The 112,669-nt window shown below is 37.5% G+C and overlaps 5 protein-coding genes across 5 annotated transcripts; 1 reads left to right on the forward strand and 4 right to left on the reverse strand.

The window, feature by feature from the left end:
* Positions 1-43,725: 43,725 nt before the first annotated feature.
* Positions 43,726-46,578, reverse strand: LOC143554062 (uncharacterized). Its single transcript, XM_077043920.1, has 4 exons — positions 46,293-46,578; positions 45,925-46,187; positions 43,910-44,665; positions 43,726-43,806 (listed from the first exon to the last, which is right to left on the reverse strand). Exons 1-4 carry the CDS (start codon positions 46,576-46,578, stop codon positions 43,726-43,728), a joined length of 1,386 nt encoding a protein of 461 aa, XP_076900035.1.
* A 7,117-nt stretch (positions 46,579-53,695) lies between these two features.
* Positions 53,696-54,136, reverse strand: LOC143554063 (uncharacterized). Its single transcript, XM_077043921.1, has one exon. It carries the CDS (start codon positions 54,134-54,136, stop codon positions 53,696-53,698), a length of 441 nt encoding a protein of 146 aa, XP_076900036.1.
* A 15,805-nt stretch (positions 54,137-69,941) lies between these two features.
* LOC143554064 (uncharacterized) lies at positions 69,942-71,240 on the reverse strand (the record flags this gene model as incomplete). The annotated part of the gene is made up of 2 exons (XM_077043922.1): positions 69,942-70,132; positions 70,694-71,240. Coding segments are annotated over 2 exons (738 nt in total), but the record flags the coding sequence as incomplete, so codon positions are not given.
* A 1,731-nt stretch (positions 71,241-72,971) lies between these two features.
* On the forward strand, positions 72,972-73,598 carry LOC143554065 (uncharacterized protein At5g39865-like). Its single transcript, XM_077043923.1, has one exon. The coding sequence runs from the start codon at positions 72,972-72,974 to the stop codon at positions 73,596-73,598; it is 627 nt and encodes a 208-aa protein (XP_076900038.1).
* Positions 73,599-75,595: 1,997 nt separating this feature from the next.
* On the reverse strand, positions 75,596-81,386 carry LOC143554071 (DEAD-box ATP-dependent RNA helicase 37-like). The gene is made up of 7 exons (XM_077043926.1): positions 81,304-81,386; positions 77,982-78,848; positions 77,785-77,868; positions 77,433-77,675; positions 77,193-77,360; positions 76,370-76,483; positions 75,596-76,283 (listed from the first exon to the last, which is right to left on the reverse strand). The coding sequence occupies exons 2-7, from the start codon at positions 78,711-78,713 to the stop codon at positions 75,774-75,776; spliced, it is 1,851 nt and encodes a 616-aa protein (XP_076900041.1). The 5' UTR covers positions 78,714-78,848; positions 81,304-81,386; the 3' UTR covers positions 75,596-75,773.
* Between the last annotated feature and the right edge of the window lie 31,283 nt (positions 81,387-112,669).

Below are 112,669 nucleotides of genomic sequence, written 5' to 3' on the forward strand. Positions count from 1 at the left end.
ACTTTGGTTTCCGAACACTCTTTGATGTGCTATCGGGCTAAAATTTTCAAATTTCCCCCATTCGCACACTTGAGGTTTACATTGTTCTCAATGTTAAAATATTTAAACAATTAATGAACATTTGAGGGACGGGGTTGAAATTGACCGTTTTACAATTTTAAAACCCCGGGCTCTAATGTGATGGTTCTACTAACAATTATACAATTACACTTTTAACTTTTTAATTAATAAAAACAAAATAGATTATGAAACTGAAATGTAACATCCCAAAATTCTAAAATAATATTTAATATATTATTTGCGTCGGGTGAAATAATTTAGTTAGTGGAACGATAATATTAATAATAAAATATGAAAGAGTAAGTAGGTTATTCAGATTGAATGAGTTATGGACCAAAAAGGAAAGATGGGCCTTAGGTCCATGGTCTTAAGGGAGTATAAATACCACCTTAAGCCCTAATCCTTTCCATGTCCATCCATCTTATCTTTCAAGAATCTCTACACACTCAAAACACACACACATACTCTCTATACGACCGTGAGAAGAAGAAGATCCAAGATCAAACCTAGCCTAAGTCTTGATAAATCTTAACCCTACAAGCAAGATACAAGATTTAAGTTCATCACCAAGCTAAACCATAACCTAAAAACGAGTAAAGGTATGTTCTTGATCTTTAAAGTTTATGTTTTTATAAGCGGTTAGCCATGAAATTAAACCCTAGAGTAGATCGATTCTAGACAAGTCACAAAGTTGCAAACTTGAGGAATAAAATGGACTTAACGAACTTATGGTTATGAACGACTCGTTTAAAGAAACCCTAGATCTAGTTTTGGACATTTTAGCCATAAAGGTTCAAGCTTTATGGTCACTCGGGTCAAGTTTTGGCCGAAAACGGTTAGGGAAACATTTATAGGTCAATACCGAGCCATAGTAAGGTTTTAGGGTTAAAAACAAGCAAAAATAATGATATTAAAGGACCAACCCGTGGCCAAGTATTCAGATCATTCGCTTACTTTTGGTAAACTCGCTTACTTTTGATGAGTTCGCTTACTTTTGGTAAGATCGCTTACTTTTGATGAGTTCGCTTACTTTTGGTAAACTCGCTACTTTTTATAAGTCCTCTTACTTTTGGTAAGCTCGCTTACTTTTGATAAGTTCTCTTACTTTTGATAGCTCGCTTAATTTTGATAACTCGATTACAATTGGAATTCGCTTATAATGGACAAATCGATTACTTTGTATGTGTTCGATTACTTTTGGGATTTCGATTACTTTTGGGATGTCGATTACTTTTATGATATCGATAACTTTTATGAAATCGATTACTTTTATGAACTCGATTACTTTTAGGACTCGATTACAATATGAACTCGCTTACAATATTATAATCGATTACTTTTGAGGAAATCGGTTACAATATATAATAGATTACTTTTGAGGAATTCGCTTACAATATTATAATCGATTACTTTTGATTCGCTTTCTTTGAACCATTCGCTTACTTTATGAACTCGATTACAATGTGATCATTAGCTTACTTTGTGATCATTAGCTTACAATGTGATCATTAGCTTACTTTGTGATCATTAGCTTACTTTGTGATCATTAGCTTACAATGTGATCATTAGCTTACTTTGTGATCATTAGCTTACTTTGTGATCAGTAGCTTATAATGTGATCATTAGCTTACTTTGTGATCATTAGCTTACGATGTGATCATTAGCTTAGTTTGTGATCATTAGCTTACTTTGTGATCATTAGTTTACAATGTGATCATTAGTTTACTTTGTGATCATTAGCTTACAATGGATCATTAGCTTACTTTGTGATCATTAGCTTACAATGTGATCATTAGCTTACTTTGTGATTATTAGCTTACTTTGTGATCATTAGATTACAATGTGATCATTATAATACAATGTATTCAAATACATTAGGATATAAGGTATGCAAATATTTTAAGTAAATTGCAATCTAAAACAAGGCCATTAGATTAGACCAGACTTTGCCATTTTGGCTGAATTACAATAAGGACAAGTATTGATACGTGTAACTTATATACAGTTAGCAGAGCTCAATTAAAGAAAGGGATAATGATTAACGGAGAGCGAAACAGGATCCAAGTGAGTTTCTAGCCCCATTCTATGTTATGTTTTCGGGGCTGTGTGCATACTCGATGTGATTAGTTAATACACTTACCTTAAGTGGTAAGTGTATTCTATATATGATATATGTGATAGATATGAATGATTGCTTGCCGGTACGTGAATGATCTTCGGATATTGCGCGTACCGTCAGGTTATAAATAAAGATATGAATGTTATATGTAATGTATGGATGATGTATGAACGCTATGAACGAATGCTTGTCGGGGTGTGAACGATCTTCGGATATTGCACATATCGACAAGGATTACGATTGTTAAATGAATGATGTGAAGAACGCCTAGAGTGTTCTTATTCTACGATGTACTTATTGTATATGCAAAGTAAGTGTATGCAGGTACAAGAATGGTAAATGATTTCTACGTCTGACGTAGTAAGTTAGGATGACAAATCCCTCTAACTTTCGTTGGACATAGACTTGGCATGTGATGACGTAGTTAAGGACTGCGGGCCTTATACGAGTTATAGACGATAGATGAGAACGTTGTTAAGGACTGTGGGCCTTATACGTACTTCAGATAGGAGCCAGCATAGGAAGGGACTGCGGACCTTATACGTGCTGTAATTGTATTGTGGTAGCATAGGGAAGGACTGCGGACTTCGTACGTGCTATGAATTAGGTTGCAACATAGGCAAGGACTGTGGACCTTGTACGTGTTGTTAATGTAGAATGGTATAGGGAAACACTTCGGACTTTGCACGTACCATAAATAGTGAACATAGGTAAGGACTGTGGACCTTTCACGTGTTCACGACCTTGAGTATAGGTATAAACGGTGGACTATGAACATACTCTCGGTGGACTGAGGTAAGTAATAGTATGTATGTATGTATGATAGAAAGGTAACTGGTTAAGTATGGATATGTATCTTCGGATATGCATGCATGTATGATATGTGTATGTATGGTATGTCGCATGATTAACTAGAACTCACTCAGCGTATCTGACTTTTATTATGCACGCATGTGAGTATATTGAGGCAGCTAGCTTGAGCGGGCACATGGTGGACGAATAAGAGACTGGCATCCGAAGACTCAAGATTTTTTAATGTTATTAACGTTTATTTTGAAAGATAAGAAAGTTGTTAAGACATGTTCATGAAAGTAATATGTAATATTTAATGAAAGGTTTATATTCCGCGAAAGTTTTAATTAACTCTGATATTTAGAATTGTGTTTATGAGTAAATCCAACGTCAAAAGTGAGGCACCGGCAATAGGGCCTTACATTAAATCACCTGGTATCCTCGACAATGAAATGGAACAATCGGCTCGCGAACTCTCTTAAACACTCGTACACACTAGTCTCACCCCGAATACAAAAATGACAACCAATCCTGCAAAATCTCGAGACGTGTAGAAGAAAGCTTCTCACAAGTGTAAGACATCGGTCTTTTAAGAGTTATAAAAATGATTTTCTGTTAATTTTATTAAAACAATTACCGAGCCGAATTAAGTCGTTTCATAATAATTTTTTTTAAACAAGTTAAAAACGTTAAAAGACCTAACTCACTTTCGTAGGAATCTAGATTGCATTTAGCTTATGCAACAAGCCCTTTAAACCCCCTGTAGCCCGGGTGTACGAGTGAGGTCCCGTTATGGTTTATACTAGACTACACCCACAAAGTTTCATATATAAAAAAATATACAAATAAAACAACCCAACAGCCACAACAAAAGATATATATACAAATAAGCCTAACCAGCTACCACATACAATATTCCTAGTATAATATTAATATTATACAGACCATGAGAATAAAACAAAATAAAAGATAAAAACAAAGAAAAAAGGGTAACCTAAGCTACTGTGGTGGTGGTGCATCCTCATCTCCATCCTGTGGGTCTGCAGGACGCTCTATATATATGGTCAGCGAAGGCGGAATCGGTACCTGCAAATGAACAAAAAGTAATCGAAAATAGTCATCATGACGGGAAAGGTGACCCGTGTCTCATCCATATGTGCCCGAACCTCCTCCCGATGGGCCCGAGCCTCCTCCTGATGGGCTCGAGCCTCCTCCCGCATCTCTCGTTGTTGCTGAAAAATCATATTTAATGTGACTGGCTGCTGCGGCTGCGGTGGTGGCTAACGAAGTGCATACTGATGCTGAGTCCGTATCATGCGAGGGATCAGCACATGCCGTCGGTGTGTCGGAACTCCCCTCTGTAACGATGTGGCAACAACTGATCCTGGAGGTGGTGTCACCTGTGGTCCCTATCTGACCAGGACTAGTATCGGTGGATCCTGCAACTCACAAATCCCGCCCCCCCACATCCCCTAACCCAAATACCTCTGTAACTGGTCCCGGAGTAAAGAACTCGATTGGATATCTCTCAAAACCCCCCAATCTCTGCGCAATCAACGTAATATATGGCCCCAAAGATAACTGGGTCGATGTACCCTGTAAGCTCCGACCTCTAGCAAAATATGTGAGGAGCAGCATCGCAATGTTGGCCTCCCTGCCAGTAATGATAGACAAGGGCGCAAATGATCTAGGTTGCTACACTTATCGCGACCTGAATGACGGTCGGCGATAATGTAAGCAACAATACGATGCAAATAGCGATGTACGGGATCCCGAATGGATGACGCCACTAAAGCACTCGAGTGGGTCCAATCCGCGATCTGCTCCCAAAACAGAGCTAACTGAACCTTAGTCAACCAAAACTGTCGGTCCTGCTATGACCGCTGAGTATAACCACGGAAGCTCTGAAAGAACTCGAGAGACTGAACCTCCTCCCGAGTATAAAATCCAGTGGCCACAGCAAAATCTGGGACCGATATCTCATACACGTGTCGTCCAAGTGAGAACGATACGACATGCGGCTCGGCGAAATCGGTGGTCGTGAATCGGAGCGTCTAGTAGAACTCATGTGTGAGCTCGACGTATGGAATCGAGTCACACTCGAGCACTCATAGACACCGAGCCGGTATTATCTCCCGTAACCTGGCCTCCACCCCAAGGTACCCAATAATACCCAATCAAATGTCCTATGTCTAAGGAGCTGCATACCTTGAATACGGGTCAGCTTGGTATACTCCTCAAATAAGATGCTGAATCTGAGCACCATGTGGTGGGTGCGTCGCCCATCACCAACAATCTCCTCTCGCTCGATGTAAGGAGTAATCGGTAACTCCTGACCATCATGCTGAATACCCGAGGTGGATGCTGCCGAATGAACCGGTGTGGCTCATAATCACCTCGAGGAGCAGCAACAGGGCTACGGCGGCCTGCAATCTCAGGCCGAATCCTCGGCCTCTTGCACCCGGTGGCGCCTGCCGACTCAGGAATATCAAACATATCTGCAAAATAAAACAGTCAAGTTAGATATGTCAACAATAAACTATGGTGACGACCGTATATCATTTCGGCCGCGGTTGTCCGAAATAATATTAAAATAATAAATTAAAATTAAAAAAATGACCAATTCGGGTACACTCTGTGCAATATTTTATAAAACCAGATTGTCCCGCCCTAATGGAGATTGAGTATGGGCGGTCAATCAATTTTCAATTCAACTCCACACCAACACGCATCCCCACAACTCGATTAACAAACTCAACCAAAGACTCGACTCGAACCATTAACTAACAGAAAACTATTAACAAACTGACTTGAACAAAATTACATAAACTGACTGATTGTCTCGATTAATGTGCAAACAAATCCCATGCCGACAAATAATGAATTATGTGACAAATCGGGTTTAGAATATAACACATTAATAAAATATTCTTAAATCAAGTTCAAAAGGATCGTTTAGTATCGAACCCTCACTATCATTAAAATAATAATAAAATAACGATTTTAATTTTTTAACTCAAAAACCCGATTTATCATAACTTATGTTTAACAAAACCAACAACTAAATAACCAAATCACCTAACAAACCCTGCAATCCCGCAACCCTCAACATCCCAAACTTAACCGTAACCCAATAAACCAAACCAAACCCGCGAACCTGCCAATAAACTAAACCGCTAAAATAAACCACCCACGAACTACCCGAACTCACATCTGGATAAAATTCAAACTACCCTAATAAAATACTATTAAATATGTACCTCGATCTCGGGTCGAAAGAAAATAATTATATTAACAGTGGTGACAGGAGCGGCGACTGGTGTAAGGCGGTGGTGGACGGCAATTTGGTGACCGGTGGAGAACAATGAGGGATGTGGTGGTGGTACGGCGGTGGTTTTATGGTGGTGACGAAGGTCGTGTGTGGCAGTGGACGGAAGTGTATGGTGGTGGGTGAAAGAAGAGCCGCGGTGATAGTGGTGGTGATAACCGGTGGATGGCGGTGATGATTTATGGACGGTGGTGGTTGGATGAGGTTGGTGGTTGGTGACAATGGTGGAGATAGATGGACGGCGGTAATGATGATGAATGACGGTGGTGAAATGGTGACTGGTAGTGGTTGATAGTGGTGGTAGGATGGACAGTGGTGGTGGTCGCCGGAGTAAAAAGAAGAAGAAGAAGAAGAACAGAGAGTAAATATATGTTTTTTTTCTGATTTATATAACCCATCGTGCTACGCGATGGGCTAATTGAATATGGGTCGCGTAAGAAGAACAGAGAGTAAATATATGTTTTTTTTCTGATTTATATAACCCATCGTGCTACGCGATGGGCTAATTGAATATGGGTCGCGTATCGCGACCCAATTCAATTGCAATTAGGGTTTGAACCAATCACGATACGCGATGGGGGTGTGATACGCGATGACATCGCTCATGTCTGGGATCCCTCTTCCACCACGATACGCGATGGAGATGTTGCTAAGCCTATCGCGATACGCGATGAGCTTTGTTAACAGAAAGATTTTCACAAAAAAGGGTCCAGACATATTCCGATCCGACCACTTTTCGGCATCCCGACATCACCCTGAACACATTTTCGCACTCAAAACATACTTTACGTACCGGGAAAGACATGTAATTGACCAAACTCTTACCGAACTTCATGAACTTCCAACTCTTCAAACAAGCTTCCCTACACTTGATGTTTGCTGCACAAAACTCAAAATGACAATTAATACAAGACTCAACAAAATGAAAACAAATTGGACAGACACTTACAAACCCCGGGTTTCCTCCCGTAAGCGTTGAATTTCATGTCTACAGCTCGAAAGTGCCTTGAACTCTCAATTGTCTTCATAAATCGGTGAAGTCACAATGAAACTCACCGTTTTCTTGCCCATCTCGTGAATATCCTTCATTTCCAAATACGGCTTCAATTTATAGCCATTCACCACTTCCCTCACATGGGCATCAAAATCCTCAATCTCATATTGACCATGGTTTCCAACTCTCACAACCAAATACGGGTCTGTCCACTTACTTTTCATCTTAACCAGCAAGAGTTTCATCCTCGTGTTGTATAACCAAACCTTTTGGCCAACTTCAAAATTCTTCAACCGAATATTAGCATCTTGAACTTTCTTTATTTTTGCCTTGTAAGCGGATGCACAATCATATGCCTCGCATCTCAACTCTTCAATTTCACGCAAAGCTAACTTCCTTGCGTTACTTGCATCATCATAATCCATGTTAACCTAATTAGTAGCCCAATACGCTCTTTGTGCAATCTCTACCGGTAAATGACAATCCTTTCCATACACAATTCTATAAGGAGTGGTTCCAGTTTGCATTTTTTTAAGGCCCCGTTGCCGGTAGCCCTACTTTGGTGTTGGATTTACTCATAAACGCAGTTCTAAAATCAGAGTTAATTAAAAACTTTACGCGGAATATAAAACTTTCATAAAACATTACATATCAAATCATAAACATGTCTTAAAACATTCTTCTTGTCTTTCGAAATTAAAACATAACTTATAAAACATAAAAGGGTCTTCAGATGCCAGGCTTTTATTCTTCTGCCATGTGTTCCACTCACACTAGCTGTCGCATCCTACTCACCTGCGTGCATACTAAAATTCAGCTACGCTGAGTGAGTCCTAGTTAATCATACATCATACAATACATTCACTTACCTTCAACTATGCATCCGAAGATACATAATAATTACTTTACTAATTTACTTTTATTTCATACTTTCATACATACGTAAATACTTTATTAAGTTCATACTTTATATTTACTGTTCATTCTATCTCAGATATTATTAGGGTCTGATCCCTTCCTTTTCTATCTCAGATTTTATTAGGGACTGATCCCTCTTTCCTTTGTCTATCTCAGATATTATTAGGGTCTGATCCCTTTTTACTTCTCTATCTCAGATATTATAAGGGTCTGATCTCGTCTTCTCTATCTCAGATATTATTAGGGTCTGATCCCTCTTTCTTCATCTTCTTTCATACTATCTTTACATACTCATACAGATACTTTCTTTTTTCATTATTACATACTCATATATCGTACAGATATTTATATCATACACAGTCACCTTTCATGTACATACCTCCCTTGTCAACACGTGCAATATCCGAAGATCGTTCACGTATTGACAAGCTTTCATTCACAATGTACATATCTCCCTTGTCAACACGTGCAATATCCGAAGATCGTTCACGTATTGACAAGCTTTCATTCACAATCATAACATAATATCTATTACATAAATCATACATGGCATACACTTACCATTTAAGGTAAGTGTATTAACTATCACATTGAGTATGCACACAGCCCCGAAAACATAACAAGGAAATGGGGCTAGAAACTCACCTGAATGCGGTTGCGTTTACCGTTAATCGTAATTCCTTTCTTGAGCTGCGCACGACTAACTGTATAATAATTACACGTATCAATCAACTATCTCTACCCATATTGTCATCCTAGTTCAATTATTACCCACAACGAACGGGGGTCCGGGGGCAGCGCCCCTGGCAGCGGGGTTCTAGGGGCGGCAGCCCTAGCGGGGTCCAGGTCAGCTTGGAAAAATTTTATTTACATTAACTGTCTTAACACATTTTTCACTAGGATTTTAATTCATTTCTCAGCGAACTTAACTTTTGGCGAACTTAATATTAAGCGAATTTAACATTTAGCGAACTTATATACAAGCGAAGTTATATACAAGCGAACTTAGCATGTAGCAAAGTTGGCCACTAGCGAACTTATGTAAGAGAACTTGTATTAGGCGAAGTTCACAGTAGGCGAACTTAAGGACTGGAGAACTTGCTATGCTTAGCGAACTTGCTGGGCGAACTTACTGGGGGGCAAAGGTAACAGCAGCGAGCTTAGCTGTGGCGAAGTTGCCCAGCTGCACCCATGTTCGTCCTTAACCCCTCCATAATCATCTCTGTTACAACGTGAAATTCTTGGATATGATTCTAGCCAACCCGCGATCATTCCTATGGTCTTTTTCGGGTAAAACTTGGCCCGGAAAGACATAAAGTTTGGACCTTTAAGTTCAAAAACGTTCAATACAAGATCTACGGTTTATCTTAAACGAACCGTACCTGTTTATGAGTTCGTTAGGTTCGTCCTAGCATCAAGTTCTTTACTTTACGTTTCTCTTAGACCCGATCTATTATAGTTTCAAGTTTCAAGGCTAACCGTCTATAAAAACATGAACCTTAAGATCGAAATCATACCTTTACGTTTTCGTTTTGGTCTCGGTTAGCTAGATTATGAACTTTGGATCTCGTATAAATCTTGAATCGCGTTTGCTTGCTCGGGTTTCACACCTCTCTCTCTCTCGGCCGCGTATAAGGTGGTGTGTGTGTGTGTGTTTGGAGTGTGAAGAGATTAGGATGGAATGAAATGAGGATTTGGGGTTTTAGGGTGGTTTAGGAGGATATTTATATCCCCTAAGGCCCATTCCCTTTAATCCATCTTAATTAGTCCAAGTCCATGATCTTTATTAATACTAATTAATTATTTAGACCCAATAACTAAACGCGACTTTCTTTTATTAAATACGAAAATTCTAGGATGTTACAATTTTATACGTGGTTCGGTAGGCCCATAGAGCATCGGTCAACTTGGTTGACCAATCCTTATGGTCTGTCCGAACAGTTTTCTGTAAAATCTGTTTTATTTGCATATTGGAAACCTCAACTTGTCCACTCGTTTGTGGATGGTAAGGAGTTGCAATACTATGATCAACACCATATATTTTAAGCAATTTTCCAAATTTAAAGTTTATGAAATGAGATCCCCCATCATTTATGATACTTCGGGGGACTCCAAATCTAGAAAATCTATTACTTTGCATAAAATTACAAACGACTATGTGATCATTCGTCCTAGTGGCTATCGCCTGAACCCAGTTACACACATAGTCGACGGCCACTAGGATGTATATATTACCGTGTGAATTCAGGAATGGGCCCATGAAATCGATCCCCCTAACATAAAAAATGTTAACTACTTGGATCGGGTTCAAGGGCATCTCATCCCTCTTAGAAATGCTCTCAGGTTGTTGACACTTTAAACAGTGTGCCGCGAACTTGTGAGCATGCTTAAACAATGATGGCCAAAAGAAGCCACTCGTAAGGACTTTTCTAGCAGTTTTTTTGGCCACTAAAGTGACCCCCACACGCAGACGAATGCATGTGCTCCAACACCGATCTGAAATCCTCATCAGGTATGCATCGTCTGATCATCTGATCTGCACCAATCTTGAACAGGTCCGGGTCATCCCAAATGTACTATTTGGCTGGTGACATCAAATGTTTCTTCTTTCTCCTTGGACAATGCTTCTCTATGTCACTAGAAATTTTATAATTAACAATATGAGTAAACCAGGGATTTTATGAGACTGCCAAAATGTGTTTATCCGAGAAAGACTCGTTAATGGGCCCTTACTTGTCTCCATCTTCCACCATAATTCGGGATAAGTGACCTGCAACAACATTTTCACTTCCTTTCTTGTCCCGAATCTCTAGATCAAATTCATGCAGTAACAAAACCTATCTTATGAGCCTCGCTTTTCCATCCTTTTTTTCCATGAGGTACCTAACTGCAGAGTGGTCAGAATAAATGATTACTTTACTGCCCCAAATATAAGACCTGAATTTATCTAGAGCATATACAACTTCTAGTAACTCTTTCTCGGTTGTTGTGTAATTCAATTGAACATCCGAGAGAGTTTTACTAGCATAGTATATGGCAACGGGTTTCTTGTCAACCCGTTGACCCAAAACAGCCCCGACCGCATAGTCACTTGCATCACACATTATTTCAAAAGGTAAATTCCAATTGGGTGATTGCAAGATCGGGGCTTCAACTAATTTCAACTTCAAAATGTCAAAGGCGGTAGCACATTCATCATTAAAGTTAAACGGGGCATCCATTAACAATAAATGACATAAGGGTTTGGTAATATCACTAAAGCCCTTAATGAATCGTCTATAAAACCCGGCATGCCCCCAAAATGATCTAATGCCTTTGACATTCGTGGGATGAGGTAAAGTGGAAATAACTTGAACCTTAGCTCGGTCCACCTCAATCCCACGACTCGATACAACATGGCCCAAGACAATCCCCTCTTGGACCATAAAATGGCTCTTCTCCCAACTAAGAACCAAGTTCGTTTCACCAAATCTTTTCAAAACTCTTTCGAGTTGATTTAAACATGCCTCGAAAGATGTTCCGAAAATCGAAAAATCATCCATGAAAATTTTTAAAGACTCCCCCACTATATCGGAAAAATACTCAATATGCACCTTTGAATGGTGGCGGGGGCGTTACATAACCCGAATGGCATTCGCCTAAACGCGAATGTGCCATACGAGCACATAAATGTAGTCTTCTCTTGATCCTCAGGATGAATAGCTATCTGTTTATACCCGAAATACCCCGTCTAAAAAGCAATAACATTTTTAAACATATAGCTTTTCAACAATTTGATCGATAAATGGAAGCGGATAGTGATCTTTCGATGTTGCCGTGTTCAGTTTTCGATAATCTATACAAATGCGCCACTTGGTTACCGGCCTGGTGGCGACCTCGTTACCCGTGTCGTCCTTCACGACCTGAATGCCCGCTTTTTTCAGTATTGTCTATGTCAGGCTTACCCACGTGATGTTTGAGATAGCAAAAATAATCCCAGCATCCAACCATTTAAGCACTTCTTTTTTCACCACTTCCCGCATGTTCTAGTTCAACCTCTGCTGAGCATCATGTGCGGGTCTGACATCCAGATCTATTAAGATATTATGCATCACAATTGAAGGGCTGATTCCCTTCAAATTTGCTATTGTCCAATCAATTGCTTCCTTGTTTTCAACCAGCACCGCCATCAAAGCATTTTCCTGTTCAACAGATAAATTAGAAGCTATAATAATAGGCAAAGTTTAATTCTTACCAAGGAAAGCATATTTCAAATGCTTTGGCTGATCTTTCAGCTCAACTTTTGGTGCCTCATGCAGTGGCGGTTTCAGCCCGGTATCAATTTTCTCGCTAAGTGGTTCCACCTGAACTTTAATCTCAGCTTAACTTTAATTTCAGCTTAACTAACCATGGTGGTCGGTCTCCTCGCACAACTTTAATCTCCAGTTGTCTCTCTTCCTCTTCCAGCAACTCGTCTGTTTCCACCTGTAACCTATTAAACAAAAAACATGTCTCCGTTTTGCCATCCGTGCTGACGACAGAGTCGTATAGCGGGATACACTCGTCAATGAAATCAGCCATAAAGCACTCGTCATCGACCGGAGAATTATTTCCATGTGTGAAAACATTAATCCCCAACTTACGGTTACCGAATGCCATGTCAACAGTACCATTTCAACAGTTAATGTCGGCATTTGCGGTGGCCAAAAATGGCCTACCGAGGATAACCGTAGGCTGTTTGGTCCTTTCACTCGAAACATAATCGAGGACCAAAAAGTCAACTAGAAAGTAAAAATCTTCCACCTTGACGATAACATCAGTTAGTATCCCTCGAGGAAGTTTCGGTGTCTGGTCAGCTAGGAAAACCATGGTAGCGGCTGCCCGATACGGACTGAAGTAATACTGATCGTATAGACTTCTCGGGAGAATACTGATGCTAGCTCCAAGTTCTAGAAGCACCCGGGTCATTTTAAAATCACCCATTTGAATGGTTATAATGGGCGTTCTCGGATCTTGTAGCATGGGTGGAAGAGCACCCGAAAAAATTGCACTTACATTAACAGTAAAATCGATCTGTTTGGGAATCTTATGACTCCTTTTCTGTGTGCACAACTCTTTCAAGTATTTAGCATAGATGGGAATATGTTTTATGGCATATAAAGGGGTATATTTATTTTAACTTCTTTAAATGTTTCCCACATTTCTTCTTGTTGCGGGCCCCTTTTGAACCCATATTCGCCTTAGATGGCGCCAACAAAGCATCGGGATAGGGGACGGTTTTCACCTTCTCCTTGTCCTTAGGGTTGTTGGTGTTATCTCTCAGGACTGGTTTATTAATATTAGTTTCACCTTTGTTAGATTCATTTAACTTAACCGATTCTGGCTCATCATTACTGACGAGATTTTCATCAATTTCTTCCACCACCCTCTCAACCAATGGTGGTGGAACCCCAACCTTATTATCATACGTTTTCCCATTTCTTAAAATACTTACCTGGTTAACTTGCTTTTTCGAACTCGAGCTGTAGTGGCTCGGGTTGACCGTAGTGTTTCTCGGGAGTTGACCCGCATTCTTCTACAATCTTGCCATATATGCTGCGAGCTGACCAATTTGCTGACCAATTTTCTTTGTTTCAGCATGGATATCTATCATAATTTTCATCAAAGCGTCCAACTTTGAGTGCACCGACTCATCTGCATTTCCTGAGGACCCCCTCTGCTGGTCCTGATTACCCAATGAATTTCCACCTCGGTTACCCTCTCAGTTATACCCCCGATTCTGATTATACGAACCCTGCTGACCACCATGGCGGTAATTTCCCTATGATATGTTCTGGTTTGATCCCTGAAAGTTCGGGTTTAACTGTGTAGATAAGTTCCCGTATCGAAAATTCGGGTGATTTCTCAGGCCCGGTTGATAAGTGTTTGAGTTAAACCCTTGGCGCTCATCGGGCTCAACCTCCTCGTCATCATAGAACTCGGGGAAATTTTATAACTTATGCCCGAGCTCACCACATTCCTCACATACCGAGAATTTCACTACAACTTTACCAACCTCTTTTTTTTTACCATTTCTATACCCGGCCAGTTCACGTTCCAACTCAGCAATTCTTTCGGATCCACTCGTGACTGACTTAACTGATCTGGCAGAAGTATTGTGTCTTCGTCTTTCTATTTCTACCTCTACTTTAGAGTCTTCACATATGAATTCCAAAAAATCCCCATCATCTTCTTCAGGTTGGTTCAACAGTTGACCGTTACACGAGGCTTTCAAGTGTTTTCTGTCTTCGTATGTCAACCCATCCACAAAACATTTCTCCAATTCCTACAATTCAATCTGGTGGTGTGGGCACTTTCTGATCATTTCTTTGAATATGGTGAAGGCCTCGTGAAATAGTTCGCCCGATAACTGTGAAAAGTGGAGAATTTCCATTTGGGCCTCTTTTGTCTTCGACTGCGAATAATACTCGTTCAAGAACATCTGCCGCATCTCGGACCAATTCCCAATACTGTGCATCGGTAGCGAGTTAAACCAGTTTTTTGCTTTATCTTTTAGGGGAAAACTGGAATAACCGCAACTGAACCATATCCTGGTCAAACGTACCGTCACCAATCGACCCGCAAATAGCCGAAAAATCAGACAAATGAGAATACGGGTCTTCAGAAGCCATCTCGTGAAAATGTGGTACGATGTTAATATAAGATGGTCGGGACTTAAAAGTCTACATTCCCGACACTCGCTCCTGAGGAACAATCGGGGATGCTCTGTCTGAAATAGCCGGAACCGACTGTTAACACCCTGAACCGGGGCTACAGAATTCCTCCTTCGCCACCCTGGGATTCACCAAACCTCCGCTGTTCCCCTGAATACCCCGACCTCTTTCAACCCGTTCTGCCCGACTAACTTTGTTTCGACCCATATTGTTCCTTCCCCCATTTCTATTAACAACATCATGACCTCGTCTCTGATTTACCGGTTCTTACAAAACTCCATCCCAATTGTCATCACCCTCTTTTTCTATCTCAAAACCCTCATTCTTCCTTCGCCAATTCACCTATTCATTACCCTCAAAACCTTGACCCGCATCATTCTCTTCCCTCTCTTCTTCATCCTCTGACTGCATGCTGGGGAGATAATCATCAAGATTAATCCGAACTCTACATCTAGGAGTGTTATTTTGGGCTTATGGTTTGGCCTGATCGACATCTTGGTTTAAGTTTCGGTTTCAGGTTCTAGAAAAACGAGCTGTGTTATTCAGGTTGTTTTGCTGGTTGTTATTTAATGGTGGAAGTTGGTTATTGTCGGGTTGGTCATTGTTGTCTGGGTAAGAAGCATTGTTTTCTGGGAGTTAGTTTGGGTCTTGGTTCAGGTTTTCATTCTGGTTTTGGTTCTAGTTTCGGTTTTGACCCTCCATTTCTGAATTTATGTTCTGAACTCGGTTCTGTCGAGCTAATCTTTCAATTTCGGGCTCGAAAACAAGCGGTGACTTTCTGCTCGAGTGTCGAGTGTGCATAAACATGCTACCTGCACAAACAACACACTCCGCGTAAAATGAAAAAAATAAAATTTAAACTAAAAATTAAAAACTAAACTTACTCTAAAATAAACACAAAATTCAATTAACACGAAAAACAGTAAGCGCGCTAACTCCCCGGCATTGGCGCCATTTTGATGCTAGAATGTCGCTATCTAGTAAAAAACAATTAATATTAGTTCCTAATCACCTAAGCAAGCTAGGGTAAGTAGGGTGTCAAACCACGAGGAGTATGTGGTCAGTGTAACATGCAACCAATTTATAATATTATGAAGTAATAAAGTGGAGTGGTGATCACACAAGCAAACAATAATATTGAGTTTTAATACGGATTAAACAAATTCACAAATTCAAACGATTAACAAGGATGAATCATCGTCGGGGTTCAAGAAAGTAATTAAACAGTTTCTCATGCAATCTAACAGATTAATTATCACAGACTGACTAAAGATTGATTAACAAGTTAAACCTTAGGCACCAATAATCGCTAACACACGGCACTGGTTATCAAACGGTCCCTGCCAGTGTGACTTAACTAAGGGCAGTTGTGTGCTTTGTTTTATTCAATCTAGTTAAACAACCCTATGAGCAATTACTATTGCAATCGACAAACTAATCGTTCTGATCAACGTAAACCTAAACCGATTGAATGCACATAAATACTAAATATCAATACTCATAGATCAGTCAATGATAATCACAAATTATATGTTCATGGTTACATTCAAAACTGAAATAAATATAAACTCTACATCCCGGTAATGAATCGGAGAGATTAGCCGAGCCTCGACATCATGGAATCGTCAATAGTGATGAAATAGAACATGTATGTGGTCTCGGTATGATCCGGTATGGTAGAATCGCCCTCCGTATGCTCTGCAAATCGCCTGGTTAAAGATAGTAGATAATAGGGTCGAGCTTGATGAAAATAATATAATCCCTAAATTTCCCGTGTGCGTCACCCATCGCGATACGCGATGGGGTCTTCAGTGGTCCATTGCGTATCGCGATGGACCGGGAGTCAAACTTCATTTAAGTCCCATCGCGATACGCGATGGGTTTCATGCCTGCCCATTGCGTATCGCATTGGGCCTTATCACCAGAATAATTCTTTATTCATTTCTCGTTTTGCTTGCTGGACGTCCCGGGTCTTCATCCTGGGCCTCAACAACTCCAAATTAGGTACTTTAACATCCATGACCTAAAATCCAATAAACACATATGAAGTATCGAAGTTCCCACAATAAACAGTTAAAACTAATAAATAAACGAACTAAAGCATATACAAATTAACCAACCATCAGGCTTATTTCACACATTTGACCACAAAAGGTGTTGGGTATTATTTTTAATCACAATAGGGGTTTTTGGTGTTAATATTGGCGAATAAGAGACTAATAAGAGAATTAAAAGTTTTGTCTCAGAGTTAGAGTCAATAGCCATTACTAGTGGCGAATAAGATTTAATTATTATTGCTGGTGACGAATAAGAGTTAATTGTCATTGCTAGTGGTGAATAAAACTTAAAGTGTCATTGCTAGTGACGAATAGTGGTTTACAATTCTGATCTCTCCTACACCCTAGTGACGAATAAGAGTTAACTTGAAAATCTAACCCCGAAAACCCCTTTTGTGATTAAAAATAATACCCAATACCCATTGTGATCAAATGTTTAAAATAAGCACCACTTAAAAAAACAATCCCATCCTCCACTACCGACATTGGGCTTATTCCATTTTCAGCACTACCTAGGGCTTTCATAACATGTCGGATAAGACATGTTAAGACACGACACGATAAGACACAGTGACCTGTTTTACTAAACACGAACACGACACGATAACTAATTGTGTCATTTTTTCGGAACACAAACACAAACTTGTTTAGTAATAGGTTTACCTGTTCGACATGTTAAGGGAGTTGATTAAACATATCAAAACAAGCATAAAAGTCTTAATTAATACATAATCCATAACACATTTGAAACAAAAAACCACATTCTTTAACATATATAAACAAAAACCGCAAATACATAACGTACTTGAAACAAAAACTGTTTCGGTCAAAAATTAACAAAGTAACTTTTGAATCAAATTCGTATGTGAGGTAGAGTGCTTGATCGAAAATAGGGTGAACACAATGATTTGATTTTGAGGGAAAAAACCATTGATCTATAGGATCTCCGGCATAAAAAACCCCCGGACGGTGAAAACTATCACCGTCTCTTTTATTAATAACAAAAAGGGTGATTACAAGTGGTGGAGCTGATATAATATCTAGTGCTTAAGTGTTTACAGTGATTGCTAGTAGCTAAGTCATGAAAGTGTGTATTCTAAATGATTCTATCAGCTTGTTTAAATAAGAAAAAGTTACAACAGAAATCCCGGGAAATCCACCCTTGTCTTCAATAAAACGTTTCATGCTTTGATCACGTGTTTTAATGGCTTTAAATGCAAAGTTATATGTTGGACTTGGTCTCTTAACCTTTACACCTCACGTCTTTGACTGATGCTTTAGGGAGTTACTCGTCAAACGTAGTCCCATTGCAAAGTATCCTCAAATATTCGGGGATAATACAACAGTTAGTAATTATCAGGGATATAGAATGTTGAAATCCTGTCAGTAAATCCGGGATCCATATACATAGAAATGATTCCTAACAATAATAGAGTTCGCCCACGTGCTAATATTAATTATAAGTACGAGATTTCAGCATAATAGTCAATATTTGACCATTAACCATTACTTGGCCCTTAATCCTAGTGGTTATAACTCATTCCACACGTTTTATATAACCACTAACCGTGTATTTCGTATGGAGTAAATCAATAATTAATATATGCAATTATAAATCAACACCAAGAGAGAAATATCTATTTATTAGCATTAATACTCAGGATACTAAACTTATATGAGAATCCTGAACATATTCGGGATCCCGAGCATATTTAGGATCCTGAGATGATCCAGGATCCTGAGCTGATCACAGATTCGACTATAAAATTTGGGCCCTAACAATTGTCCCCAAAATTTGACAGCTGTTTTTTTTACCAATTTCAGCTGTTAAATTTTCTAATGATAAACTGTTTTCCATGTAGCACCAAAATTTTATGTTTTAGCACCGGCTAAAGTTGACATCATTACGAGAATAGATCAGTCCTTCGAAATCCCTGTTGTTGTTATTAAATCCAGAATCATATAGCAATTAACCTTGATAATGTCTAGACCATTTTATCCTTGTAATAAGATCATTTTTCAGGATGTTCTTTTGATTCTGGGGATATACTCATAGATCTGCAATGTTAAAATAATCCTGAAAATAAATTCAGAAATTCTGGCAACAAGGCCCAAATAAACCGGCGACAAGGCCTAAATAAACTAGCGACAAGGCCTAAACAAACTGGCGACAAGGCCCTTACAAGAGGCGAAAACCCCTTAATCCTTAGGAATAAACTGGCGACAAGGCCCTTAGAAGAGGTGAAAACCCCTTAAACCTTAGGAATAAACTGGCGACAAGGCCCTTAGAAGAGGTGAAAACCCCTTAAACCTTAGGAAATGGTACGTCTACCATAAATTTGAGATTCAAACCAATAGCTGAGGATAACGAGGTAACAAGTCACTATATTTCATGTGCTGGCCCAGTCTCTCGCACTACGGCCGAATAAACATGCGCTACAGGCGATCTTAAGAAGAGGTGAAAACCCCTTAAACCTTAGAAGGCATTGAATAATACCTTAACTGGCGGCAAGGCCCTTAGAAGCTGGCGACAATGCCCAAATAGACTTCATTCCATGTGGGGATACCACATATCTTCAGGCTATAAAACACTCAAATCTAGGTGAGGGGTGGGTGTTAGCCTTGCTAACACCCCTCCGATGCTTAAGTCAGTACCATAATAAAATAATAATAATATTGAAAATGAATAAAAATATAAATTCGAATACATACCTTAGTGGTTTAACATTACTGTTAAATTATCCTTGGGATAGAAGTCTTACATAAAATATTTTTTGAGGTGGATAGCGTTCCAAACCCTTGGTAATAAGTCACCATCTAAAGTAGACAATCTGTATGCCCCCTTTTCTTCTTCTGACTCAATCAATTAAGGGCCTTCCCACTTTGGTGCAAGCTTTCCATCTGCAGGATTTGTAGTATTCTGAAAGCTTTTTAGAGAACCAAATCCCCTTCTTGAAATCTACGAACCCTGATATTCTTGTTGTAGGAATTTGCTATCTTCTGCTGATAAGAGGCCATTCTGATCTTCGCTAAATTCCTGAGTTCTTCTACTGCATCTAAATCTTCAAGTAGACTTTGAGTGTTATCTTCAGGATTCTGGTGACTGACTCTAGCTGTAGGGATAACCATCTCTGTCGGGATAACTACTTCAGCTCCAAATACCAATGAGAAAGGATTCTGACCAGTAGCATTCTTTGAAGTGGTCCTATCTACCCAAAGAACAAAAGGTAGTTCTTCGGCCCACTTTCCTTTCTTAGACCCCAACTTTTTCTTCAGGTTATTGATAATGATTTTGTTGCTTGATTCGGTCTATCCGTTAGCCTTAGGATGGACAGGTGTCGAAGTGATCATCTTGATTCCCCAACTAGCACAAAAGTTAGTTGTTCTTTTGCCGATGAATTGCGAGCCATTGTCACACACTATCTATGCCGGGATTCCAAATCTTGTCAGGATATTGTGCTTGATGAATGAGATAACTTCTTTCTCTCTGACTTGAACAAAAGATTCGGCCTCAATCCACTTTGAGAAATAATCTGTCATAACCAGCTTAAAGAATTTTCCTCAAAGAGCTCTTGGTAGCTTTCCCACAATATCCATACCCCACTTCATGAAAGGACAAGGGGATATAATAGGATACAATGGTTCAGCCGGCTGGTGCAGAATGTTGCTATGTCTCTAGCATGCATCACATTTATGAGAATAATTCATAGCATCCCTCTTCATCGTTGGACAGAAATATCTTGTTCTCAGGATTTTGGAGAATAGTGCTCTGCCCCCAGTGTGATTCCCGCAATCTCCTTCGTGGATATCCTGAAGAACTTCTTGAGCTTCTGCCTTCTCCAAGCACCTAAGATATGGTCCTGCAAGAGATTTTCTGTATAATATATCATTCATTATAGTATATGGGATTACCTTTGTGCGAAAAGCTCTTGGGTTTTCATCCTTGGGGATAACTCCGTCCTGAATATATCTCCTGATTGGGATAATCCAAGAATTTTCATTATCCTCAGGATTCTTGACTTTGATATCTTCATCATCTTCTGATATTTCATTGACACCTTGCTCTTCTATTGCGGGGCTCAGGATATGTATGATAGGAATCTTGACACCTTCTGGTATTCTGAAGGATGAAGCTAAGTATGCTAGGGCATCTGCTTCAACATTCTCTTCTCTAGGTACCTGTGAAATATCAAACATTTCGAAACACTTTGCTAGTTTTTTTACTAGCTCTAAATATTTCATTAGTTTTTCTCCTCTAACAGCATATGAACCATTAAAGTGATTAGTTAATAATAAAGAATCAACATGTACTTGAATAAACCTGATTTTCATGTCGATTGCTAGTTGTAATCCTGCTATCAAGGCTTCATATTCTGCCACATTGTTTGTGGCTTGGAATCCGCAGGATATGGATTGAGGTATAATGCCCCCCTGTGGAGATTTCAGCAGGATCCCAAGACCTGTTCCTCTAACATTTGAAGCACCAAAAAGATCCGAGCCATCGGATATCTTGAGCACTTCGTTGTTTCACCTGCAAAATGTAAGAAAATACGTCAGCAACGAATGCTGGTGAATATGCTGATGTTAAAAATATTTTCTTTACTTAATCACCCCTCGAGACTATATAGGTCTCGGTCCAACGTGGCTTAGGAATAATCAAGTTAAAACAACACAATTCATAAACTCAAGTCTCTACACTCAGTTACCCCAGCAAACACCGCAGCATTCGACTAGTTGAGTGCCTATACGTATACACAAGGTCATACTCCCCGCAGGCGAGCATAATTGTGACCAGGTGTGATGTGACCATCACATAAGGATCCAGACAAACGTACACGATAGCTTGATGCCAGTGTTTACTCTTGTTTATAAATGTTTTAGAGACACTTAGTCTCATGTAAACCTTTTCATATAACATGTTTGAGTCGTTTGAAAACAAGTTTGTAAAAGTTGGGGCGTATTCACCTTTTGATTTAGATCGGCTTCAAACACCGTCTGAGGGTCTTTCCTGTTGCTATCTTGCACCTATTGTACGAGTATAACCATTTGTTAGCCGGATATACAATCCGGCTTAAGACCTTTAGTCTTGTTTTATAAACTTTACCTCGATGAACCTTTATCTCAAAATCTCTTTTTACTTTAAAACCTTTAGTTAAAAAAGTAATATTATAAACTTTTAGTTTATTTATAAAACCCTACGTTTCTTCTTTTCTAAGAAACATATTCTTTTCTTTTTCTTTTATTATTTAAGAATAATTATTTATTCCTTAAATAATATTTATAACAAAGAATTTCACACACACACACACACACACACACATATATATATATATATAATCACCAATATATATAATATTCTAAATTTCTTTCTTTTATTCTTTCTTTGTTATATTTTCTTTTATTTTATCGAGGTATCGAGTATAACCTCGACTTAAGGTTTAAGCCTTTATAATATTTTATTATTATTTTATTCGGGAATTATGCCTACCTTTGTCTGCTTATGAATACCCTAAATACTTGAGCAACACTTCAACGCCACTTTTCCTTCTTTATCTTCTTGTTCAACCCTTTCCACCAGTAGTTTGGTCTAAGATTTTGTTACATTTTGTCACTATCGGGGTGCATCATGTACTTGGACTTATGAGCTTCGTTCATGATTTTCTCACGTAAGTCTCCAACGATTGGTACCCAAATCCTGTTACCGAGTCTAAGGATACCATCGTCACCTTTAACTAACGAGTCAATGGTGCCGTTACTTTTTTCGTCGTAGATCTTGTTTTCAATGATCGCTTGAGTTTGAACAGATTTGATTTGTTCGAAAAGATCAATTTGAAGTTCCTTCCTTAATGCTCGGACTCTTTTTGGCTTTTCATGCTCCTTACGACCTAAGGCATCGGCCACGACGTTGCTTTGCCTTCATGATAAACGATCTCGCAGTCGTAGTCGTTGAGAATTTTCATCCAGCGTCGTTGGCACATGTTAAGCTCTTTTTGATCGAAAATATGCTGTAAACTCTTATGATCGGTATATACGATAAATCATACTCCATAGAGATAGTACCTCCATATCTTAATGGAAAGAATATGGCGCCTAACTCTAAATCGTGAGTTGTGTAGTTCTTTTCGTGTACCTTGAGTTGACGAGAGGCCTAAGCAATCACTTTCTGACGTTGCATTAGTACACATACCAAGCCGGAATGAGATGCGTCACTAAAGACAACAAAGTCTTCAGTACCTTCTGGCAAGGACAGCATAGGTGCTTGGGTGAGTTTTTGCTTGAGTATATCAAACGCATCTTGTTTTTTGTTCCCCATTCATACTTGACGTTTTTGCGAGTTAGAGAAGTTAGGGGAACGGCTATACGAGAAAAATTTTCAATGAACCTTCGATAATAGCCGGCCAAACCCAAGAAACTGCGAATCTCGGTTGGCGACTTTGAAAATTTCCACTTCGAGATGGCTTCTATTTTAGCGGGATCGACTTGAATACAATTGACGTTGATGACGTGCCCAAGAAATTGTACTTCGTGCAACCAGAACTCGCATTTTGAGAACTTGGCGTACAACTTTTCGGCTCTAAGTTTTTCAAGTAAGGTTCGAATGTGATTATCATGATCATCCTTAGACTTAGAGTAAATGAGTATGTCGTCGATAAAAACAACAACAAATTTATCCAAGTAAGGCTTGCAGATTCGATTCATCATGTCTATGAACGCGGTCGGCGCATTAGTAAGTCCAAACGGCATGACGATGAACTCATAATGGCCATACCTTGTTCGGAACGAGGTTTTCGGAATGTTCTCGGATTGGACTTTGAGTTGATGATAACCAGAACGAAGATCGATTTTGGAAGAGAAACTTGCACCATGGAGTTGGTAAAAAAGATCATCGATTCGAGGGAGTGGATAACGATTCTTGATTGTGACTTTATTCAATGCTCGATAGTCGATACACGTCCTCATGGATCCATCCTTCTTCTTGACGAATAGTATCGGCGCTCCCCATGGCGATGAACTTGGTCGAATAAAGCCTTTCTCGAGAAGCTCGTCGAGTTGTTTCTTCAGTTCTTTTATTTCAGTCGGCGCTAAGCGATACGAACTTTGGCGATCAGAGCAATACCGAGAATAAGGTCGATCCTAAACTCTACTTCACGATCGGGAGGAATTCCATGAAGTTTATTAGAAAAAACATCAGAAAAATCAGAGACTATAGGTACGTCATTTATCTCTTTGGGTTTAGATTATTCAGTGACGTAGGCCATGAATGCTAAGCATCCTTGATTTAAACATTTGTTAGCCCTAATCATGAAAATTATGCTAACTTGGCCAGCGTCTTTGTCCCCTTCAATTCGAATGGTTCATTTATCAAGGGCTTGAAGTTCGACAGTTTTGCTATTGCAAGTGATACGAGCATGGTTGTCGGATAACCAATCCATACCAAGTACAATATCAAAACCAGCAAGAGTCATTGGTAAAAGTTGGATGGGCGGAATATAACCAACTAAGAGAATTTTTCCGTTTTCAAGGGCTTCGGAGATTTTGACTATTTCGCCGCTAGCAGTCTCGACGCTTAGAGTTTTATTTAACTTTGTTAATGATTCGTTTAATAGACTACAAAAGCTATAATCTATAAAACTTAAATTGGCACCCGAATCAAACAAAACTCTAGCATAGGTGTCGTTGACTAGAAACATACCGGTGATGGTTTCTTGCGTGTCAACAGCCTTTTTCGTGTCGAGCACGAAGACTCTTGCGTTTCCTTTCTTGTTTTGACCACTTCCACCTGCACCACCATTCGCGGGTTTGTTCTTGGGACACTCTAAGCTTAGATGTCCCATCTCCTTGCAGTTATAACATGTCATCTTTTTCTTCCAACAGTCGGCCGTTGCATGGCCAGGTCTTTGACAAGATCCACAGGTGGTTAACGAAACATGTCGCCATTGCTCGGTGGCCCTTTCTACAGATCTTGCAAAATGGAGCGTTTGAGTTAAATCCGGCTCGACTTTAATTTGCACCCTTGCCTTTGAAGTGGGCGCTTCCACATGTTCTCTCTTCATTATTGGTTGTTGACACCTTCGTTTCTTCCTCTTTGTTGTGGACAAGGCCGCCCATCAGATATCCAGCTAACTCCATCGCGGAGTCGGCCGTTTGAGGAAGATGAGACCTCACCATATCGCGGATTTCCCGCGGCAATCCCCAAATATATCGTGTGACTTTGCTGGACTCAGGGTTAACCAGCTGGGGAACCAGGCGACAGTACTCATGAAACTTTGTGTTGTATTCTTGGAGATTTGTCCCTACGACCTTATGATTAAGAAACTTTGTTTGAATTTGGTCGGTTTCGTGCATCGGACAAAATTTCACCATCGGCATCGCTTTGAACTCTTCCCATGAAAGGTTGTATAACACTTGACGTCCCTTGCTCAAGATTAATGTGCTCCACCACTCTAACGCCTCACCTTTGAACATTTGCGCGGAGTATTGTATCATTTCTTGACTCGAACACTTGCTTATGATAACGATTGATTCCATCTCCTCGAGCCATATAACAGTAGTGATAGCTCCCTTATCTCCATGAAATTCTTTCGACCCAAAATACTTGAAATCTTTGAACGAACAGCCACAAATGTTCAATTTCTTAAATTCTTGATGGATTCCACCATCAGCATTCGATTCGTGAACACTCTCCTCAACAAGGGATGGTTTCGGACGGGATTTAACGGATTTACGGGAAAGATCAACAGATTGAGAATGTTTAGAGTGTTTCGATTGAGATCTAGCCATAGATTCTCCCCTAACTGCTTCTTTAATCATTCTTTGTATTTGACTCATATATTTATCGTGAATTGGTTAATCTTGTTTATTCTCGGGGTCTTTCCCCTTTTCTTTTCGATTTTCAACTTCTTTCCGAGCTTTTTCGATATTATTACGTTGTTGAGACATTTGTTCTTTTTTTCACGTTTTCTTTAACTGAAATATTAACAAATTTTCTCTTATTAAACATACATTTTATTTATTTAACATATGTATATATCATATATGATACATACATTGATTATTACATCACATACATATATATACATCCATAGTTGATGTATATATATTTATTCTTATCCATATATTTACATATCACATAACACGACAGGATTACATTAACACACACAACTTTTCCCAACTTGTTCTTCTTTAATCTCCCATGAACTTCTTCACCACCTTGGTCAGTTTGTTACATTTCTGAAGAAGCGCCTCTCCTATCTTCTTCTTTTTCTTCCCATCAGCAGCTATCTTCTTCCTCAAATCATATGTTTCATGCAAGTCTCGGTCCAAGTGTTCTTCTTGCGATTGAGGGATCTCATTGTGGTATCCGTACCTTGGCGGAGGGTCGCGGTAACCCATCATGACTACATCGAAATGGTTCTTCGGATCTGGATACGGAGATGCGGTCATATCGGATGAGCAGTTGAAAAATGCCTCGGCAGCTTCGTTTTGTTGGCGGATTTCATCCGCTTGTTCCTCCTCCGTTGGGATCTTGCCTTGGTAGGGTGGAAAGCTTGAAGATGCTTTGTTTCTCAGTTCCTCAAGGTATTGTACATACGGATCAACAGAGCCGTAGCTTGGGTTTTGGGGAGAGAGTGATTCCTCCATTGGTGTCGACACTTCATTGGGATTATCAGGGTATTCCTCTTCCGGTTCCTCTTCGGATTCTTCCTTCGGATCCTCCTCTTCTTCCTCAGGTTCCTCTTCTTCCATAAGTTGAGCGGTTTCTTTCACAATCGGGGGCATTCGGAAACTTTCGTATGACATCATTACTCTCATCCTGGGCTTACGGGATGGTCCTTCTCCATTGTTGGGACGGGAGTCAACAGAGTCAAAAGCAGAGATTCCAATGTGCCATCTACGTTGGTCAGAATGGCATTACATCTAGTCAGATGAGGGAGATCTTGGTTCCTCCTTGATTGGTCGTTTGGAGAGGAAAGCATATGATGGGTGAGGATTTGGTGGCAGGTATGTTGGAACTCCAGTTGGGTAATACGGCGGTATCTCGGATGGTTGATATGTGGGGATCTCAGATAGGTGATATGGTGGAACTTCGGATGGATGGTACATGGGTATTGTTAGTGGGTGGTAGCTTGAATGCCTTGGGGGTTTATTTCTTGTCATGGGTGGACTATCGGGTAGGTTAATTAGGTAATGTTCGGTTCCGGGAAAATATATCGGCTTGGTTCAGTCATGTTCCACGTCTTGATCGAAAAATTCTTCATAATAGTCTTCACTCATATTATCTTTGGGTAGAGGTTCGGCGATTCCAGCCTCCTTTGCTTTTCGTACAAAGTTATCCATCATGCTCTTGAACGACATCTAATCCATTAGGTGGTTTAGAGTGAGGAGGGTAAGAAAAGGTTTACCTGCCTATCTTATTCCTATTTCAAATAAGCAAGTAATGAAATTATTTTTCCTATACTTGGATCGAAGCGTAGGTATTATCTTGTAATACCTAATTCGCTAAGATCGATGGCTCTGATATCAACACTTGTCACACCCCAAACCACGGCCTAGGGGTATGACACATATGTTGGTACCACAATTGTAATTAAATCATAGTTACGTTTTAATAGCGGAAGTCTTGAAAACTTGTGGATTTAAAATGTAATATTTACAGATACAAAAGACGGGATTTAAAAATTTCCAGTTGATGTTTAAGGATTACTTGTTTTACTTTACAAAACCACCATTAACATTATATTAAGTTTAAACAAAACGATCCGAGCCATCAGATATCTTGAGCACTTTGTTGTTCCAAGCGCTAACCTTGATCACCTGCAAAATGTAAGAAAATACGTCAGCGACGAATGCTGGTGAATATGTTGACGCTAAAAATATTTTCTTTACTTAATCACCCCTTGAGACTACGTAGGTCTCGGCCCAACGTGGCTTAGGAATAATCAAGTTAATACAACACAAGTCATAAACTCAAGTCTCTACACTCGGTTCCCCCAGCAAACACCGTAGCGTTCGACTAGTTAAGTGCCTATACGTATACACAAGGTCATACTCCCCGCAGGCGAGCGTAATTGTGACCAGGTGTGATGTGCCCATCACATATGTAAGGATCCAGACAAACGTACACGATAGCCTGAGGCCAGTGTTTATACTCTTGTTTATAAATGTTTTAGAGACACTTAGTCTCATGTAAACCTTTTCATTTAACACGTTTGACTCGTTTGAAAACAAGTTTGTAAAAGTTAGGGCGTATTCACCTTTTGATTTGGATTGGCTTCAAACATCGTCCGAGGGTCTTTCCCGTTGCTATTTCGCACCTATAATACGATTATAACCATTCGTTAGTCGGATATACAATCCGGCTTAAGACCTTTAGTCTTGTTTTATGAACTTTACCTCGATGAAACTTTAGTTCAAAATCTCTTTTTACTTTAAAACCTTTAGTTAAAAAGTAATATTATAAACCTTTAGTTTATTTATAAAACCATACGTTTCTTCTTTTCTAAGAAACGTATTCTTTTCTTTTTCTTTTATTATTTAAGAATAGTTATTTATTCCTTAAATAATATTTACAACAAAGAATTTCACACACACATATATATATATAATCACCAATATATATAATATTCTAAATTTCTTTCTTTTATTCTTTATTTGTTATATTTTCTTTTATTTTATCGAGGCATCGAGTATAGCCTCGACTTAAGGTTTAAGCCTTTATAATATTTTATTATTATTTTATTCGAACATTATGCCTACCTTTGTCGGCTTATGAATACCCTAAATACTTTAGAAACACTTCAACGCCACTTTGCCTTCTTTATCTTCTTGTTCAACCCTTTCTCTTGACACTCGTCCTTAACACACAACATGATGAACACCAATACTTCACCAATCGTCGGCACGCTTTTCAAAACTAATCACCACGGTGTCAGAAGTGGCAAACTCCTTCTTGGTTGGTACATCGGTGGAATGTGGCACGGAAAACGAGGAAACGACACGATAATCGAGGAATTGGTGACACGGTTTTCGAGGTGGATCGATGAAATGTTTATGAAATTCTAGTGAGATGTTAGAGATACATTGGAAGGCCGAATTGTGGTGTGAAGAATGAAGATCCCGGACTTGCTATTTATAGGCAAAGTCGGGAAGCCCATCGCGATACGCGATGGCCTCCTAGTCACTGGTCGCGTATCGCGACGTAGGTCACGCCAATCACCATATAGGTCTGCCACGTGGCGGACGTTGTGCCACGTGGTGGGACACATGGGGAACGGTGTGCCACGTGTGGCCACATGGCAGGCCACGTGCCTCTTTGTCAAACAACTCATCACGATACGTGATGGGTCTCTCTTCTGATCCATCACGTGTCGCGATGGGTTAGGAAAATTAGAATTTTCATTTTGAACCCTAAGGTTTGGAATTTACGTATTTGATTCCTAAACTTTGGTATTTTGACATTTTGAACTCGAAATTTTGACGTTGTTACATCATCGATGAGCAATAAATTCATAAACACATTATATCGAATTGTGGTTGATGAGGTATGGATTTAAATTAATAAACTTTGATGTATATGGTACGCATGTTAGCATCAAAAGTAAAAGATGAAAAAAAGAGTGTGAATTACTCACCTTAATTATTTAGGTGAGATAATAAAAAAAATAATATTAAACGAGGAAATTAACGTGTCAACTGATCTGACACAAAAAGACCTGCAAATTTTAGATAACAATCTAGAGTCAAAACCGAGAATAACACCACTGGAATCACAGCATACGGATAAACAGTTGTCGAGGTATGAAATAAACAAGTTTTAAGCGAGCTGATGCGGGTCAAAATGCGAATAGAGAATCTGAGTTCAGGTTATGGTCCGTCAGATGTAAAACATGAAAATAAACATAAAACTTCTCTAGACCGAAAGCTGATTTTGACCAGAAGATGTAGTAATTGAGAAAAAAAATTTTAACCCTTAGTGCACCCTAAACGGGTCGGGCAGAAATTGACCGACAAAACCCCATTAATAATCAAAATTGATAAAGGGGTTTTGTTCCTTATATGATTTGCAACAGAAATTGTTCACAAACTTACTTGAGAATCTAAGAAGAACTAGTGGATTAGGTGGTCAACTCTTGAAGAACACTTAGATTGAGCTTGAAATCGGGATTAAGGTGCAAATTTATGAGTTGAAATACACGTTATGAACTACCAAATGCTCTTGTATATAAAGGAGAACGGATCTAGGTCGTGTTTATCACGAATTTAGAGTAAACCCACTTTAAACTTGAACCAATGATAAGATAAAACACAAATTTGAGATAACGTTGTAAATTCGGGATAATATTCAGTGTTTTAGGATAGGATTTCACTTAGAATTATTCTCAAAAGCCAGAATTTGAATTACCAAGATGATTGGATAGGAATCAGATGACAATCGAGCAAAACCGAACCCAAACGAGCTTAACCAACAGACATGGACCAGTTGTTGATCTGCCGCAAACGAGCTAAACCGAACCCAAACGTGATATGCGGTTAAGCTCGTCACGTTACGCGGCGGGGTGAGCTTCCAGCTTTCACATATTGTCAAAACTAGTCCCTGTACTTACCGAAATTGCATTTTTAAGCCGAAATACATGTTTTTAAGGAATTTTAACATGTTTAAACATCAAAACAATATAAAATAAATTAAATAACATAAATTACTAATAAAAACTTGGTTTCATAAATAATAAGAATCCGAATACGAGCCGGGTTCAGGTAAACAAATAACCCGAAATTGACGAATGTCACATTTTGTGTGCATGAATGAGAGCTGGAATGGAATGGATCATTATGATGGAAGAATTAAAAAATGTGTTTAATTGTTCAATGGAATTGAATCACCAATTACCAAATCCATTGCATTCCCTATACATTCCGCACACCCCTTTGTTTTTTTTTTTCATTTTATCCCTGTTTCACACTAAATCGCATCCACCACCCTCCCACCACTACTACCCATTGCCCTCTCACCATCGACTCCGCCGCCCGCTATCACCCACCATTGCCTTCGTCGCCAGCATCACCACTTCCCGTTGCCACCACCCATCACCACTGCCACCACCCATCGCTCCCGGTCATCACCACCACCGCCCGCCACCCGCCGCTTACCACCGCCACCGCCACCATGCACCAACAATCGTTCATGCCCATCGCCATCGCTGCCCACCACCGACCACCACCATTACTCCTCGCCGCCCACCACCGCCACCACCAACCATCGCTCCCGGCCATCACCACCACTCTCCACTTACGACCGCCGCCACCACCACCAAATATCCCCACCACCTGCCACCACCAACAATCTAACCCGCCCACTACTGTCACCACCCACCACCACCATTACTGCTCGCTGCTCACCACCACCATCCCACCGCCACTCGCTACCATTTTTATTTTATTCTGGCTTTTTTTAGCTTACCAAAAAATAAAAACTAATAATTCATGACATTCTAACATGGTAACCAAATATGTCAATGGAATGGTAATGAGCCATTCCATTACCTCGTCCTTCTATTCTCTCGCTCATTTTATTCCATCGTTCATTCCATAACTCATACCAAACTACTGACTTGTGGTGTTGACCACTTAAAAAAATGAGAGAAATATTGTTTTTCATTTAGATAACAGCTTTATATTATAAGTTAAAATGTGTTATGGAGCTCTCATAATTACCTAATTATATATACAGAGATAAATATAAGTGGTCGGTGCCCAAAGTTATTTTTTAGTTTTTTTATTAGTTTCTTAATGATTTTAGTTAAACCATTATGAAATCCTACCATATATGATTGTTTGGCGTGTTGGTAGTTTGCAGTAAGTTGAACGTGGGTTCGACCCCTGTATGTCGACATGTGGGAAAGATTTTTTTTTCTTTTGTTGCACTTGGTTCTTTTTTAGAATTGCATTTGTTTCTCTCTTTTTTTATGTTTTATATTTTATGTGTTTTAAATAACTTAATATGACGATATTGTTATTTGGGTTTATTCCGAAACCAACCGAATTCATGTCGGTTCCTGTCGCAATGTCGGGCAAAATTTTTGACCATCGAATAAACATCGTTTTAAATATATTAATTTTTTTGTTTCATAAGTTATACGAGTGTTGCTACTATTATCGGCGTCTATAGAGGTACCATAACGAACCAAACCAATACCGATCAAATTAATGTCATTTTAATCATAAGTCATACGTGTGTCGAAATCGTTTTGGACGCTTGTAGTACCAGTGTTGTAATGAACTTAAGTGCACTGACTGAGTTCACGTCGTAGCGCCGCTGCAACTTGACGGGTTGTTGCCTGTTAGAATAATTGATAACTTTGATGCCACAAAGTATGTTATTTTTGTTGTTTTATATATGCAATAATTGTTTTGTATTTGAGCAAATACATGTTGGCTGGATGGTTATTTAGATTGAGGTTGATGCTTGTGCCGGTTTGTAGCACTAGTTCAAATCTCTAAATCATCCCCAAAAATGGGTTAGGGTTACATTGATGATGGTTGCTGAAGAAACACGGATCTGATCCCCTGGTATGGGTCCTGGATCCAATGAGTCCACAGGGTAAAATACGGTAACCGCTAACACAATATGAGTACAACTTCCCAAAGTCCAATGACCGGAACCTGCAAAACAGACACCGTGAGTCTCGTTAGAGGAAGGACAAGAGGGGGGGTCTTCCTGTAACCACCCTCCGGCGTGAGAATCAGTAACGTTCGTAGAGGAGAAAGTACTGAAGTAAACAGACTAAGTGTAGTCAGAATATGAGGGAGTGAATGAATATCTCATACCGTTTGACAAGGTATTTATAGCCGAAGGATGTAGGAAGGTGATTAGGCCAGCTGTCCTCCTCTAGAAGATCCTTGATAACCGTCTGGACGCGTGTCCTCTTAAGATAGGTTGAGCTACACGTCCCATGTGCATGGGTATAACAACCTAGACACGCGTCGCCCAATGATAGGACGGGTCATACCCTAGCCATGTGCACGGTTATAACAACCTGACCAAGTGTCCTTTGCTTATTGGTTGATAGGTCACGTATCCCTCAAGTAACAATCGCGGACATTCTTCTAGAGGGTAGTTAATTGGTGACAGCTGTCCAGTTGGCATTGCCTTCCGGTCATTTTGGCGAATATATATTTTGCCCTGCGGATGACTTCGGAGGGTGCCAGGATGCTTCCGCGTTTGGTATGAGGACGTTCCTTCTCTACCGTGATATGCGGGTGATCCATATGTCCCGCGCGTGGCATATGAGAGTTTCTTCTGTGACCCGCAGGTGGTACTTAAGGATATTTGGGTCTTTTTGGTACCCTACCTCTATAAGTCACCCGAGTCCAGTGTTTCTTCCGTGTGAAGTCTTTATGCGGGTGAAATTCTGGACTTAATGTATGTTGGGGATTTTTGAATTTTGAAGTTAGGTAGAAAATATCTTCTGTTGGTATGGATAATCATGAAAAAAGGACAAGTTGACCACTCGCAAGCGCGTGAACAGATGATGGAACGTTTTTTATGGCTGTCACTGTACCCGACTGTGCAACTTTTTCGCTTTTTCGAATTTCCCACGTGACGTGGCGGTTGCTGATTAAGCGATGAATTTCTCTCTCTACTGTTCATATCCCATCGCATTAATTACGATGGGTATAAATAGGGAGAGATATCTTTTACTTGAAGTTTTATCGCCTTCATTCCCTGATTATCCTCTTGCTTTCTTTCTGATAAAGCATAGAACTTTTCTCACCTATCTTTCCATCAAACCTTTATAAAATGTCCAATGTTCAAACCGAGATTGACGAGATAGAAGTTTCATGGGACTATACTGAATATGAAAAATTGCTGGAGACTTACGGTATTCCATCAGAATGGGGACCGGAGTTTCCTTCCCTTGATTCTATAGCCAGTTTCCCACCGCCTGGTAAAATGGCTGTGTACGCTGACTATTTCGTTTATGGGAATTTTCGTTTTCCCATAACGAAATTTCTCATGAAGTTGCTTACTGCTTATGGGATTCACTTGTCTCAGTTACATCCACGTACTATAATGTAAATTCGCCATTATGAATTTGTATGTATAGCACGTGATGTGGTGCCACACCTTGACCGGTTCCCTGTCTTCTACCGTCCTTCCAATCGTAATGGTTGGTATACGTGTCAAGGATTTTCCGACCGAAGTATCGGATACGAGGTTGAAAAGATATCCGCCGACTGGAGAAATAAGTTCTTTTGGATTTCGGAGGATGTGGTCGCTGTTGCTATGATCCGTCGTCTAGTTAACTCTGCCCTTCCGGACGTTGTCACGGCCGCTCATGAGGGTCGTGACTGGTATCGTACACTGATGGCGGAACCGACGCCAATGCGAGCTCTTCCTGAGGAAGCCCTAGTGTAGGCTGGCATGAGCCGCTTATGGCCCTCAGAATTTCTAGAACATATTTTCGTTGATTTGAACGAATGTAAGTTATCTTTATTGTCTCTCCTTTCTCTTGGATTTTTTTAATGACTGATTTTCTGTCTTTTCAAGTCGGAGTTCTATGATTAACGCCCTTTTTGAGGATAGGAGTTGTGTCCGCAAGAGAATACGAGATGCGGGGGACCAACCCATCCTTGAGAAGACCAAATCTCGATTTCTTTTTCCAAAGAAAGTGCGAGTTGAGCCGATTGTCTCGGACACGACCTTTGAAACAGGTGCGTATGTTCTAAATCCTCATCCACTTACCGCCATTACTTCTGACGGGATGATTGCCATTCTATCATCACGTGATGATGATGGTGACACTTCTGAATCCTCCGCCTCTCAAGAAGAGGGGGACTTTGATGTCGATACCTCTGAATTTTTTTCGGTCTCGCACTTATTGGCAGAGTTAGATAAGAAAAGAGGATTTTCGTCTATTCAGGCGAGTAGTGCAGGTCAAGCGGATGCAAAGACTGCGGACATTGAGGCGGGACCTTCGAAGAAAAAAACGAAAAACTCATCGTCCCAAGAAGCCACAGTACAGTCTTGCCGATCGTATTGATACTGTAGAGGGTATGTATTGACCTTAAGGTATTTTATTATTTTAGGGTGTTTCGCTAAGTAAAGCTTTTTATGCAGATCCGTTGATCTTTGGGGAAGACATATCCATGAGGTTGCCTACACCAACTCCTCATACTGAAAAGCAACCATCTCCTCCTCCAGAGGGAGAGGCGGGAGACAAGCCTTCTACTCTTCCTAGTGATATTAATACGGAAAATCGGCCGACCTCCCCTCTGATTGAGACTACTGTAGAAGAGAGGACGCCGACTACTCCGATTGATACTTCAGCGGAAGGACCCAACAACCAGTCTGAAACTGATAATCGCTTTGACTATCTTTTTCAGACTGGGAGTGTTGCTGGTGACCAGCAGAACAATCCTGCTGTTAATGAGGAGGGTTTCAGGACCGAGGAGTCTCCTCCTCGACCTTCTCCACAACAACCTTTCTCAACCCTAGTTCGCCTTCAGGCTTCAGGTTCCCGCTATTATGGGGATGCGAATTTGGGGGATAAGTTTGTGTCATTTGTCCCTCCATGGGATATTACTAATGGATCCCAGTATATTGATCCCGGGGTCTGCATGACTTTTATTAAACACTGCGTGCCACCAGCCGAAATGGTGCACCAACGTGATCTTTCCCGCCACGACCTTCATTCGGACTTATCCTACCACTTGGCTAATGTTTTGGCCGGTAGTCAGGAAGTCTTACGTGAATGGCGTACTATGGGCGGGAAGCTAGGTGAATCCTCCCGAGCCCTTGAAGCTGCGATGAAGGAAACTGAAGAGCACCGTTTTGGCGGCCAGGACTGCTAAATGGAAGAAAACAGATGCAGAGAACGCCCTCAAGGGCGAGCGGGATCGAAATGTTGCCGCTGCTCGCCAATGGAAGGAGGCTTGCGAAAGACAGAATTCCCTTCTTGAGGCTGCCTAGGCGAAGACTCAATAAGAAAAAGATGATTTGGCCCGGGCTCGAGACGCAAACTCGGCCTTAGAAAATCAAGTGGCCCTTCAAGGCACTCGAATCCAAGAGCTTAAAGCGGAGCTTAAGTTGCAGTGGGAGCAGGTTGAGTTTAAGGACAAAAGGGCTGTTGAGATTCAAGCTGCCTATGACTCCCTCCTGCAAGTTCGTGAGGAAGCAACTATGGAATCCCAAGGGCTTCGAATGTGGGCTAAAAGTGCAGAGAAGGACCGTCAATGGTTTCTTACTCGGGGAGTTGATGCTATAAGTTTATTCAACTCTACTGGTTCATTCCCTATTTTGCATTTTTGTCATTAAACACTTGTGTTTTTATTTTGTAGATCATCCGCCATATCAAGGGGAGTGCGGAGTTGACTGACAGCTTTGCCAACGTGATGGTTGCTCTTCCTCGCTTGGACGCGTTAGGGGTTTTCATGAAGGAGTGGCTTATGCTCAGAGTAATCGCACTTTTAAGGACCATCCTCTTCATGGCCTTGACGTCAAGCAGGAGCGCACAAAGAGCATGATGACCTAGTTTTCCCACTCCAAAATATGCTTCCGAAGTTTGCTTCCGCCCCTGATGGCATACAACAGTTGAAGATTTATCTAGGTGATAAGTCTAAGGTTGATTCTTCCAAGGACACTTCACCAAAGGCTCCGGACGATACAGTAGCCTAAGTCCATAGACTAGGATAGACTAGGTTTTAAGCCTTGTAATCTTTGTAATTGTCTTTTGGGTATTTAATGGAAATGAACTTTTTTACCTTTTGTGAACATTCAACTGTTTGAAGAAAATATCCTTATAAGATATTTTTGAAATTTACAACTTTTTGAAATTTTTGAAAGTTTGAATAACTATGATGACGTGGCGGAGAGAGAAACTTCCTGGGGCAACTGACAAGACGTGCATGACGCCGTTGACAGCCTGTTTACACTTTCTTGAATTTCCCGCCTGACGTTTCGATCATCCGGCGGTCCGCGGTGTCCCTCTCCACTGCATTCAATCCGTCGCATTAAATGCGATGAGTATAAATAGACCACTTGCGGCTTCCATTCAACTTTTATCACTTTCAAATTCTCTTTCTCTCAAATATTCAAGACTTTAAAACATTTTTGAGATTTCTTCATCTTCTTCTTGCATAAATGGCCGGAGAGAAAAAAGGGACCCCTACTATCAATGAAGTCGTCGTAGCTCTTAAAAAGAAAGATTTTGTCGACGTCGTGAACGTATACGGATTGGCCCCGGACTGGGAACCAGAACGTCCGGCGAGTGGTTGTAACACCCTTGGCAAACACAACATCGTCCCACTCTTAGGATATCCCACATCGGCCGTGGACATGAGAGATCTTTGGTTCATATGTAATGGCTTGCCTCTTAACATCACCAACGCGTTTTGGGCAACCAAAAACAAATCCGTGAGCTCTTCATGGGCAGAGCGGACAATATTGGTGGTACGAGAGGCCGGGGTGTTACAGGTGGTATCAAAGCCACTCTTGTGCCGTTCGAGATTTTGGGACATGCCTCATCGAGGACGATGAGTCCAAAGGGGGGTTGTTTGTAACACCCTTGGCAAATACAACATCGTCCCACTCTTAGGCTATCCCACATCGGCAGTGGACAAGAGAGATCCTTGGTTCATAAGTAATGTCTTGCCTCTTAACATCACCAACACGTTTTGGGCAACCAAAAACAAATCTGTGAGCTCTTCGTGGGCAGAGCGGACAATATTGGTGGTACGAGAGGCCGGGGTGTTACAGTGGTTCTATTGCTAACAGCCCTCCTCCGAAGAAAATGGTTGTATACATAGACCATTTTACGACGGGTAACTTCCGGGTTCCCGTGACAAAGTTCGTTCAATCGATCTTGACAACTTATGGGATACATCTTTCACAGATCCATCCTTTCGGGATGTTGAGAATTCGACATTTTGAATTTTGTTGTCAGTCACGCAACCTTGATCCATCTGCCGGCATGTTTGCCGTTTTTTACAAAATGACCTTCCGCGACGGATGGTATAGTTTTGCATCCGTTGAGAAGAGGGTCATAGGTACGGAATGGATCCGTAGCCTACACAGCTGGAAGCCGAAGTTTTTCTGGATCCGGGAGGAAGTTGTTCCTTTCGTGATGGTTAAACGTAAGGCAGAGGACGCCATGCCCGTGGTTCCGACCGCTGCTCATGAGGGTCAGCCGTGGTTTAAGACGCTAACCTCCACGCCGACTCCTATGCGCCCTATTCATGAAAGGGCTATGGTGAGTGCCAAGATGAGTCTTCTGTGGCCGTTTCCCAAATTAGAGCCTTTCTATGAAAGAACCAACAAGAGTAAGTCCGATAACACTCTTACTCTTCCTTTAACCAGATGTCCAATCTCTGACTTTTATCATTATTTGTGTAGGTGAAGGTTCCGCCTTCGATACTCTGTTGGATCGGGAAGGGGGAATGATGGTGCGCCGCCCTATTGATCCAAGGGATGTGCCCTTTTTAGAGCGCACCAGTTCTAACTTCCTGTTTCCCACTGAGTTTCGCTCGGAACCAGCGGTTTCTAAGGCGATGTACGCTCAAGGTGAGGAATATGTTAAGGAATGCATCCAGAAAGGTGAGGGCATTCTACAACCCCGACCTATGACTGCTATTACTTCCAGTGGGGTGATTGTACTCTTTTCGTCCGGCGAAGAGTCCTCACTTTGCGGAGAAGTTTTTTCAGTTGATGCTAATAAAGTTGTGGACTCAACTGCAGGTCTCACCCGCCAAAGAGCCACCACCAGCCAAGCAACGGATCAGGACGCTGTTAACGTTGCTGCGGAGGGTAAGCGTCCCGCATCTGAAGATGTCGCCACTGAGGATGGGCATCCGATTGCTGATAAGGGTGCTTCTAAGGCAGCTGGCAAGCGTAAGGTTAACCCTGCCAAGGCCGCTCCGAAGAAGAATTCGAAGAAGGCAAAGCCTTCTGTCTTGGAAGCGCGTCTAAATCAGCTTGACGCGGAAGACGCTTCCTTAGGTAAGTAAAATATTTCTCATATTTGTTAACTGTTATAAGTTGAACATATTTTCTAACCAACTGTTAATGTTATTCAGTGGACCTGGAAGACCTTACTGAAGGTGCTTCAGTTTTGAAGAGTTAGACTCCTCTTCCACCACCACCTCTTAATACTGCCAATGAGCCAATTGAGGTGGCGGATGACTCTCCTTTGAAGGATAAGGAGGCTGACAATACTGATCATGTCAGTATGTCACCTTCTTATAGTGTTCATCATTTTAGAGATAAAGGAGGTGTGAGCATGTTTCCTCATGCTCCTCAGACCACTCCGGTTCCTCAAGAGAAGGATACTACTCCGCATCGTCCACATTGGTCTTTACGTCGAGGCTCAACGTTCCGTGATGTGGACATATGCTTCGAGTATTTGCAGGAGAGTCTTCCTCCTGCTAAGAAGGAGCGTCGTCGTCGTAGTATTCGCCAAGAGTTGTTGAATTCAAACTCTTATCACTTGGCGAATACTATTTCCACCAGTCGGGAAATAACTCGAGACTGGTTAGCGATAAACGAGGAATGGTATGAGCTGGCGGCCTCTGCTTCTAATGCCAAAGAGGAGGCTCTTAAAGCTATAAGTGAGGCCCAAGAGAGCAGTCAAGCGCTGGAGGCAGAGAAGATTGCTCGTGCCAATGCAGAGGAAGCCAAAGCCGTTCTCCAAAAGCAACTGGATGAACAAGATGAATTGTTAAAAAATCTTCAGGCTAAATCAGCGACTAACGAAGAGCGCTTGACTAATCTTGCTACTAAAAATCGAGAGCAAGCTTTGGAGTGCGCCGGCCACAAGATGGAGCTTGTCTGGGCCAAGGCGGACCAAAAATGGCTGCTAGCGGAGGGAATTCCCAAGGTATGTATTTTTCCTTTGTTTGTAAATAATCTAAGTGTTTGAAGTTACTTATATATATTTATTCCAACAGGTCATCGCTGACGATCGGGCGAGTGATGAACTTGGGAACTGTGTAGCTATTCTCCTAAAAGCTTCGAAGCAAGCTGGTCGCCAACTAGGTTTCCAGGAAGGCTATAAGTTCGGTTCGACCTCCAAGCTTCCTGAGGAATACATTCTGGCTGGCCAAGATACTGATGCTGTCCTCAAACAAAAGACTAAAGATTTCGATACTTTGAAATTTTATTTGGCGGAGCAGATATCTGAACTTTCTGACAAGGAGGACAGTATCCAGCAATTAAAATTCCTTCTTGACCTTGATGAAGAAGATGAAGAGAGTGTTGGTGATGCGGAAAGCAAGGACGCTGAATCTAAAGAAGCAGCGTCATAGATGGACTTGTCCTTTGTTTTTTGAATTCTCTTTGCTGTAATCTCTTTTGTGTAAATAAAGAAGTTTCTTTTTGCATCCTATACACTTTGTCCTATTTTTTATAATATAAGTGTTTGTAGACCTTCTTTGTGTGTCAATAAAAGATTACATAGAACTACATAAGACGTAAATGACCGAAATAAAACTTTTCATAAAGGAGGCGTAAGCCGAATTACACAAAAAGAAAGTACATAGCTTGTGACTATCTATTTAGGCACGCATGCCAAAAAAGGAAAATACATTACATATAACATTTCTTTAGTTGGGCCCCGTTCCAAGTTCTAGGGATCTCAGTCCCATCCAACTTTTCTAACTTATAGGCACCTTTAGATAAAACTTTCTGAATTCTATAAGATCCTTCCCAAGTTGGGGCCAACTTGCCCGGAGGCTTCATTGTTGCGGAAGACAAAGTCTACCACATCGAACTCAAGGAGGTCAGGGTTCATCCGGAGTTCATGATCATTATCTTCAATCAAAAGAACTCTGGTGGATGGAATACCAATCTCGGCCGGAATCATAGCCTCTGTGCCATAGGTTAAACTAAAGGGGGTTTCGGAATTACTGGAATTCCTTTAGGTGCGGAAGGCCCACAGTACATGGGACAATTCATCCACCCAACCCGTCCGTTTAGTTCCTAATTGCTTTGATTCCTTCCTTGATGGTCCGATTGGTTCTCTCAACCTGACCGTTTGCCTGCGGGTGGGCTACGGATGTGAAAATTTGAAAAATCTGCAATTCTTTCAACCATTCCTGTAGCCCACTGTCCGCGAATTGAGTTCCGTTGTCACTAACGAGCTCTAGAGGGAGGCCACAGGAATTTCTTAATACTTGCTGCTGTAATGGAAGCAACCGGCTTGGCTTCCACCCACTTCGTGAAGTAGTCGATGGCTACTATTAAGAATTTGACTCGTCCGGGGGCTTCAGGGAAAGTTCCCATGATGTCAATAGCCCATTTCTGGAACGGCCAAGCTGAAGTGACTGGAACGAGTTCGTTCTTTGGTCGCAACGTGTTAGGAGCATGGCGTTGGCATGAATCACACTTCCTGATTTCATGCACATTTTCGTCCAAATGCATCCCCGGCCAATAGTATCCGGCATTCATTAATTTTGCCACGACCATGCGCGTGCCAGCGTGAAGACCACAGATGCCTTCGTGAACCTCTCTGGTTAAATAGTTCCGGTCCTCGGCATCCACATCGAAGTAGTGGTCCGAGGAAAGAACGTCGGTATAAAACACCGTCATGTATTTGATAGTTCAAGGCTTTGTGTTTTATCTTCCGGGCCACGGATTTTTCTTCTGGGAGGGCTCCGAATGACAAGTATGCTGTAATGGGTGTCATCCAAGATTCCACTCCGGTTTGAATTACCAAAACTTGGTGTTGCGGAACAGATGGGCGGTCCAAAATTTCGATACGGGTGTCTTTAGCAAAGTGTTCAAAGTTTGTGGAAGCCAATTTGCTAAGAGCATCTGCTGATTTGTTCTCGCTTCTTTTAATATGAATGACCTTGCATGAAGAAAACTGAAGCATCAAATATTTCGCTTGTGACACATATGAAGCCATTATGTCATTCTTTGCTTCATATGTTCCATTGATCTGTCCTGTAATCAACATGGAGTCCACACGGGCTTCCAAATGTTTAACCCCAAGCTTTTTGGCTATCCGTAAGCCTGCCAAGAAAGCTTCATACTCTGCCTCATTGTTAGTACTTTTGAAGTCTAACTTTATGGCGTATGTAAACTCATGGCCTTCGGGATTGACTAGCCTGAGGCCTGCGCCAGATCCCTCATTGCTTGAAGCCTCGTCCGTGAATAAAGACCAAATATGTCCTAATTCCGGAGGTGCTTGGGGTTCTTGCTCAATCAAACATTCCTTCTCTTTGTGTCGCGGGACTTCAGTGACAAAGTCCGCTAACACTTGCCCTTTAATTGCTAGTCTGGGTTTGTATTCTATCGCGTGTTCACCCAGCTCAATGGCCCATTTTGCCAATCGCCCAGACAATTCCGGTTTACTGAGAACATTCTTGAGCTTGTATCCGGTTAGAACATTGATAGGATGCCCTTGGAAGTACCTGCGGAGGCGTCGGGCAGCATAGACCAGTGCCAAAACAAGTTTTCGAGCATGGAATATCTTGTTTCCGAGTCTGATAACGTTCTGCTGACATAGTAAATCGGTGTTTAAACATTCTTTCGATCTGTCAGAAGGACAGCCCCGATGGCAATGTCTGAAGCCGACAGGTACAACGTTAAAGGTTCTCCCGCATGGGGTGCTGTAAACGTGGGAAATTCCATCAAACATTTTTTAACCTCCAAGAAAGCTTGTTCCGCTTCCGCGGTCCATTTGAATTGGGCTATCTTGAGGCAATTTCTTAGTGTTGAGATAAAAGGATGAGATTTGGCTGCATGGTTCGCCAAGAAATGATTCAAAGCAACCAATCGACCATTGAGTGTCTGAACTTCCTTGAGGGAAGAGGGAGAAGGCATGTGGGCTACAGCTTGAACTTTATCTGGGTTAGCTTTGAAGCCTGCACCCGTGACAATTACTCTGAGGAATTTTCCTTCCTCCATCCCGAATGAACACTTAGCTGGATTCAGCTTCATGTTGATACTCTTCAAGTTTCGAATGTCTCTTCAATATCTCTCAACATCTGGTCTTCCTCAACACTTTTGATCATGATATCATCCATATAAACCACCAGGTTTCGTCCAATTTTTCCTTTAAATGCTATGTCCATTAATCGTTGATATGTGGCTCCCGCATTCTTCAGTCCGAAAGGCATCATTTTGTAGCAAAAGGTGCCTTGATCGGTACGAAATGCTGTTTTGTCTTCATCGCCCGCTGCCATGTGAATCTGATGATAGCCTTTGTAAGCATCCAGGAAGCATTTGAATTTGAATGGTGCCACAGCATCGACCTTGAGGTCTATTTCCGGCGGAGGGTAGCAGTCCTTGGGGCACGCCTTGTTTAGATCCTTGAAATCTATACACATCCTCCATGTCCCGTTTCTTTTGGGGACGATAACTGGATTAGCAACCCAGGTCTGATAACGAATTGGACGAATGATTCCAGCCTGTAAGAGGTCCTGAACTTGCTCATTCATTGCCTTTGTTTGTTCTGAACCCATCTTACGTTGTTTTTGAACAATTGGTGTAAACAATGGGTTTACCCTTAATTTGTGTTCCGCAATGTTCCGCGGGACACCAGTCATGTCCGTAGGTTGCCATGCCAAAACTTCAATGTTTTTTTATAATAACTATTTCAGGAAAGTCCTTACTATCTCAGAGATAGCAGGTCCAATTGTTACAGTTTGATCAAGAAACTTTTTGTTCAAAACCCCTTTTTCTGGTTCAGTTCTTAGAGATTGTTTTGGAATCTTGCTGGGTTTTGAGCTTTCAGTTGCAAAGCAATGTCTATTAACATGAATTATTGCTATGCCGGTGCTGGTTGGGACCCCAACCGTACCGTGAGCCATAGACGGATGGGCATTGAAGTCACCAATTGCTTCTCGTCCTAGGATGATGTCATGTTTTGACGTTGCAGGCAAAACCAAAAATTCGACCTCCTCTGTCCTTGAATGGGTTCCGTCGCTCAAAATTACTATAAAAGAGATTACCCCTCGTGGGTGCATTATCTCTCCTCCAAATCCAGATACTGGAGCGTGAATAGGCTTCAACCTTTCCTTATCATCTTCGTCAAGTTGCTCAAAGCACTGTTCGTACATGATATTTGATGTACTACCAGTGTCGAAGAAAACGTAATGGGAGTTATAATGACCGAAAAGAGCAGTGATGATCAGAGGATTTTTATTATTGGGACCTCCTTTAATTCGTGGAAAGATCACTGGCTCATACTTCCATTCTTCATCGTCGGACTCTCTTCTCTTTTTTCCTATTTTGCATCCGCCTTGAATCATGTGTACGTTCAAGTCCTTAATTTGCTTTTTGCTTGGACCCTGGTTATCCCGTGCTGGAGCTTTACCATTGTCAGGTTTTCCATTTTTCACCAGGTGTCCTAGTTTTTCAGACTTCACAGCCACCTCAATTTCGTTTTTTAATGCTTTGCATTCATTCGTGTTATGACCAATGTCGTCATGATACGAACAATGCTTCTTGGCATCAAGGAATGACCTTCTTGAGAGTGGCTGGGGTTTTCTGAAGTTCACATTCTCTGTAGTGAGAATTTCAGCAGGGGTCTTTAAGAGAGGAGTCCAACTGTTGGGACCTCGGTTTGAAGGTCCCGCTTTGTTTTTATTGCCAATGAGGGATCGTGCATCAAATGGCTTTGACACTTCCGCACTTGGCTGAAGTCTTGACCAGATGGGCCCTTTTGCTTGTCTATTGGGCCGCGGAGTTTGAAACTCGAATTTGAACTTTTGTTTTGGATTGCCATTCCTCAATATTTTTCAGTGTTGGCATACAACTTCGTCGCGATCATAAGATCGTCCCATTCCTTTGGCATTCCGTCTTTACCAGTAAGTGTGCTGTAAGGCCCCGTAACCGGTAGCCCTACTTTAACATTAGATTTACTCATAAACGCAGTTCTAAATTTCAGAGTTAATAAACGCAGTCCAAGGGGTAGAGACAGTTAATGAAAAATTTTATTTTCATTAACTGTCTCTACACATTTTCCATTAGGATTTTGAATCATTAAATAATTTGCTACTTAAAATCCAATGGCTTCTTTGTAATTAAATCGTTCTTTTCTAACTCCAGGGACTATTCTTGTCATTCTGCCAAACTCCTCGTTCGTTACTTATCCTTAACGAACTGACTTGTCATGACGAACTGGTTATTTTAACGAATTGAACCCTTCTAACGAACTGGACCCTTAACGAATCAGTCCATAGCGAACCACTCTATGTAACGAATTGGACCATTCAATTCGTTATCTTTTAACTATAGCGAATCAAGGGTAATTCGCTATCCTTTCTCCTTAACGAATTGAAGTTAGTTCATTATGTTTACTTAGGCGAATCAGCTAGCGAATCACTTTAATTCGTTGGTTATTCCTTAGCGAACTAGGGTTAGGTCAGGGAATGTCATAACATTCCCTGACATCCCTTAACCTCGTACATACTTTTCTGGCGCCGCCTTTGCCGAAACGCCGCCGGAAAACCGCGAACACGTCGGAAAAACGAGTTTTAACTCGTTTTTCACCGTTTTTCGTCTCGTTCGATCCAGATCTGAGCTAGGGTGACCCCTAAGCTCATCATAGGTTCGGTTTATACCCGATTCCACCCGGATCTCGTGACTTAAACGGTTTAAAGGTGTCGGCTCGTCGTTTCGTGTTTATATCTAACGGGTTTCAGCTCATACAATAAAATACTATCATACCTTGGGTCGGGATCGGTTTCCTTCTTGGTTTCGATCTAGAGAGAGAGAGACTAGAGAGAGAGCTTAAGTGTGTGTTTTGGGAGGTGTATGGAATGTGTGAAATAAATGATTAAAGGCCATTTAATGACTTATATAATTATGGATCATGGGCTTAAGCCCATGGTCCTTTCCTCTTTCTTTCATAGCCCAAGTCCATAACCCATATCCATTTAACCCAACACTAGCCCGACTCATAATAACTTGTATTTTAATTTATTAACCGAAACCCGAAAAACAGGATGTTACATGTGCGGACCAAATCATCACATTTGACATTCTTGCGAAAGGCACCGCAAAGCATGTCTTTGCTGATCCCACCAATATTCAGACTTTCTTCATTAAACCTGGTAATAAAATCTTCTATGGACTCGTTATCTCGTCGGATAACATCCAAAATTTCTGACTGGTCACGCGTATGCTTCTTCTGCTGGCTGAACTGTTGAGAAAATTTTTTCACCAGGTCATCCCAGCTAGAAATTTCACCGTCAGGTAACTTATCAAACCATTCTCTCGCTGCCCCTGTTAGTGTCAATGTGAACATGTGGCACCAATAAGGGAGCGTCCAACCACTAACACCACCTACCGCCAAAAAGTTCTGGAGATGATCACTTGGATCAGTCATACCGTTGTATTTACCTACCGATGTATGTATTTTAGCATTAACAGGAAAGGGTGCTCTAGCAATACTTGTTATAAACTTTGATTTTTCAGCAAAAGCTGCCGGGCGGTATGGTTTAGTAAAATCTCTCTCAGCATTACTATGGTACTCTGTGTGGCGGACTACGTCCTGCGGACGACTGTTTCTCGCGCGCGAGCTCATCCTACTGTCACCGGTATACATACTGTAATCATCCGGTTGGTAAGTTGAATCGTAGCTATCAAATTCTTCCAAGTAAGATAGCAACCGCATGTCTATGCGAGGACGAGGGCGCAACTTCGGTAATTCGCCAAACTATGGTTCCGTCTGTTGGCTGTAATGGATCTGACTTCCTCTCACTGTTGGTGAAGGAGATCTTCGAGGAGATTCTCCATAAGTCAGAGTACGAGCATGGAATCGTTCGTTACGTTTTCTGCGCTCGTATTCGGCTACCAGATTTTGTTGTTGTGCGTGAAGCCACTCCTCTGGGGATAGTGTTCCTCTAGATCTGGAATTACGTTGGTGAGATCTCACCGAGTTAGAATCACCTGAATCTTCTTCAAGATCCAATACTGACCGATTTCGGCGGGTCTCTCCGATAATTCGCCTGAGATCCCCCAAATTGGAACCTTCCGGTATCGAGACACGTCCCATGTCTATGGGAGTGGGACCGGTTGGTGCTGTAACAACTTCAGGGGTGATACCTTCAAGTGCTACGTTAGTGTTCCTTGACCCCGAAAATGTGACACGTTCGAGAGAACGGCCACTTGAAGTTGTAATACGTGCAAAAACACTTGAAGCAAAACCCTGAGGTGCTTCGGTGTTAGTTACACGTGAATCAGGTGCAGGAGTTCCCGTCGGTCCTTCAGGAAGTTTACTCATATCGAACGAACCAAAAAACCAACGAAAACTTTTGTTGTTCTAACACCAACACGGATGGCGCCAATGAAAAAACACGGATCCGATCCCCTGGTATGGGTCCTGGATCCAATGAGTCCACAGGGTAAAATACAGTAACTGCTAACACAATATGAGTACAACTTCCCAAAGTCCATGTAAGGCCCCGTTACCGGTAGCCCTACTTTCGTGTTGGATTTACTCATAAACGCAGTTCTAAATATCAGAGTTAATTAAAACATTCGCGGAATATAAAAGCTTTCATAAAACATTTCATAACAAAACACGTCTTGTCTTAAAACATCATTTTGTCTTTCAAAATAACGAAACATTAAACTTAAACGTCATGAGTCTTCCGATGCCAGCCTCTTATTCAGTGCCACGTGTCTCCTCAAGCGAGCTGTCTCATCCTACTCACCTGCGTGCATACTAAAAGTCAGCTACGCTGAGTGAGTTCTAGTTAATCATACACTATACAATACACATAAACTTAGATTCTTTCATTCATACTTTCATACTTTCATACTTTCTTTTGTATTAACTTACTTTCATATCTTACGTTATAAAGAGCATTACGCCCTACATTCCTCGAGTATTATTAGGGCTCGGTACCCTCCTTCCTCGAGTATTATTAGGGCTCGGTACCCTCCTTTCTCGAGTATTATTAGGGCCCGGTACCCTCCTTCCTCGAGTATTATTAGGGCTCGGTACCCTCTTTCCTCGAATATTAGTAGGGTTCGGTTCCCTAGTTCTCGAATATTAGTAGGGTTCGATTCCCTCTTCGTTACCATACAACCATACATCATACCTCGAGTATTATTAGGGCCCGGTACCCTCTTCGTAACCATACAACCATCATTTCCTTCTTTTATTAACTTTATCACATTCATTCACATAAACATACATATCATACTTACCTTATACTTAGCGTTACAACCTGACAGTACGTGCAATATCCGAAGATTGTTCACGTACTGTCAAGCCATCATTCATACATATCACATCATTCACATAAGGCATACACTTATCTCTTAGGATAAGCGTATTAACAAACATATCGAGTATGCACACAGCCCCGAAAGCATAACACATAATTGGGGCTAGAAACTCACCTGAATCATGTTACGCTCTCCGTTAATAGTTATTCCCTTCTTGAGCTGTGCACGGCTAACTGTATAATATTTACACGTATCAATTAACTACTACTACTACTCATGTTGTATTTCTATCTTTATATGACCCACAACGAACGGGGGTCCGGGGGCAGCGCCCCTGGCAGCGGGGTCTAGGGGCGGCAGCCCCTAGCAGGGTCCAAGGGGCAGAGCCCCTGGTTGGGGTCGAAGTTAAACCTTAAGCATTTTCCATTAGGTTTTTAATTTATTTTCTAAGCGAACTTAACTTTAGGCGAAGTTAAACCTTAAGCGAACTTAGCTTTAGGCGAAGTTATCAGTTAGGCGAACTTGGCCTTAGGCGAAGTTATCAATTAGGCGAACTTGGCCTTAGGCGAAGTTACCAGTTAGGCGAACTTGGCCTTAGGCGAAGTTATCAATTAGGCGAACTTGGCCTTAGGCGAAGTTACCAGTTAGGCAAACTTGGCCGTATGCGAAGTTAAGCCTTGAAGGCGAAGTTAAGCTTTGAAGGAGAAGTTAAGCTTTTGCAGGCGAAGTTACCCAGTTCAGCTACGGGTTTAGTTTTTATCAAGCATTTTGGCGATTTTAATACCCTTGTTATGGTTCGACATCACCCACTACGTTCCCTAACCGTTTTCGGTCGTATATATATCCCGTATATACTATAAAGCTTGGACCTTTAAGTAAAAACGTTCAATACTACGTAAACTTTAAAGGTCAAGAACATACCTTTAGCGCTCGTTCGATCTTGGTTAGCTTGTTTATGCACTCTAGATCTCGTGTAATAAGATCTAATACCAACTAACGTTTACTCTCTCTCGGATCTTGCTCGTTTATGGTGTGGGTGTGTTTGGAGTGTGTAGGGACTATGATGGAAATGAAATGAGGGTTTAAGGTTTTAGGTTGGTTTAGGGGATATTTATATCCCTTAAAGCCCATGGACCTAAGGCCCATTCTCATTTAACCCATCTCAATTAATCTAAATCCATGATCCGTTCTTTACTCGATATTAATTAATTAATAACGCGAAATCACTAAACGTAACTTTCTTTATTCAACATTATAAATTTTAGGATGTTACAGTCCAATGACCAAAACCTGCAAAACAGACACCGTGAGTCTCGTTACAGGAAGGACAAGAGGGGGTCCTCCTGTAACCACCCTCCGGCGTGAAAATCAGTAACGTTCGTAGAGGATAAAGTACTGAAGTAAACAGACTAAGTGTAGTCAGAATATGAGTGAGTGAATGAATACCTCATACCGTTTGACAAGGTATTTATAGCCGAAGGATGTAGGAAGGTGATTGGGCCAGCTGTCCTCCTCTAGAAGATCCTTGATAACCGTCTGGACGCGTGTCCTCTTATGATAGGTTGAGCTACACGTCCCATGTGCATGGGTATAACAACCTAGACACGCGTCGCCCAATGATAGGACGGGTCATACCCTAGCCATGTGCACGGTTTTAACAACCTGACCAAGTGTCCTTTGCTTATTGGTTGATAGGTCACGTATCCCTCAAGTAACAATCGCGGACATTCTTCTAGAGGGTAGTTAATTGGTGACAGCTGTCCAGTTGGCATTGCCTTCCGGTCATTTTGGCGAATATATATTTTGCCCTGCGGATGACTTCTGAGGGTGCCAGGATGCTTCCGCGCGTGGTATGAGGACGTTCCTTCTCTGCCGTGATATGCGGGTGATCCATATGTCCCGCTGGTGGCATATAAGAGGTTCTTCTGTGACCCGCGGGTGGTACTTAAGGATATTTGGATATTTTTGGTACCCTACCTCTATAGTTGCCAACATTGGTTTTACTTTCTTCTTCTTTTTTAAGTGTGTTATTATGTTTTTATATATGATAAAATGGTTTTCAATATTAACTTTGATGTGCGCCAGATGGTTGTGTTGTTAAGTGTAGCCGACCAAATTCGTGTAGAATCATCGCAATTTTTTTACGTGCGGTACCGTAACGAAACCCGACCGAATGTCATTTTTGTTTTTTTTTTGTTTTAGTTTCGGTACCGTAATGAACGTGGGAGACCGTATTATATAATAAGCAATAAGTTAAAATGTTTTATGGAGTTTTCATAATTCTCTAATAAAGTTGATTATGCATTCAATGAACTTTTTTACGAAACATGTTCAACACATAAGAACTTTAAGTAGAGAACCATGGGCGACAGTTTCATCTGATATCTTACAACTGGCTAGACTCGATCACTCTTTTTTTCCGATACAATCCCTCCACCATGACGAAGTATAATTTTAAACAAGTTTTTATTGGTAAAATTGGTTTTGACTACACATGGTCTAACTCTAATAATTCGATAACGTTATTTATGTATTATAAAAGACGTACATCTTTTGAACCATAGGTTCAGGTCCGGCTTATAATCATCTCCACTCGGTTAAACCCAACCGAACCGATAAAACCAGAACAACCGATCAAGAACCCGGTTTCAAAACGAACCAGCTTGTACTCAACCCGGTTTTAACCTTTTGTTGGCCGGACCAAACGAGTAATGCATGTGTGCCACATCATGGTCTCGTACGTGGGACTCTTGCTCACAATATGTTGACTTAATTAAACTCCATGATTGCATACATCTAGCCTCATTTGTTTCTGTTGAGTACTAATTCCTAGTTTGTGTAGTGAATTAGTGGCTTGTGGTCTAATGTATATTGGTTTCTTTTTGTTTGTGTATAAATAACTTAAGTTATGAGTCTAAGGGATACCAATTAAATGAGTTATAATCATAATTTCTATCTATTATATATATATGTGTGTGTGTGTTTAAGTTCAAGAAAGAAATGAAATTACTGCGAGAAATGCGAGAAATGGATATGAGCCACTAGTTTTATTTTAGGTTTTAAAAGTTTAAATATAAATGAAAAAAATATAAATGCAACAATAAATGCACACACTCTCTCCAATTAATACAACTAATATAACCATAATAAATCTCTCTCTAACTAATATATCTACATAATTTAACTAAAATAATCAAAAAATTAAAAACACTAATTTAAATTTTATAAATAATAAAAAAATGTCATACAAATGTGTCCATTAAATGTAAACAATAAATATACAACCTACATAAAATTACATAACCTACACTTGTTTTGAGCAATAAAAACGTACAATATACAAAAAAGCATATAACTTACATATTAAATTTGAAATCAACAATTATATAAATTACACAAATATACACATATCCTACACGTGTGTAGGTTATATGTTTTTCGTGTGTAGGTTATGTTTTCTTATTCATAGAACACGTGTGGGTTATTTGTTATTGTGTAGGTTGTATATTTCACATTTAATGCAAAAATATGTAAGAGGTTTTTGTATTATTCATCACAATGCAACTACGTGTTAATGAATATTGATAAGTTGAGTTGGAAGAAATTGGTTTTAAATAGATTTTTTTTTAATGTATGAATAAATTGTATTTGTGTAGGATAAAGTTTTCATGTGTAGGTTATATGTTTTCGTGTGCATGTGTATTTTATTGATGATGAATTTTGTGTGTATGTTATATGTTTTCTTATTCTCATAACAAGTGTAGACTATATATTTTTGTGTATGTTGTATTTTTTTTGTTGATATTTAATGCTAACACATGTAAAATAGTTTTTATATTATTTATCACAATATAACTACGTGTTGATGGATATTTATATATTGAGTTGGAAGAAATTTGGATAGAAAGAAATTTTAACGTATGAATAAAGTGTACTTGTGTAGGATAAACTGTACTTATGTAGGATAAACATTTGGATAGAAAATAAATTAATTCTTAATATTTTTCAATTATAGTAATTTGATTAGTTATATTAATTTAATAGATATATTAATTGAAGAGAGAGACGCATTTATAGTTTCTTAATTAATCTTGAAGCTTTTAAAACCTAAAATAAAACTAGTGGCTCATATTCATTTCTCGCAGTAATTTCATTTCTCTCTTGAACCATCCCCTATATATATATATATATATATATATATATATAGCTTCTTTTCTATTTTCTTGTTGAATTAATCAAGAACCATATCAATATATCAACCAGCTCAACCCGAACCGGTTCCTTATAATTTGTGTTTCGAAAACATCACGGCCAGAGAGCTAGACGCATTGGGGGGAACTTTAATCGAAGGTTTCTATATCCGAACGCCATGTCCATTGTCTCGGTTATGTAGTTTATCCCTTTTGAAATCACGTAAGTATCGATCGAACATGTTCACGTAGACGAGTCGTTCAACTAGCTAGTTGTGTTTGAGTTGAGATTAATATCGATTCGAGTGGAGAATGATCGCGGTGGAATAGAGGGACGGTTGGCGGTTATGGTCGAAACAGCGAAATATTCATAATTCTATAAACTAGTTTAAAGAAGCAAACATTTGACTCGTCTTCTTCTCCTTAATTGGATCAGTAATAGATCTAGATAATTTAATTATTTTGAGAAAATTAGTTGAATTAATGTTGGACTATTAACATAATAAACAAACAAGATCCCCTAAAATTTCAAAATGTTGCAAAAGATCATCATCATAATCATAAATTCATCATCATCATCATCATCAATATCGATTCAATTAACGTAATAAGTAATCAATTAAGCTGTTATGAAATTGATGAATCATAAAACGCAGTAATCAATCTAGCTAGATGTATAAATTGATCAATCATATAACACAGTAATCAATCAAGCTGTATAAACCTATGAATCAATTAACGTACGCAGTAATCATCAATGAAATTAACAGAAAATGAAATCAGATAGGTACTGATCTGTAACATAGTAAGTAATGAAGTAGCTGTTTGTTATTTAGTATATTGACGATAACTAAAGGAAGTAAGTACAAATGAAGGTAAAATAAGCATCAGCATTGCAAATCAAAGCATCCAGATCCAGATATCATTCACATTCCCGCCGGATTAGCATTAGCATCAGCAGCTTCAGCAACCGCCGGAGCAGCAGCTGCAACCACCGGAGCTTCATCAGCAACCGCCGAGCAGCAGCATCAGCTGCCGGAGCAATAGCAGCAGCGACTTCATCAGCTCTACGAGCTAGCATATCATTGAGCTGAGTTCGGGCTCTACCTCAGAGACGAAGATAGTTTAAACAATACCTCTTGTGTAGTGCAATGTCGGTGTGGAGGTAAAGTCCTTTGCATCCCTCACACTGCATAATTGGAACGGTGAAGGTGAGTTGATTGATTGAATGATTTGATGTGAGATGAATGGAATGAATATCTGATTTCAGGGTGACGTACTATTTATAGCCTAGGGGTGCGTACTATTTTAGCAGCAATCGCCGGAGCTTCAGCATCAACCGCTGGAGCTTCAGCTTCAGCAGCTCTATGAGCTAGCATATCTTTTAGCAAACGCATGAGCTTCCCCACAAGTGCATGAGGGTAGAGTATTAGTTGCATTTAACTCATCCCAGTTAGACTTCATTTTTGCAAAATAAGTAGGAATGTCATTGTTTCCATGGGTGATTTGACAAAGATTCTTTTGCAACTTATAAAATTTTGCCCCGTTTGCTTGACCATAACGAGCATTGAGCTCATTCCATAAAGCTTTGGCAGTCTGAGCATACAACACGCTGTCGCTTATATCTTGTGTAAGAGTATTGAGAATCCACGAGATAACCATATCGCTGCATCTTTTCCAAACAGTCATCTGTTGCTCATCACTTGGCATGACCAACGTATTATTAACGAAGCAAAGCTTATTCTTGGCATGACCAACATACATATACGCCCGTATATCATGTAAACGTTTAAGGATGATAAACATGTATGAAGAAGAAGAAAATATAAAAGAGAGAAATTTTATTATTTGAATTACAATCCAACTGAACTGATAACAAACACAAACTATATATATATACACACACACACACACTTACACGGCCGTATATGAACATACATATACGGCCGTATAAGAGCATACACGGCCGTAAATGTACATGCATATATGCCCGTATGTACACCCACAATTTAAAACAATGATAAGTATGTGTGTGGTATAGCCATAGGTTGGTTGAGTTATCATAATCCAGTATTAGTTTGTTCTTGTCTCTTTTAAAACAAAACTCATGTTTAACAAAACATTAATGGATCATTTAGATCATTAATTTATAGTTTGTTTAATAACAAGAAGGTTTAGGAAATATACATGGATGTATGATCTATTACTCTGTTTAAGCTATGAACATTAGTGTGTTCCTTCGTGTATGATAACACCATTAGTTAAAACTTATTTTGCGGCACATAGACTATTAGATTTCACTCTCTTGCGGCATTTAGACACTTGTTAAGATAAGCCTTTTAACCAGCATGAGAGATTATAAGATTTTGAGGTGAGTTGCATAAAGGGCGACACCTCTTTTTATACTAGTTTACAAGGCCATCTAGAGATTTCTACACATATATATTTCATGGAATTCTCTAGGATTCTCTAGGTTCATCTAAGAATTGTGAACATTTTATGAATAATATCTTGGATATTTATGCCCATGGACTTGAATCTTCGAGACTCTGGTTAAAAGTTTCCGAAATAGTTGAAAAATAAGAGGTATGTGATAATGTGTTATGTAAATCAGGTTTAATAATTTAAAAGGTGGCCACGCATAATATAAAAGGGAAGATGAAAATAAATGTTAAAAAGATTTTAGTTGAAATTATTACTTATATCTATACTATACTAGCTTTTGAACCCATGTATCAAAATTTAGGTATTTAATCATACATAATTTATGGATTTTCTTTTTAATTTATAGATTAATTTTAATATTATCACACACACGTGCTTCAGATGCTACATAATAATTTTTTCATTTTTTTAAGATTATAATAATGTTTTAAGGTGGCATAAAATAAAATATTGATGATTACCTAAATATATTAAAGATGTTTTATTTGATCAATACGAATGTAAGTTAAATAGTGTGTTACAAATTGTAAGATTATAATTATAAATTTTGTATTTATTCAATGGAATTTGAAGTACACACATAATTAAATATCTATTATAAACACAGGTCATCAATTATTATACGATAATAGTTCACAAATTATTACTTAACTAATTTAATTTTACATAACTAATTTATTAATTCACTGTTTGATTTTAAACTTATTATAGATATTCAATGGTTTATATGTTTTTTTAAATCATGTCAAACTTTATATATTTAATAGTAAATTTAGATGTAATCGAATGGATAGTAAAAGTTAGTGTGGCATACCAATGGACCCATGGATACTTTAATTAAAACATGTAATGTGAATATGTGATATAAAAAGTTAGTAAAATTAAATGAAATGGTATTAAATGACATTAGATACTTTTTTTCATATAGGTTACACCTAATGGTCATACCAATTGGACCATGATCTATGGATAGCATGGATTAAGAAGAGTTGAGATTAGAAAATATGATTAAAATTAAAGTTAGAATTGAATGTGGTTAGGACACGTCATCATTATTATTTTTGTTTATTAGTATAGGTAGATATAATACACTAAACAAGGACAATTAAGACATTAGATTTTAATGGATTTACAATTGCTTAAGCACATGGTACAACTATAAAGAGTGACAAATTGGTAATTGAACACTCAAATATCACGTATTTTACATCTTTCTCTATGATAGTTACAATCTTAGTAATTCAAGTTTTTATAATTTAGAGAATAATTACAAATTTAATCAATATCTTTTGTCTATTTACTCTTTTTAATTTTACTTTTAACCCAACTTCCCCCATGATTTTCAAACGCTAATAACTTTTTCGTATGATAATATTTTTCTTTTAAATTGCACTATAAAAATGAGCGTTTTATCCTCTTCAATTTAAGTATGGTATTGCCATAGTTTGTTTAAGTTATAAAAATGACATTTTTTGTGGTTCAATTTTGATCGTTTTGAATTAAACCGTGAGCCAAATCATTAGTAATGGTATTTTGTCGTCAAAAATTGAAACCGGTATGTTGAAAATTGAAACCAACCAAACCGAATCATTATCAACGATTTGGTTCCGATTTGGTTTGTACTTTGATTACAATTTGAGTTTAAAATAAGAATGATTAATCCAAATATATCAACAAACGGTTTCACAATTTCAAATAAAACAATAAACACAAATATATTACATGATTACTAAGGTCTGTGTTTCCCGCTGCATGGCGGGGGCACCCGTCTAGTATATATTAAAATGGGGATTTCTTCCCCCTCACATTTGTACTATTCAATTTACTATTCCTAATGTTTTTTCTTTTTTTTTACTTTGAAAAATTAAGTATATTTTTCAAACCTTAAACGTTGGCAAGTGTCGGATTTACATGTCTTATTTGTCGGTAAAAATTTTCTTAAACTTTGTTTTTATATTTGTATGGTTGGTCTTTAAAATGACCGAAACTTTTTTAAAATTTAAAATTATCCAATTATCACATGTTTTTATATTCGCGTTTCAACGTTTGATACCACGCCTTTAAAATTTGATTTTTTGGCTTACTAATTCATGCTTACCAATATGTGTTGGTACTGCCGATACTAATCGAATTTGCATCGATTCGCAACTATAACGTGCCGGGTTTTTTTCCATATATGATAGTTTGTTGTATTTTGGCATTGACAAGTTTATTCTTTTGTTTACTTTCGATGCCGTAACCCGATGCGTGTTAATTTCAAATCGACTCAACACTTTTGTTGTTTAATATTTTACGCATGTTTTTTTGTATGGTTTAATGGTCCCGTCGCGAAGCGCGGGGTCCTAAATCCTAATTATATAAATATATAAAAGTTAAATTTGATAGCAAGGAAACAAGAAACCATGTCCGAAAACGGTTAAAGTGAAGCATCTTTTAAACAAGTTGGTACGAACGTTACAGGTTGAGCGACAAGGACAACACCACCCAAAATCCTCCAAAATGGAAAGAGACATAACGTTACAGTTGATATTAAATAAATAAATAATTAACTAAATGTATGCTAACTTTGATAGCAAGGAAACAAGAACCCATGTCCTGAAACGGTTAAAGTGAAGCATCTATTGAACAACATGGTACGAACATTACAGGTTGAACGACAAGGACAACACAACCCAAAATCCCAGATTTTTCGCTGACGACCCCACAACCTTCTTCTACCCTATTCATTTTTTAAATGAGGTTTTTTACATGCATTACTTAACACTTCAACAAAAGCCTATAATTAAGTTGACGCCTTGGATCATGGTTAGATATGTATACTTGTAGGGTCTTGGGTTCTAACCTTGCACCCACCTATTTTATATATGCAAACTCTGTATATCAAAATAAAAAGAAAAGATACGCTACGTCATAAAAAGTAAACAGTTAATGATATATTAGATTGGAATTGTTATTATTAACATAACAGAAAGTTAAGATTGTCACTAGTAAAATTGTTATTAGGGATAATATTAAAATTATAAAATTCAATTTATCTCAACAAGTATTGCACATAAAATAGATCCGAAATGGAGAAATGTTACACTTTTCGTATAAATAACACTTACTGAAAGTAATTACTTTTAAGAATCCATTTCGTTATTTTGAACAGCATGAAGGACAAAAGTTAGTTACTCTAAAGATAATTTAAACTTAAGTTATAGGCAGTCATGATAATCACATGATATATGGACACAAGTTATGTCACTCTAAAGATAATTTTAATTTAAAAAATATAGCTAGGCAGTCATGATAATCACATGATATAGGGTTTGGCATATAGGATGATATTCATGATGATCACAAAAATTATATGTATGTAGTGTTTGGCATATAGGGTAGGCGGTAATAACTTAAAAGTAAAAGACTCAAGACACAAATATTTATGCAATTCTCATAAACATCTATTTTGATTATTTTTTAATATGAAAGAGATATTTTTTCATTATTATTTGTATATAAAAGATAAATGGAGTTTCCATTTCTTTGTTTGTTGTTTTTTTTCTTGTATTTGTTTTATGGTATAGATGTTTTCATTTTGATTTTCTCATATATATATATATATATATATATATATATGTATAGAAAAAATAAATATGAGGCTGTTAAGCACCTAACCTTACACGTAAACCCATCAAAACTACGTAGTTTTGATGAAAAGTTTCTAAAAATACCGTTTTTATTCCTTTCTTGATTCTCTTTCTTCTTCCTTGCATTTAGTAAATTTAGAGAAAAACCCCCCAACTCATAATTTTTCATTGTAGGTGAAAGCATAAGATGAAGACGATTAAAATATACTTCATCCGTCTTATTAAAAGTGTTAGTGTTTAAAAAACTTAAAGGTCAAGGTAGATTAAATGATTACTTTTCTGCTTAACAAATGACAATAATACCCATGTAAAGTATGAATCATGGGTTTTTTCTAAATTTACTAAATTCAAGGAAGAAGAAAGAGAATCACAAAAGAAAAAAAACAGTATTTTTAGAAACTTTTCATCAAAACTACGTTGCTTTGATGGTTTTGCATGTAAGGTTAGGTGGTTAACAACCCCATATTTACTTTCCCCATATATATTTCAGTTTATTGGCTGGTAACCTTTCATCTATTGTAAAGAAAATTTTCATTGATGAATTAAATATACTGTGTTTTAGCAATATGTATGGGTTGGTTTTAGGTTTTCAGCTCAAAACAAACTAAACCAAACCAAAACCAGAAATTATGAAGTTTTGAAAGGGTCAGGCATTTATTTCTTAAGTTTGGTTTTGCTTTCGGATTTAGATTTGAAAATTCTTGGCACTTTTTTATCTAAATGAGTTTAGATATATTTTTTGTTTTTAGCTAATATTTAAATGATTAATACACATGTGAGCTATAATATTTGGCATGCTCTACCTGTTAAACTCTCATAAATTACTTAGCATTCAAAAGTAATAATGAAAATCTGTACACTTAGTTGACTAAACCATCGATTTTCGTTTGTATTTTGGTCATGTCGTTTGCATTTATATTTTTTTATGAAGACATTACTGCTTTATTTAGATTATAATACATTGTAAATTCAGTTTTAGAGCTGTACATAGTAATTTTACGACTATACATTTAACTTTAAAGTTTGGCGTGACCTCAATCTTGTTATATTTTGTTATACAGTGGCGAGTCTTTCAGGTTGCCCATGGGTTTTAAGTGTGGAATCAACTACCAAGCACCATCAATGGTCCTCTGTGGTGATCTTGTAATTTACAAGATTAGTATCAATACTACCGTTAGCGAGGTTTTCAATTGGACTGACCACAAGTTCGACCTAATGTTCCCAAGACGAGCATTCACACGTTGGTATGCTGATGAGAGAATGGAATGTGAGTTTTCAGAAATAGGAGTGATATATACCCACATACATTTATTTTGAAAAACTACATATTTACAAATAAGATGAGTTTGGCAACATATATAATAACAAGGGCCGGCTCTGAAAATTCACGTGCCTCGGCCGAGCCGAAAAAATATGCCTCTTAAACCTTAACATACTAAATAATGTAAACACATTTTTTATACGCCGATTAAAATTATAGCGATTAACATAAAAATTAGAAAATCATGATATTATAATGAGTTTATGACACGCTTAATAGATTAATAGCTAATTGAGGATTTGTGAAGCTCTTATAACATTTTTATAGCAAATTGGTGAATTAACTCTTCGCAATTTATGCTCTCTAATGTTCCGTTCGTGATAACTTTCATCGCCAACCTGCTAAGTCTTTGTTGAGGCATTTCGGGTCGAAAATAGGATTTCAATAACTATAATTTTGAAAAACTCATATTTTCATATGCTACCGTGACTGCTTGTGTTCGAAGTCGACGTGGTTGCTGGTCTTCGAAGTCGATTTTGCTATTAACGCGCCTATTCGTTTATTCTATTTATTTAACTTATATTGAATAATTAAAAGTACTTGGCATTTTTCAAATTTTAGTGGGCCTATAAGTCTTTGGTTAATCCAAAAGAATGTGGTCTAAAAGGTGTTTGAGTAATATAAAAATAATGACTATAAACATTCGGGTATTCTACATATATAACATCGGGAATTTTCAAAACTTTTGTGCCCCCAAAGAAAACTTGCCCTGGCCGGTCGCCCGCTTTGCACACCCCAAGAGCCGGCCATGATAATAACACTATGATATAGCCCGTGTAATACACGAATAAAAAATAAAAATACAAAAAAGAAAATTTAATTTAATCTCTACTTCATTTAATACAACATTTAAGTTATATGTGTAACTTTGTTAGCAATTAAATAAATCAAAAAGGTAGATTATAATTAAATAATGTATAAATTATAATTTTGAAAATTGTTGAGGTGGAATTATATGTGGGAAGTTTAGTTAAATGTCATGTGAAAATTATGTTTTACTTTAATATAGTAGTTAGATTATATTATAATATTTGAAAGAAAAAAAAACAAATATACCCGTCGTTGCAATTTCTTTTGTGTATAAAAGCATTCTCAATCCATTCTCTATCTTCATCTCTATAACTATATTAAAAACACTATTCTTTTCTTTTTCATTTTCAATTAATTTTTTTATACTTTTATTATTATCTTTTCTCTCTCATTCACTCACTACCACTTTCAAAAATCATTAAAAAAATTATAGAGGAGAACAGTGTGTTTCTTCAAATTTAACCATAAACAGTAACATTTTTTTTCTTTTTTACTCTTACAACCACTTTTAATTTGAAGAATAAATTGAGAATACTCTATTGTATGGTCAAAACATACCAACATATATAGTGTTCGATTAAAACATCCATACCAAGAATAAAAACAAAATGCACCACAAAAAAAGAACAAAAATGCTAAACCAAAATCCATGCTAAACCCGTTTTTCTCAAACAATTGTTCATTCACGAGATCCAAACTGAAACAACATCGTAAAACTTAATGATTTGCCTTAGCAACTCTCTCAATCTCATCTTTCTTCTTTATTGCATAGCTACAAGAGAACACATACAACATTTGATATTAGATATTCGAAAACAGCTTCACAAAACATCACTATTACAAATCAAAAACAATTATTTTTCATAACAAAAAAGTGATAACTCAACTCGAGTTTGTTTTATCTTTACAAACTCTTGTAATGTTGATTGTTTTTGAAATATGCAGTAATGTTCTTGATAAGTAGATTAGGTATTTTGAGTTTAGTTTTGATATAATTGGCATTGATAATTAGATCTACATAGTTTGTTAAATTATGAATTTGTTCAAATTTTATAATCACACATTCATTTCTCATAATTCTAAGAGATTTCATGCTCTTGACACCGAACCAAACATTTGTGGAAGTATTCTTAGGTTCCCTTGAAGGTTCCGCAGTCCATAAACACTCACGAGGCATCGGTATGATCTCTATCCTATCTTACGCATCATACACACACTTTAAATTAAAACTTAGAATTCCACAAACATGAACACTTACTGATTTTATATTAAAAGCAGAAAGTAAAACCCTTTAAAATAAGTAAGACGATGTGGGGAAACTAACAACGGGCATCCAAAGTGTATGTCTGTTATAATCATAAGGTACACTTATAATGCACGTTTTTATGGACCTATGAACGATGAAAATAATATTAAAACACTAAATATATGTTATTAGGATGTTATTTGGCTAAGGGCCTGAGGGTTAGGTTAGGTTGTAGATAGTCTAAACGGTTAAAACCACAACTTATACGTTAACCGTAAAATTAAACAACTAGACTTATATTATTGTATTATAAAGACATTATTTACCTGTACATATCAGTTCTCTTTTTCTATAGTTGATTAAAGGTGAGGTGGAGAATGGTTTGAAAGTTCGTTTCTAGATGGATGTTTGGCTGGATGAATTAAGTTCCGCTAACAAATATATTTCCTAATCCTTTTGCTTTGGAGAAGGATATATAAGGGTTGTTTGGTGGTGGATCGATGCGTAAAAAAGAGATGATGTAATAATGCTAAACTGGAAATCAGGGCCAACTGCCAAGAACATGACATGAAATATGATCTCAACTAAGATCGACTCTTTCTCTGCTTTATTATAATTCTTAACACTTTACAGTGACCCCTAACCCATCTATTATACTAAAATAGGCATACTAATAACTCAAATTAAACGTAAACTTAACATACTCACATTCACCTTTGCATTGGGTTTGGATCAAATATAAATACTTTACCAAATAACGGTTATTGTACAGGCATTTATGGCTTCTGAAACTCATACTAAATACTTTACCAATCAATTCAATCATTCATCCGTTATATTATTACAATACCATCAAACTTTTGGCCAAGTACATTTACCTTTGTTCGTTTAATAAATGAATGAACATGTATAAAAAAAATATCTATTATGTAAGCTTAATGAACAAAAACAAACAGAGACAATGTTCGTGAACGTTCGGTAATATGTTATTTATCTGTTTACGTGCGTCCGGTTAGGTTCATTTATGTTCGTCTTGTTAGGGTCATGTACTAATGTTTTACTGTTATTAACATTTTTAATTATTCGTTTATGTCCCTCTCTGTGGGCTGCATCCGCGCCGCTGAGTTCCCGGCCAATTCAAAACCAAGCATAATTCAGCGGTAGATCGGGAAAGGGCGGGTTCGACCCTAATGCTATGAAGTTGATAGTTAATCATGCATAATTAGAAACAAGAAGCTAATTCACTAATTAATGTACTATTAGTCTATTACATGTGTTTCATAAAGAAAAAATAAACAAAAAAAAACTTATTATTGTCAAATGTCAATCAAGTCTGCATAAACAATGAAATTTGGAAAATGGTCCCGAAGTTTTCATTAATGGTTTAAGCCTTTAAAATTGTTAGTCACCCCTCGAACATTGGGTAAGAAATGACAATCGTTGTCTCTTTTTATTTCATAAAAGATTAAAACGAATAAAAAGACTTACATGTGACCTACCAATGCAATATCATTAGAGAAGACTTGGGAGTACTTCTACCCACACATATAACCCTTTAAATTTTGTTTTATCAAGTTTGAAATAATGACATGACATTTAAGTAAACGTAGCGTCACGTATAATCTAAAACATTAAATTTAAATATCTAACATATATTACATCATAATTAACTTGTAACTAAGTACAAAATAATTAGAAATAGTGCACGTAATTCAAAATTTTTCACACAATATTGTTTTATACACACATATATATACAGGAAATTTGCTAACTTTTGATTAATTTTTATGATTTCCTACTTTCATTATTAAAAATCCTAACAATCTTGCCAGGACTGATGTACGAGCTTTCTTTTGGGGACATGTCAGCCTCACACCCATAATTTCGTACTGAAGAAATAGAAATAGTATGGTAGGTTGTTGGCCTGTTAATGATCAAAGTTGTCGTTAAAAAAAACTACCTTTTTAGATATTATACTGGGAACCAAACATATAAATTTCAAATTTCAAACAAGCGTGTCAAAATTGTTAGGAACTTCCACTCCAATCAAACTCGAATTTTGTAACTACTACAAACATACCCTGTTAGAAGCGCTTTTTTCTCTTGTTGAAGCGGTATCCAACCGCTTTTAAGGGCATCGCTATTAACAAATTCATTGTTTCCTTTAAAGCGGTTCCAAAGTTGTAAATTTAATTAAAAGCGGTCCTATGTTTAAAGCGGTTTCATCAGCACCACCGCTTCAAACATTACATTACAAATAAAAGGTTATTTTATTATAAAATAAAAGCTGCTATATTAGTAACCAAAACCTGCTATTTTACTATAATAACAAAATGATACAAAACTTGCTATTTTACTATAATAACAAAATGATACAAAACTTGCTATTTTAGTTATCAAAACTATACAAATTTTCCGACCAAAAGTATACAAATATTATTCAACAATACGAAACTTATACAAATTATACGCATTCAACAACATCCAAATACATGGATCTAATTTGACGTGGGCATTATTCTCACTATCATATCGTCGATCTTCGTGAGCGTAGCAAATCCCGATTCTTGCTAAATCTAAATGACAAACAAATAATGTTAGAATAACCCGAACAAACCACAATCTAATATCTAAGAACCCGAAAAACGTCAACAAAATAACCCGAACAAGCCGACTAGTAGAAAAACCCGTAAACAACCCCGAAACAAAAACCCGAACCTTTATACTTTTCATACCGAATCCGACCCAAACTAACACAAGCCCATTACGCGAAATATTCATTGTGGTTTTTACCAAACAATCTTAAACATTTACTGTAATTGAAAATTGAAAACTGATTACTTTAGTTTATTGTGGTTTTGACCATATTTAACTAAATCGCTCAACAAGCCACGATTTTCGTATTGATACAAAAAGCACCTAAACGAATACGCTATCATACCAATTTGTTCCGAATCGCGATTTCAATCGCCTGGCACATTGTACCTATACGAAGACAAACCGAATTGAAATTATGAATATACGGACCAAATCGCAATTTCAATCGCCTGGAACTCGTACTGGACCTCATTTTACAGTTTCTTATACTTAACCTAAAATGACCTATATACTTAAATTAAAAGTCCATATAGACCCATAGTTTTATCTATATGACAGTCCGTACTGAATATGTCACCTCTAGCGAACTGCGTACCCGGTCCGTGTTTTAGGTAACTATAGTTTTGACCATAGTTATTAAAAGCGGGCGCTTTTTGCGCTTAAGCGCATTTAAAGCGCCAGGCGCATTAAGTGCGACTAGCATGGGGCAGATATTTAATGCGCAGTGTTATTTTCCCAAACCTCCCATGCGTATTAAATTCTCTTTAATAATTTTATATTCTCTATGAGTCCCTTAACACTCCACTATTTAAGGGATTCCATAATCAATATTATATCACCCAAATAATCAAGAAACTAAGAATTACAGATTAGTTTTGTTCTTATTTCCCTATTTTCGGATTTCTTTCTTTACTATGCACTTTTTGTTCTTTGTTTTTTGTTTTTGGTTGTTTTCATAAACTATTTGAAGAATGAACGTATTTGTTCTTCATAAGATGTTCTATTTAAGTTAACTTTTTTGTTTTTTGAATGTGCGCTTTTTTTTTAAAATCGGGCGCTTTTTTTGCGCTTATCGTCTGGGCGCTAGACCCAGCCTCAACACTTTCGAGCGCTTATCGCATTTGATAACTATGGTTTTGACCAAACAAACGTAGGTGTCAGTTCAATCTTAATGCAAAACAAACAATACTATAAGTTTTCACTTTATCATGTTTTAGTGAAAAAGAACCATAAATTGTTTATATATTATGATGAAAGAACAGCTTGCCTTAGTGATTTATGGTAGGCAATGGGATCATCTCCAAGTTGTTATGGTCTTTGCAAATGATCCGATATATAAAATAGAGATGTGTGGAGCAAAATCTTGAATACTTGGAGCGCCAACTAGAATAGATCCTGAAATTTAAATTCAGCTTTAGTTTATTAACAGCCCCTTTTATTTTAACAACATTCTGCAATTTGTACTGATAAAATCATGAAATCCGATATACTTTTCAAATTTCAAAAATTTTCCCTTCGCATGTCAATCTTGCATATTGCTTTGGTGGTGTTTATCTTCAACTACAAGAAGATTTACCAAAACCACAGTACAATACATTTAGATCATTATCTAGAAAAAGGCAAATCAGACCACTTTTTAGAATAGGTGTTCATACTGATAATAGACGAATTACGCTTTAAATGACATGAAATGGCTAATGTTATAGTTAAAACTTAAAACAATTGTAAATTCAGTACCATTTCTTACAAACAGAAGTAATGAATATAGTTAAAACTTATACACCTTCCAACAAAGTCAAACAATTGTAAATTGAGTACTGAATAAAACTATCAAACAACAAATATGAGTGCACCTGTTGGTAACTCTAAATCAAGAGAACTAGAATCTTCACTTCTATAATTCTATAGATTCTAGATAAAACAAAGTAATTAAAAATCTTTTATTTAATTGAGTTTAAACTTTAAATCCTACACCATGCCACCCTGCCTCTTCCCCATATGTTAAATTTGGCTACAAATGCATACCGACTATTTTAGATTATCCTAATTAAGGATATAAGGTCCATTTAACAATGGGCACTCTTAAGGTACAAAAACTTAGTCTACTCAACATCACATAACCTAAAAGACTAATTAGATACACTTGCAATTAAACCTACAAAATCATAACATTATCCCCAAACAAGCAAAATCATCCCAAATCCAGTAGTAAACCAGCCGATTTAGGCGCCGTATGTGTAATTATATGCAAACAACAAATTGATCTACCTGCTCAATCCTCAGTAACTACCCATAAAAACCTAACTCAAGTTGCAATCCATGTTTAATGTACAAATCTAAAATAATCAAATTAATTGATACCGAATAACACTAAGGGGATCTGAAGAAACAAATAATCAAAGTACCCAATAATTCGGATGTTTGGATCTCATAGCCCTTAGAAGTTTCTTCGTCTAGGGTTCTCTTTGGAGGAGTGGCACATAACTGTCTTTGTTCTATGTTTAGGGTTTATGTTAAAAACCGCTTTTAATCAAGGGAAGCGGTTACACTTGTAACATAATATCTGGCCCGCTTCAAAATAGGACCTTTTGTAGTAACTAGTACAATAATAGCATTCATATTCTCTTGAGACAATTCCCCCATTAACACCACATACCACATAATGACAAAGAAAAACCATCTTGACCAATACGAGCACCTCTAAACATACCCGTCCGCAACTACCGTTTCTGACTTTCTTCTTTCAATGCCAATAAGTCAACAAATCTTCCACTCTTCCAGTCCAGGGGTTGCCACAAGAATTAATGTACATCATATGCCATAATTTCAATATCAAAACTAATGATTGATGATATCATAAATTAAATAATATAATGTCAGTTTAGTTTTCAGTATAAGCAAATAATTTGCGAGCTTCCGCACGTATCTGCATGAAACACAACATCATCAGCCTTCTATATGTATGAAAGGGAAAGTTAACGTAGAAATGAAATTAACGTGTGAATCAAGTAGAGTAATTATATATACAAGCAGAGTAATTATGTAATGGGGAAAGTGAATATGGGGTTGTCACACATGCAAACTTGCATACGAAACTCTCCGAAACTACGTCGTTTTAATCCAATATACTTAAAAGTTATATTTTATAAAACTATTTCCTAAGTTATCTCATCTTTGTTCCTCATTTTCAAACTTACACCTATTTACACCATGATGAAATCATCTCGTAATCTGGCATCAATAGTTTACATATATTGGAGTACATATGTTTTTTCTTTGTAACTTCACATTTTATACGAAGTAATAATCAACTATGTGTATGGCCAAAACAAAAAATTGAATTCAAGTACATATGCAATGATGTACTCACCGCCCCCAATATAAAAATATGAACTTGCATATGATTTTATTAATTAATATTATAATTACATATGTGAAGACTTTTGAAGAAAATTCTCTAAAAGAAAATATGAAAACCACTATTAGAAGGTTACTTGGAGAAGGCCAGCGATGAATTTGCATAAAAAGATATGAAAGTGGGTGCATGTTTGAATTGAGGAAGACGAGATCATTTAGGAAATAGTATCAACTAATTTAGGTAATAATATATTTGTGGAATATAATCTTTAATTATTTTTAATTAAAACAAAATAGTTTTGATGTTCATTTGGACAAAACGACGTAGTTTTGAAGAGTTTCACATGCAAGCTTGCATGTGTGACAGCCCCATATTTACTTTCCCCAAATTACGTCATAGAGTAATTACAATATTACTCCACTTGTATATATAATTTAAGAAAGTGGGTCATAACTCATAAGAGAAAATTCGCCGACTATGCTATACTATAGAATACAATAGCCAAAACACCCCTTTTTTTAATTGATCCATTTCGACCCATGACCATTTCGACCCAGCCCAACCCATTTGCCACGTACCCCTTGTTGTGATTAGGGCCGTCTAAACCGCTCGTCGCTCGAACTCGCTCGCCGCTCGCTCGGAAATTGCTCGTAAAATGCTCGCTCGTTTTTTCGCTCGATTGAAAACTAGCCGTTTTGCTCAATTCGATTTGTAAACGAGCCAAGCTACGAGCAAAGGCCTGCTCGGTTCGGTTCGGCTCGAATATTTTTAATTTATTTTATATATAATTAGTTATATATGAAAAATATATAAATATATAGACAAAACACATAAATATAAGCTTACAATTATTTTTACTCATGTAAATTTTTCATATTCCGTCAACTTTATTGTTTTATTTGTTTGATTCAAGTTTTTAGAATAATAAAAGTTTGTTTACATCATCATTATATCTCACTTCAAACTTATTTTTAATAAAAATTTAAAATATCTTACATGTTTGTCTAAAACTACGAATTTATTTATAAAATATATTATTTACAACATTCAAATTTGTTTATTTTAGAAAATGAAAATTTTAAAGTGAAAAAGAAATGAATAATGCTCGAAATCGCTCAATGTTCGATCGAAAAATGCTCGATTCGATTTTGGCTCGTTTCGGTTTTCGCTTGGTTCGAATTTCAGCCATTCGGTTCAGTTAGAAACGAGCCAAGCAACGAGCAAACGTTCGATCAGTTCGGCTCAACTCGTGAACAGCCCTAGTTGTGATCTTCTTCAGGTTACATTTAAGACTAAAACCTTTCACCCAAACATTGACGCCAATGGTAACACATGTCCAGAAATCCTCTATTAAAAATGGTCTCCGATACACACAGTCTCCAAGGTTAATTTCTTATTTGCTTTTTTCCTTCATTTTGTTTTGTTTGTTTTAACTGGTGTTTGTTAAAATCACCAAAAAATCGCTAGGCGATCTAAATTTTGTTCAGAATCTGTCGGTCATTCAAGTATTTGAATAAATATACTTACTTATTCAATCTGATTAATAAGTTTGTAAAGTTATTATATATAAAATCCCTAATTCAGTTAGTTTTGATTAGTTATCCTTACAACCCCACCGCCCACCTAGCGATTGCAACCATGATTGTAAAACCCTCAAGTTTCATAGTTAAATTGTGTGTCGTGTGTTTTGCGGGTGTTGCCGTACATTTGCTCTATGTTGACCAACCCGAATCCTAACGGCATTATGAATCCTGAAGTCATTCTATCTCTTGTACAGAACAGGCAAATCCTTGTATGAAGCAACTGCTCGTCAATGGACACTGATGCACGCTAGAGATGATCAACAAAACCGGTTCTTGGAACCGAACCGGTGGACCCGAACCGGTTCCTACCCGTTTTTTGTAGGAACCGGACCCTATCTGATTCAACCCGATGATTCGTGACCGGTTCTTGCATTTCTGAGTGGGGGCGGGTAGGAACCGGAACCGAACCGGAACCGAACCGGAACCGGTTCTGGAACCGGAACCGGTTCCTAACCGTTTTTTTGGCCGTTTTTTGACCGGTTACGGTACAGGAACCGGGTTAGGAACCGGTAAGAACCGGTTAGATAGGTTAGGGGTCCGAGGGTGGGAGAACCGGTTCGGTTCCCTAACCGGTTCGAGCCTGGAACCGGTTTAAAATGTGGTTTTGAATATAGGAACCGGTTAGGAACCGGTTCCGGTTCCTAGTCCCAAACCGTTTTGAACAAAGTCAACCATTGCAAACGAATGCTGAGACGCAACACTCTCTAACGTCGGTTTATCAGGCAAGTCGGAAACTATAACATCTGAGTACTCTAATTTCTGCTTCTCAAGCATTTCTCGTCCTTTTGGATGACTTATCACAATTCTTGCACCTGCCCAACGACACGGTCAAACTCAATTAAACAACCACTTCAAAGCTCACATGTCAAAATAGTCAAGGTTAGCGTGTAAGGGCTTAAACAGGGTATTCTCGGATTGAAATAGGTTGACCCGCTAACACTTTTTTGTCCAATTGTTAAATATAGTTAAAGGAGTTAATTATGATTCCAAAACCAATATTGTGACAATTCAAATTGAAATCTTTTAATAAAGGAATTAAAAAGTTTATATATAGACATAGTTTAGCCTCTTTATCCTCTTTGACCCCTACCCTTTTAAGCTAAATTTGTCGATTTGACCCATTTCAGATGGAACTCCTGACTCCACCCATTTTTAAAGGTCAAAACCACTAATTTCATACTTAAAATTCCAAGTACCAAGAGAACCGGAGTTCTTTTCGGCTTTAGATAATTACTCTTATCAAGTTGTGATCATATTTTTCTTAAAAACTTCAAGAACTCGTATCAAATTCTAAGCTGAAATTCACTCATTTGACTCATAATGCAATACTAAAACTAATGAGAAAAGAACAATATTCATAATATAAAGCGTACCTTGCGAGCAGACCTTTGAAAGAGCACCAAAGATTTGACCGAGGTCAAACGATAAGCCGGGAAGAAAGTAAAGAAACACAACATCAAATGGGGCCCACTTATCAGGAACATAGAGCAACTCTCCTTGCCAACATTTAACCTTATCATACTTCTCTTTAATGCACGCTAACGCAAACAAAGAATCATGAACAACAAGCAACTGCTTGCAAGAACACGTTTCCACCACTCGGTCAACAAACCCTTCGGAACCGGTTGAAATCAGAACCTTTGAATCTTCTCCAACTTTCCCAGCAGATATTATTTTATCAACATTTTGTTTATAAAGTTGATCAGAGTTTATATCATCTGCATCAAGAAATGACCAATCTTTCTCCACAAAATCCTCAAAGTTGATGACGGAAACGGTTCCTTTGGTTGATTTAAGTGGATTGAAATGAAAGCGACGAAAGCCGGTTATTGTTGAAAGAGAATTGTGATAATTGTTTATAAGGCTTAGGGTTATGGGAAAGTGATGGAAGGCATGAGAGGGAAGATGGTGAAGATATCGAATTCATAATGACGCGCGAGAGATATCAACACAATGGTGATGGCATTTCACAATAATCTGATAATATTGTCAAAATAAACAAATGCTAATTAATCTCTAATCATAAAGTATTGAAGCAACTTATTATGAAGATTTCATCAACTTGGGGTACATGAAACCGAAAGAACTGATCCACAACCGAATCAAAAACAGTTTGGTTTTATATTTTTGTAAAAACAGAACTTATGGTTCAATTTTGGTTTTGCATTCAATTAAATTCAAAAAAACAAGCGAACTGAGTTTGTAGATTTTTACCTTTTATTGTAAGTAATGTATAAGAATTTAATCAAATATGTAATTCAAATATATAATAATCAACTAGTTATTAATTAACGAAACGATGTTGGGCCAGTTTTTTTTTTCAGCCCAAAAGCTTCAAGCTCAAATAGCAAAACCAAACTGAACACAAAACAAAAACCTAAAAACTGAAACCGAACAGTTTTCAAAAAATTCGAAAGGCAAAGCTTGGGTTGTTGGTTCAGTTTTAGCCCAAAGCGAACCGTACAAACCCATGGCATCAAGGTATTTGTAAACGGTAAACAACAAAACTTGTAATTAGAGTTTATGAATATAGTAATTGAGCTTCTAAACAACAGGTTTCAATAATCAATAAAATTAAAGTAAGATAATTAAAACGACGTCGTCATTTCATCACAGAAAGCCCTAAAATTAACAACTACTCATTCAGAATTACAAATTTCAGAGTAAACATATTACCACTGCAGCTCCACCGTAGCACCGCCGTAGGAAACAGTCAGCGTTTGAGTTTCAGGATATTATCATCATTATTATTATTATCTTCAAATATGGATTCGGTAAGTTACATTTTGACCCATCAAGTTTGTAGCATAACCCAGTGGCGGACGGAAGTTATCCCACTCAGATGCTTATGAGATGGTGTACTTAATAGAATTCATTATTGACAGAATTACAAATTTTGTCCTTTAAAAAAAGCCAAATTACGGTTCGTGTCCTTTTCTAAGTTTCCTTACAGGCGGTGTACTTTAAACTTATTTTTTCTACACGTTATGTCCTTTACGCTAACTGGGTTAGAAAAACTCAGTTAAATGCCCTCACGTGAGGCGCATGTGAGGGCATTTTTGTCTTTTCGTCTACCCTGCAACTTCTTCTTCCTCTTTCCCTATGTTTCTTTAATCTCCCTTTCCTATTGTTGCATCATCCTTCCCCCACTCAACCCACCATTATCCGACCACCATTTTTTCCGGTGACCACCACCAATATTCAGCCATCATCTCCTCCAGCCACCATCTGCAACTTCCTGTCTCTCGCCCTCCCTTCTTCACTCAATTCGACCATTACAGCATCAGCTAAAAATCGTCGGCCACCACCTCCGACACAACAAAACCACCTGAAACCTGTACTTACCCACACTATATCTCCTAATTCATTCGATTTTAAATCTGAGCAAATTAATTTTTAGATCTAATTTTTGTTTTCGCCCCCACTATTTATCTTTCGGCGTGTTTCAAGCAAACATCAATTGAACGATTATATTTCAGATCTGGTGAGAGAGAGAAAGGAGACTGGACGGATGATCTTTCCCAGCCGGATTTGGAAAAAGGAAACAAGTAGAGAGAGAGAGAGACATGAACTTGCAGATGGTGGCGGGGGATAGTTGTGGTTGCCGGAAACGATGAATGTGGTGGCAATGAAAGATGGCCGAAAACGGAGATGATGGTGGCGGTGGCTCAATCCGATGGCGTTATATCAATTCCAGGAGCCGAAAAGCGAGTAGTGATATACACAACCAGCCTCCGGATCGTCCGGTCAACCTTCGAAGCCTGCCGTACAGTCAAATCAATCCTACGCGGCTTCCGTATCTCAATCGACGAACGAGACCTGTCAATGGACTCGAGGTTCCTACACGAGTTACAAAACCTCATGTCAGAGTCTGGTGACGTGGACGTTGACCAGTCAAAATTGGAGTTACCTAGGGTTTTTATCGGTGGTGAGTATATAGGCGGAGCAGAGGAGGTGAGGCAGTTGCATGAGACAGGTGAGTTGAAGAAGTTTGTTGAGCGGTTGCAGGCGGTGGCTGCCGGAGTTTGTGAGGTTTGTGGTGACTTTAGGTTTATTATGTGTGATGAGTGCAGGGGGAGTCGTAAGTGTTACAGTGAGAAAGGTGGGTTGGTTTGGTTAGGTGTCCCTTGTGTTAGTGTCGTTGGATTGGTGGGGTTATTGGGACGGGAAATAACGCCGGAGATTCTTCGATCGATGGGTCGGGTTCCGGTGATAGGGATCGTTTGCGGTGGCCGGAGTTTATGGTGGCCAGAGTTTATGGTGATGGTGGTGGCTTAGAGAGAAAGAAGAGAGAAATGAGGGGATTATATATATTTTCTTTTTTTTTAATTTAAAGATACACTAAAATTACAATTATGCCCATCACATGTCTGGCACATGTCATACTTAACTGAGTTTTTCTAACCCAGTTAGCGTAAAGGACATAACGTGTAGGAAAAAAATGTTTAAAGTACACCGCCTGCAAGGAAACTTAACAAAGGACACGAACCGTAATTTGGCTTTTTTTAAAGGACAAAATTTGTAATTCTGTCTTTATTATCGGGTAATTTTGGTTAAAAACAAATTTAGACCCCCTTTCTTTTTTATTAGGCCCTTATGCTCTACAATCTTTCATGTTTTAACCCAAAGAACAAGATTTAAAAGCCCAGCCCACGTGTATTCCGGCTTGTTAATGATTGATTAAAAGAAACGAGAACAAAAACCTAATGCTCGATTAAACGAAGAAAACTGTTCATGTTAACTATTTGTAAAACACTTAAAGAAGTTTTAATTTATTATAAATATGTTCATTTTATCTTTTTATTTATGATATTTGAGTGTTTTTTAGTGAATGTTGTTCCAAAAGAAAGTTATATCAATGACAGAGGTACATCTAAGAGACAAAGATACAATATCAGCAAGTAACATTAGTATATAAATATATTTTTTCAAAAGTTTTTTTTTATTATATTTTAATTGTTCTAACAGAATGTCGATATGCTAATCCAAGAGTTTGGTGAGGGTTTAAATGAGATTAAAACAATGACGGCTTTCATTTGGTATGACTTGTTTTCTAAGTTTTTATTCGTTGAAGTTGATGATATTGTGTGCAATTTTCAATATGAAGCTTGTGTAATTTGTAGCATCGAAAAAAAAGTATTCGAAATAGTTACGAATTAAGTTATAATTGACCATTTCCAAAAGATGAAATCACGTAGAGGAAAATTGTAATAGGTATTTTGCGACGTAATATTTAATGAAGTATGTATTTTCATTTTTATGTAGTTTATTTTTATCGATTACTTTCTGCCTCCACTGAGTTAAACTTTTTGATCCACCACTGACATAACCACTTATAGCTTTAAAACTTGAGAAACATTTTACTCATTAATAGTTAGTTCTCCTTAGTTATTATGCATGTCCTAAGTCTTAGCAATAAACATTCATTTAAAATAGTAAAAAATTACCAAAATAACTATTTGACGGATCAACCTTACTGAATGACCTTCCTAGTTTACACTAATAAACATTGACATATGAAATGAATGAGATAACATGTTGACATCTTTGAGCAGCGAGTTTATCGCATCACATCTTCATTGGCGGATCCAGCATACAAACGGGTGGTTCCCCGGAACCACCCGAGTTTCGAAATAATAGTGTACGGATATATAGAAGACGCGTAGGAACCACCTTATAAATTAAGAGGGAACCACCTAAAAAAAATTCCTGGATCCGCCACTGCACATCTTCACAATGATTTTAAGAACAGCCTAAAAAATAAGCCATGTCGCATCTTTGGGGCTAATATTGGTGGAAAAAAAACTAATTCTCAATCATAATTGCTTAATAAAGCAAAGACTAATAGCCGAATGACACTTAAAATTTATTTCACATTTTGTTTTCGACGTTACTCCTAGAGTCAGAGATTACAATGACGTGTTTTCAAGTTGTACGAAGTTCGTGTCAACCCTCATCATTAAATGTTCTATTAGTTGATGCTTATTAGTGAATGATACAAATGTCACAACTAGACAATTGTCGGTGACGAATGTCACAGCTTATGATTCATGGAATTCTTCAAAAAAATAAATGAAAAGGTTCATTGTGATTTGAGAACCGGTGATAACGAATATCATCACGACATTCTTGAAGTTAGCTTCGTTAGTGGAACTAGCACATATATCCTTATATAATATCCAGTAAAAAATGAAGAGAGTAACCAGTATAAATAGAAAAATAAAAATAAAGCATTTCAATCATTGTATTCATCATCTTACCAATCCAACTGATATCAAACTTAAACATTAGAAATATAATTAACTTCAGACAAAAATGGGTAAACCCATATACTTATATTACCAAACCAAAACACATGTCAACACATTAATTATAATCCTTAAATCTATGCGAAAAATGATAAACATACCGATCAAATATCAATCGGTACATTTATTTTAGAATCCAGTTTAACTAGTCCCAAGCACTCGGTACACCACCACCGCCACTATAGCCGCCGCCACCACCATATCCACCACCACCACCACCATAGCCGCCACCTCCATAGCCACCACCGCCATAACCGCCACCACCATATCCACCACCACCATACGAGCCTTCCTTTCTAAAGTCACGGCCACCAAACCGCCCACCTGACCGTCTATTCTTACCGCCACCATACAAAGGTCGACTGGCATAGCGAGTAAGCCACGCGGGTACTTCTTGATTAGCTTCGTGGATTAAATCAGCTAAGCCTTTTGCTAACGACATATTATTCTCGTTAAAGAAAGCAGTAGCCAAGCCCGTTTTCCCAGCCCGGCCCGTTCGTCCTATCCGGTGCACATAGTCGTCAATATCATTAGGAAGGTCAAAGTTGACCACGTGAGAAACATGAGGGATATCGAGACCACGAGCCGCCACATCTGTTGCAACCAGTATCGGAGTGTTTCCGCTTTTAAATGATCTCAGTGCTTGTTCTCTTTCCTGCATAGATTTCAAAAACAATATGTGACTTTTTATAGAAGTCATACAGGCAGAGTTGACCATGTGGAATAGCATATTTGACTTACGGGTTGTGATCTGTCACCGTGAATTGTTGTTGCGGGAAACCCGTTACTGTAAAGCCAATGTTCAAGTGAATCAGCTCCCTTCTTGGTCTCAACAAATACTAATGTAAGAGGTTGCTGCAAATATTTAAATTTAGGTAAGTTGTAATCATATATTATTATGTGTTAAATGTTTAATGTGCATTTATATGAATCTAGAATTATATATAATTAAGCTTGTAAACAAACCGAACGAACACGAACGAAGCATTTACGGGTTCATTTGTTTAACTTTACCCGAACAAACAGAACATGAACTAAACAAATGGGGTTTTCATGTTCAAGGCCGTTCGTTAAGAAAATTTACATGTTCATGTTCCTTTTTGTTTGTTTTTGTATAAATGATAAATGAACAGTTCAAGAACAAACATAACTAACCAACCATAGATGAACGGTCATAGCTGAGCTAAAACTATTTAAATGTAATGTGTTGGGACTTGGGACTAAAAAGTTACAAAAACTACACTTAGTTGTAATGGGCCAGAAATTTTAGATAAAATATATTAATGAACTCTAAACAAACGGAAACTACTGAACATAAACGAACTTACATGAACGACTGTAACCAAACGAACATAAAGAATTTAAATAAACAAACGTTCACGAGCATACATGAACCAACGAGACATGTGCGTTCATGTTCTTTCGTTTAACTAAATGAACAAAAATTTCTGTCCATGTTCACCAAATGAACAAACTTCCAGTGGAATGGTTCGCAAATTGTTCACTAAGTGTTCAGTTCGCTTACAAGCCTATATATAATATGTGTTTAATTACTTCATGTTACCTTTCCATTAGATCCCGCATCCCTTTGAGCATGAAGAAGATCCATAAGATGGCTTCTTTTATCGCTTTCTTGAACAAACTCTACTCTTTGAACAATCAAATCAGTACTTGAACCAACTCGTCCGACCGTTAGAAATATGTAATTAGAAAGAAAATCAGACGCCAATCTCTACACAACAAACAAAAGTCATGAAAAAAAATATTTATTTAACAAATTGAATTATTGATGATGGTGAAGAACCTGAATTTCACGAGGAAATGTGGCACTAAACAACATCGTTTGTCTTTCGCCCCGAGGCGGCATATCGGTTTGCTCCACAATCTTTCTAATTTGAGGTTCGAATCCCATATCGAGCATACGATCGGCTTCATCGAGCGCTAGATATTTTATCATTTGTAATGACACTTTTGCCCTTTCCAATAGGTCAACCAATCTTCCGGGAGTTGCCACAAGAATGTCAACTCCTCTCTCCAGTTCCCTTAGCTGACCACGCATCATATGCCATTAAATTCAAGATCAAAATCAATGATTGATGATATCATAGTTTAAGAAAATGATATATATAATATGATCAGTTTTCAATATAAATTACCTGTTGATTAATCGGTGCTCCACCATAAACGACCACCACCTTGACACCTGTCTGATAAGCAAACTTTCGAGCTTCTGCATGTATCTGCATGTGACACAACATCATCAGCCTTCTATATAAAAATATGTCAACATTATATATGAATAAAACTTAACAATGTTAGTCATGACCCATAAATGATAAATTGTAAATCAAACCTGACTCGAGAGCTCTCTAGTAGGAGATAGAATAAGTGCAAGAGGGAAAACAGTCCTAGTGCCACGTGGCTTTTGCATAGGTGGTTGTCTCATAATCCCACTGATAATAGGAAAGCAAAACGCAGCTGTTTTCCCCGAACCAGTTTGAGCACACGCCATCAAATCTCGGCCCGCTAACGAAATGGGAATTGTGTAACGTTGAACAGGTGTTGGCTTAACATATTTGCATCTCCTAATGTTTAGATTCAAAGCATCTCCCAAATCAATTTCTGCAAACGTATTAACAGGTGGCGGTACGTTTTCCCCGGTCGTTTCCACAGGAATATCCTCATAAGCATCAAAATTGATGCCATTATTTTCTTGTTCAGTTTTAGTTTCCTCAACAGCTTCTATTTCATCATTACCAAATGGGTTGGGTTCAAAATCTCTACCACCTCGACTTCCCCAACCACCACCGCCTCGACCACCACCAGTACCGTACCCTGGTCTACCATAATCTGACTTAGGTGCACCCCACCGTGAGCCACTTGTCTGACCACTTTGTCCTAACCTATCATTCATAGGTGGTAGGCTACCATTGGATATAGCAGGAGCTTGCTGAGATGCAGGTGGTTTGTTACGAAGATGAGGTGGCACGTAAGCGGGCTTAGCAGGAGCCGCTGAAGGGGTATTTTCGTAATTATCAGATCCGGAAGCTGCACTTTCTACAACGTCTGCCCAAGAAGTACTCATGACGTATATAATATAGCCTCAACCTTACCCAAAATCAATATCTCCAATTCTTAAGAAATGCCAAATATGTTGTTTCAGATTGCTCAAAACACCAATTGGATACAAAAATTAACCTCCTAGCCAAAAGATCAATCCCTGAAAAGATAAAACAAGAAACAAGAGCCAAAAAATCAGGAACGTAACAATATAAAGCTTTATCTCTAACAACAAAATTACACATCATGTGTTTACCTAAAATTCAATATCTCATGCAAATCAAGATATCATCCAACAAATTCAAACTACTAAAACAGAAAATGCAATCCAACTGGATGAATGCTAGAATCTCAAATACATGAACTGTGAATGCACAGACTACAAACAGGCTTTGGATCAAGAACACAAAACCATACAGCCTTCACCAAAAATCAAAGCAGTAAACTTCTGATAAAGAGTTCAAGCGTTTAAACCTATATATGGAGAATGACTAGCTCCTAATACAAAGAATCCAATTCACATAAGAACACATTACAAACCTGATTTCATGAAGCAAGTAAAAACACGAAGTTTTATATCTTTCGTCAAATTATAGATCACACATTTACCTAAAACTCAATTTCTCAGGCAAATCAAGTAATCTTCGAACAAACTCAAAAGTTTAAACTACGCTAAAATAGTAAATGCAATCCGATTGATGAATAAAAGAACCACAAATGCATGAACTGCATATCTACACGAACTATAAAGTATAAACAGATCTTCAGATCAGAAAAACTAATATACATACAGATTTTATTTAAAAAGCAAAGCAATAAACTACTGGTAATGAACAAGTTCAAGCGATCCGAATGCAGAAATCAGAATGATTAGCTCTGAATACAGACAATCAAATACACACAACAACAAACTGCGTACCAGACTTGAAGAAGTAGGTTAAAAATACATAGCTTTACTTCATCCGTTAAATTATATATCACACATTTACCTAAAACTCAGTATCTCATGCAAAATCAAGTAATCATCGAAAAAAAACTTGTTTAAATACACTAATATAGTAAATGCAATCCAACTGATGAATAAGAGAATCTCAAATACATGAGCTGCATATCTGCACAGACTATAAACAGGTCTTCGGATCAGGAACACTAATATAAAAACAGATTTCATCTAAAAGCAAAGCAATAAACTTCTGATGAAGGGCAAGTTCAAGCGATTTAAATGCATAATGATTAGCTCCAAATACAGAGAATCCAATACAAATAACATATCTGATTTGATGAAGAAGAAGAAAACGCATGTAAGAAATACATAGCTTTACCTCTTCCGTCAAAATATATTTCACACGTTTACCTAACTCTCAATATCTCATGCAAAATCAAGTAATCATGCAACAAACTTTATACTTTAAACTACACTAAAATAGCAAATGCAATCCGAATGATGAATAACAGCCTATAAACAAGTCTTAAGATCACGAACACTAATAAACATAGAGATTTCATCTAAAAGCAAAGCAATAAACTTCAGATGAAATACAAATTCAATCGGCTCAAATGCATAATAACTAGCTACAAATACAAACAATACAATAAACATAACATAAAATTATATACCTGATATCACATGTTTACCTAAAACTTAACATCTCATGCAAAATCAAGTAATCATCCAGCACATCTAAGCTACAAAAACAGTAAGTGCAATCCGATTGAACAAAAACTAGAATCTCAAATGCATAAACTGCACATATCTACACAGACTACAACCTGGCCATCTGATCAGGTTTAATGAATAACTACTGATGAACTAATTCAAGCTATTCAAATGCAGAACAATTAGCTCCGAATACACGTTTACCTAAAAAAACTCAATATCTCGTGCATAATCAAGTAATCATCCATTCAGCACATCTAAGCTACAAAAGCAGTAAATGCAATCCGATTGAACAAAAACTAGAATCTCAAAAGCATGAAATGCACTTATCTACACAGACTACAACCAGGCCTTCAGATCAGAAACACTAAAGACCATATAAATTTCATCTAAAAACAAATAAATAAACTATGAATGATTAACAAATTCAAGCTATTCAAATGCAGAACAATTAGCTCCCTAAAACACTCAACATCTCATGCAAAATCAAGTAATCATCCAGCAAATCTAAGCTACTAAAACAGTTAATTCAATCCGATTGATCAAACACTAGAATCAGATAATCTCAAATGCTGCAAATCTAAACAGCCAAAGGTACAGATTTCATCTAAAATCACGGCAGCCGAATCAATTCAAATGCATGAATAACTAGCTACAAGTACAGACAGTCCAATACACGTAAAAACAAATTAAATCATGCGTTAACCTAAAACTCAATTAACTGGTGCAAAATCAAGTAATCATCCAGCAAATCTAGGCTAGTAAACAGTAAATGCAATCCGATTGAACGAACACTAGAATCAAGTCATCTAAAACAGGTGGAGATTTCATCTAAAAACGTACAGATATGATGTAAAATTAAAGGAATAAAGTTGAGGAGTTGAATCGATATACATGCAGAGTGATAAGATACAGCAGCTACAGAGGATCTGATTATTGAAGAGATTGATTAGGTTACCTGATATGATATGAAGAAATGGATGGAAAGTGTAAAGAAGCAGCAGCTGTAGAAGAAATGAAAAGAAAAGAAATTAAGGAGAAGAGAAATAAGTTAGAATTAGAAGAAGAAGAAGAAGAAGAAAAGAAACCCTAATAAAAAGGGTGAATGGGGGCGCATTCAGCATACAAAACTATCACGACTTTTTTTCCTTCTTTTCATTGAGGGTTCTATTTTGTCCACGTGTTTATTATTTTCTTACTTTCTTAAATCACAACTAAGAGCCCTATATATCTGAGGAGGTTTTGTAAATTATGGGTTATGGTTATTGGAGATTGTAAGTAGAGGAGAGAGAAAATGTTATATGGGAAAGTTAAATTTGGGGTTTTACTATTCATACCGTATAATATTTTAATATTTTTTAAAAGTGGTTGTGAGTGAAAGAGAGAGAATTTATAATGATAAAGGTATAAAATGTATTATTTAATTAAACAGGAGAGAGAAAATACAGTGATTTTTAGTGTAATTATCTATAATATATATAAACGAAAACATAAAAATCCAATGTGTCGCGATGTGGTCGCTCCCATTTTTTAGGAGTCACCAGATTTGCTTGATTTTAAAATGGAGGCTTCTTGTGCATTTGACCCGAATTCACATGTATGGGACTTACCAACCCAGATGTTTCTTAAACGGGTTATAACATCTCATTAAATTAAAAATTATTCTCACTAAATTATTGATGTGAAAATCCTATAAAATAGGATATACTAAAAATTATTATACGATTATTTTTTAAAAGATATTATTTATAATTAAGAAACAATTTTATAGTAAAAAAATAAGCGGGTCTTGGGTCTCACCCAACCCAGATAACTTTTAAACCGGGTTATAACATCTTAGTTTTTTTTTAAACCTTTTTATCATCAAACTTTAAGTATATTATAAATTTCCTTACAATAAATAAAATTAAACTTCAAAAAAGTATATAAATATTAAAAACGAATAATGTAAAGCAACCCCCGTAATAGAGGGAAAAACTAGTAATATATATAAACGAAAACATAAAAATCCTACGTGTCACGATGTGGTCGCTCCCCCCTTTTTTGGAGTCACCAGATTTGCTTGATTTTTAAATGGAGGCTTCTCATGCATTTGACCCGAATTAATGGGTATGAGTCTTACCAAGACCCAGATATTCCTTAAACGGGTTATAACATCTCATTAAATTAAAAATTATTCTCACCAAAATTATTGTTGTAAAATCTCATAAAATATGATATACTAAAAATTAACATCTTATTTATTTTAAAAAAAGATATATATATATATATTATTTTAATTAAAAAACCAATTTTATAGTAAAAAAAATAAACGGGTCTTGGGTCTCATCAAAACCATATAGCTTTTACGGGTTATAACATATCATTTATTTGTAAAACAATTTATTATCCATAAGTATATTATTAACTTTCATATAATAAAAAAATATAAATTCAAAAAATAAATAAATATTAGAACAAACATTAAAAAACCACCCCCGTAATACGGGGGATAAAAACTAGTATGACATACATATATATATATAAATATATGTGGTAGGGAATGGGCTGTGAATGCTCTAATAAAAGTCTAACTAACTGGTGGACAAATAAACCGGTTAATTAAATCAAACTGGTTTAAAACCGATTATACATAATTCAGTTTAGAGCTGACTGAAACCATATGTTCAAAACCGGTTTATAATTTTCTTCACCAAAATCAGTTCCAAGCCGGTTAACCAAACTGAGCAAAAACAAGTCAAAACCTTAACCAAAACCGATCATAAGTTGTTTTTGACTTTTGTTGACCAAAACGAACCGGTTTGTGCTGCTCGGGTAGGTAGTCAAGCTTTTATTCGCTTTGTATGGCTTTTCAAAAAGCTCGCGACTCAAAGCTCGTAGCTCTCTCGATAAAAGCTCGAATAAAACTAGCTAAAGAAACTTGATGTGAAACGACCTGAGCCAAGCTTGCTTATTTTTGTAGCCGAGCCGAACTTTGCCCAAGCTCGGCTCAGATCATGGTTCGGATCATTGGCTCAATCTTAGGCTCGTTTAACTTTAAGATCGAGCGCGAAGCAAGCTGCCTCATTTAATTTCGAGCTCAAGCTTAAACCCCACCATGACTCGACTCGTGAACAGCGTCCCAAGGTAACTCAGTGTTAAAAGGCAGGTGCTTTCGTCCGCAACTGTATAGGTCCAAAATCTCATGTTCCAGGGAAAATCTGTCGTCTAAAGACTCACTATGGTAAAACCCGATTGAAATTAAATTCTACCCTGAGAGTTGAGACCATGTTTCTCCAACACAAATCTCTAGTTTCTCTTTAGTGCCGGTTGAAATATAGATTATTGTCTACGTGTTCTTGTTATTATTATATTAGTAGTAAAAATAAGCAAGTGAGAAATATCAAGAAAATAAATAATACTTTTACATAGAGAACGTGTTAACCATTATATTGTGAAGTTAGATAGATCCAAAAATACAACTAACATATTTTTACCATGTTATTGGTAAAATCACTTAGAGTAGTTGATCACTTGAGTAGTTGAGTTGAGGTCGAGTGTGTCTAACCTCGAGTTCAGTTTATTAATATAAAGAGAGTTTGGGTTCAAACTTTAAGTCTACTTTGAGTTCTCTTATGAGTAAACTTTTATTTTAGGCTTAGTATGGGTCGGCTCGAGTCGTTTATTATTACTAGAGGTGGCAAATGGGTTGGGTTGGGTTGGGTCGAACGAGTCATGGGTTGAAATGAGTCATGGGTCAAAACAAGTATGAGTCAAAATGAGTTTGGGTCAAAATGAGTCAATTAAAAAAAGGGTTGTTTTGGTTTGGGTCAAAATAGGTTTGGGTCAAACCGGTTTTTTTTTTTTTTTTTGTGAACGAGAATAACGGCGGAAACATTTTAGTTTTTTTAGATTTTTCGTTTTTTACTTATATTTTAAGTTATGATTTTTTTAATTATTTTTTTTGAATTTTTTTAGGGGTTTTCTATTAAGATCAAAACCCTCAAAAAAAATATTCAAAAATAATAAAAAAAAAATTATAACTCAAAATATAAATTATAAACAAAAAAAGTAAAAGCACTAAAATGTTTCATACGTTGTCCTCGTTCCATAAATAAAAAACCATCTAGAATCGAACCGAAACCGAAAGAATCGACGAAAATGAAACAAAGAAACAAAAAGCCAAAACCGGACCACATCAATCGAAATAGAAAAAATCAATCAAAACGAAACTAAAAGAATTCAAACCGAACAAAAACAAAACTGAAAAAACGAACAAAAACGAGTCCGGAATCGACCAGAAAGAAATCAAAACCCAACATGTCACGGGTGAACACTCGTGTTGACTTGAAACCTGAACCGAACCCGTTCCGATCTGAAACCCGTTTCGTGCCGAAACCTGTCTTGTACGAAAACCCGTTCCGATCCGAAACCTGTCACATTTTCTTAGGACACTAACCCACATCGACCCATTTCTTTGAACTTGTCGACCCATTTTGACCCGAAAATAAAAGAATGGAATTTCAAATGACTCATTTTGACTCATTTATTTAAAACCTTTTACCCAAACCAACTCATTTAACTTATAAAATAACTCAAATTGACTCATTTGAAAGGGTTTGGGTCAAGATTGTCACCCCTAATTATTACTAATTATTTTGTTTATACTAGTGGGATATTATAAAAATGGATTTTAACATGCAAATTGAGCTTAATATGCAAAGCATTAGAGTGGTGTATTATGTGACACTTTTAACTGACAAAATAACCAACATTATATAGTATTTTTTTTAGTGTAATAATCATTATACCACAACAAAATGAAAGTAGCGTAATACTTATTTCACAACTTTAAATTTAAAACCGTTGAATTCTTACTCTATTTACAAAAATTTAACTTTTGGCTTGTCCCTTCGCTTCATAGGATTCACGCCGAAATTTTTATTTGTGTTCGATTTAAGCCTTTATTTATAGTTGTGATTATATAAATAGAAGATTTCTTTTAATAAAATATATATAGAACAGCAGTTTGAAATTATATATTTATTATTTATTATATAAAATAAAACTTGATATATTCATGCTTATCTAAGATTCGGTAACTTAGTGCCTTAGTCAAGCCTCGTATATTTAAGTTGCTCACAACTTCATAAGGAATCAACCAAAAGACATAACTAAAGTACTGAAATAACATCTTTATTTGAAAAGTTCCATAAAAGTTGTATCAGATTCTTTTGACACATGTTTGGTGCTAAGAAAATTCAAAAAAAAAAAAGTCAAATGCATCAAAGTAAACTAATTAAAAGTTGGGAAAAATAATAACTTCATAGTACAAGTTATAAAGTCATACTACATGAACTAGGGTATAGCCCGTGTTACACACGAATGGAAAAATATGTCAACAAATATAATAAATTTTAACAACAAATTCAAGAAACACAAAACTTCTTCAAACTTTCTGTGACAATCGTCAATTTCAGGTTAACTCCGTTAACGCAACTCCGTCAATTCAAACTTTAGATTTATTGAATCTATAACGCAAACTTCATTACATTTAAACTAGGGTTTAAATGACGCTTAACACTTACTACATGTGTAGTAGTCTTTCGGGATTTGCACCGAAACGCAAACGATTGATGAATAAATGAAACACACTAAAACACTAATGATGTGATAATTATGTGTTAGGATTATGTGTTATGTGATAATATTATTGTCATGTTAATTTAATGTGCAAGTTATGATAGAATGTTCTAGAAAAAGGAAATACCTAATGTTAACTTAATGTGCAAGTTATGATAGAATGTTCTAGAAAAAGGAAATACTTAATGTTAACTTAATGTGCAAGTTATTATAGAATGTTCTAGAAAAAGGAAATACTTAATGATAACTTAAGGTGCAAGTTATGATAGAATGTTCTAGAAAAAGTAATACTTAGGAGTTGAGGGGCCAAGGTGCAACATATTAGTCTATAAATACATGATAAACCTAAACCCTAACTCCCATCCCTTTTCCCTAACCCCAAATCGGCCAGCCATCCCCTCTCCCCTCTCCTTGTGATAGATCAATATACACACACACACACTCAAGATCTTTCAAGTTTGATTGAAGATTAAGGTGCTAGGAAGGTATAAACAACTATTCTATGCATCCTCTATGTTTAATTGTTAGTTTTATTGGGTGTAATTTATGTGCATGGATATTGTTTATGGAGTCTAGAGTGTTATGTGAATGCATGATAGTTCATAGATTGTTAAATTGTTGAGTTTTGATGTGAACAGATTCTGGACAGAATGTATATACGATGTTTAACTGACTGTAACGAAGTGTAAACGTGAAAATTGATTGAGATTGTGGGTACTGCAATAAACTAGGTTGAGTCTAGTTTCTATGAAGTATAAATTCGTAATTTTTGGATAAGTGGAAGTATACTTTTATGATTTTACAAAAACGTGATGCAAAGCTGAGCTGTTAGACCTGCTGTTAGGTTATGTTGTAAATGTTGTATCTCATGAACTACGAGACCAATTGGGTTGGTTCCACTTCTGGAAGTTGACTCACTGAGTTAGGAACCAAACTCAAGTGGTCTTGCATTTATTGGATTTTTCTTTTAACGGGAATTGCAAATAACATTCTGATGTGCATGAATCTGACTGATATGAGTTTTCTGTAGTGTTTTGATCATTATGAGAAATCTATATGGAATAAAAATAAGATAAAAGATGTTCTGGAAACCTAAGATATGTATGCTTCTGTGGTAATTTTTGGTGAATTAATTGAGATGATATGATCGGTGAAATAGCACAATCTTTCAAGTAGAAATTCTGTCATAACGAAACTAGCTGCTGAGTTGTATAGGAATGCATGAAAAATGATAGTTTTTATATAATTGTTGTATTTTGACCAAAATACCCTTGCGGGGAATAGTTGCTAGTTGATTGCCATGAATTGACCAAATTGCCCTTATGGGGAATAATGGTTAGTTAGTCTTTGTTTGTTGACCAAAATGCCCTTACGGGAATAATTGCTAATAAGTATGTTATTAATACATGACACGAAAGTAATTGCTCACTCATGTATCGTATCACAATTGTACTTGTTTAAGTCACACACGATTCACAAACGAAACACGAAACATGTTACGTGCATAGGTATTATGTGCCGAGTCTAGAGACTCGTTAAACGTTCCGATACTTAGAAAATCTCTTTGTTATTTTAGAACGCTAGAGAGTTTTCTACGACGCGCATCACTTGGTGATCTAGATCGGATATTCTTCGCAAACAGTGAGTTCACTTACCCCACTCTTAAACTGTTTTCAAACGTTTTTCACTTGGGGGAGATAACATACTCCGATAAACATATTTTCTGAGATAAACGCATATGAAAGATTTTGTTATAAATTATATATCACTTGTAAAGGCTAAGCGGCACATGTAACATTTGAAGTCCCACACATCGGACCGGTTAATATTTGGAATAGCGAGTCACTTTTGGGTAGTACTACTGGGTTTGACAAACCCCACCCGACGCTAAGCTCAACTGGAGGTTGAGTGGGTGTAATTTTGGCTAACACTTACCATGGTCTGGAGGACCTGGTGACGGGCACTTGATAAACAGTCAGCTTCGGTTGCGAACCACTTAGCGATACTTGTTGTATAGATTAGCTACCTATCGATATATAATTTGACATAACACTATCTGGTAATTCAAAACACTTAAACGCTGTAACGAGGTTACACACTCAAACGCCGTAACGGGGTTACGCAACACTTAAACGCTGTAACGTGGTTACACACTCAAACGTCGTAACGGGGTTACGCAACACTTAAACGCTGTAACGTGGTTACACACTCAAACGTCGTAACGGGGTAATGCAAAACACTTAAACGCTGTAACGTGGTTACACACTCAAACGTCGTAACGAGGTTACGCAAAACGCTAAACGATTTATCTTATTTTACTTGTGAACTCACCAACCTTGTGTTGACACTTTTAGTATGTTATTCTCAGGTAGCCGAGGCGGGCGCGCGGTTTAGGAGCATGCATTAATTGAAAACATCTTTACTCTGCAAACTTAATTTTAACATTTACATTTGGTTTTAAGTCGTCCTGCGTGACGCAACTTTTGAATTAAGGTTTTACGCTTCCGCACTTACTTTCATTTAAACGTTTTTCTTTGGTTTGGTTATAACTAATGATTCCGATCCTGCCAGTTCACACCCTCTGACGGTAAAACTCCGTTAGTGGATTTTGAGGGTGTGACAGATTGGTATCAGATCCATTGGTTATAGCGAACTAGAAGCTGCATGCATACTAGACTATAACCGCGACGACCCATTAGTTATAATGATACGCACTGCATAGGTTTGTGTAGTCTTGAAATCTTATTTCTTTACCTCCTTCACTCATACGCGCGCATATACACGGCTTACCTGTAGAAATGTCGACGCCACCCTCATCATCATCCGATTCGATGACGCATGCCCACGGGAAGGAACCGCAGTTACCTACTGCCTCGCCACCCCGTGTAGTCCCGGAACTCGAAGCTCCTGCACCGAAGAGGTACCGCCTATCCGGAGGCCTGTATGAAAACGACGTTAGCTGGGAGTGGTACCCCAACATGATCAGACGTATGGTCTATCGCGAACAAGTTCCCCCGTTGCCTCACCCGAACCATCCTGCTTACCCTAACACTCTACCACCTATAACCGAACCTGTAGAGCGAGTTCTCGCAGCTGTCGTTTCTTGTTTGGAGCGTGATGTGGGTTACATGCGCTACACTAGAGAAAATGTTGCCAGACTGTTTAAAGATGGAACCGAGACTCAGGAGATTGCCCGCATGGCAGCGGCAATGAAAGAAATGCAAGAGACTAGTGAGCAACAAACCAAGGTTATGATGAAGATGCAAGCCGAGATGATAGACTTGCAAGAGCAACTCCAAGAAGCAAGGACCCGAACGGAGATAGCGTTAGAACGTTGCGATATCCTACAAATGCAACTTGCTCAGAACGCATCAGAACCTGAGGCAGAGCCTGAGGCCGAGCCCGAGGCAGAACCTGAAGTAGAGGAGCCTGAAGAAGATTCCGAGGAAGATCCCGAGGAGGAACCCGAAGAAGAACCGGAGGAAGAACCGGCTGAGCCAGAGGCACACTCAGAGGTGTCCACAGACGATGTACGAATGTGCAGATCCTTGGATTGGAACTGGCTAACGCGATGAACTGGGAGGAGTTCAAAAACATGATGCGAGAGGAGTACTGTCCGAGGGAAGAAATTTCGAAGTTAGAGTCGGAGTTTTGATCGTTGAAAATGGTGGGTTCGGAGATTGAAGCCTACACTACTCGTTCGCACGAGTTGGCAGTGATGTGTCCGCGGATGGTGGATCCGCCGAGCAAGAGAATAGAGATGTACATTGATGGGTTAGCACCACAGATTCAGGGTATGGTGACGTCTTCCAGACCAGCCACGATCCAACAAGCGATCCGTTTAGCTCACAAACTGACGGATCAGGCTGTGACCCAAGGTGCGTTACCACCTAGGGGTTCGACCACTAAAGCCCGTGACAACCCGAGTAATGACCACGTCAGCAACAGCAACAACAACAGCAACCCGAACAGCGGGAAGAGAAAGTTTGACAACACCAGATCTTCATCCTCAAACCTCCCACAGCAACACCACTACCGTAAGCCCGAATTTACTCGGAGTTTCAACACTCAGAATCACAACAACAACAACAACGGTAGCGGGCAGGTTTCGAGTGGATATGCTGGGAAATATCCAAAGTGCAACAGGTGCAACTTTCATCATGTTGGTCAGTGTGACCGTGTCAAGTGTCAAAGATGCGGAAAGATAGGTCACCAGGCGAAGGAATGTAGAGGAGACCTTGCGGCGAAGGGTGCTCCTAAGCCACCGATGACGACGAAGGGATGTTTTGAATGTGGACAGGAAGGTCATTTCCGGAAGGATTGCCCCAAGCTGAAACAGAATGACAATAATGGGGGTAATGGAAGTGGCAGTAATGGTGGAGGAAATGGCAAAGGAAGAGCGTTTGTGATTGGATCGGGTCAAGCCCGCAGAGATCCGCATGTGGTGTCTGGTAAGTTCCCTGTAAACGATTGTTTTGCTTCTGTTTTGTTTGACACTGGAGCTGATAGGAGTTTTGTGTCGAAAGCCTTTAGCCAACTTTTAAACCTTACTCCAACCCCGTTAGACGCTAAGTTTCCTGTTGAATTAGCTAACGGTAAAACTGTAATAACAACTCATATACTTGCGGGATGTAAGTTGAAACTGTCAGGTCATGTCTTTGACATCGACCTTATTCCTTTTACGCTTAGTAGTTTCGATGTCGTTGTCGGCATGGACTGGTTATCCGAGAACCGAGCGGAGATTATATGCCATGATAAGATAGTCCATATTACCACCCCTTCCGGCAAGATCATTTCGGTCCGAGGCGAGAAAAGCGGCATGACCACCAGCGTCATTACCCTTATGAAGGCACAGAAGTATCTACGGAAGGGTCATCCGGCAATTTTGGCGCAGATTGTTGAGAAACCCGCGGAGGAGAAACGAATTGAAGACATACCGGTTGTGCGAGACTTCCCGGAAGTTTTCCCGGAGGATTTGCCTGGACTCCCTCCTATTCGACAAGTCGAATTCCAAATCGAGTTGACACCCGGTGCAGCACCCATAGCACGAGCCCCGTATCGGCTCGCACCGGCGGAACTTCAGGAGTTGTCCACCCAGTTGCAAGATTTGTTGGATAAAGGTTTTATCCGACCTAGCTCATCGCCATGGGGAGCCCCTGTCTTGTTTGTCCGAAAGAAAGACGGGACTTTCCGAATGTGCATCGACTACCGGGAGTTGAACAAGGTGACGGTCAAGAACCGTTATCCTTTACCCCGAATCGATGATTTGTTTGACCAGCTTCAAGGATCGAGTTACTACTCGAAGATCGATCTACGATCTGGTTACCATCAGCTAAGAGTGCACGAAGAAGATATCTCTAAGACGGCTTTCAGAACACGGTATGGTCACTACGAGTTTTCGGTTATGCCTTTTGGCCTAACCAACGCACCAGCCGTATTTATGGATCTCATGAATCGAGTATGCAAGGCGTACCTCGACAAGTTTGTGATTGTTTTCATCGATGATATTCTCGTCTACTCCAAGAACGAGACTGACCACGATGATCACTTAAGGGTAATTTTGGAACTATTAAAGAAGGAACAACTGTATGCTAAACTCTCGAAATGTGAATTTTGGCTTCGCGAGGTTCACTTTTTAGAACATGTGATCAACGAGAATGGTACCTATGTCGATCCCGGTAAGGTAGAGGCCATCAAAAACTGGGAAGCACCTAAGACTCCGACTGAGGTGCGGCAATTCCTAGGACTGGCCGGCTACTACCGGCGTTTCATCGAGGGATTTTCAAAGATTGCTCAACCCCTCACTGCTTTGACTCACAAAAGGCACTAAGTACAATTGGGGTGACGCGCAAGAATCCGGTTTTCAACTGTCGCAAACCAAACTCTGTAGCGCCCCCATTCTAGCCCTCCCCGAGGGAACGGAAAATTTTGAGGTACACTGTGACGCATCTATACAAGGTCTCGGTTGTGTGCTGATGCAACTCGAGAAGGTTATAGCCTATGCCTCTCGACAACTACGGATTCACGAGAAGAACTACACGACCCACGATTTGGAACTCGGAGCTGTGGTGTTTGCTCTTAAGATATGGAGGCATTACTTGTACGGTACCAAGTTTACCATATACACCGACCACAGGAGTCTCCAGCATATCTTCGATCAAAAGGAGCTGAACATGCGACAGCGTCGTTGGGTCGAGTTGCTTAAGGATTACGATTGTGCCATCAAGTACCACCCTGGCAAGGCCAATGTAGTGGCCGACGCCCTCAGTAGAAAGGAAACCGATAAACCCAGACGAGTGCGAGCATTGCAACTCACAATTCATGCCAGCTTACTCGACCATATTCGCGATGCACAACTTGAAGCTTTGAAAGATGATAATCTCCCATCAGAACTCATGCGGGGCATGGACAAACAACTTGAAACCAAATCGGACGGGGTCCGATATTTTGAGAACTGGATTTGGGTTCCACGATACGGAGAGTTGAGAACTCTAGTGATGGACGAAGCACACAAGTCCCGATATTCTATCCACCCCGGCTCAGATAAAATGTACCACGACATAAAGGCACTTTACTGGTGGCCGAACATGAAAGCCGACATCGCCACCTACGTGAGCAAATGCTTGACTTGCGCCCGAGTCAAGATAGAATATCAGAAACCATCTGGTTTGCTGCAACAACCAGAACTTCCCATGTGGAAATGGGAACAAATTTCAATGGATTTTTATCACGGGATTACCTAAGACACCAACGGGATGCGATACCATCTGGGTGATCGTTGACCGGTTGACTAAGTCCGCGCACTTCCTAGCGATTAAGGAATCGGACAAAATGGAAAGACTGACTCGCGTTTACATGAAAGAAGTAGTGTCTAGACACGGAGTGCCTGTCTCAATCATTTCTGATCGAGATTCTCGTTTCACTTCGCACTTTTGGAAGTCACTACAAAGCGCCCTAGGCACACGCCTTGTTATGAGCACAGCCTACCATCCTCAGACGGATGGGCAAAGTGAACGAACTATTCAGACCTTAGAGGACATGTTGCGTGCATGCGTGTTGGATTTCGGAAAAAGTTGGGAACCCCACTTACCTTTGGTAGAGTTTTCGTATAATAACAGCTACCACACAAGTATTAAAGCAGCGCCGTTTGAAGCACTGTACGGACGGAAGTGTCGATCACCACTCTGCTGGGCAGAGGTGGGTGACAGCCAAATCACTGGTCCAGAACTGGTACTCGAAACTTCGAAAAAGATTGTTCAAATCCGAAATCGCATGGCAGCAGCACGAGATCGCCAAAAGAGTTACGCTGACAAGCGCCGAAAACTTCTCGAATTTCAAGTAAACGATCGAGTGTTACTCAAAGTCTCACCTTGGAAAGGTGTGGTTCGCTTTGGAAAGCGAAACAACTCAACCCACGATATGTTGGTCCTTATCGGATAACGGAACGCATTGGTCCAGTGGCGTACCGACTAGACTTACCAGCAGAACTCAGCGGTGTACACAACGTTTTTCACGTATCGAATTTAAAGAAATGCCTATCCGATGAAACTCAAGTAGTCCCTTTGAAGGAACTGCATGTTGATGAACAGTTACGCTTCATTGAAGAACCAGTTGAGGTTTTGGATTGGGAAACCAAAACGCTCAAGCACAGCAAAATTCCAATTGTTAAAGTTCATTGGAACTCGAGACGTGGACCGGAGTTCACATTAGAACGCGAGAATCAAATGATGAAAAAGTATCCTCACCTTTTTGAAGGGCTGACCAAACACAGAAAACCGCGAAACCCGGCAAACCGTCAGAAATCACCGGAAGTATGAATTAAATTTTGGGACAAAATTTCTTTCAACTAGGGGATGATATGACAAACTGAAATTTTTTTCTTACTTTTTCAGACACTCATCACGACTTGACTCAAATTTTCGGGACGAAAATTCTTTAACATGGGAATGATGTGACAATCGTCAATTTCAGGTTAACTCCGTTAACGCAACTCCGTCAATTCAAACTTTAGATTTATTGAATCTATAACGCAAACTTCATTACATTTAAACTAGGGTTTAAATGACGCTTAACACTTACTACATGTGTAGTAGTCTTTCGGGATTTGCACCGAAACGCAAACGATTGATGAATAAATGAAACACACTAAAACACTAATGATGTGATAATTATGTGTTAGGATTATGTGTTATGTGATAATATTATTGTCATGTTAATTTAATGTGCAAGTTATGATAGAATGTTCTAGAAAAAGGAAATACCTAATGTTAACTTAATGTGCAAGTTATGATAGAATGTTCTAGAAAAAGGAAATACTTAATGTTAACTTAATGTGCAAGTTATTATAGAATGTTCTAGAAAAAGGAAATACTTAATGATAACTTAAGGTGCAAGTTATGATAGAATGTTCTAGAAAAAGTAATACTTAGGAGTTGAGGGGCCAAGGTGCAACATATTAGTCTATAAATACATGATAAACCTAAACCCTAACTCCCATCCCTTTTCCCTAACCCCAAATCGGCCAGCCATCCCCTCTCCCCTCTCCTTGTGATAGATCAATATACACACACACACACTCAAGATCTTTCAAGTTTGATTGAAGATTAAGGTGCTAGGAAGGTATAAACAACTATTCTATGCATCCTCTATGTTTAATTGTTAGTTTTATTGGGTGTAATTTATGTGCATGGATATTGTTTATGGAGTCTAGAGTGTTATGTGAATGCATGATAGTTCATAGATTGTTAAATTGTTGAGTTTTGATGTGAACAGATTCTGGACAGAATGTATATACGATGTTTAACTGACTGTAACGAAGTGTAAACGTGAAAATTGATTGAGATTGTGGGTACTGCAATAAACTAGGTTGAGTCTAGTTTCTATGAAGTATAAATTCGTAATTTTTGGATAAGTGGAAGTATACTTTTATGATTTTACAAAAACGTGATGCAAAGCTGAGCTGTTAGACCTGCTGTTAGGTTATGTTGTAAATGTTGTATCTCATGAACTACGAGACCAATTGGGTTGGTTCCACTTCTGGAAGTTGACTCACTGAGTTAGGAACCAAACTCAAGTGGTCTTGCATTTATTGGATTTTTCTTTTAACGGGAATTGCAAATAACATTCTGATGTGCATGAATCTGACTGATATGAGTTTTCTGTAGTGTTTTGATCATTATGAGAAATCTATATGGAATAAAAATAAGATAAAAGATGTTCTGGAAACCTAAGATATGTATGCTTCTGTGGTAATTTTTGGTGAATTAATTGAGATGATATGATCGGTGAAATAGCACAATCTTTCAAGTAGAAATTCTGTCATAACGAAACTAGCTGCTGAGTTGTATAGGAATGCATGAAAAATGATAGTTTTTATATAATTGTTGTATTTTGACCAAAATACCCTTGCGGGGAATAGTTGCTAGTTGATTGCCATGAATTGACCAAATTGCCCTTATGGGGAATAATGGTTAGTTAGTCTTTGTTTGTTGACCAAAATGCCCTTACGGGAATAATTGCTAATAAGTATGTTATTAATACATGACACGAAAGTAATTGCTCACTCATGTATCGTATCACAATTGTACTTGTTTAAGTCACACACGATTCACAAACGAAACACGAAACATGTTACGTGCATAGGTATTATGTGCCGAGTCTAGAGACTCGTTAAACGTTCCGATACTTAGAAAATCTCTTTGTTATTTTAGAACGCTAGAGAGTTTTCTACGACGCGCATCACTTGGTGATCTAGATCGGATATTCTTCGCAAACAGTGAGTTCACTTACCCCACTCTTAAACTGTTTTCAAACGTTTTTCACTTGGGGGAGATAACATACTCCGATAAACATATTTTCTGAGATAAACGCATATGAAAGATTTTGTTATAAATTATATATCACTTGTAAAGGCTAAGCGGCACATGTAACATTTGAAGTCCCACACATCGGACCGGTTAATATTTGGAATAGCGAGTCACTTTTGGGTAGTACTACTGGGTTTGACAAACCCCACCCGACGCTAAGCTCAACTGGAGGTTGAGTGGGTGTAATTTTGGCTAACACTTACCATGGTCTGGAGGACCTGGTGACGGGCACTTGATAAACAGTCAGCTTCGGTTGCGAACCACTTAGCGATACTTGTTGTATAGATTAGCTACCTATCGATATATAATTTGACATAACACTATCTGGTAATTCAAAACACTTAAACGCTGTAACGAGGTTACACACTCAAACGCCGTAACGGGGTTACGCAACACTTAAACGCTGTAACGTGGTTACATACTCAAACGTCGTAACGGGGTTACGCAACACTTAAACGCTGTAACGTGGTTACACACTCAAACGTCGTAACGGGGTAATGCAAAACACTTAAACGCTGTAACGTGGTTACACACTCAAACGTCGTAACGAGGTTACGCAAAACGCTAAACGATTTATCTTATTTTACTTGTGAACTCACCAACCTTGTGTTGACACTTTTAGTATGTTATTCTCAGGTAGCCGAGGCGGGCGCGCGGTTTAGGAGCATGCATTAATTGAAAACATCTTTACTCTGCAAACTTAATTTTAACATTTACATTTGGTTTTAAGTCGTCCTGCGTGACGCAACTTTTGAATTAAGGTTTTACGCTTCCGCACTTACTTTCATTTAAACGTTTTTCTTTGGTTTGGTTATAACTAATGATTCCGATCCTGCCAGTTCACACCCTCTGACGGTAAAACTCCGTTAGTGGATTTTGAGGGTGTGACACTTTCGGACCAAAACGTTAACCATTTACTTTGTCTAGATATAAAAGTTAAAAGTTACAATAAGTTAATGTACACCGAACAAATAAAAAACATCAACAAAAGACATAAACATGTTCTTTCATATAAAAGCACCGTCAACTTCTTCGAACATTCTACAAAAAGAAACTCATTTTGCTTCACCACCTGAAAATATAATAAAACAATAGCATCCAAATTAAATATATTATAATAAATAATACTATTATTAGAATAAATTGTTAAACTTTTTCAAGAATTCTACCAAAAGAAACTCATCTTGAACACTTATTTTTTATTTTTTACCAATCTTGCAACAAACTTTTAAATCACTAACATTAATATTTTGTTAAACTTGCAAAACTTAAAAACGTTATACAATAAATGAATTTTCAAATAACTTTGGAAAGACTGTTTAAATTCATGTTGACTTTGGAAATGTTAACTTTATCATAGAATCGGCTGCTAAATAAGTATATATATATATATATGTGTGTGTGTGTGTGTGTGTGTGAAAAGGAAAATCAAACTCGAGCTGACCCATTAAAAATATGTATTTAATTCTAAAAAGTTTTGAAATATAATTTGTTATTATGGAAATGTCAAATCCGTTTTAAACTAATTTATTAACTGCTTAACAAAAATAGTTTGTAAAAACAATCAAGAATTTAATTTGTTCTTATTTAAAATTCAAAATTTTGACCACAAATTAAAACATAATAGAATTAGATAATATTAATTTTGTTAAACTTATTATGTATAGAAACTTTCTAAACGTAAGTTTGAATATAATAAACCGGTTTATTGTAAATAATTATCAAAAATAACATATTGATTATAAAAAAATACTATTATTATAATAATTATACACTGAATATTATAAATTAAAAAATAAATTATATTCAAATAATCATGTCCAAAAATAACCGATTGATTATAAAAAAAGTATTATTAGAATGTATTATATTCTAATATTTAATATTTCCATGTTTAAGGCTTTTCGAAAATCAGTTAATATTTAATAATAATACATTGAGTAATTTAGGAATCAAATAATAACAATAATAAAAACATAAATTATTTCCTTAATTATCGTTTTATAGTCAAAGCTTATATATAATTTGAATTTCAAATTATAGTAAAAAGGTCAACTAATAACGGATTAAGTTAATGTACACTTATATTTTTAGAAAATTCTAGAATAAGTTATATTTGGAAGATCAATATTATACTATATTATGTATTTTAAAGATCAATATTATAATGAACTAAATTTAGTAAATTTATAATTTAATAAATATTAATAAAAATATAGTAAATTTATAATTATTAATATTCATATTTTGTTAAACTTGCAAAACTTAAAAACGTTTTACGATAAATGAATTTTCAAATAACTTTGGAAAGATTGTTTAAATTTATGTTGACTTTGGAAAGATTAACTTTATCATAAAATCGATTGCTAAATAAGTGTGTGTGTGTGTGTGTGTGTGTGTGTGTGTGTGTGTGTAAAAAGGAAAATCAAACCCGAGCTAAACCATTAAAAAAATATGTATTTAACTCTAAATAGTTTTGAAATATAATTTGTTATTTTGGAAATGTCAAACCCGTTTTAAACTAATTTATTGATTGCTTAACAAAAATAGTCTGTAAAAACAATTAAGAAATTAATTTGTTCTTTTTTGAAATTCAAAATTTTTACCACAAATTAAAACATAGTAGGATTAGATAATATTAATTTTGTTAAACGTATTATGTATAGAAAGTTTCTAAACATAAATCTGAATATAATAAACCAGTTTATTGTAAATAATTATCCCCAAAAATAACATATTGATTATAAAAAAAATACTATTATTAGAATAATTATACATTGAATATTATAAATTAAAAAATTAAGTTATATTCAAATAATCATGTCCAAAAATAAACGATTGATTATAAAAAAGTATTATTAGAATGTATTATATTCTAATATTTAATATTTCCATGTTTAAGGTTTTTCGAAAATCAGTTAATATTTAATAATAATACATTGAGTAATTTAGGAATCAAATAATAACAATAATAAAAACATAAATTATTTCCTTAATTATCGTTTTTATAGTCAAAGCATAAATATAATTTGAATTACAAATTATAGTAAACAGGTCAACTAATAACATATTAATTTAATGTACATTTATATTTTTGGAAAATTCTAGAATAAGTTATATTTGGAAGATCAATATTATACTTTATTATGTATTTTAAAGATCAATATTATAATATAGTAAACTTAGTTAATTTATAATTTAGTATAATTAATAAAAAATTAGTAAATTTATAATTAAATTTCTAGAATATTAAAGATTAATATTATATATGGAACAAATAATTTACAACCAAATTTATTAAACATTCAAAACAATTGTATTATTAAATCGAAGTTTCTGACTTTTGATAAAACTGAATCAAAAATTGGCCGAAAAAAAAATAAAAAATTGTACGAAAATTATGTTTGTTTATATTTAGTAAAGAAAACAATAACAAATTGGACCGAAAAAAAATCAGAAATTGGACGAAAATTCACTTCTTAATATTTAGTAAACAAAACAATAAGAAATTAGACGGAAAATTTAAGAATGGACAAAGAAAACAATAAAAAGTTGGACGGGAAAAATTAAGAAATTGGACGAAAATTCACTTCTTAATATTCACTAAACAAAACAATAACAAATTGACCGGAAAATCTCAGAAAACATAAAATATGCTTATAACAAAGTGGTCAGAATATATTCATCGGATATTATAATAAATAACTAACTCTATTTGCAAGAATGGATTGTTAATTACCTTTAATATGTTCATCGGAGAATCGATCTGTTATAATCATCATTAATTGACAAAAAAAACCTTATAACATCTCCTTTGAGAAAAGATCAATTGAACGTAATCGAACCGATTGAAGACATCAATAACCTTGGAAGTGAAGAAAAACATGGTAGATTAAACAATTGTTGGTAAATACTGTAGACGTTCGATGTTGGATCTGAGCGGCGGAATTAGGGTTCGTATGTTCTTGAAGAGGTTAGAGAGAAAAATGAGTTGTGAAATTGGTGATGGGTTATGAAAAATCTTCCAAATATAAGTTTTTTGGATGTGTGGTGAATATGACACGTGGCAGGATTAGAGACACTCTTAGAATGGAAAGATGGTGAGTTGGAGGCCTAGGTGGACAACCTAGTAGAATGACATATGGAAGACTTGTATTGATTTAATAGATTAGTAAGATTATAGACTTATAAAATATTACAAAACATATCTACCAAAACAAAGTTAAATAACCCTATTACACATTTTACACCTTTTATATCTCAAAATCCTCATAAAAATAATGATACATCACAAATTAAGTTGTGAAAACAAATAAGGAACAAGGACAACCACAGACCAAGCAAGACCATCATACTGTAACAGCCGAATGCTCTTATAACATCGAACGATTCCTGCCTGCTAAAAAACATTTTTTGCAGACTGTTTGACTTCATTTGACTTTTTGACTGCCAAGGGACCGGTCAAAGCTGGGACATAACCCGACGATCTTACTGGGATGCCCAGTGCACTAGCTGTAATTGGCAGAATCCATTTAGCTAAAGCTTTGCTGCAGAATTTAACAAACAGGATGGTGGGGATGCCGACTAGGCTTCTGCCAGCGAAGGCGGTGATCCCGAGGGTCGGTGTGAATACACTTGTCTGACCGCTTTGTCCTAACCTATCATTCATAGGTGGTAGGCTACCATTGGATATAGCAGGAGCTTGCTGAGATGCAGGTGGTTTGTTACGAAGACAGTGACGGATCTAGACTCGAAACCGAGCCTTAGTGCTCAAAATTTTTTTCCCCATATTTAATACAATGTTAACGAAACAAATATAAAGAACACGACAACAAATAAATTTAAACTAACCGGGTTAACGAACCAACATTGACGGATCTAGGTTGGGCTGTAAATATCTCCTCTTCGGATTTTGATAGCTTGAAACCGAGCCATTACATCTTCTTCATTTACTTTATCAAATGTTTCTCTTTCGACCGCACAAACTAAAGCATTGTTTAAATACTCATTACCCATTCGATTGCGCAAATCCGTCTTGATAAGCTTCATTTTAGAGAAACATCTTTCAACGGTTGTAGTTGCAACCGGTAAAACCAATGCTAGCTTCAATATCCGATAAACCAAAGGAAAAGTTGTGTGTTTTCCGGTTTCCACCATTACACGAGCAAGATCATCCATTCCACCAAGTTTTGCAAATTTATCATCTTCTTTTAAAGTGTAATAAAAGGTCGAAAGGTCACCCGGAATACACCCTATTTTTTCGTTAGTAAAATCATTCGGATACATATCTGAAAAAGCCACTATCTTAGATATGTCAAACTTGGAAAACGAATCACAAGGATTTAAACCCGACATATTTTCTAACAAAGTAGTTGAGACCTCACTAAATCTATTTCCAAGTTCTTGAACTTGCATATCCAAGACCGTGTTAAAAACTTCAACCTCAAAATGATGTCGATTAGTAATGACATACTTCCGGTTTCTTTGATTACCATAACTTTCCTCATATCTAACATCTTAATCTTGTTTTTTTTCACAAAAAAGATGTAACTTTTGCCAACATCTTGTCAAATCCGGTTTGTCTTAGATTATTCAATTCTCGATTTGTCCCGCTTATCAACTTAGACGCTTCCAACAAATCTTGACTCTTTTTTTGAATATGTTTTGATAAAGCATTTATGAGGCCTAAAATTTCGTCTGACAAGTGTATATAAAACACAAAATCAATAGTCTTAAAATATGATAGAATACCTTTCGCATCGTATTTTTTTGTTGCACACTATCTCCGTCTAATTTAATAAATTGAAGCACCTCAACAACTTTCGGGAATAATTTTAACAAACTTGTGATTGTTAATGGGTTTTTTTGTTTGGGCTTTATCTTTTGATTGGGTTTAAAACATATATTAGTTGGGCTTAAAATCTTAGCGGTAATGTTATTTTTTTCCAGCCATAACGAAACACGAAAATCGACCAATTTATTTTTACACTACCCGTAAAAATTTGGGCTTGAGGTATGTCCGCCCCTGTGCGAAGATGAGGTGGCACGTAAGCGGGCTTAGCAGGAGCTGCTGAAGGGGTATCTTCGTATAGTAGTTATGGCAGCAACGACAAGGCGAACATACATGGTGGTCGTGGTGGCGACAATCTGTAAGTGGTGACAACGAAGGTTTCAGTGGATGGTGGCACGGTGGGGACTGGAAGAAGTTGGTAACAGTGATGGGCAAGGATAAGCAGTGACAATTGTGATTATGTAGGTGCTTGGTCGATAGATAACAGTCATGTGGAGGCGATCGATAGATAGGTGGCAACAACAAACATTTGCATTATGTGGCGCTAGTCAACTTTAAGACGTTCTAAGATATCAAGTTTCATATGTGGCGGAGGCAGACAATTGCATTAGCTTGAGTTGGTCTAGTTCAACGTGTTCTAAGTTAACAAGTTTTTATAAGAACGACCCTATATTTTGTGTGGATTGATATCAACATTGTTTCAATCCGATGTCCTAACCTCTACTATGTAGGCTAGTCCCACGATGGCTTCACGTGTTTTCATTAAATTGTACTTTACATGCTAGACAAATAATTAATAAAAAATAATATTTGAATCATCTCAAAATATTAAAACTTTCAAATTTTATCCACACAATACTCGCAATTTTACTAAAGTAAAACCAAAAAGCCATAAATGGTGTTAAGAGTGACTAAACAATGTGTCTCCAACACAAATCTAATTATGACCATGAATCACTTTTCTTATGTGTTCGACTTTGTTGTTTCTAATTTTAACTTAAATAAGTCGTGCATCTGCTTTACAATCACGTATTAAGTGAACGCTTCTTTATTTACAAGTAATAATAATAATGTCACACCCCGACTTAGGGCCTAGACGTGTGATCACAAGTTGGTACATGTTTTGAAAATACATCAGAGTTGCGGGTTTTATTTCAGCGGAAGTCTTTAATAAAATATTGTTACTTTGAAAACTTATTAAAAAGTCGGGTTTAAATACCCGTTCATCGTTTACAATACATTTCTTTAGAAAACATAACTCTTTATAATATTTTGAAATAGAATATCTGAGCCATCAGATAGTATCTAATGACTATAGCTCCAATCTTCTATTCCTTCTTGCTTGTATGTTCTAACCTTTCTTGTTTCCCTGTAACATGGGTGGGAAAATACGTCAGCACAAAGCTGGTGAATAACGCTGACTCTAAAATCTCTTTTCAATACCTTTGTGAAACCAACAAAAATACCTTTGTGACTACTCATTAGGCACCCAACTAAATTGGGTTCAAATTACCATAAGTACCTTGTACAATTAATTATATACACAAATCATTTCTCATCAAGCTTCCGGAGACATGTTGATGATTTGCATGGCCTCGGGAAAATGCCGAGTCACCATGTATGTTTGGATCCAGACACATGTATACTCTTAATCAGAGTGTCCGTTTCTTATTATTCTACACAAATTTTTAAGGATTCGTAAATCCTATGCAAACATTCTGACTCAGTATAAAAGGTTTGGGGCATATTCACGTTGTCTGTTTATAATCAGTTTCTGATACTGATTCCTGTTTTTTTTTTTTTTGATTTCTGCTTCTTGTTTTGTTACCTCGGACCTATGGTACGAGAATAACCTTTGTATAAATAACTAGATCAACGATCTAGCTTTAGACCTTTAGTCTATTTCGTATAGCTTTAACCTTGATAAAATCATTTGTTTATTCAAAACATTTGGACCTTTAGTCCCTTTCTTTATTTACCAATTATATGCTCGTTTCTTCTTCGGGAAGAAACATCTATACTGAGTTTCTTCTTCAAGAAGAAATATAATTTCTTAATTATAATCTTTTGTATTATAGTTCTTAGTCATAAAGAAATACTATTTTGACTATAACCTTTACTTAAAAAAAGTTATATAATACTAAATTGTAATCAAGGTTCGGCTATACCTCCGACTATGGTCTAAGCCATTTATAATAATATAATAATAACTTAGGCAGAACCCCCTTACCTCGCACGGTATTCGGAGTTAAATATTCCTAAGTTTATACGGGCAGCACTTCTACTCTATATGAACGTTTCTCGAGGCATTCTTGATCCACCTTCCTTGGCACACAAATCGAGGCAATGTTCGGTTGCCGGTGTTGTGCACGTACTTCGAGGCGGATGTCGGGTTACTTTTGGGTGGCACGCACTTCAAGGAAACGCCGGGTATTTGGCACGGATTACGAGGTGATATTTGTCGGGTCGGTGGCACGCAAAACGATGTTCGGCACGCAGACCGAGGTAGAGAGAGTGAAAATTTAGAGAGAGTGTGAATGTAAGGTGTGAGGGAATGAGCCGTGAGGCTCCCCTTTTATAGCTAATTTTGGATCCCATCGCGGTACGTGATGGGTCCCCTTTTTCAACACCGTCGCGTATCGCGACGGGTAGATTCTGCTACGTGTCACCAGAGTGTGACACGTGTCCCTGAGTCATCACGGTCCATCGCGGTACGAGATGACCGTCTTCTTGGACTCATCGCGTAGCGCGATGGGTCTCTGGACACTATTTTCTATTTTCAGTCCTTGTACTTTAGTAACTTGTCATATCTAGTTTAACTCTCGTTGTCCGCGGCTCTTAAAGCGGCTCGCGGCGATGCGAAGTGCGACATCAAAGCGCCACATTGCGCCCAACGCCCTTCGCCGTCGCCGTCGCCGTCGCCGTCACCCTCGCCATCGTCCTCGCCCGAGCCCGTGCGCGTCGGGTGCTACGCACCCTCCGCTAGGACCAATTGGTGCATTATATTCATAAAAGAATATAATTATGGAAATTCTATCTCTTATAAAGAACTTCCATTTCTTTACCACTTTTCATGTGGGATGGATTCCATTTCCCTTATTTATACCTTGGTGGAATGCTTCCACTTTCTTACATCTTCCAATGTGGGATGAAATTTCTTTCATGTAAGTAAACTTAACTTAGGAAATATTTTTTTTTCCTTATTTTTCTTATAATTCCTTATTTAATATTTTCCCATTACTTATCTTGAGATTATTTTTGATCCCTCAACTTTCCTAAGTTATCAAATTTGGATCGAAATTTTGGGGATGTTACAAATAATAACACGGAAAAACGAATTCATGTGTTACTACAACCTTGTGCATCAAGTTTATATTTAAAGATTTTAACATTTTGTTGCTCTTGTCGTCCGTCCATCCATCCATATATTCTATAATTTTCTTTTCACGTAACTAATGTTAGAGGGCACGGAGTCGTCCTGTTCCCCATTTTCTTCCATTCCTGGATCCATTTTCTCCCCTACTTTTCCTGAACTCCACAATTTTCTGATTGCTTTTCTTCATTTTCCACATAATTCGGTGAATGCTCCATGAATTTCGGTCAAACTCGTACACAAACTTGAAAAATTTTACACATACCTTAGCCTTATGTGAACTTAAAAGGGAAATTTTCCAAAATAGACCTATTTTGAGAACAGGTTCCAAAAATGTCCCCCAAATTTTAGAATTTAAAAAATGTCTCTCTCTAACTCATCTCCGACGATGCGTTAGGAAGTCTATCACGTCTTTGACTGTGTTAAAGATAGACTTCCTAACGCATCGTCGGAGATAAGTTAGACTTCCTAACACATCGGTAAAGATGCATTAGACTTCTTAACGCATCGTCAACGACATGTTAACTTATTGTTTGCTTTTTTTTAATATTATATTAATATAACTAATTCTACTTGTTTTTGTGATTTTATAACTTTTAATATATAAAGTTTTATATCATTTCGAATATACCGATAAAAATGCTTATTTTTATCTATATGTTGGCATAAATTTTATTTAAAACCGTGCAGGTCAAATTTTATTGAATATTTCGATATTAATTTGACATGACTCGGGTTTAAGTAAATTTATGTCGGTCCTTAGATAGAAATAAGCATGCTTTATCGATATATTTGAAATAATATAAAACTTTATATATTAAAAGTTATAAAAAACAAATATAGGTATAAATAGTTATAGTAATATAATATTAAAAATAACAAACAACATACTAACACGTCGTTAACGATGCGTTAAGAAGTCTAACGCATCTTTGCCGACGTGTTAGGAAGTCTAACTCGTCTCCGACGATGCGTTATCCTAACGCATCGTCGGAGACGAGTTAGAGGGGGACATTTTTGGAATTCTAAAATTTTGGGGACAATTTTGGAACCTCTTCTCAAAATAGGGCTATTTTGAGGATTTTCCCGAACTTAAAACCATGTCAAACATGTGAATCGTGTGACAGATCGACATAAGTTAACATGGAAACGGCACATGCTATATAATAATTAAGTTTAAGAAGCAAAATGATCAATCTAGTAGCCTATTGAGCAACCGAACACAACATCTTTAGTTAAACATGTAAGTTCAGATTGTAATTGGACTTAATATGTGTAATCCGTAAATTTCGTGTTAGATTTAGAATGTTTTTAAGAAAAGAAAAGTTATTTAAAAGTTGTTTTTGTTTCTTTTGAATAAATAAAAGCATGTACAAGAAATAAATTCTCTTAGGGTAGTAATGATGGTATACTTATAAATGCAATGAAACATGAACTTGGCAGATGCTTGTCTGGTTTGACAAAATCACACCAAATGTTTGAAAACATGTTCTAAAGTTACTTTATACGACAACCATTTAACAAAAATGTAAATATGCTGTGCCTTTATTTGGACGTGTAATAAACGGTGTGTAGGGTATCATTACATATTAGAGGTATCATAGTTTAGCGTTTTGTCTTTAAAGCTCGAGTTTGGCTTGTGAGTATTTTTCTAACCGTGGTTCGTTTATTATTTAATAGGTAGATTTAGTTTACATATTTTTTATAACTAGTTACATACGTCTTTACAATAATAGATCTTTATTATTTTTTTAAACTTCAATTAGTAGTAATATTATTCATTAATAACCATTCAAACAGTTACAATAAACTGACAAGTAATCAGGCAATAAACTATACCACAACACCATTTTTAATAACAAAACCAATCCTACAATTTTATATATAACAGACAAATTGGATTTTATGAATCCCATCTTTATGAGGTTGGCCGATAACAATCTCATCTCAAAAGTTCGATGTCACCGATCCCATCGTTCACACGTTTTTTTTTTCATTGGACCTCCCGTTAAAAATAACTTAACCTCGTTAAGTTTTTTTGGATTTTAACTGATTTTTTAGGGATTTTAATTAAAAAATGATGCGAGTCGATTGATGTAAAACTTAACGATTAACAAGCAATGATTAACAACACTTTCGAAACATTCAACATTAAACCATGGTGATGGTTCGTTGTTGCATGAAAAATACCTTTTACTTTAGTGTGGCTAGCCATGGCTTTTGCCTTTTGGTCATCAACCAACCTCATACTAACCGGGACCAATTTAATAATTGTCATAAAACTACATTTATACTCCCCACTGTCCAAACAAAAACATACACATATAAACCAAGTGTCAATAGACATACCATTGTTCAAGTAGTTTGTGAAATTAGTGAGAAACCTTTTACTTTTTTGTGGGTGTGGTTTTGTTTGGGTTGGGCTTGGGGTTGGGGTTGGGGGAGGTAATACTAGTATGTGTTGATGATGTTTGTTGACTTTATAAATAAAATAAAAGTTATGACACATAACATTTTGATGTGACTTGTAATAAAGCATAATGTTTAAAACTTAAACTCTGTAAATAACAAACTAAAGTGAATATATTATATATGTTTCTTTAAGTTATTTTATTCATGTAAAATACAACAAAAACCTTTTCTTTGTGGCGCTATTATAGTCGTTAACGACAATAGAGATGGTGACGAACTATCAACTATAGTAGTTGTGGCAGCAGTGACACGATGAACATAGGTGGTGGTCGTGGTGATGACACTCTATATATGGTGACGACATAGGCTGCAATGGATGATGCCACGATTGCATTTGGGAGGGGTGGGGGTAGATGTTGGGAACGACGATTGTAGGGCGGGAAAAGGTGGTGACAATTGTGATTATGTAGGCACTTGGTCGATAGATGATGGTCGTGTTTGAACAATAGATAAGTGGCGGCGGCATACATTTGCATTATGTGACATTGGTCTATATTGACCTGTTCCAAGAAAACAAGTTTCATAGATGGTGGCAGTAGACAATTGCATTGGGTGGAGTTAGTTTATTTCAACTTGTCCTAAGTTAACAAGTATTATAAATCTGACTAGCTCTAACTCATTACATATACATCAACTCATTTTGCAAATAAAAGCTGCTAAAAGCAACTTATTTCTAAAAATATATATCATAACTGTTATGTGTACCTCTGACTTAACCACGATCTTGCTTTTTGTATGGATTGATGCTAGCCTTGTTTTCAATCTGATACCTTGGCCTAGACTTTCTTCCTTCTATGGCAGCTTCTTAATTAAATACTCACTAGATTTTTTTAACAAGTTAGTTCACTTCTAATAATACTACACCAATATAAATAACGGGACTCAAACTCTAGACCTATAAGAAATAAATCACCTTATAAATACTCGTTTACTATTATGCATAGAAAAATCTTTTATATTGTACTTTATATACACAAATAATGAATAAAATACTATTTTGATAACATCTCCAAATAATACAACTTTCAAAAATTTTCTATTACAAGACTTGAAATATTAGTAAAGCAAAACCAAAAAAACCATGAATTGTGTAAAGTGTGACGCCATCACAAATCTAATTATGATCATGTATCGTTTTTTTTTAGGGAAAATGCTATGAAAAACCAACCAACTTTCAATGTTTACTCATAAAAGTTCCTTTATATTTTTTTTCATATAAAAATCCCTTTACATGGTATTTTTGAACATAAATATGAAATTACTTATTATGATACGTTTTATTATCTATAGGGACTAGTTGTGTAGTGATCTCTAAAACACAAAAATCTCTCACCATTTAGTTATGTTAGAACTTCGAATCGATCAATCCTCTCAGTGTTCATTGATTTTGGTACATCAAAACAAGGTCTAGGATTATGCCTCTCAAGTCAAGTTTCCTCAAATCTCGTATCGAATTCGAGAGTTGTTGAATCGGTTTGTATCGACACCGATAAGCCGCTACGAGATGTGTCGTACAGCGGCGTTGAGGATGGGGCGGATGATTTTTTCCTCACCAATGGTGATTTTGTTGAGGATTGGTTTCTAGAGTCCGGATTGTTGAAATCGATCTCAATTTCGGATTTTTCTGTTATGCGTCCTCTTTTACTATATTCCAAGATGATTATTAGTTATGTTTTATCTTCACCTTCCACATTCTAACTACAGACATTAACACACATGTTCTTCAACAGTAGTTTATGTAACCCTAATATCTTTAAATTTAACCTCTTTTATTTTAAAAACAAAATTAGTTTTGTATCTGGAGTTAGGGAAACAGAGAACTAAAGATCCAAAATATATTGAATGCCAAATATGATGGAGAAAGAACGGTGGTGTGGTTATATATATATATATATATATATATTATGGTGAGAGATTTTTGTGTTTTAGAGATCACTACACAACTAGTCCCAGTAGATAATAAACATACCATAATAAGTAATTTCATATTTATGTTCAAAAATACCATGTAAAGCGACTTTTATATGCAAAAAAATGTGGAGGGACTTTTATAAGTAAACATTGAAAGTTGGTTGGTTTTTCATAGCTTTTCCCCTTTTTCTTATATACAACTTTCTTCGCCCTAATTTCAACTTAAATGCACGTTATAACTTATATGCCCACCTATAGTTAGAAGTGTTTTCAATGTTGTACTTTCGGGTCTCGGGTTTCTTGAACAGTAAAATTAAAATCTATAACCGAAGCACAACCCTGATCTCCCCTAAAGGAAATGCTAAAGTTAAAACAAAGGATCAAAAACTTTCGGCTCTCGGTAAGGGCGAAGCTTAGTGAGGGCCAAGGGTGGCCCCGGCCTCTCCTTTTTTTAGCGCAGTTAATGTAAATTTAACCGTTTTCGTCTGAAATTTTGCATAAATTTACCCGTTTTCGGCCAAAAATTCGACCCCACCTCATTTATGAATTTTAAATACATTTTGAGCCCCCCCAAACGAAATGACAAGCTTCGCCATTGTTCCTCAGGTCAAGTCCCTTTTAGGCGGTGGCGTAGCTAGGAATTTTTTTTTACGGGTTCGGAAAATTTCGAGGGACGGGCGACGATTGTTTATCACTTAGATTTGGGTTTTCTACGGGTTCGATGTTGAAATTTATACGAGTTCGATGTCAAAATGCACTAATATATAACACACTAAAACAAAATTTTGTACGGATTTGGCCGAACCCGTTCTGCATACGCCCATGCTTTTAGGCCCCATGACCACCATCAACGTCGGGATGATTAACCAACGGGTTGTCACAAGGTCAATTCCTAGGTCAAACTGCTCCCACAACGTAAGTAAACATAAACTAACAAACATTAATGAACGTAAACAAACGAACATAAACAAGTTCAAATAAAAAATCTATTCACTTACCAATCTACACCAAAAATTTTAAAACACGTATACAAAACACAATAATGGTATCAAATCCAACAAATAAAACACTTCAACTATTATAAACTACATGTATAGTATCTAAATAAATGACTCCTAAAAAAAATAATTGTATAAACAACTCAGGTTGACAGGTCTACATATGTACTAATGTTAACCCGAACACAACCCGTTAAGCTCGCTGTCTCGTAACCAAACAACCCAACAACCCGGATTTATACGGCAAGTACGTCTTCCGCCGCATCTCCGCCACCACCCTATTCGCCGTGTAATGCATTTCGTGCGCCGACACTTTCCTCCGACAACCATCCGCCCGCCTTATTCTCGGGTATTTATTAACCGCACTCCCCTCCGATGTGATTCGAAACAAGTTCTTAAGGCTCCACTTATTATACCAAGTTTTATGATTGTTATATTCTCCGGCGAGAATATCGGATACCCGGAACAGAGATGAAGATCGTGGTGGTTTGTCTCGGGTTCGTTTGTGTTTAGCGGTTGCTTCGCGTCCTCGATTTGGTGGGTTTTGTGTTTGCCCGTCAGGCGTTCGATAAAATGCCTCAATGAAACAATCAGTATTTTTTTCTCGGGTTGTTGGGTTTTGGGTGAGTTGGGTTTTATCACCACGTGTTTGATAAAATGTCTTATATTGAGAATCTTTTTTGGTGGTTGTTTCGCTTCTTCGTGTGGGTGGGTTTTTAGTGTGGTAGGTTTGAATGTCATGTGTTTGATAAAATGGCTCAATGACATGATCGGAATTTTTTTCTCTGGTTGTTACCTTTTTTCGTTCAGGTGGGTTTTGGGTGAGTTGGGTTTTATTGCCACGTGTTTGATAAAATGCCTTGGCGAAATAATCTGATTTTTTTTCGGTGGGTTGGGTTTGATTGTCGGGTGTTTGATAAAATGCCTCAATGAGACAATCAGTATCTTTTTCTCTGGTTGTTTCTGTTCCTTGTTCAGGTTGATTTTGGGCTTTAGTACTACGTGTTTGATAAAATGCCTCAATAAAATGATCGGAATTTTTTAGGGTGGGTTGGGTTTGAGCGTCAGGTGTTTTTTGATGAAACGTCTCAATAAAATAACCTGATTTTAATTCTTGAGAAAATGATGTGGTCTTGATTCGACCGCAATGAAAGAGTTCGTCGGCATCGGAGATTAAAAGGGGGTCTAGCGGTCCGCTAAAATCGAATGTGAAATCGTCATCATTGTCGGGTTGGAAGGTGGTGTGGATTGGGGTGGTGGGTGCACTATAGTAGAAATTGTGGAAGTGGTGAGGGGTGGTGGTGGTGGTGCTAATTGTTGGTGAGAGTGCTAGTAATGGTATCTCCATTTGATGTTGAAAATAAGCAATTTGAATTTTGAAACCGGTGTATTCTTATAGTAATAAAGATATGAGGGTAGGTGGCGGGTGGGGGCGGGTGGGGGTTTGAGTGTGTTAAAAGAGTCGTAGATAAATCAAACTTATACATGCATTTGAAAATATCACACAAACCTAGCCCTACGTGAAGTCGTGAACTTCAATTCATGTTGAAAATGTGAATCGTGTGATAGATACGAGTTTTATAGTCTAATATAGTTATAATCACATTTAAATCATAAATGGATCAATCTATGAGCATATTAATCTATCAAAACACAATATTTGACTCGTAACGGTTTCTATCGGGTCATATACAAATTTCATATTTGATTTTGTTGTGTTCGAAAGACAAAAACTTGTCTTATTTCTTTGAATAAATAAATGAATGTAGAAAAGTAGTAGACAAAATCACACTCATACATAAATTTGAGATTTTCACACGAATTGTAGCCCGACATGAACTTAAAACCACGTTAAACACGCGAATTGTAATTACGTTTAAAATATAAACAGATAAATCCATGAGAGTTGAGACTAAATCTATATAAGCTAAATATTCATTTTTTCATGTTAGCTTTTGTTATATTTTAGAGAAAAAAAGGTTAAATTTAAATAAATTTAAAATGTTGTTTTTTTCTTTCTTCGAATAAATAAAAGCATAGTTATGATGGCATGTTACTAAATGCTATGAAACAAAAACTTGACACATGCTGCTCTGGTTTGACAAAATCACACCGAGTGTTTGAAAACATGTTCTATAGTTACTATATACGACAACCATTTAATAAAAATTTAAATATGATGTCTTTATTTGGAGGTGTAGTAAGATCACGTGTAGTGGATAAAGTTTTTTTTTGGACATTGTGTGATATGTGGTGCCACGTCAGCATAGGGGCTTCGATTACAACAAGTG

This window comes from Bidens hawaiensis, unplaced genomic scaffold, assembly GCF_021521415.1.
Source record: "Bidens hawaiensis isolate Kalapana, Puna unplaced genomic scaffold, B.hawaiensis_p1.1 tig00017490_1, whole genome shotgun sequence".
Lineage (NCBI taxonomy): Eukaryota > Viridiplantae > Streptophyta > Magnoliopsida > Asterales > Asteraceae > Bidens > Bidens hawaiensis.

Bases quoted from the DNA above. Each gene is read 5' to 3' on its own strand.
- LOC143554063 (XM_077043921.1), bottom strand. From the start codon at position 54,136: ATGTTTATCATCCTTAAACGTTTACATGATATACGGGCGTATATGTAT.
- LOC143554065 (XM_077043923.1), top strand. From the start codon at position 72,972: ATGATGGTGGCGGTGGCTCAATCCGATGGCGTTATATCAATTCCAGGA.
- LOC143554062 (XM_077043920.1), bottom strand. From the start codon at position 46,578: ATGCGGTTGCTATCTTACTTGGAAGAATTTGATAGCTACGATTCAACT. The intron at 44,666-45,924 runs GTCCGCACATGT...CCAAAACAAAAG, and splicing joins ATGTCAAATGTGATGATTTG to TTCAAATTCGAGTTTCAAAC. The intron at 43,807-43,909 runs GTAATCTCTTTT...ACATCATCCTAG, and splicing joins AGATAATGCACCCACGAGGG to GACGAGAAGCAATTGGTGAC.
- LOC143554071 (XM_077043926.1), bottom strand. From the start codon at position 78,713: ATGAGTACTTCTTGGGCAGACGTTGTAGAAAGTGCAGCTTCCGGATCT. The intron at 77,676-77,784 runs GTAATTTATATT...ATGCGTGGTCAG, and splicing joins GAGCACCGATTAATCAACAG to CTAAGGGAACTGGAGAGAGG. The intron at 76,484-77,192 runs GTAACATGAAGT...AAATATTTGCAG, and splicing joins ATGCGGGATCTAATGGAAAG to CAACCTCTTACATTAGTATT.